The sequence below is a fragment of the Dermochelys coriacea genome, chromosome 9, assembly GCF_009764565.3.
Source record: "Dermochelys coriacea isolate rDerCor1 chromosome 9, rDerCor1.pri.v4, whole genome shotgun sequence".
NCBI classification, from domain to species: Eukaryota; Metazoa; Chordata; order Testudines; family Dermochelyidae; genus Dermochelys; species Dermochelys coriacea.
The window spans coordinates 5,885,768-5,999,377 of record NC_050076.1 but is presented as its reverse complement, the minus strand read 5'-3'; the positions used below and the strand labels follow the sequence as shown (position 1 = coordinate 5,999,377).

Sequence of the window (113,610 nt, the reverse complement as noted above, 5' to 3'; positions counted from 1 at the left end):
CCCAGTTTACCAAGCTATCCAGATCGCTCTGAATCAGTGACCAGTCCTCTTAATTATTTACCACTCCCCCCATTTTAGTGTCATCTGCAAACTTTATCAGTGATAATGTTATGTTTTTTTCCAAGTCATTGATAAAAGTGTTAAATAGCACAGAGCCAAGAACCAACCCCTGCAAGACCCCACTGGAAACACACCACTCAATAAAACTTCCCCGTTTACAGTTACATTTTGAGATCTATCAGTTAGCCAGTTTTTAATCCCTTTCATAATATTGTTGTGAATTGGCTAGCGTGTATTTACATCACTTCTTTCTAGTGAATGGATTGCTCAGTTGTGTGTGATAGGCTCTGTATAGCTAATGACTAATAGAGATTCTCCTTTAGCTCTGGTAGGGGTGATGGTGCCCATGTTCCTTGAAGATCTGAGTTCAGTCTGCTGTTACTGTGAAGTTTCATGTGCTCAGCATAGTGATAGATGTGAAGTCTTGGGGGCCACAGATTTGGTTTTTTACTTACCTTCTTCAAGTGGTTGATGATGAGTCGGAGTTGTGAGTCTTAATTCATTCATGTTTGAAAAGTTCATTTATATTCTCAAAATGGATGGTGCTATAGAATTATCAAGCCAAGTACTAATGTTAATATTACCAAATGTCATATATTTTATGTAAAACTGTAGATCCGATTTCTGTGTTGATATGGTGCTGGGATGGGGGCACTGGCTGGTAGTAGCATTCATCAATACTAAGATACAAATGCTTTGTTAAACCCATGACAAATAAGTTAGCATCAAAGGTGGCAAAAGCTGTTTGTCCAGATGGCAGATGTAAATCACAAAACAAGGACAGACTGCACAACAGCTATTGATGGCTCTTATTATCCAGACCAGGAGGCCAGCTGTCTACAGCTGGACATATACAAAAGAAAATTGAACAAAGGTTTGATCTGAAGGAATATTAACTTCATCCTCTCAGTGCCCCGAAATGGACAAAGTCTTTCAGGGGTCATTGAGGGGATGAAGCAAACATCAGGTCTTGGATTTATATCTAGATTTCATGAGTGTGCAAATGGCTACGTAGGTGACAGCTAAGAGGAACTGCATAGTGCTGGTGCTATAATTATGGAGAACTAATCTTTAACCTTATAACAGGTTTAGCTCTATCCCAGACTGTATTTCTATGGTCTCTCCCACCCCCAAACCATCCTTAGCACAGACTCTGGCATGCCATTGAGAATAGTAATGTTTGTTCTTTTAAATTTACTGGAATTAGGTTGATGTGTACGGATATTGGCCCATTCCAATCAATTTGTAGTTGTTTGTTGCTTTTTTAAATCTGCAGAATTAAAATATTTTTAGTTTATTATGGTGATGAAGATACTGTCCAAAAAAAATTTAAAACTGGGCCCAATCCTGAAGTCCTTACTCAGTCAAAACTCGTAGTATGAAATCTTCATCCCATTGAGTCAATGGCAAAACTCACATTAACTTCAGTGGGGATACATTTCACCCTGCTGACTTCAAAAAGCCTCTGAATAAGAATGTAGGACCCAGTTCAGCTCCCACTTCATTGAGACCTGTATTGGGTTTTTTAAGATCTGATCCAGAGCACGTTGAAGTCAATGAGAGGCTTTCATTGATTTCAAAGGTACTGAAACAGCCCTTTCCTCAAGATCTCTGTATCTAATCTAACCCATAGTGTTATGTTGAAAGGTGTCTTGCTTATAAATTGATGTATAAACACCAGGGTGAAACTCTCAATAAGAACAGTTAAAATTGCCATGCAATAAACTCACCCGAAGAATTATTAAAGCATATTCATAATTCATATTATTTAAGTTCAGAAGCATTAGATCATCTAGTCTGGCATATTGTGTAACACAATCCAGAGAATTTCACCCCTGTATTGAGCCCAATAACTTGTACTTGATTCCAGTGTGAAGCGTATATTCCAGAAAGGCACTCAATCTTGATTTAAAGACATCAAGGGATGGCAAATACACCAAAGCTTGTTCCAAAGGACAAATGATAACATTTATTCTAGTTTTTATAATCTGGAGTAGTCTTTCCTGGATCTCCCTGCCTAGCAAACTCCCCATCTCATGATAAAACATTTGTCTTTTCCTCTACCTCTGCATTTTGTAGTTTATCTTTTCCATTGTTTTTATTATTTAATATAGACAAGACAACATTTTATTATTTACAAGGTGTCTATTTATAGTTTGTATGCAAAGATACCCCCAAAAGAGCCTGATCCTACAGATTTTATTGACATGAGCAGCCTCATTGACTTCAGTGGGACTAGGTTGCAGGCTTGAGCCCCAGAATTATGTTACACTGTTTTGCATTTCTCTCAGTTTAAACAATGAAACCAAACTTGTTAGTTTCATTTGCATTTATAGTCAGTTTCACTGGGCATGATCATATAACCCTTGCTCACAGGAACAGTTTCAATTACTTTCAATTTTCCATAATATTTTTATGGTGACAATCAGTAAATATATTGGTTTCAGAGTAGCAGCCGTGTTAGTCTGTATTCGCAAAAAGAAAAGGAGTACTTGTGGCACCTTAGAGACTAACAAATTTATTAGAGCATAAGCTTTCGTGAGCTACAGCTCACTTCATCCGATGAAGTGAGCTGTAGCTCACGAAAGCTTATGCTCTAATAAATTTGTTAGTCTCTAAGGTGCCACAAGTACTCCTTTTCTTTTTTTTAGTAAATATACTGATGCTCTGGTACTGCCTGTGTGATATGCACCCTGCAATTTTACAGAAGGGATGAGAGTAGAATAGGCCAGTGTAACATTTTTCTTGTCTCACAATATGTGCCGGAAGCTATATTTTGCTGGTAGCAGTAATCCCTATAGCATTGTGAGAGTTCTAGTCTCTTTATTGAGTGCCTTCTAGGGAGTGTTATTATTTGTATTACAATAGCATCTAGAGTCCTGTAGCCTCTCAAATCACTTGGAAGTATTATATTATATGACAAGTGTCATAAATATAAAGCGAAGGTTAACCACCTTTAAATCCCTCCTGGCCAGAGGAAAAAAACCTTTCACCTGTAAAGGGTTAAGAAGCTAAAGATAACCTCGCTGGCACCGGACCAAAATGACCAATGGGGAGACAAGATACTTTCAAAGCTGGAGTGGGGGGTGCGGAACAAAGGGTTCTCTCTGTCTGAGTGTTGCTTTTGCTGGGACCAGAGCAGGAATGCAGGTCAAAACTCCTGTAAAGGGCTAATAAGCAATCTAGTTAGATATGCGTTAGATTCTGTTTTGTTTAAATGACTGATAAAATAAGTTGTGCTGAATGGAATGTATATTCCTGTTTTTGTGTCTTTTTGTAACTTAAGGTTTTGCCTAGAGGGATTCTCTATGTTTTGAATCTGATTACCCTGTAAGGTATTTACCATCCTGATTTTACAAAGGTGATTCTTTTGCTTTTTCTTCAATTAAAATTCTTCTTTTAAGAACCTGATTGCTTTTTCATTGTTCTTAAGATCCAAGGGTTTGGGTCTATGTTCACCTATGCAAATTGGTGAGGATTTTTATCAAGCCTTCCCCAGGAAAGGGGGTGTAGGGTTTGGGAGGATTTTGGGGGGAAAGACGTTTCCAAGCAGGCTCTTTCCTTTTTATATATTAGTTAGATGCTTGGTGATGGCAGCAATGAAGTCCAAGGGCAAAAGGTAAAATAGTTTGTATCTTGGGGAAGTTTTAACCTAAGCTGGTAAAAATAAACTTAGGGGGGTTTTCATGCAGGTCCCCACATCTGTACCCTAGAGTTCAGATTGGGGAAGGAACCTGGACAATAAGTAACACAATAACTCTTAGAATATAAACTCCTCAGGTCTAGGACAGAGTCTTCCTATGTGCATTGACAGTGGCTAGTGTGACCTGGATGCTAGCAGAATACAAATAAATAAAACATAATAATCGCACATGAACAAGAGTTACTGAAAAAATAAAAATAAAAATACAGAAAGCGTGGAAGCTATAGCACATCAAGCAACTTAGAATAGAATGTCAGGGGTGGAAGGGACCTCAGGAGATCATCTAGTCCAACCCCCTGCTCAAAGCAGGACCAATCCCCAATATCTTCCCCAGATCCCTAAATGGCCCCTTCAAGGATTGAACTCACAAGCCTGGGTTTACCAGGCCAATGCTCAAACCACTGAGCTATCCCTCCCCCTCAAAGATCTATTTTTGTTCCCCACTAAATTAGAGAGTTATGTGTTTTATTAAAAGAAAAGGAGTACTTGTGGCACCTTAGAGACTAACAAATTGATTAGAGCATAAACTTTCGTGAGCTACAGCTCACTTCATCGGATGCATTTGGTGGAAAAAACAGAGAAGAGATTTATATACACACACACACAGAGAACATGAAACAATGGGTTTATCATACACACTGTAAGGAGAGTGATCACTTAAGATAAGCCATCACCAGCAGCAGGGGGGGGAAAGGAGGAAAACCTTTCATGGTGACAAGCAGGTAGGCTAATTCCAGCAGTTAACAAGAATATCAGAGGAACTACAACTACAGTACCCACCTGCTGAAGTGAAGAAACAGATTGACAGAGCCAGAAGAGTACCCAGAAGTCACCTACTACAGGACAGGCCCAACAAAGAAAATAACAGAACGCCACTAGCCATCACCTTCAGCCCCCAACTAAAACCTCTCCAACGCATCATCAAGGATCTACAACCTATCCTGAAGGACGACCCATCACTCTCACAGATCTTGGGAGACAGACCAGTCCTTGCTTACAGACAGCCCCCCAATCTGAAGCAAATACTCACCAGCAACCACACACCACACAACAGAACCACTAACCCAGGAACCTATCCTTGCAACAAAGCCCGTTGCCAACTCTGTCCACATATCTATTCAGGGGATACCATCATAAGGCCTAATCACATCAGCCACACTATCAGAGGCTCGTTCACCTGCGCATCTACCAATGTGATATATGCCATCATGTGCCAGCAATGCCCCTCTGCCATGTACATTGGCCAAACTGGACAGTCTCTACGTAAAAGAATGAATGGACACAAATCAGACGTCAAGAATTATAACATTCAAAAACCAGTTGGAGAACACTTCAATCTCTCTGGTCACTCAATCACAGACCTAAGAGTGGCTATCCTTCAACAAAAAAGCTTCAAAAACAGACTCCAACGAGAGACTGCTGAATTGGAATTAATTTGCAAACTGGATACAATTAACTTAGGCTTGAATAGAGACTGGGAATGGATGAGTCATTACACAAAGTAAAACTATTTCCCCATGGTATTTCTCCCTCCCACCCCACCCCCCACTGTTCCTCTGATATTCTTGTTAACTGCTGGAATTAGCCTACCTTGCTTGTCACCATGGAAGGTTTTCCTCCTTTCCCCCCCCCCCCCCCGCTGGTGATGGCTTATCTTAAGTGATCACTCTCCTTACAGTGTGTATGATAAACCCATTGTTTCATGTTCTCTGTGTGTGTGTGTATATAAATCTCTCCTCTGTTTTTTCCACCAAATGCATCCGATGAAGTGAGCTGTAGCTCACGAAAGCTTATGCTCTAATAAATTTGTTAGTCTCTAAGGTGCCACAAGTACTCCTTTTCTTTTTGCGAATACAGACTAACACGGCTGCTACTCTGAAACCTGTCATTATGCAAGGCACTGAATTTAGCCGTATAGAGTGGAAATCTGTCAACTTCATGAAAAAACTTGCACAGATACAGACAGACATCATCTTCCTCTCCAAATGCAAACAGATGGACATCATACCAAAAGGACTGAAGGTAAAAAATCCATTACAATCTACATACCACACAGACTATGCTGACAGCTTGTGCCACACACTCTCAAAGAAACTGCGGAACCACCTGATCAACATCCTCTACAGCAAACAGGGAAAGATTAAGAATGAGCTCTCAAAACTGGATACTCTCATAAAGAACCAACCTTCCACACAAACTTCCTCGTGGCTGGACTTTACAAAAACTAGACAAGCCATTTACAAAACACACTTTGCTTCTCTACAAAAGAAAAAGGACACTAAGCTATCTAAACTACTATATGCCACAAGGGGCCACAACAATGGTTCCCGTAACCCACCCAGCAATATTGTTAATCTATCCGACTATACTCTTAGCCCAGCAGAAGAATCTGTCCTATCTCGGGGCCTCTCCTTTTGCCCCTCCACCCCCACGAACATGATACAGTTCTGTGGTGACCTAGAATCCTATTTTCGACGTCTCAGACTCAAGGAATATTTCCAAAACACCTCTGACCAACATATTAACCCACAGAGACCTTCCTGCCAACACTACAAAAAGAAGGATTCTGGGTGGACTCCTCATGAAGGTCGAAACAGCAGCCTGGATTTCTACATAGACTGCTTCCGCCGACGTGCACGAGCTGAAATTGTGGAAAAGCAGCATCGCTTACCCCATAACCTCAGCCATGCAGAACACAGTGAAATCCACAGCCTCAGAAACAACTCTGACATCATAATCAAAAAGGCTGACAAAGGAGGTGCTGTCGTCATCATGAATATGTCGGAGTATGAACAAGAGGCTACTAGGCAGCTCTCCAACACCACTTTATACAAGCCATTACCCTCTGATCCCACTGAGAGTTACCAAAAGAAACTACAGCATTTGCTCAAGAAACTCCCTGAAAAAGCACAAGAACAAATCCGCACAGACACACCCCTGGAGCCCCGACCTGGGGTATTCTATAAGGATCTACAACCTATCCTGAAGGACGACCCATCACTCTCACAGATCTTGGGAGACAGACCAGTCCTTGCTTACAGACAGCCCCCCAATCTGAAGCAAATACTCACCAGCAACCACACACCACACAACAGAACCACTAACCCAGGAACCTATCCTTGCAACAAAGCCCGTTGCCAACTCTGTCCACATATCTATTCAGGGGACACCATCATAGGGCCTAATCACATCAGCCACACTATCAGAGGCTCGTTCACCTGCGCATCTACCAATGTGATATATGCCATCATGTGCCAGCAATGCCCCTCTGCTATGTACATAGGCTTGAATAGAGACTGGGAATGGATGAGTCATTACACAAAGTAAAACTATTTCCCCATGTTATTTCTCCCCCCCCACCCCACCCCACCCCCCACTGTTCCTCTGATATTCTTGTTAACTGCTGGAATTAGCCTACCTTGCTTGTCACCATGAAAGGTTTTCCTCCTTTCCCCCCTCCCCCCCCCCCCCCCGCTGCTGGTGATGGCTTATCTTAAGTGATCACTCTCCTTACAAAAAGAAAAGGAGTACTTGTGGCACCTTAGAGACTAACAAATTTATTAGAGCATAAGCTTTCGTGAGCTACAGCTTACTTCATCGGATGCATTTGCAAATGCGATCCGATGAAGTGAGCTGTAGCTCACGAAAGCTTATGCTCTAATAAATTTGTTAGTCTCTAAGGTGCCACAAGTACTCCTTTTCTTTTTGCGAATACAGACTAACACGGCTGCTACTCTGAAACCTGTGATTATGCAAGACTCTCCTTACAGTGTGTATGATAAACCCATTGTTTCATGTTCTCTGTGTGTGTATATAAATCTCTTCCCTGTTTTTTCCACCAAATGCATCCAATGAAGTGAGCTGTAGCTCACGAAAGCTTATGCTCTAATAAATTTGTTAGTCTCTAAGGTGCCACAAGTACTCCTTTTCTTTATGTGTTTTATTAATTGTCTTATATGGCTCTATAGCTTTGCTTTTCCCTCTAAGACCCTTTCTGCCCTACCTTCCAATGATTTTACCTCTCTTATGAGCTTGCTAACATGTTTTGTAAGTGAAACTGTTCAGATCCAAGAGGATCAGTCTAATGCAACATTCAGATCTAGGGGGCTTGAATCTCTTGTCACTTACAACAGTGTAATTCATAGAAGACAGCCATATTTGGAGTTTATTCCCTATAATCATTTGACTATTCCCATCTGGTGGCAGTGATATATTTTTCCTTTCCCCCAGAGTTATGCACAGCTCCCCTCATCACTTTTTAGAAGATGTTTTTATATCTATGATAATATGTGAAATTATTCATCCTATACTCTCTCGTACTTTGGGCAGTGGAGCAGAAAATGTCTTTACATGTCTCTCTCTCTTTGCTGTTACAGTTGTTGTACAGTCATTCCACTCTGGGTTGCATTGTGCTTTGTCTCTGTTTTCACCACTAGTTTCTAATCACTCATTCTGTATTGAGTAGGCTGATATCTGAGTCTTGCACATTTCACTGATACAGCCAGTACCAGCTCTAGGCACCAGCAAAGCAAGCATGTGCTTGGGGCAGCACAATTCCAGGGGTGGCATTCCGGCAATCCTTTTTTTTTTTCTTTTGCTTGGGCAGTTGCGCTCTCGGAGCTTGGGGCTGCAAAAAACCTAGAGCAGGCCTTGGATGCAACAACCTGCTAGTGTGAAAATTGTATTCAGGGGTCTGTAGCAACCTAGTTTGTAGTTTCTGATCTTTTATATCCAGTGAATTGTATATTGTTTAGGTTTTGGTCTAGGCTAGGGTCTTGAGAATCAGTGTCAGCTGAAGTTGCTTTCTTCACTGGTCAGATGATTAGTGTTGCTGAAGCATGGGAAGCTATGGGGGAGTGGATTATGTTTTAGCTGCACACATTTAGTCATGTAGCAACTCAAATTGGAGAGAAGTGTCCTATTTTGGTTGAAGTGGCACCAGCAGTTGACTGACTGCTCTGAATACATCGAAAGTAGAGTTTTTGTATTTGAAATAAAAATCCTGTTCAATAATCCTCCTGGCAAAACTGAAAATCTCTGTGCAAATATCTCCGCTGGGCAATTACATAACTATGGGCAAATAGTCTGAATGCACGACAGACCCCGGTGCAAACATCCTCCCGCGCCCAGCTAATCCCCCCTCATGCACAACTCAGCGTTGCAGCCCTTGGGTACCTGCCCCCCATACTCAGACGAGACTCAAACTGCAGTGCATGCTGGGAGCTGTAGTTTCATCGGTGTGGGGCATGCTGGGAACTAAAGTTCCGAGGCGCTTCGTGCGTGGGGAGGGAGGGGTGGTCTTGTGAAGGGCATGCTGGGAGCTGTAGTCTCCCTGTCGCGGTGCGTGCTGGGAGCTGCAGTTCCCGCCGGCGGGCGGGTGCGGCTCGCCGGGGGGCTGGGCCCGGCCGCGGGGGATGGAGGCGGAGGCGAGGAGGGAGGCGGAGGCGGCCGGCGGGGGCCGCCCGCGCTGAGACAGGCGGGCCGCGCGGGCCCCGGCCGGCATGGAGATCGGGCGCTGCGGGGAGCGGGAGGCCAGCAGGTGGGTGCGCGCTGCGACCGGCGATGGGGGGCAGCAGCAGGGACGGGGGTAGCGTAGCTGGCTCTCAGCTGGGGCACGGCGGGGGCAGCGGGATGAGGGGAGCTGCGATGGGGTAGCTGGGGCACGGCAGGGGTGGGGGGGCTGCGATGGGGTAACAGGGGCACCGGGGGTGGGGGGGGGCGGCGATGGAGTAGGTGGGGGTGGCGGGGGGCAGTGGGATGGGTGGGGGCAGTGGGGGGGCGGGCAGCGATGGGGTAACGGGCACTGGGGTGGGGGGGCAGTGATGGGATAGGTGGGGGTGGCGGGGGGCAGCGGGATAGGTGGGGGGCAGTGATGGGGGGATGGGTGGGGGCAGTGGGGGAGCGGGCAGCGATGGGGTAACGGGCACTGGGGTGGGGGGGCAGTGATGGGATAGGTGGGGGTGGCGGGGGTCAGCGGGATAGGTGGGGGGCAGTGATGGGGGGATGGGTGGGGGCAGTGGGGGAGCGGGCAGCGATGGGGTAACGGGCACTGGGGTGGGGGGGCAGTGATGGGATAGGTGGGGGGCAGTGATGGGGGGATGGGTGGGGGCAGTGGGGGAGCGGGCAGCGATGGGGTAACGGGCACTGGGGTGGGGGGGCAGTGATGGGATAGGTGGGGGGCAGTGATGGGGGGATGGGTGGGGGCAGTGGGGGAGCGGGCAGCGATGGGGTAACGGGCACTGGGGTGGGGGGGCAGTGATGGGATAGGTGGGGGTGGCGGGGGGCAGTGGGATAGGTGGGGGGCAGTGATGGGATAGGTGGGGGTGGCGGGGGGCAGTGGGATAGGTGGGGGGCAGTGATGGGGGATGGGTGGGGGCAGTGGGGGGGCGGGCAGCGATGGGGTAACGGGCACTGGGGTGGGGGGGCAGTGATGGGATAGGTGGGGGTGGCGGGGGTCAGCGGGATAGGTGGGGGGCAGTGATGGGGGGATGGGTGGGGGCAGTGGGGGAGCGGGCAGCGATGGGGTAACGGGCACTGGGGTGGGGGGGCAGTGATGGGATAGGTGGGGGTGGCGGGGGGCAGTGGGATAGGTGGGGGGCAGTGATGGGGGGATGGGTGGGGGCAGTGGGGGAGCGGGCAGCGATGGGGTAACGGGCACTGGGGTGGGGGGGCAGTGATGGGATAGGTGGGGGTGGCGGGGGGCAGTGGGATAGGTGGGGGGCAGTGATGGGATAGGTGGGGGTGGCGGGGGGCAGTGGGATAGGTGGGGGGCAGTGATGGGGGATGGGTGGGGGCAGTGGGGGGGCGGGCAGCGATGGGGTAACGGGCACTGGGGTGGGGGGGCAGTGATGGGATAGGTGGGGGTGGCGGGGGTCAGCGGGATAGGTGGGGGGCAGTGATGGGGGGATGGGGGGGGCAGTGGGGGAGCGGGCAGCGATGGGGTAACGGGCACTGGGGTGGGGGGGCAGTGATGGGATAGGTGGGGGTGGCGGGGGGCAGTGGGATAGGTGGGGGGCAGTGATGGGGGATGGGTGGGGGCAGTGGGGGAGCGGGCAGCGATGGGGTAACGGGCACTGGGGTGGGGGGCAGTGATGGGATAGGTGGGGGTGGCGGGGGGCAGTGGGATAGGTGGGGGGCAGTGATGGGGGGATGGGTGGGGGCAGTGGGGGAGCGGGCAGCGATGGGGTAACGGGCACTGGGGTGGGGGGGCAGTGATGGGATAGGTGGGGGTGGCGGGGGGCAGCGGGATGAGGGGGGTAGTGGGATAGGTGGGGGGTGGGTGGGGGCAGTGGGGGAGCGGGCAGCGATGGGGTAACAGGGGCACCGGGGGTGGGGGAGGGCGATGGGGTAGGTGGGGGTGGTGGGGGGCAGCGGGATGAGGGGGACAGTGGGAAGCTGGGGGGCGGCGGGGTGGGGGGCAGCGATGGGGTATCCAGTTCACAGCTGGGGGTACAGGTTGGGTTAGTGGTATTGGCACATAGCAAGGGTCAGTCGTGGGGGAGAGCCAGTTGTGTGTTTGTGGCTGTAACTGGGGCATGGTATTGGCAACGTAAGACTGGTGTGTGTAAGGGCAGGCATAATGTCCCTCGACTCTGGCTCAGCTCGGAACCTGCACTGACCCCCGCTTGGCTTGTGTCACACACTCTCTTTGCCCCACCTTGTGTAAATGCTCTGGCTGTGTCGGGAGCAGTCAGGGCTAAAGAAGTCTGGCCAGAGCTGTCTGCCCAGGTGAATTGAATACCTGATGCTCCCTAGGTTCTAAAGACAGCAGCTGGCAAGTCTCATTATTTTATTACGAGCTGTCCTCGGATGATCAGCCATCCTAGTCTAATGATGGTCCTTATTTCTAGTGTCTAGTCAGGGTCTTGGTTTGGGATTACGTCTTGTTCGGTCCTTGGCAAGTGGTTGCGTTGCTTGGAAATGTTGCCTATTTTAGATATTTAAAATAAATCCTTAATCTTAACCTAAATACTTGTCGGAGCAAGGCCTCCTGTGTTCTGCTGCAAGGTGGGCCTTGGTTCTGCAGTGCTGTGGTGCCATACACTGGTAGTTAAGTTAAAATAATGCAGGCTTTTAATGTAATGACAATGATTAAATTAATGAGTCAAGTACACAAAGCCTTATACATTATTTACTTGGATAATAAATTCCATTTGGTCAACCCAGTCCCCATGGTACCGTTGAGTTTTGGATTGGCAATGCAGAACTGGGTAATAGAAACTGACAGATGCTTTAGTGGATATGTAGGGGACAGTTGAGGCTGTTGGCTGTCTGGAGCAAGTGTTTGGAGGTAGATTCTGATAAGCTGTTTCTGATAAGCTTATTAGCTGGATGTGTCTGCTAATATTATCAGCAGTGAAAAAGTTAAAAAAAGTTGCCATTTAAACTGTAATCTAGGTTTGGAAGTTAACCCATTGAGATGAATGGGGCTATTCCCACATCTCTGAGCTATTGTTTCACACTTCCAGGAGATTCTGGAAGACACCCTGCATTGATGGCATTTTTCTGAGTTTTCTCCCTGACCAGAAGGGACAAACAGCATTTCTTGCTTCTAATGAAAGCTCAGAGCCTAAAATGTTGAATTCCCATGCTGGAATAAACGGGGATGTAGCAATCCCCAAATGGTATGTTAGAAATATATGGATAAAGATGGATCACAGTGCAGCCTTGTGATTCTCCTTGGGACTGTTTTGAGTCCTCAAAAGCAGGTGCATATGACTGTGGATGAACTACAAATAATGCCATGATGGGCATCCCAGAGTTCACCTCAGTCCCCACCGAAAGAAGAGGGCATTGTCTCCTCTGGAGCTAGCGCTGTGGTGGCTTGCTCCATTGTTTGCAATGTACACACAATGGTATGTGCTAGGAAGGGTTCTGGCATGTGCCTTGTGCAGCATCATCCCACTCTTTGCCAATGATTCCAAGTCTCCGCTCTACCTGTCATTGCATTTGATTGATGTAGTTGTTGAATATGGTACATGATTGATATTGCAGGCGGAGGGAGAAGGTTTTGCTAGGTTCAGCATCCTGCCTAGGGTCATAGACGTGTTAGGTTGAGGCCAGCAGACGAGGGTGATCTTCTGCCTGCTTTTTTTCTCCATTTCCTGAGGAGAGAAGAGAGCAAAGACTTTAATGGAGATGTTCTGTCAAAGAGCAGGATGAAGGCTGATGCTCTCAGTTAGCCTGTCAGTGCAATGGTACTCAGAGCGCCTTGGGAGAGGGAGCAGATATTCTAAAATGATCCAGGTGTGTCATTGGAAACCATGGAGAGACCATTGATAAATGGTGTAGTGTTGAAAGTTAAATGTGCAGATGTTCTGTTAAACTTCTGTGTTACAAAGAAGGGGCAGGGGGAATAATGGGGCCCAGAGAGAGACTCCTAAGGGGGAAGCCGGTGGGGGGCAAGGAGACAGCTAATACTGTGAGAACAGCATGGAAAGCCAGTCTCTGCCTTTGGCCAGCTGCTTGCTTTCAGAAATTTCATGGCAGGGGGAAGGTTACAGTTAATTGGGACCACTTGACAGCCACTTCCCAGCAAGGATTGTTCTTCTGGGTTTTATTTGAAAACATAGAGGCTAAGAACATGTGCTCTGTACACTCCCTCTTCTCTCTCCTCACATGTCAAGTTTGTAATTTAAAATGGAAACAGCCAAAGGTCTTTCTTCATTTTTTTTTCCCCTCCCATGTTCCTAACATCTTGTTGGAGGCTTGAAATTGCAATCGCTTTCCTTGCTACTTTGTTCTCCTCAGTCCCTGTTTGTTATTGTATAGAGTTGCAGATCATGATTGTGGTGGCACCCGAAAGGCCCCTTGTGCTAGGCCCCGTACAAAATATAACGGAGATGGTCCCTGCCCTAAAGAGTTTATAATCTAACTAGATTAATGCTATGCTGGTCTGTTGATGGGATTGTTTGGTTGCATGGGATTATTGAAATATTTGTTCTAACAAACAATACATTTCAGAAACTCCTGTGAGCCGGAGTCTCAGTCCAGGGATACCTGTGTGAGTTGGGGTCTACTACATAGTTGTCCATGTCACCAAAACCACAGCTTGCACCAGTTGTGTTATCCTCTCGCGGGGTGCCTCAAGAGGAAATCAAGGACTGAATTTGCCATGGAGATGGGACTCCCCTCTCTTTCCTAGGTGATTCTTGCAGTTTGTGATTAAGGCTTAAGAGGGTGGTGCAGAAGGTTTGTCGTATGATCGTGTCTCTTCCGGGGTACGGGGAGAACTTCAGTCCCCAGAGCTGTCAGGCTGGTATCTTGTACCAGCCCCAAAGTCTCCCTGAAACAATGAAACTACTTGCAAAGGAAAAACATTGAGTCTGTAATTTCTGGAGACACTAGCTGTGCTGCTGCCCTCGTTAATGTGGGGAAAAGGCTTTTGAAAATGAAGTGTTGAGCAGCAGGTGTGTGTGCTGTTTGCAGGTAAAGTACAGAGTACATGGTGCTTCCAGCTTCACTACCAATTTGAGTATCAGAGGTACAGTGCCAGCAGATCTGAGGCATAATTTCCCAGAGGGTCGCCTCCTGCCCTCTGTGACTGGTCCTGCACGAGCCTGTTTCCTGAGCTGAGGAGAATAGGCTTTCTTTGACTTCTTTTTTTTTTTTTTTTGCTGCTCCCTGTTGCTATCAATAACATGACAGAAGTCTGCTTCTCCACGCCCCCTTCCGGAAGTGCCATGCCTGCATGAGGAGTAGGCTGTGTGACCCACAAAAACTTCCTGTGTTTGCAGTTTGGTTTCCTAGACGACAGAGTTCAAAGCACACTGTTAAATTATTGTTTTGCCGGTCACCTTTAAAGTTGAGACAAAGTGACAGCGAGCATGGTGTTGTCCCGCAGCAGTGCCCACAAACTGATCTCTGAAATGTGTCAAGACAGATCAAATGACTTCCTCAGGCAGAGAACAGTGTTCAAGCAGCCATGTACTTGTGAGATTCTCTTTTAATGAGTACGATGGCTCCTGCAGCACATTTGCTGCTTAAAGGACACACATGCCTCTGATTTAACGTAGTTTAAAATTTCTACTCTGAAACTTTAACTGTTTTTTTAAATCCTTCTTTACTCAGCAGCACAGCTCCATGAGTGTGTTCTGAGTCACTATGCTGACTTCATTGACAAAAATACATTTTTGCTCCTTCTAGCTCTGCGTATCCAGCTTAGCCCTGGGTCAGCGTGTCAGATTCTGTTTTGACTCCTGCATCATCAACTGCATTGTTGACTTGAGTTCCAGCTGCAGAGCTGGATTCTGGCCTCAGTTACAGCTGCAAAACCCTACTGGTCGCAAGGGAAGGGCACAGATATGACTCAGTGTGGCCTCTGGCTGTCAGAGTCTTTGTTACTGATGATAATGCACCAGCTAGGAACCCAGGTGTCCAGGTTCAGTCAGCAGGGCTGAACCAGCCTGACAGCACCCTTTTATAAATTACCTACTTCAAGTAAAAGCGGCAAAGAGTCCTGTGGCACCTTATGGATTAACAGACGTATTGGAGCATAAGCTTTCATGGGTGAATGCCCACTTTGTCGGATGCATGTAGTGGAAATTTCCAGAGGCAGGTATAAATATGCAAGCAAGAATCAGGCTAGGGATAATGAGGTATACTTCAAGTAACTCCCTGATACGCCCAGTGAAACTTGGTACTCTGGAGACACTAACATTTTGTGGCTGGTTTCTTTTCAGCCTGTATTAGAGATGTATTTAACACTGTCTTCCTGATCCCATTTGTCAGAACCCCTCTTTCAAGTCCCTTCTTGAAATTCAGTTCAAGGTTGCGTGTATAAGTTGGAGCTGTACTCTAGTCGCGGAGAGTCTGAGTGTGACAAGCTGTACAAGTGTTGCCAATGCGTTTTTTTTTTTTTTTTTTTAAAGGAGGCTGAGGTGTTTGTCTAAGTTGGTCTGATCCACTCAGAAGAGGCCTACATACTTTTCAGGATTTGATCCCCTGGGTCCGTTTGTCAGCCAGTGGCAGGTTGTGACGTAGGGCGATGCCATCTCTGCCAGGGTCAGGCAGTTTTTCCTCATTGCTTTTTACTGAATAGTCTCCAGTCATCTTATTGTCCTTGCCATCCTCCTATCCTTTCTCCCTCCCCTCTTTGTTATTTCTTCCAATTGTCCTCCTTAGTGCCTAAGCTCTAATTGTACAAAGAGACTTGTACGTGCAAACTGCCTTGGTGTAAGGCTCCATTCACACTGATCAGGTTGCAGGATGGGGTTAGACTGGCCACTCTTTTGGCCAGGGAATATGCCTTTGTTTTGCAAAGCAGGGTGCACATCTAATGAAGTACCTAAATAATGATATGTTGATAAGACAATACAGGGTTGCATGAAAGTAGTTGTAATGATTGTTCTGTAGTGCTGTACCGCATTTCTGCCTTTCCCTGGATGGAGGAGACTCTGATTTGTTACAGATCCTTCCTCATATTTGTAATTAAATACAGTAGTTTCTAAAATAAAATAAAACCCTCTTTAAACTGATCTCAGTACAGGAATGCTAGAAGGCTCCAGCATCCACCTACTGAGTCTTGCTTTCTGCACATGCCAACTTGGAATATTAATAATGTGACACATTAGTATATGTCTGTATATTCCTATATCCATCTTCAGACTCCATTTGGTTTTGTGAATGCCATTTTGATAGTAACCTATTCCCTGCCCTTTGCTTTTGTACTGTAGCCTGGGACACCCAGGAGGTGTTAGAAGGAATCCTTACACCTAGAAGAGAGGCTAACAATAGGAAAGCCATCAAGAACCATCAGCCTAGATGGTTCTCCATTAAAATGAGTCCACCCTAGAAGAACAGGCAGGCTGCAGACAATGGGAACAACTTTTCCCAGGGTATGGCTATGCTACAGCACCACAGCTATGGTCATGGTGCTGCCAATGTAGAGTAGATGTTTCCTAGATGGACAGAAGGTTTTTTTCCATTGATGTAGTTACCAAACTTCGCACCTCTTGATAATCTGTATGTTATTCCCTGATAACCAGAAACTTCTACACTTGAACTCTACTGTTTTCTTTTTATTTTAACATCATCTTAATAAAACTTTTAAATCCACCTCTCCAAGAGGGGGTAACTAGGTAGATGGAAGAATCTCCTGTTGACCCATCAGCATTTATGCTGGGGATTAGGTAGACCCCCTAAATAAGTTACTCAGGGCACAACCATTTTTTACAGCCCTGAGTGACCTGGTAGGTCGGGGTGGGCAAACTTTTTTGCCCGAGGGCCACATCTGGGTGGGGAAATTTTATGCAGGGCCATGAATGTAGGGCTGGAGCAGGGGGTTGGAGTGCAGGGTGTGCAGGAAGGGGCTCAGGGCAAGGGGTTGGGGTGCGGTAGGGGATTGGGGGCTCAGGGCAGGGGGGTGGGGTGTAGCAGGGGGTGCAGAGGGTGGGAGGATGCTCAGAGCAGAGGGTTAGGGTGCAGGGGGGATCAATGCAGGGGGTTAGGAAGCTCAGGGGGTTAGGGTGTGGGGTACAGGAGGCCAACATGTCCTGCAGTGGCTCCTGGGGGTGGGGTGGAGTGGGGCAGGCAGCTGTCACGCTGCCCTCGCCGGTGGGTACCATTCCCAAAGCTCCCATTGGCCACAGTTCCCCATTCCCGGCCAATGGGAGTCTTAGGGGGCTTATTCCTTCACCCATTTACTTCCCTGGTCCTTCTCACATGAACAGAGAGCAACAATACCCTAAGTCCAAAGGTGCAAACAATTCGATGTTTATTGGGGTGAACTTCCAGCAAGCATGATTCCAGTTTCCTTCCTTAGTGACCCCCTTCCCGGCTCTGACACCACAGAGGCTTACCTGTGTCCCTGTTCCCATTTCCCCCTTTAGCAAAACATGATTCCAATTTCCCCACCCCCATTCCCTGTTCCCATTTCACCCACCCACCCACTTCCTAATTGATTGCAGACTATATACCTTCAAATCAGCAGCACTGCGATGGGTACCCGCATGGCCCCAAAATATGCCAACATTTTTATGGCTGACTTAGAACAACGCTTCCTCAGCTCTCGTCCCCTAATGCACCTACTCTACTTGCGCTACATTGATGACATCTTCATCATCTGGACCCATGGAAAAGAAGCCCTTGAGGAATTCCACTATGATTTCAACAATTTCCATCCCACCATCAACCTCAGCCTGGACCAGTCCACACAAGAGATCCACTTCCTGGACACTACGGTGCTAATAAGCGATGGTCACATAAACACCACCCTATATCGGAAACCTACTGACCGCTATTCCTACCTACGTGCCTCTAGCTTTCATCCAGATCACACCACACGATCCATTGTCTACAGCCAAGCTGTACGATATAACCACATTTGCTCCAACCCCTCAGACAGAGATAAACACTTACAAGATTTCTATCATGCATTCTTACAACTACAATACCCACCTGCTGAAGTGAAGAACCAGATTGACAGAGCCAGAAGAGTACCCAGAAGTCACCTACTACAGGACAGGCCCAACAAAGAAAACAACAGAACGCCACTAGCCATCACCTTCAGCCCCCAACTAAAATCTCTCCAACGCATCATCAAGGATCTACAGCCTATCCTGAAGGACAACCCATCACTCTCACAGATCTTGGGAGACAGACCAGTCCTTGCTTACAGACAGCCCCCCAATCTGAAGCAAATACTCACCAGCAACCACACACCACACAACAAAAACACTAACCCAGGAACCTATCCTTGCAACAAAGCCCGTTGCCAACTCTGTCCACATATCTATTCCGGGGATACCATCATAGGGCCTAATCACATCAGCCACACTATCAGAGGCTCGTTCACCTGCACATCTACCAATGTGATAAATGCCATCATGTGCCAGCAATGCCCCTGTGCCATGTACATTGGTCAAACTGGACAGTCTCTACGTAAAAGAATAAATGGACACAAATCAGACATCAAGAATTATAACATTCAAAAACCAGTCAGAGAACACTTCAATCTCTCGGGTCACTCGATAACAGACCTAAGAGTGGCTATCCTTCAGCAAAAAAGCTTCAAAAACAGACTCCAATGAGAGACTGCTGAATTGGAATTAATTTGCAAACTGAATACAATTACTTTAGGCTTGAATGGAGACTGGGAATGGATGAGTCATTACACAAAGTAAAACTATTTCCCCATGTTATTTCCCCCCCCCCACCCCACTCCCCACTGTTCCTCAGATGTTCTTGTTAACTGCTGGAAATAGCCTACCTTGCTTTCAGAGTAGCAGCCGTGTTAGTCTGTATTCTCAAAAAGAAAAGGAGTACTTGTGGCACCTTAGAGACTAACAAATTTATTAGAGCATAAGCTTTCGTGAGCTACAGCTCACTTCATCGGATGCATTTGGTGGAAAAAACAGAGTCTGTTTTTTCCACCAAATGCATCCGATGAAGTGAGCTGTAGCTCACGAAAGCTTATGCTCTAATAAATTTGTTAGTCTCTAAGGTGCCACAAGTACTCCTACCTTGCTTGTCACCATGAAAGGTTTTCCTCCTTTTCCCCCCTCTGCTGCTGGTGATGGCTTATCTTAAGTGATCACTCTCCTTACAGTTTTCAGAGTAGCAGCCGTGTTAGTCTGTATTCGCAAAAAGAAAAGGAGTACCGGTGGCACCTTAGAGACTAACAAATTTATTAGAGCATAAGCTTTCGTGAGCTACAGCTCACTTCATCGGATGCATTTGCAGTTTTTTCCACCAAATGCATCCGATGAAGTGAGCTGTAGCTCACGAAAGCTTATGCTCTAATAAATTTGTTAGTCTCTAAGGTGCCACCGTATACTCCTTTTCTTTCTCCTTACAGTGTGTATGATAAACCCATTGTTCCATGTTCTCTGTGTGTGTGTATCAATCTCCCCTCTGTTTTTTCCACCAAATGCATCCGATGAAGTGAGCTGTAGCTCACGAAAGCTTATGCTCTAATAAATTTGTTAGTCTCTAAGGTGCCACAAGTACTCATTATTTCAATGTGACTAGGTTGGGATGTGAGGAGGTGACCGGTCGCTTCCCAGTTTATGGCTGCCTCTGTTGCTTAGCCAAAGGCCTTAGCCTAAGAACAGGGCCTCAGACTGTTTCAGCAATAGAAGGCTCTTAAACCATCAGACAGTGATTTTGATTCTTTCTTTTATACCTCTATAACTAGCCAAGTGATAAGAATACACCTAAATTCTTAGAGTATAGGCCTTTACAGACAGGCCTGAATATCTATATCCTAACAGGGAGTTGCAGGGCGTTGGTGCCTGCAGGCGGGAGCGGTGCACAGAGCCCTCTGCCCCCTCTCCGCCCTCCTTCAGGGGCCGCAGGGACGTGGTGCTGGCCACTTCCGGGAGCGGCACGGGGCCAGGGCAGGGAGGGAGCCTACCTTAGCCCCACTGCGCCATGGGGCTGGCAATCCCACGGGTCAGATTGAAAGCCTTGTTGGGCTGGATGTGGCCTGCGGGCCATAGTTTGTCCTCCCCTGTGCTAGGTGGATCTATCTTTTTAAGCATAGACCAGGACCCAGTTTGGGAGGTGATCCTGGAGCTAAGTAACCGATCGCCTGACAGGGATTTTGAAGCTGCTTGGGGATCACTTGACAGAGAGGGCCAGAACATCATCTTGAGCGGGGGCTCTCTCCTCATCCATCCATCAGCTAACAGCAGGAAGGCTGAGCAGGAGAAATGGGGTACAGGAGGCCCTGGCACCCTGAGTGGTGGGACACTGGAGGGAGGGCTTTGCATGCAGATATTGGTTGGTTTTGCCCAGGTGCGTGTCTGGTGCGGTGTCTGAGGGAAGTGTCTGGCCTAGATGGTCCTTTGCAAAGCCTGTGCATTCTTTTGCTTCAGCTGTCACATGGTGCCTGTAGACGTTCCCGCACAGGTGGGACTGTGGGGAGGGGTGTGTTTAAGCTGTTGTGGAGACTTAGGGGTTCAGCACTGGTCTTGGGGCCCAGGACAGCTGAGCCGTGAGGGTCCCATATCCCAGTGAGGGCTAACAGACAAGTAATCCGAACCCCAGGAGCATGTCTGAGAGGCCAGACTAAGGCTGGCAATTGAACGAGAAAACTTTTGTTGTTCAGAGGTGCTAACCTCTCCCCCCACCCACCAAAAGGCAAAAGTTTTGCCGTGGCAAGTGTTAGTTTGAACCGCGAGGCTCCTGTCAACAACGCAAACGCTTGTTGGGGGTGGAAATACTTTGTCAGCAAAAGTGCCCACTTTTAGTGACACGGCTGTGTCACTAAAAGCTGTGTAGTGTAGACAAAGCCCGAGAGACAGCATCTTGGTGCTGCTCAGACCAGTTGGGCCTGGAAGCACTCAGGATCCAACGATTGGGTCCAGTACAATCGGCATGTGTCCCCAAGTGGGAATTCAGCCAGGGCTGTAACAATGAGCTGTTAGAAAAATGCCCATTCTGATAAGCTGATCATCTCTTGTACAGTGCTGGGTACACCTGTGGTGCTCTGGAAATAAGAATCAAGCCTTTCCTTAAACATCTTGAGCTATAGCATCAGGTGCTGTAAATCAACATAGCTCTGACTTGAATGAAGCTTCACCAATTTACACAGGCTAAGAATTTGGCCCCCAGTTTTTACTCTCTTTGTGTATATCCCACTGTGTGCCATTGTCTTGTGACTGGTGTAGTAAGTTGGAAGCTCTTCAAGGTAGGAATATTCTTTAGTTGCTGTGGCAATGCCATAGTACTGTATATAAATGCTAAACACTGCTGGCTGCAGACAGACCAAAGTCCACTGACCTGCTTCCTGATATCAAACCTGTATCATTGCCTCCTGACCTACCCCCTCCCTGCTGAGATGGAGTGAGATCATTCAGGAGTGTTGCCTAGATAACTTGACATTACTTTCTTGTGTGTCATTTTCCAGATTTGGTTGGAATGCTTTTACAGCTCTGAGAAATCTGTTTGCTTTTCTGGTATTGATTGAATGAGCCATTCTTCTAGTTCAGTCTCCTTTCTCCCATCCTGCTCACTCCAAGTCGCCTACAGGGCCTCCCTCCTTCACTATTTGTGAGAACACACCAGTTACTCTGACAGCAGGCTACAGCTGCACAAACAAACGATTTCAAGAGCAGGCTGAACTGAGAACAAACGGTATGAGTCTCTGCAGAAGTGCACAGCTGTTTGCCTGGGAAGCATGGCTGGCTGTGTTTTACTTGATCACAAAATATGCATTAAATAAAAGAAAAGGAGTACTTGTGGCACCTTAGAGACTAACAAATTTATTTGAGCATAAGCTTTCGTGAGCCACAGCTCACTAAATCGGATGCATTCAGTGGAAAATACAGTGGGGAGATTTATATACACAGAGAACCTGAAACAATGGGTGTTACCATACACACTGTAAGGAGAGTGATCACTTAAGATGAGCTATTACCGGGGGGGGGGGGCGGGGGGGAACCTTTTGTAGTGATAATCAAGGTGGGCCATTTCCAGCAGTTGACAAGAAGTATGGCGGGGGGGGGGGGAGATACCATGGGGAAATAGTTTTACTTTGTGTAATGACCCATCTATCCCCAGTCTCTATTCAAGCCTAAATTAATTGTATCCAGTTTGCAAATTAGTTCCAATTCAGACTGCTGAATTGTGGGTCATTACACAAAGTAAAACTATTTCCCCATGTTATTCTTCCCCCCCATACTTCTTGTCAACTGCTGGAAATGGCCCACCTTGATTATCACTACAAAAGGTCCCCCCCATCTTCTCCCCCCCCCCCCGGTAATAGCTCACCTTAAGTGATCACTCTCCTTACAGTGTGTATGGTAACACCCATTGTTTCATGTTCTCTGTGTATATAAATCTCCCCACTTTATTTTCCACTGAATGCATCCGATGAAGTGAGCAGTGGCTCACGAAACTTTATACACAGATAAATTTTAGTCTCTAAGGTGCCACAAGTGCTTCTTTTCTTTTTTCTTGAAGCAAATCTCTCGCACTACAGTCTTTACAGGAGTTGGGAATGTTATCCTATAGGTGCAGACCAAACTCCAATGTGAGTAGCTCAGTTCTGCCTCTCTGAATTTCCCGTGCATCTGCTGTTGGCTGTAGAATTTTGAATTTTTTCATCTTACTGTTGTGCAGTGTTGCTATGTGCTGTTACAGAGATGACACTTCTCACCCCAGAAGTGGCTGCATTTTCAATGATGAGTGAAGATTCTTGCATGGCTATCTTGTGAAGTGCTTTGGGATGAAAAGTGCTATACTGTAAAATGATTGAGGAGTACTTGTGGCACCTGAGAGACTAACAAATTTATTTGGGCATAAGCTTTCGTGGGCTAAAACCCACTTCATCAGATGCATGCAGTGGAAAATACAGTAGGAAGGGGTAAAAAGAAAAGGAGTACTTGTGGCACCTTAGAGACTAACAAATTTATTAGAGCATAAGCTTTCGTGAGCTACAGCTCACTTCATCGGATGCATTCAGTGGAAAATACAGTGGGGAGATTTATATACACAGAGAACATGAAACAATGGGTGTTACCATACACACTGTAAGGAGAGTGATCACTAGTAGGAAGGGGTGTGTGTGTGTGTGTGTGTGTGTGTATACACACACAGAGAACATGAAAAAATGGGTGTTGCCATACCAACTGTAATGAGACTAATCAATTAAGGTTAGTCTCTAAGGTGCCACAAGTACTCCTTGTTTTTTGTTTTTTTTTGCTGATACAGACTAACACAGCTGCCCCTCTGAAACCTGTAAAATCATTGTCACGAGATCAGAGATATTTTAATGCCTATTTTTCTTTCATCTTTTTACCAAATAACTTCCTACCTTTCCCTTTACATCTGTTTTTGTTTAGCTGATGGTGGTTTCTTATGTGTATCTTGGTTCATTGACACAGTGCCTTAAACAAAACAACCCCAAAACTCGAAGGACGAATTCTGTGTTAGCAGAGAACAATGACTCCAGTCCCTTGGAATGCAGTTGTTTTACCTTTGGAGAGGATGTGCCTAATAAGGCAGGCTTGCATAATAAGGGCATGGGGTTTAAACACCTTCCCAAGGCTCTGATGTGTAGTGGACAGACCCCTGCAGTATGTATGTGTTGGATACTTTTTATAGCACAATTATAACAACTAAAAGGGAGTTTCCTGGAATCACAAGCTGTAAGATCTAAATTCAGACTGTGGCTGCACTTTCACTCCCACTTCCCCAATCTGACTGGGGCCTGGAAATATCCCAGAGAAGAGCTGGTTAGGTGACAGAGCAGCTGCTAGGTTAGCACAGATCTGTGGCCAGAGGGCCTCTGCTTCCTTCCCCTGTCAGTATGCAAAGCAGGCTCACCTGGTGTGTGTCAAGACAGAAATTTCTGTGTAAATTTAGAAGAATGGGTTGATGGAATCAAGGCTCGTTAAGCTTTTTACTGTCTCTAAATGAGCCAACCAGTTAGGATCCAAAGATGGAGGCTGGCCCTGGAATCTGGTTTAGAATTCTGCTCTCTCCCCACAGTCCCAGCTGAGTTAGGCCCTGTTTTCTTTTAATAGTGTTTGGAAGCTGGGCCTAAACTGTCTGACAGCTAGGCTGCTCTTAAGGCAGCTTGGCTGCCAATGAGAATCTAGTGTAAAGTCAGGGGCTGGGAGCAAACGCTATGTGTGCACTCAAGTTGCTGGATTTGTCTATGTATCGTGTAATATTTAGTAACCGTATCTCGTGCATAGGCATTCCTGTGCCAGCTCAGACTATTGGTCTGTCTAGACTAATGTCCTGCCTCTGGCACTGGCACAGATCTCTGAGGCATTCAGGGAGTTGTGCAGCTCTATACTCTTTAAGAATGGGCTAGAATGCCGTCCTGCCTCCCAAACGCCATTAGCTTGCACCCTGAAACATGAAATACTACCAGTAGGAAATCTTGAAGCTCTGAGTGTATTAACATGCACGCTACGTTTTATCCTGTTTACTGTTTCACCCCACTATGAACAGTCCTTCAGTATGCTTTACAAAAACTGCCAAGTGAGTGTACTACAAAAGAAAGAAGCTTGCATTAAGTGATATTGGAGAGTTGTTCACATTGGCTGTTAATGTCACTTTAAGATCTCTGGGGAATTTCTATGTCACAATCCTCTGACACGAGGTTCTGCAGATCATTGGAGCACTAGTGTTGAGTAGAGGTTTTTACTGTAAGATGAACTCCATCCTGGTTAGATCCTCGATCCTTTCAAATGCTGTGTGAGCTTGTTATTTTGCATGTCTTTGAGAAGCAACTGGTCCTGCCCTTAATTCTTGATGAATTACTGCACTGTCACTGAGTTAATGTGCTTGCTGTTCCTTTCCTTATCAAATACCCTTGGCAAAATGAATAGGCCCTCTCAGCAATTTAAACTGACAATAAACAACTAGAGCTGTAGCTCACGGAAAGCTTATGCTCAAATACATTTGTTAGTCTCTAAGGTGCCACAAGTCGTCCTTTTTTTAAAAAAAATTTTTGGGGTTGTTGGAGAAGGCCTGGAAGAGAACTGAGTGTTTCTCTCATTTGCTGATTCACTGAACATAACCAGTGCTGAGATGATAATGTAATAGTTCCAACAAAGACACTATTTGTGGCTGAGAAAAAATTCTTTTCAAAGGTTCAAATTTCAGTATTATTTTACATTTTAAAAACAGATGTCCATATCTATGCTGCAAATACTGCCTCACATTAAAAATGCAAGCATGTTAGAAATCTAATATATTTTTCATTGTTTATCCTGCTTTTTCACTTTTTACATTTTAATCCGCTTAGGCAGTGAGAATAGATAATCACTTCATTGCTAGTTTTCTGGTCAGTTTCACTTTTAGAGTCTCCTCTTAGCATGTGCTGTAATGCCTCAGTTACAAACACTGCAGGGACCTGTTTGTTGGGATTTCTGAAATGTCTGTGGCAGCATTTCTGTTGGTGTATAGTTCTGTGAAAGATTGCTTTTACAGAATATAATTTGAGGACTAAATATGAACTGATTGAGCCTTTGGGACTAGAGTCTTTTTATTTAGTTTTTTATGCATTAAGCAAATATTCCTCAGTACAGTTGTCTCTTGTTTACTTAGGGATTTATATTTCTCAGGCAGAGTTGTCTAGTGGCTAATGCTGGGGACTCAGGAGTCAAGTCACCTGGGTGCCATTTCTGAAGTTACTGCTGACTTCCTGCATGACCGTGACCAACTTCTGTTACCTCCCCGTCCCCATTTCCTCATCTGTAAAATGGGGGTATGATGATTTCCTGCCTTCCATGGGATGATGAGGTGCTCAGTGTTTGTGAGATGCACTGTGGAAGTAGTAAGTTACCCAGGATGTGTGGCTTATGTTGACCCAGACTGGAACACAATTTCATTAAAGTTTTTTTTTTAAAATCTCCACTTGAACTCAATACAGAACTTAGGACTTAGGGACTGTGAGAGCCATTCTTGATATTGTCCTTCCTGTAGAGCTGGACTTAGCCTACCCATCTTCTATTTAACTGTATAATTATGTTTTAGTCACCTGATCCTGGAGTTGGATTAAGAAATTCCTATTACACTTGCATATCCTTTGAATGATCAGCAGATACCATCCTGAACTCCTCTCTCATGGTGTTTCTGTGCAGAAGAGACAGTGTCTCCCCCTGGAAGTGCTCAAGCACTAGACTGCCTTGAGGGCTGCATGCAGGGCTGAGATCTGTAGATAGCATCAGCATTTGAGGGAGGTAGCATGCAAATATGACCCAGCACAGATGGAATCTTAGTCAGCTTTGGCATCCATCTTTCTTATGCAATGTTCTGTTGTATTGGTCCCCTCCAAGCCTGCAACATCTTGCGCTCAGTAGACTGTGCAGACATATTCATGAGTGGAGCGGTCAATACACTAGCTAGTCTAGTGAACTTAAAACCTTCGGGCAGAAGGCCTACAACCCAGCAGTATGTGTACAGATGCCCATGCCATGCTGGCTTCTAGATCTCCTACCCAAATGTTTTAATTTTACCAAAGCCCAGTTGGGCAGCATTTAATTCTGTTGTCAGGCCACTAAACTTTGATTGATTTGCGGGGAACTAACTGGCACTGTGTGTTCTTTTGGATGTGCAGGAAGGAGCATTGGAAACTGCTTGGCAATTTGAAGACCACAGTTGAGGGATTGGTGTCCAGCAACAACCCGAACGTCTGGTCTAAATATGGTGGCTTGGAGCGGCTGTGCAGGGATATGCACAGCATCCTCTATCATGGGCTCATCCACGACAAGGTAGGGTTTTGCATGTGGGGCAGTCTGGCGTTTATCACCATGTTGCTGTTCTAACAGGTGGTGCTTTGGTTACTGAGACAATACTTTGGTCTGTGACCTCTGGAAGCCATGAGTGAGATGATCTGTAATGAGCCTTATTTGCATTGAAGCGGCAGGCTGATGGTTTTATTAGCATCAAGTTTGCTAGGGCTAAAGTTCTAATGGCGGGATTGTTTTCTGCAACAGGACTGAAAGTCGGGACTTTCAGGTTTTTATCCCCAGCTCTGTCACTGATTTGCTGTTTGACCTTGGGCAAGTAATTTCCTCTGTTTGTGCCTCAGATTCCCCGTGATGATCCTGCCCTACTCAGAAGGGGATAGGGAAGGTTAATATTTGTACAATGCTTTGAAATCCTCTCTGATGGGTAAATTGTCAGTATGAACATAGGAAGCCATCAACTCAGGGAATGGTCTTGCCTCAGGCTTCATCACACTAGGGAAAACCCCTGCAGCTATTGGATTTGGGTGCCTGTCACTTCACCTCTCCTATCATTTTGTGCCACATTTTGCTAAGCATTGGTGATCTCTGCTGTGAGAAGCTGGCCCCTCCCACCCATTTGTTTCTGCCTGTTGGATCCCCCAGCAATGACAATGCTGAATTTGTAAGGAGGCAATCTGGTAACATGGAACTGAAATGTGAGGTCTTAGGCAGGTCTTAGCCTGGTCTGGGAGGAGAAGCCCTGTTCCTTAACGTTCTTGATTATTAGATAATAAATCACTCTCTGATTCCTGCATACATACTTCACACAACCGTGATCTCTCTTGTTTTGCCCTCACTGCTTCCTGGCTGCTGTTGCTTATATCAGTGGTCCTGGGGGACTGCGAGCCGGTTTCAGGGGGTTCTCCAAGCAGGGCCAGCGTTGGACTTGCTGAAGCCTAGGGCAGAAAGCCAAAGCCCCCCCTGCATGGTACTGAAGCCTGGGACCCTGAGCTCTGCCACTGGGGCTGAAGCCAAAGCCAGAGCAACTTCACTTCGCGGGGGGCCCTGTGGCATGGGGCCCCAGGCAGTTGCCCTGCTTGCTACACCCTAATGCCAGCCCTGGCTTTTATATGGAGAAAAACAGTAGTTTTGGCGGAGGTAGGCCAGGGAGTTTTTATAGCCTGTTGGAGTGGGCCTCAGAAAGGAAAAGATTGAGAACCCCTGGCTTATCTGGATCCATTCCCTTTACCATTGCTGCCCTAAAGCCAGCCTCTTCTCTCCCTTCTTACCCCTGCCCCCAAAAAGATTCTTTGCATTCAGACAGAACCCTGAGACTGTCTACCCCTCTGCTTACCATTTCCACCCTGCAGTAGTTACTTCTTGAAAATTTGCCCGCCATTGGCACTGGTGCAAATGAACATGGGTGGGTGATCAGCAAACCTCAAAATAACCTGCTGGCTCTTGATTTGTGCTAGATGCACAGTACTTGTTTTAAGGAAACACACTTCAGACAGACCCTGTTGTTCATTGATTACACAGTTGGAATAACTGAACGCTTTCAATGCACTGGGGATTGTTCATGCCCAAGAGTCTGTGAGCAGTTTAGATGTTGGATCTATTTAGCAAGAGCAAGTGCCCCCCCCCTTTTTTTGTTTTGGTGCTTTTATTACATGCGAAGAAGGTTCTTTTCCCATTTGTTTTTTGTTATTAGAAGTATCAGGTCTTGACTTTCCTTGGAGAACTTGGGATTGTGACATCACAAGAGACTGAACGGATAGTAGTTGGGGAGGGAGTGTTGAATCTGACTCTCCCACATTGTTTTCTGGTCACGCTTGTTTCATTCAGACTCCTGACACACCAGGGGAGAAGCGCTTTTTGGGAATGATTCAACAGTGACCCCACGTACTGGCTTCCAGTTGAAAATAAATTATATCTACACACATGCACACTGGAGAACTAGTGTGGGAGTTTTCTCAGCCCTGAGGAATATATATTTTTATTGTGTATATAAAATGAAAACTCTGTCTCCGGGGCTGAGAACTCACCCTAAATCTCTTAAAAAAAGAGAGTACTTGTGGCACCTTAGAGACTAACATAACGTAAGCTTTCGTGAGCTACAGCTCAGTTCATCAGATGCATGCAGTGGAAAATATAGTGGGGAGATTTTATATACACAGAGAACATGAAAGAATGGGTGTTACCATACACACTGTAAAGAGAATGATCAGGAAAGGTGAGCTATTACCAGCAGGAGAGCCGGGGTGAGGACGGTGGGGAAGGATCTTTTGTAGTGATAATCGAGGATAATCAGTTTACAAGAACAGTAGGAGGGGGAAATAAACAAGGGGAAATAGTTTTACTTTGTGTAATGACACATCCACTCCCAGTCTTTATTCAAGCCTGTCTCCCAAGATCTGTGAGAGTGAATCGTCGTCCTTCAGGATAGGTTGTAGATCCTTGATGATGGAGAGGTTTTAGTTGGGGGTTGAAGGTGATGGCTAGTGGCATTCTGTTATTTTCTTTGTTGGGCTTCTTTTCCATGAGTCCAGATGACGAATACTCACCAGCAACCACACAATAGAACCACTAACCCAGGAACCTATCCTTGCAACAAAGCCCGTTGCCAACTGTGCCCACATATCTATTCAGGGGACACCATCATAGGGCCTAATCATATCAGCCACACTATCAGAGGCTCGTTCACCTGCACATCTACCAATGTGATATGTGCCAGCAGTGCCCCTCTTCCATGTACATTAGTCAAACTGGACAGTCGCTACGTAAAAGAATAAATGGACTCAAATCAGACGTCAAGAATTATAACATTCAAAAACCAGTCGGAGGACACTTCAATCTCTTTGGTCACTCTATTACAGACCTAAAAGTGGCAATTCTTCAACAAAAAAAGACTTCAAAAACAGACTCCAATGAGAGACTGCTGAATTGGAATTAGATTTGCAAACTGTATACAATTAACTCTAGGCTTAACTCTAAGACTGGGAGTGGATGTGTCATTACACAAAGTAAAACTATTTCCCCATGTTTCTCTCTCTCCCCCCCCCCCCCCCGTTCCTCAGACGTTCTTGTTAACTGCTAGAAATGGCCCACCTTGGTTATCACTACAAAAGGTTCCCGCCCCCTCCCGCTCTCCTGTTGATAATAGCTTACCTTTCCTGATGAAGTGAGCTGTAGCTCACGAAAGCTTATGCTCAAATAAATTTTAGTCTCTAAGGTGCCACAAGTACTCCTTTTCTTTTTGCAGATACAGACTAACATGGCTGCTACTCTGAAACCTAATACTCTTTAATTAAAAAAAAAAAAAAAAAAAAAGCCCAAAGCCCAGGGAAGAGAACAATTGATGTTTTTGATATTTCTAAGATACAACATGTTGTTGTTGTGGGTGGGAGGGGGAGGGGGGCAAATACTGAGGCCACTTTTATATCTCCTAAAGCAGTAGCACATGGCATGAAGAAAAAATATTTCCTTTGCAACTGATCTTTAACAAGAAGCATAACTAATAAAATGGGATAGCCTCGACCAAAGAAAACGGAGACAGACCTCAACTGAGAGCAAACGAAATATGTCATCCTAGCAGCATGCTGCATTAAATTTCAAGCCTGCTTCCTAGCTGCTTAGCAGTGCAAGAGAGCCCATTGGTGGCTTGCAATGTTAGAAGACACACAATCTCTGCTGCTTTGTTTGCCAGGATGTTTTTGTGTTGGCGTCTGTCCCTCCCTAAAGTTAGACTCCTTTTGCACTGCTTTCTGATCAGAAAGTTCTTCCCGTGCTGCTGTTAAGAAAGAGAATACTGATAACGGCGACTTGTGCAATGTTGAACTCGGCAAAAATTTCAAGAGAACAAGTGAAGAGAGGCAAGCATGCAACTTAACGCTGCAAACGGCATTCAAATGTCCCCGTTCTCAGATCTGCTTTACCTTGAAAGAAGCTGGAATCTGGGGAACATTTCCCTCTGCCTCTGAGCAACCAAGCCCACTAGCTCTCTTCGGTTGGGACCTTACAAGAGTGTTGTACTCTCCTTGAGCCTGTGGAGAGTAATTCTGATTCAGTCGCACAATTGTGGTCCCAGGGCTGTAGGGGAGTAGAGTTCCACTTTAGTCCAGAAGAGTCAGGCTCCTCATTTCCCTCCTTCCTGTCATGAAAGCTCACCGTTTAAATTAACCATGGCCCTGTTGCAAGGGGATGGGATGCTGTCCCTTTAAGACACAGGTCTCAGCCTTAATTAGCCCTTTCCCCTGGGTTGCGCAGTAGAGCACAGAAGCAGGAAGCAGGTGGTGATGGTGGCCATGAAGTAACCAGCCAGAGGTAAGGGGGAGAAAGGTCTGATTTCACGCCTGAATCTCTCTGCCTTGTGCACTCCGTCACCCTGATGCTGAGGCGTGTCTGGGGCTGGTGTAGAGAGGAGGATTTATTTGGAACGTTCCCCGCACTGCCTCACCTTCCTCATGCTGCACTGCTTTCCCAACTGGCAGAATGGTGATCCGCTCCCCATTACTTTGGTGCGGCGTCACCTTGGCGCTACATGGGGCTAACAAGGTCGTTACTTTGCGATGAGCCCCCTTGGCGTGGCCAGACAAAATTTCCTCTCTCCTGCTTTGCTGGACTCTGAACGGCTCTTCCCTCCCAGCCTGGATTGCGCTTTGTTTCGCTTTCGCTGTGCTAAGGGTCAAATATGCCCAGGCTGCCAGCCAAGCCTGCAAATAGGTGGGATCTCTTCACTGTCAGTCCTCTCCTCCAACTGCTTTCCTCCTGCACTCTTCTGCCCGCTGGAAATCGGAGGACAGTTGAGGCCGTTCCTTGTCTGTCTGGCAGGGCAGGAGGTGCGTCTGACAGGGCGTTTGGCACCTGGGTTGCGAGCAGCAGTGCAGGTGCCAGTTCCCAGCCGCCTCCTTTTGTCAAGCCCCCCCCCCAGATTACTGAATAACCCTCTCCCCTTCACACGAGACCACCATGCAATTGCTATGCTTTGCTTTTTTTTTCTCTCCATATGCTTCCTCTCTTTTTACTTACTCTTTTTCTTTCTCTTTTCCCTTCCCCCCCCACCCCCTCATTTTGTTGCTCCCTGTGCCTGTTTGCAAAAAGGCTCTGGGCTGCTGAGTGTAAGGGGACATCTACTGCTGGTTCTTCAAGGGCCCCAGTGGGCTGTGTTGCAAGATGAGACCCAGATAGTACCAGTGAGCTGCTCCTGCAGCCCTGTGCCTGAGAGTTGCTCCTGTGGCCAGCTGTGTGAGGAATGGTTTGCTGCAAGAGCAGGCAGAGGTGTAGTTCAATAAGCTGCTCACCACTTCCCCCCCCCCCCGAGAGCAGCATGTTTGCAGTGGGGCCTGAGAGCTGGCTCTAGGGTCATGCAGTTTCCGGGTCCCACTGCTCATCTCCTGCCCTGTGTCTCCTACAGCAGGGAAATGCACCCCGGGTGGGAAATACTAAGTTATTCTGCAGTTCACAGTTGTTCGGTGGAATGTGCTGGCACTGAAAGCACTGGGTGTCCTACTGGCATGGCTGACTCGTTCACATCCTGCATGTATTAGGAAAGGGTTAATTAGATAAGGTATGTGTGTTTGTCTACTTACCCCCCCCCCATATATAATATATATGTGTGTGTGTGTGTATACTTCTATCGCTCCCATCATGGTGGTAGCTGAGAACCTCACAGGCAATGAGTTTAGGCTCCCCACGTACCTGTGAGGCAGGGCAGGGCTATTATCCCCATGTCACAGATGGGGAACGGAGGCACAGAGAGACTTGCCCAAGGTCACTCAGGAAGCCTGTGACAGGGCCGGGAATTGAATCCAGGTCTCCTAAGTCCCTAATGCCCTAACCCCTGGGACACCCTTCTTCTCTCTCACCCACATCAATGCCGGCAAGTGACTCGTTGTGCTGTCAGCTGAGCGGTGCGGCAACCTCACGAGAGGCTGCCGAAGGTCACATGAACTGCGCTGGTCTCTCAGCACCTGTCATTATTGTGGCGGGGTTTGTCAGGCGGAGTCTAACTGTGCATTTTCCGGGCAGGTGTACTGCAGTCAGACGGATTACTGGCAGTTTGTGAAAGACATCCGCTGGCTGAGCCCGCACTCTGCTCATCACGTGGAGAAGGTGAGTTCTGGCGCAGTTGGGATTGGAGGACGGGGCTAGCTTGGAGATCTCAAGGCTGTTGCTTTCCCTGGCCAGCAAAGAGTGACTAAATTGCACAGTTTGATTCTCATGATTAACTGAGTGACTGAAGCGTTAGGCTGTGGTTTGCCTGCCATTGAGCAGCTGAGACACCCTGGCAGTGGAGTTCGCTTCCTTGGAGTGATCCTCTTGTCTTGGTTTGACAGATTGAGGGAGGAGACATTTTGTTATAATCCCTCTATCATGTTTAATTTGTGAGTGAACTCAGTGCCCCTTAAACTAAGGGGGATGATCAAAAGTATGCAGCCTCATATTCTGTACAAGCTGCATCCCAGAAGGCTTGGCAGAGTTCAATTCAAGACCATGGATGACATGTGGTCTGTGAGAAACAGGTTTTTGGTCTCTCATTCCTGCAGCTCCTTCGCTAACTGCCACCACAGCTGGCACTAATTGCCCCTGCTTTGTCCTAAACTCTTCATACAAAACCCAGAACAGTGTCACGTGCTTTGAGGTCACATATATGGCAGGGCTCATCTGCATAGCTCTTGATAGACAAAGGACCATGTCCTTTCTCCAAAGAGCATGTGGCCTCGGCTGGGACCAAACACGCTGAGAGATGGGGATAAGCACTAGGGGGGCAGGGACTACAGGAATCTGACTGTACCGTGGTTCAGATCAGGGACGCTTCGTCAGTTCTGATGATGATGTTGCTAAGTGGCAAGACTAGGCCTCAGAACAGGTCAAGGATGGGGCTTAAACTCTGGCCAGTCAAGTGTAAAAGTATAATGAGGCCAGCCAAAAAAGAATTTGAAAAGCAACTAGCCAAAGACCCAAAAACTAACAGCAAACATTTTTTAAGTACATCAGAAGCAGGAAGCCTGCTAAATAATCAGTGAGGCCCCTGGAGAGTAGAGATGCTAACGGTGCACTCAAGGAAGACCTAAGATGAGCTATTACCAGCAAGGGGGTGGGGGGGGAATAATCAAAGTGGGCCATTTCTAGCAGTTGACAAGAATGTCTGAGGAACAGTGGGGGGGGGGGAATAACATGGGGAAGTAGTTTTACTTTGTGTAATGACCCATCCACTCCCAGTCTCTATTCAAACCTAAATTAATTGTATCCAGTTTGCAAATTAATTCCAATTCAGCAGTCTCTCGTTGGAGTCTGTTTTTGAAGCTTTTTTGCTGAAGGATAGCCACTCTTAGGTCTGTTATCGAGTGACCCGAGAGATTGAAGTGTTCTCTGACTGGTTTTTGAATGTTATAATTCTTGATGTCTGATTTGTGTCCATTTATTCTTTTACGTAGAGACTGTCCAGTTTGACTAATGTACATGGTAGAGGGGCACTGCTGGCACATGATGGCATATATCACATTGGTAGATGCGCAGGTGAACGAGCCTCTGATAGTGTGGTTGATGTGATTAGGCCCTGTGATGGTGTCCCCTGAATAATTTGCAAACTTGATACAATTAACTTAAGCTTTAATAGAGACTGGGAGAGGATGGGTCATTACACAAAGTAAAACTATTTCCCTGTGTTATTCCCCCCACCCCTCACTGTTCCTCAGACGTTCTTGTCAACTGCTGGAAATGGCCCACCTTGATTATCACTACAAAAGGTTTTCTCTCTCTCCCCTGCCCCCCCTGCTGCTAATAGCTCATCTTAAGTGATCACTCTCCTTACAGTGTGTATGATAACACCCATTGTTTCATGTTCTCTGTGTATATAAATCATCTCCCCACTGTATTTTCCACTGAATGCATCTGACGAAGTGAGCTGTAGCTAACAAATTTATTTGAGCATAAGCTTTCGTGAGTCTCTAAGGTACCACAAGTCCTCCTTTTCTTTTTGAGAATACAGACTAACACGGCTACTACTCTGAAACCTGTCAAGGAAGACAAGGCTATTGCAAAGAATTCATTTAGTTTCTTTGCATCAGTCTTCACTGCAGAGGATGTGAGGGAGATTCCCACACCCGAGTCATTCTTTTTAGGTAACAAATCTGTGGAACTGTCAATAGAGGAAGTTTTGGAACAAACAGTAATAAGTCACCGGGACCAGATAGCATTCACCCAAGAGTTCTGAAGGAACTCAAATATGAAATTGCAGAACTACTACTGCGGTATGTAACCTATCATTTAAATCAGCTTTTGTACCAGATGACTGGAGGATAGCTAATGTGGCACCAATCTTTAAAAAGGCTCAGAGGTGATCCAGCTTAACTTCAGCACCAGGGAATTGGTTGATAACTAAGAACAGAATAATCAGACATATAGATGAACATGATTTGTTGGGGGAAGAGTCAACATGGCTTTTGTAAAGTTAAATCATGTCTCACCAAGCTATTCGAATTTTTGTGGGGGTCAACAAACATATGGACATGGGTGATCCAATGGGTGTAGTGTACTTAGACTTTCAGAAAGCCTTTAACAAGCTCTTTAGCAAAGTAAGCAGTCATGGGATAAGAGAGAAGACCTCTTATGGATCAGTAACTGGTAAAAGATAGGAAACAAAGGGTAGAAATAAATGGTCAATTTTCAGAATGGAGAGGGGTAAATAGTGGTGTTCCCCAGGGTTGGTACTGGGACCAGTCCTATTCAAACTATTCCTAACTGATCTGGAAAAAGTGGTAAACAGTGAGGTGGCAAAATTTGCAGACTATACAAAATTACTCAAGCTAGTTCCGTTCCAAAGCAGACTGCAGAGAGTTACAAAGGGATCTCACAAGACCGGTGTGACTGGGCAACACAAAATGGCAGATGAAATTCAGTGTTGAAAAATGCAATGCAATGCACATGGAAAACATAATTCAAATTTATATATATTATCTAACTTTGTGTAATGACCTTATATATAGGGTAAATTAGTTTTTACCGCTCAACAAGGGATCTTGGAGTTCTCTGAAAATCCGCTCAGTGTGCAGCAGCGCAGTCCAAAAAGCTAATAGATGTTAGGAACCATTAGGGAAGAGACAGATAATAAGACAGAAAATGTCATACTGCTCTGTATAAATGCATGGTATACTCGTATCTTTGAATACTGCGTGCAGATGTGGTGCCCCATCTCAAAAAGATATATTGGAGTTGGAAAAGGCTCAGAAAAGAGCAACAAAAATGATCAGAGAGATGGAACAGCTTCTGTATGAGGAGAGATTAATAAGACTGGGACTTTTCAGTTTGGAAAAGAGATGGCTGTGGGAGATATGATTGAGGTCTATAAAATCATGACTGGGGTAGAGAAAGTAGATAAGGAAATGTTGTTTACTCCTCATAACACAAGAACTAGGGGTCACACAATGAAATTAATAGGTAGCAGGTTAAAAACAAACAAAAGGAAGCACTTCTTCACACAATGCACAGTCAGCCTGTGGAACTCATTGCCAGGGGATGTTGTGAAGGTCAAAAGTATAACTGAGTTCAAAAAAGGATTAGATAAATTCATGGAGGAAAGGTCTATCAGTGTCAGGATGGGAAGGGATGGAACAACATACTCAGAGTGTCCCTAGCCTCTGTTGGCCAGAAGCTGGGAGTGGATGATGAGATGGACCATTCGATTGCCTGTTCTGTTCATTCCCTCTGAATGAAGCACCTGGCATTGGCCACTGTTGGAAAACAGGATACTGGGCTAGATGAACCATTGGTCTGACCCAGCCTGGCTGTTCGTATGTTCTTATTGAGCTTTGTTGCGGAATTCCATCCCAGTGCAGCTGTTTCCCTTGTAATGTGCTGGCTGGTCAATAGCTCCCCCCGTCTGTCAGAGTGGCTGGTTACAGTGCTGCTACAAACACAATGTATACCGTCAGTCAATGCCTGGGTGATAGGAAGTTGCTGGATGGGCCAGTGTCCACTACTGACCTAAGATTGGCTTTCCAGGTTTAGCAGACGTCGGTGCATTGCTCTCGTGAGCCCACTAGTCTCTGTCTGACTGACTTGTGTGTGGTGTCCATTCCAGTCATCAAGACCTTCATGAGAATGGCCAGCCAAACGCAGATGGTGTAAGTCATCAAGCCATAGCAGAGCTGTGGCTACAGCACAGCTCTGCAGTACTCACTGCCTCTCCGCACAGCTGAAACAGCTGCTTGAGAACCAGACAGTACATCAGGAAATCTACACAGGTAAACAGCACTGTGGAGACAATCTCCTTCCCCCCATGGAAATATCTAGCATGCCCTTCTCTCCAGCCATGGACACAGGCTTCGGTAGCACATGGAATGCTGGGATGGGGGAGGGTAGGAAATTCTTTAGCCCAGAGGATGCCAGGATGTGAGGGATTCCATAACATGTAATTTGGGGGTGGATTAAGATTCCTTATAGCACTGCTCGGGATCTGTCCAATGGTCCTTGCAGTCTAGGAGCCTGTTTCTGGCAATGTCCAATGCCAGGTCCCGCCTCTAAGCAGGTGGGGGCAGTAGGGATACAAGGTCTGGTTTTGTTCCTGAGCCGCCCTGTGTCTGTCTAGGTTGAAATTATTTGGCTGGGAAGTATTTGATGGAAAGCATTTTTGTTGGAAATACGATGCATCAGAACCAAAACTCTTCTTGGGAAAGGGTCAGTTTCAGTGAGTTGCCCATTTCAAGCATTGGTCAGAATTGTCAGGATCCCATTTTGACATTTTTAACACAAAAATTTCATTTTTTGATCTCAAAATGACTTGTTTAATTTTAATTCTTGGGGGGCGGGGGAGGCGGGGGCTGTCTTTTAAAATAAAGGTAGAAAATGGAATGTTTTGACCGATCCACATTTCTTTTCCAGATATTTGGTTTGCAAAAATTTGAGACTTTTTGACTTTTCATCCCAATTCGAGAGGGGGAAATGGTTTTTAAATGATAAATTCTGGAAGGACAGGACAACTGTTTCCACCAGCTCTAATTCAAAGAAGGAACCAAAAGGCTTTGGCATAAAATAGCCTCAACAGGAAGATCCAAGCTCAGGACTGGCCACTGGATCTGGAGCGCAGTCTTTTCCAGGGACTCTGACCTGAGCCTGGGTACCAGCTTAGTTCACTGACCCCTTCCAATGGATATCAGTGGGTTTATGCCGCCACTGGCACTTTTTCCATGGACTTCAGCTGGCTTATGGCGCTTTCCAGGTACTCTCTGAGAACCTGACTGGCCCGGCAGTGCCCAGCCCTGCCAACTTCTTGTTCAGCCATGTGAGAGAACCCCTTGCCTGTTGTGATAGATACTAGGTGCCTAATAGATAAGCCCGTGGCCATGGGGTGGGGGTCTTTCTTCCTGATCCAATGATTATGCTCAGATTGTCATCTTATCCTAGCTAGCATGGCAGCAGAGAGACTGTTCTACAATGTTCTGTCTTGCCGCAATGGAGCTGGCCAAGGCTCTGGCTCAGGGAGGGACGGGAGGTTGTATTCAGTGTCATGTATTAACTAATGCATAGTCCCCTTTGCATCACACCACAAATTCCCTGTCTGCCAAGGGCAAGTAGCGGGGTGCCATGAATCTCACCAGCATGATCAACCTTCAGCTGCCACTTCCTTCCAGTGCTGCCTTTCCTGCTCAGTGACGCCCACGTCACAGCCATGTTACAGTGCCTGGAGGCTGTGGAGCAGAACAACCCCAGACTTCTGGCTCAGATTGACACGTCCATGGTGAGAAGAGCCCCTGCTTTGTGTCCATCTCTCCCTGGTGAACGGTGACTCCCTCGCACAGTGTCTCACGCAGAGCGCACGCAGCCCCTTGGAAGAGGCTTTTACTGCTTGGCTGGGGTTTCTCACAGAAGGGGCTAGAAGAGAGATGGGAAACAGCTGATTAGGAGCTGGCTTCTCTGCCAGTGATGCTGTGTGATGTTAAAGATGGACTGCAGTGGGCATAGGGCTGTCTTTGTTTAATGGAGTTGGACATTCATGGCACACACTGGGCCATGTCCTGTTTTGATTGGCTTCCAAGAGCCACATTTTAGTGAGGGGCGGTAGGAGCCAGTCATTCCTCTGAAAAGAGCCTTGAAGTTCTAGATGTGTGGGTTTCCTAGGGATTACAGGTGGAATGTGATGTGTGTTACCTTTTTAAATCTGGGCATAGTAACAGGAACTAGGACTGCCACTGGGAGGACACCGATGGACTGATGTATACAGCCTGTTGGGGAGAAGGAGGGCTCCGGAGCCAGGAGAGCTGGGTTTTATTTGTGCCTCTGCTGCCACTGACTTCCTTTATGGCCTTGTGCTGGTCACTTCACCCCTTTTGCTAGTTTCCCCATCTGTACAACATGGTAATCAGAGCCCCCCCCCCTTCTCTGCAAAGAGCTTTGAGGTCTCCAGGTGAGAAGTCCTGGTGACTGTTTATTAAACTGTGGCTGTGTTCTCTCCGCTGGATGGCACAGCAGGATTGGTGGGTGGGGGTGGGTGTGTGTGTGTGTGTGTGTGTGTGTGTGTGAGGTCCCTCCACTGGCCCTGGATCATCACACTGAGAGCCTGATAGTTTCCACATGGGAGCCTGCTGCTTAATTGAGAACAATGGGCTGGTTCCCTTTTTTACTATGGCTTTTTCACCCTATAGTAGAGAGCTGGCAGCATCCCACCTGACACCAGAGCTGCAGCTGTCCTCCCTGTTTAGTAACAGGGACTCATGCTGGGCACTCCTAGTTGATTCCTCTTTGACTCAACAGTTGCTGCTTTCAGGGTCTGAGTCCACTTCCCTTTGTCATTTAACACTGTAGCTCTGGTTTATTAACAGTGCTGCATCTTTTCAGTTTCTCAGAAGGACTGAGGCCTCATTGCCTGTGACGAAGAGTCAAAGCCTGACAGCCCTTCCTGGTTCTGTATGTATCCCTCCTATGGACTATACACAACACAGGTACTTCGGATCCTTCTCTAGTCTGCACCAACCAGCCTCCATCAGCATGTCAGGTAATAGGAGTGGGGATTCTGTGTTTCTGCTGCACGTGGGAAGCTCAGAACGTGACCCACTCTCTTTTATACAGGCTCTGTTTGCAGAGTGCATAGTTCAGGATCGATCTTTTCTCAAAAGTCAGGCCCTGCAGTCCTGCAATAACATGTGCGTGTCACTCAGGCTTCCTGAACAACCCTACTGTAAGCTACTGTAGTGTTTGTTGGTTATGGGATTGACTAATATTGATAACCCCTCTTAAACTCTAGCGTTAGACAAAAGTCGGAGCTCCATGGTTCCTCCAGCATTTGAAACAAGCTTATGCTCTAATAAATTTGTTAGTCTCTAAGGTGCCACAAGTACTCCTTTTCTTTTTGCCAATACAGACTAACACGGCTGCTACTCTGAAACCACCAGGTGGGGTAGCGTCATTGTTGGACATCTGAGGAGCATGGAGGAAACAAGGATCTCATTTAATCAGATCAGATAGAACAACCCAATTAACATAACTGTGCATAGATTGCAATGGTTAGCGAAACCATGTCCAGCCCCTACATTCCCGATAACACTCGCATCTCCTTCTGGAAGCCTGAAGAATGGTGGAGTGGCCAGCTCCTGTGGAGGGTCAGGAAACTGACCTCCAGCCATCTGCCAGGTTGTATTGATAAGAAGTTATGCATATGCCCACCAAAACTCATTAATATGCATGAGGGTTAAACCCCCTTATGTCCATCTTTGGGACTGTCACCCTGATAATACTGGGGGACTTGTCACGTGATAGGCCACTTGGATAGTTCCTCTTTCAACTTAGTAACATTTATGTCCCCTTATCACCATAGTAACATGCAGTTATCTTAAGGAAATCTCTAACAGTTCACCCTGGCTACTAATGGTCATCTTGTGGTGTCTACTGATCTCTTCTAGTCAGGATCATCCAAACTCGGCAGTTATTATTCAAAACCTCAGCATACAAACATAGACACAAGCTCAGCACATTTATTGTTAACTTATTTATGTTAATGTATCTTTATAACATGGCTAATTTATCCTAAAGCCTAATTTGGCTAAGCTAAATATCTGACAGGCCTAAGTCCATAGATTTCTTGCATTTCAGCTTTAAATCTCAAGCTGTTTTTATTTATTTATTTTTTTTTACCTGTTACCTAGCAGGAATTAGTCTCTTATATTCTAATGTTTCAATAGATTAATTTATTAATGACAAGTTATGCTACTGTGGCCATGCAGAGCTCTGTCCGTCCAAGCAATTGACAATAACGCATCAGGGTGTGCATATGCATGCCAGGACTTCCCAAACTACCGCACAATAAAAGTAGGTTTTGTGCTTGGCCCTCCTGCACCAACCAACAACAGTAAATCAGCGTTCCTGTGTGTCCCAGCCTTCCTGAGCAACCCTGAATAACACCCCAGTACAGTGGATGGAAATTAAGCTTCAGTGAGGACATGGGCCTTGGTTTTCAGCTTCCAATACATGCCTGGGAGACCAATGGGAGTGGTGGAGAGGAAGGGATTTTTAATAAAACCAGTGATTCCTTGACCGGGCCCTCCTGCGCTGGGTTTGTTAGTGTGTTGAGCCATGTGCTCGTTGCCCTCATCTGGGCTGTTGTGCACTTGTGTGTGACCTCTCCCTCCTGCCTCTGTCCAGACAGGAGACCAGCAAGCTCCTCCATGTGCAGCAGCACGAGCCAGCCTCTGGAAAATGCCCTGTATAACGTATCCCTCTTACTGCCTGAGGACAGATCCCCTCTGGGCCAACCTGGCCTCCCTCGGCTCAGTGTTACCTCCCCCAGAGACTCCTTCTCTTCAGTCAGCGAGATGAGCACCAACACCGTGACCAGCCAGAGCGAGGACCCCTGGGCGGGTAGCCAGGATGACACCCAGAGCGACGCCAATGATGGGCCGGAGTATCTGGCTATTGGGAACCTGGGGCGACAGGGCCGGGCCTGTAGCAGCCAGAGCAGTGCCAGCAGTAGCACCACCAACAGCAACAAGAGCAGCAGTTCCAACCTGTTCTCATCCAGCAGCTCCCAGAAGCCGGAGTCCATCTCCTCCTTGGAGGACCAGGGTGCGAGCAGGGGGATGAGCCTCTTGCGCAGGTCCAGCTTTTCAGAGGGGCAGACATCAACCCCCCAAGGGATCCTCAAGAGAAGCCATGCACGCTCGCACTCTGATACCAATGTGGCCTCTGGGAAAACTCCTGGTAATGGTGGGGCGGCGTTTAGGAAAGAATTCGGTGGATGGGATGTTGATCTCGGGGTTAGAGTTCAGTGGGCATCACAATCAGTGTTGTGCACCGTTAGGGGGTGATATGAGCACTGGGTGAGGAGGAAGGGAAGGAGCTAAATAAAGGCCTTGCAATGTTCTCTTCCAGTGGAGTCTGGGGACCTGAAGTTAGCTGCTGGACTGGCCTTGGGCAATGCCTGGAATAGGCAAGGAGGGATTGCATGTGCAGCTAGCTGGGGAAGTCCGGCCTCTGCCCTTTTGTTTATCCATTGCACAGAGAGCTCTCTGCACTCCCAGAGACGGAGAGGGAAGCCTCCTACCTCTCCCAGCAGAGCTCTGGGACCCAGCCCTAAATGTCCAGCAGCCCCTGCCTTGGTGTCTAGCCTCACTTCCCTTGGTCAGCTGGCAGCAGGTGTTGGCTTACCCATCTGTCTCTGCCTTGCTAAGGCTATGGTGCTAGCCTAGCTGCTCCCAGAGGGACTCCCTGAACCTTCTCTCCAGTGTCTCATCCAAACTACAGATAGGGCCTGGCTGGGGGCTGGGCCCAGAATGCAGGGACAGCCCTGTGTTGTAACGGTAGAACCCTCGTCTGGTTCGATTGGGAGAATAGACTGGGTGCATGTGTTCCCTGAACAGCTCCCCATTGTGTGGGTGAGTGCTGGGCCTTTTGGGGCCTCTGTGGGTGGGTACTGGGAGGCCAGGCTGGTTCCCAAGGGGATGCCCTTTCAGGGCTGAGGTGCTGCCTTCGGGTAGAAAATGGGGCTCCTGTCTTGGTGAGTAACCAGTCCCTCTCTCTCTCTCTCTGTTTTCTCTTCCTTCTGTAATGCTCTCCTCTTTCTCCTCCTCGCTGTCTGCCCAGGAGGCCTCAGGGATATCACCATTATAATAGAAGATCCAGTGGCAGGTTTGGGAGCCAGTAGACACCCCCTCATCAGTGATCATTGCATTGAGTTCAGGATTTCCATTATCACATTGGTGTCAACTTAGAAAAGCCTCTCCTTCCCCGAGTAACTGATGGTGCTTTGAGGGAGCCCCAGGTTTATGCATGAAACCTAAATGAGGATCCCTGCTTGGTTTGGGGCCACAACATGCTGGACCAGGAATTGCACCTGGCTTCCCTGCATGGCACTGTGTGGCGTTTTCCGTTAAGCCCCTGGAGTGGCTCCCATCCTCTCCTCTTTGCTTTGGAAACCAGGCTAGATCGTACCCCTTGTGCGGGGCTAAGAGATAGGGAGGGATGGCCCATATTCCTGAATAGCGCCCATTGGAAGGATATCGGATTAGCAGAGCTGGGAGCAGCATTTCCTGGGGACGTGGTGCTCTCAGTACCAAGCATTCTGCTCACAGCTGTCGTGTAGTGCTCAGATCAGACTCTTGGGTTCTATTCTGGGCTCGGATATGCTGTATGAACCAGGAAAAGTTGTTTTACGACCTGACTTGCACAGAGTTGCAGGTGCTCAGTATCTCGGCAAACCAGGCCACTCACCTGTATGCTTCAGGTCGCCTTCCCCTCCATAAAATGGGGATAATTCCTTCTGGGATATAGGAAGGCTTGAACTGTTAATGTTTACAAAGCCCTTTGAGTTCCTTGGCTAGAAATACTGAGCATATTATCCAAGCAGTTTGCAAAGGTGTCCCAGGTGGGGCATACTGGCAGATGCACCAGGCCGTGCCAGCTGTTCATATGGAATCTCTACAAGATTCTGTTCCCTCCCAACCTTGCTTGCTGCAGTACTTGCTCTCCATGGAGCTGGCAGGTTAAGATGCCTGGCTGCTGTGGGCTCTCAGAAGACCTGCCTCAGCTTGTTGTTTATTGGTGCTGCTTGTAGCGGGGTGGACACCTGCTTGGGCCCAGAGGGTTTTAAGATAGTCCTGGGAGAAGGCTGGGGCAGGGGAAGAGCTGGGCTGATTGGCAGAGCAGCCGCAGCTGGGGGCCATGCCCCAAACAGACCCAGCGGGCCTTATAAAAGCCAGGGAAGCCAGGAGCAGAAGAGTACTCTCTCTCTAGCTCTGAGAGGGAGGGACCTGGCTGCAGAGACCTAAATAGAGGACCTAGTTTGGAGTAGGGCTAGGGAAAAGTCAAGGGAGCCAGGGAGCTGGAGGCCTGGGAAGGTCTATTAGGTACAGGGATTACAGGGGGCAGCCACGGGTAGACAGAGGCAGCAGGTCCAAACCCAACCTTGCCTGTGATGAGCGGCTCATGCTGCAGTCTGCCCCAGGATGCGGGGGCTAGCTGGTGACTGGCTGGAGCCTATGACTGAGGTGAGGTAGGGATAGTGGGTGGGGGTTCCCCAGGGGGCAGCACCCAGTGAAAGGGGCACCAGGGTCCTGGGAGGGACACGGGAGCTAGCAGCAAGGCGAGACACTGGCCTGAAGAAGGCGCTCTGGAGGCTGGTGAGCTAATACCCAGAGATGACCAGCAGGAGGCGTCGCCGGTGAGTAGCCATCCAGTAACGCTGCTGCTCGGAGAACTGGCAGCTCCCCTAGGTTTGGAAATCAGCTCTATGCACTGAGCCAGGCAGTGGCCCTGAGGCTGTTTCTGTGCCAGTTTTTGGTGGTTCTTTGCTCTGTGGCAGATGAGTTCTTGAAACCTTGTGCTTGAGCAGGGGTGGTCTGCTGAGTTCTAGGGATCTGTAATGAGATGTGGAGCTTCTGCCCCTAGAGCACTGGTTCAAACCCCGTCCAGGTCAGGTGTGATCACCTGAAAGCTGTTTTGTGGCCTCAGGGAAATGATTCAGTCTCGGCCCAGTTCCTGGTAGCTATCTCCCAGCTGGCACTGATCATTCTCTGGAGACTGAGCTCCCTCACACCACGGGTTAAAGCATGCTTACTGGGCAGCATGGCAGGGAGCTTGCCCAGCAGCTGCTTGTGCTTTGCCTACAGGCAGTCAATCCCCAGGCCTGTCGCTCTGATCCTTGCACCAGCACGACGCTCGTTCAGTAGGAGAGGTGTTCTCTGTCTCATGTGCCCTGTGCTGCCTGGGGTGCTGGGCCTTGGAGCCATAAGAGTGGCACTGGGGGAGTGGCACGGTGCGGCAGTGCGAGCTGCTCTGCTGGTTGAGTTGACACCAGTGGTCCCTTCCCGGTTCCCAGTCCCTGGAGCTATTGCATGTTCCACATCATACATGTCAGTCCCATTGCTCTCCCCTGTTCCCTTGTGTGTGTTCAGTCATCATTTTCATGCCAGCGACAGCCAAGGGTTTCCGTTCTGAGATCAATCAGTCCTCAAGTTATTTGGTCTCTGCAGCAGCCCATCTGGTCCCAGGGGCTGGCTCATGGGGCTGAAGCCTGCTGCAGGTGTTCACCTCTGATTAGGCCGGCTAGAGGCAATCCCTCAAAGAGCTCTGCCCCTGTGAGGATGTGAATTGTCATGTGTGTGCGGAGGGTGGGGCGCCAGGTGCACCACGTATAGGTCACCTTCACATCCCTTCCATGCTCTGCTGGGTGCAGCGATCGGAGTCCAGGGACTCCAATGTGCATGGAAGACACCATTCTCCCCAGCTATAATCAGAGGCTAGAGGGAGTTGGAGATCACCTCCTTCTGCTGATTTCCCCCCCCCCCCCGTCAGGCCTTAGGACTGCTGAGTCCCCAGGATCCCATTGCTCTTACCCTGGTCACTTGCCCTGTGGCCAAGCAGGACCATCTGGGGGTTCCTCTCTGTCCGAGGGAGTGCTGCTGAAGGCTAGGAGGCACTGTGCTCCAAACAGGCTCTGTTGCATTTCCCAGCCCTGCCACCACAGGAGCGAGAGAGCAGGGTGTCCTTTGTAGTTCTGCCCCTGTCCCCTGCTGCATTAGCTGGCGGAACAAATGAACCGTGCACTTCACAGGCTCTTGCACGCTGTCCCATTGTCCCTCTCTGGCGGCCCCATTGTGTGCAGGAGGAGCTGCCGATCCAAGGGAGGAGCAGCTCTTGGAGATGAATCCTGGCAAGCTGGTAATTGCTGCCGGTGGTCTGCCAACTTGCCTTTTAGCTGCCTGAAGTCCCTTGCCCCAGGACTGCCCCCTCCTGGAACTGACATGGATACAGCATAGCTCTCTGCCCTCTTTCTCCCTGGAGACCAGCTGACTTAACTCTTCTCCCCACTTTGATTCTTTTTCTATTTTATATTTTTTTTGTGTGGTATGTTCTTGTGATGTCCCGTTTGCTCCCTTCCACTATGTCCTGGGGGGCTGGGGTTAATCACCCGGATGGGCCCTTCTGCTATTGACAAGCCTCTTTGCTCTTGTCTCTCTCAAAGAATCCCAGGGTGACGCCTCAAGGGTGATGGGTCATGTCTCTGGCTCCACCCAGAGCAGTGAAGTGAGCACGCCCAGCTCCCTCTACATGGAGTATGGTGAGTTGAGCAGGGGGTGAGCGGAAAGGGTTAACCACCGGTACGGCTGGGTTCGGGTGCTTAGTCCTTGCATGTTTGTGGGACAGCTTTCGACTGTGCACACGTGGGGATTTGCTCATGAGCATGGTGTCTTGTGCATGAGGCCAGTGCTCTGAAATCTCTACATCTCTCTAAATCTAAGGGCGGCTGGTAGGGGCTGGGGAGGAGAGTTGAGTGGCCCAAGGTAAGCAGCTGTGATCTCTCACTAGTAGGGATTAGGATTAGACTTTGGGATCAGCTGTCCCTCCGCAATCTGCCTATTGTAGGGATCTTGCCCCTTCCTCTGAATACTCTGAGGGTGGTCAGTCTCGGAGGCTGGATGCTTGACTGGCTCCAGCCACACGTCATCTAGTCTAGCAGTGCCTGTGTTAAGGCCAATATGGTGCCCCATGTCCCTGGGCTTGCTGGGGCCGTGTAATGGAAGCGTGCCTGCTCTGATCTCTGACTCTTTAGCGTTGTGGGTTTGCAAAATGCCCCTGCCTCATTTACTTCTCTTTTGCTTTCCTAGATGTTGGCCAGTACCTGAGTTCGGGGGAAGGTATGTTCCGAAGACCCTCGGAAGGACAGTCCCTAATCAGCTACCTGTCTGAGCAGGACTTCGGCAGCTGTGCAGACTTGGAGAAGGTGGGAGGTCACCGGGGAGTGATGCAGGGGGATATGTGTTCCTTGGTTGCTGGGTCAGTGACTCCAGTTCCACTGGCTAGCAGCCCTACCGAAAAACCAGTGTTAGTGCCGCAGCATTTCCAGCCTTAGAGCTGCGCAGAGAACTCGCCGGTCTACTTTCACACTTCAATTTGCTCTTTGGTGTCGATAGCTCGGGGCTACCATGCAGTGTGAGCTTATTGCAGCTTGCTGGGGCTCCCTCCACTGCTGTCTTCCCTGAAGTCAGTCCGCTGTTTGCTCCAGCCTTAGGCAGTCGGGAAGTTGTGGGGTTCAGGTGTAAAGATCACAGAGCGTTTTACCCCTCCGAGTGCAGGTAAGGAACAGTGATGCTCCTCTCTATAAGCCCCATAATGTTCACTGGCCGATGTGATCCTCTGCTGTTAACTGTGCAGAGCCACAATCTGCAACTAGTGTTGAGTTGGGAAAAACCAAAGCCAGCTGTTCTCTTTGGGTGCTGAGTGCTGTGTGACCTGCAGGTGGTGGAACGTTGGAGAGTGGAGCTGTCCCAGTGGCAGGGCTAGCTGCACCTCTGTCCCCTTTCTCAGCCCTGAGTGCACCCAGCTTTGGTCATGAGCCTCTAGCCCTCACCTGTCCCAGGGAGGAATCCCTCTCTTAGACTGCGACGCATTCACAGGGCCCTGCATACACCAACTGCCCTGAAGGCCTAGCTGGGTTTCACGCTCTTGCCTTTCTTTGTGCTGGGCACCTGTGACCATGAGAGTGACCCCAGCCTCCTTAAGACCAAGTGTTTTTTCCTTAGTTGGAATACAACATGAGAGACAGAGAAAAGGATTTAAAATACCCGACACACATCTGTCGCTCCTAATGTCCTACCATCCTGTAAATGCGACCCAGGCAGGCCTAGTTCTTCAGGACACCCTCCAGCTCCATGTGTCCAAGTGTGTCCTCGGTCTGGATTTTCCCTTGCCCTGAGACAGTCCTTTGAAAGCCAGCCAGGACTCTTTGTTTTCCAATAGGCTTATCTCTACATTGGTGGGCGTGGGCCCCTTGTCAAAACCGCTCCCATGAGCTATAGAGATCGAGCCAGAGTTGTCCAAGTGAATAGTTGGGCATCATCCCTTGAGACTCTGAAGTGGGGTCTGATAGGTGACCATCTTGAGCTGTCTCCTTCCTGTCTGGATCCAACCGATCTCCTAGCACAGTGGTTATCAAGAGTATTTGATTGCGCCCCCGCCGCCTTGTGTGTGTAATAGTTACACCCCGCCCCCACCACCTGCCCAGCACACAAGTACTATACCAATTACAAAAAAAAAAACATGCAGCTCTCACTAAATATTACAAACGCGAGGCATTGATTGAAACAGCGCTAACGATCATTGTGAGAGGAGCAAAAGCAAACTGTGATTGTGTCGATGATCACAATTAAATGCACGCACCATGTGGTAACATACAGTCAGCCGCAACTTGTATAATGCTGTGCAAGCGTAATCGAAATCCGTCCTAATGCAATCGCACCATCCAGAGTCAATGCACGGCACAATTTGAGGACCTGAATTCCGTCTGGAGAACTCCGCTTTGCTAGTTATTGGTTGCTGTGGGTAAAATGTGCAGAGTATGGTTTTTTTTATCCCCTAAAGTGTCTCACGCTCCCTCAAAGTACATTTCTTGCCCCCAGAGGGGGCCTGCCCCCCAGTTTGACAACCTCTGTCCTAGAGAAGCACTCGGAAAACACCAGTGAATGTAGAGTATTACTACAGGCACTCCATGCGCACAGGGCTATGGACTCAAGAAGGCTTCGGGTCTGACTGAGGGGCTGATTCCTTGAGTTCATTAGGAAGTGAAGTCAGAGGTGCCAGCTTTCCAATGTGCTTGCGGGGTGCTCAACCCCTGGCTCTGCCCCAGGCCCCACCCCCAATCCACCCCTTCCCCCAATGCCCCGCCCTCCCCCAAGTGCGCCGTGCCCTCGCTCCCCCCCAGTCGCAACTCCTGCGTGCTGCGAAATAGCTGATCGTGTGGGCAGGAGGGCATTAATTGGTGGGGGCTGCTGGGGGGCTGTAAGGGGGATCCCGGGTGGGTACTACAGCACCCACCATATTTTTCCCCCCATGGGTTGCTCCAGCCCTGGAGCATCCATGGAGTCAGCGCCTATTAGAGAAGTCTTCCTCTACTGTGGGAAAGTCCCAGATAGCCTTCTCTACAGGTAGTTTCTCTACACGGGGTGTAGGGGATGAATGCTGCATTACAGAGAACCTCAACTTCCCATGCTCTCTTGCATGGTTTGGGCCTCTGCCTCCAGGAAAACGCTCACTTCAGCATCTCTGAATCGCTGATTGCTGCCATCGAGCTGATGAAATGCAACGTGATGAAACCGGCGGCTAGAGGAGGAGGAAGAGGAGAGTGACAAGGAGATCCAGGAGCTCAAGCAGAAGATTCGCATCCGGCGCCAGCAGATCCGCACCAAACCGTGCTCCCTGCCTACCGGGAGGTGGGCTCAGACAGTGAGTGGCTGCTTTCGGGCTAGGCTGGGGAGAGCAGTGGGCTCGTTTCCTGTCAGTCCCTGTGATGGTGTATCAGGCACCAGGGGCTGTGGGAATTCATATTACACTAGCTCTGAATAGATGGTGACTCTAGTGTGGAGGGCCTGCTGTCACTGGGTCTGTCTGGGTATTATCGGTACACACCATGGTGGTGTCAAAGTGTAGGACGTAGCTTAATTCTGGGTCCGCGCTGGCACCCTCGTCACCCAGCACTACCCGCCCTGGCCAACTCCTCTGTCAGTCCTCAGTGGTCGCACTTAAATTACCTCTGCTGACTTTGGGGCTCTCTCAGACCTTCTGCCTTTTGCCCCCTCCAGGCTTCGTGGCTACAGACAGCGAGTCCCAGTTCAGCTCCCGTGACTCCATGTGGCTGTCTGACTCAGGCTCAGCAGAGGATGTGGAGGAGTACGAGATAAGAGGTAAGATGGGGCAGCTGAACCAGATGGAGATTTGGGGCCAATCTCCTCCTTGGGGTAACTGTGCTGAAGTCAGTGGGTCTACACCGGGGAGGAGCACGTCCCTTTGCATTTAGAGATTGCCATTCTCAAGTAACACTGAACTGTGAGTTGAGCTGGGATCCCAGATTCCACCCCTGGACTGCGGTAAACTGATTCCCTTTGGGTAAGTGGCTTGTGCACACATAAAGGCTGAAGGATTTGCCTCTGGGAGCTGTATTAGAGTCTTAACAGCCCTTCGTTTGCTGTGTCTCTGGCTTCCTACGAGAGATCCCTTTCACGTGTAAAATCCTCCGGGCAGGGAACGGTCAGGCTGAGGTTGGGGAGCTAAAGGATTTGAATGCCCACCTGCGCTGTCCTGCTCTTCCCACTCGAACCAGCCACGGACTGGGCGAGTCAGTCTGGGGACTGTCCGCTACCGTTGTTAAACCCCGTCTTTCTGTAGTGGGGCAATGGGCTGTGTACAGACCCTGACCTCCAAGGTACTTTGCCCGCACACAGTCAGGCTGGCTCCCAGGGCCCAGCGTGCTCCCCGCAGGACACTGGCACTGACTTCCCCTCTAGATGGGGGGTGCTTGACCCTCCCCCCACTTCCCCCAACCCCAGTCACTGCCCCCACTCTACCCCTTCCCCAAGTCCCCGCCCCTGCTCTGCCCTGTGCTGCCTCCTCCCCCGAGTATGCCCGTCCCCACTCCTCCCCCTCCCTCCCAGAGATTCCTACACACCGCAATGTTGGCGGTGGGTGGGAGGCGCTGGGAGGGAGGGGGAGGAGTTGTTTAGCCAGCAGGTGAGAGGCGCTGGGAGGCAGGGGGAGCTTGGCTGCCAGAGCTTGGCTGCCGGTGGGTGCTGCTGAGCAGCACCTGCTAATTTTTCTCTCCATGGGTGGTCCCGGGCTGGAGCACCCACAGTCAGTGCCTATACTGCAGAAGACCTGGCCTTGAACCCTGTCCCTCACCTCCCTCCTGCACTGGTCAGGATAGACACTCCTTGTTGCTCAGCAGTGCCCCTTCTGGCTGACTTTAAAGGTGCATTAACAAGCACTCACTAGTCTTCAGCTGGGACAATGGTGGTTGGACTGGGAAGTTCAAAGGCCCCTGTGATGGACACGCTCCATCTTCCTGCTCCTCTCTCCACAGATGTGGATAGCATAACCCCCGTTTGGCCCCCTGTAGCTCAGAGGTTTGACTTGATATTGCAGTCCAAGGAGGGTGTTTGAATGCTGTCCCTGGATGTCTCCCAAAGGGTGCCAGCAGGCTCTGCTCTCTTGCCTCTGTGTTGATACCCTTTTTCTATGGCCGGGCCGAGCACTGAAGCGAAATATTTTGTCATCACCATATTATGCAGATGGTAACGATGGATCTAACCTGATTCAAATGTCCAAGAACGGCCTGTCAGTGTCAATGGCTTCCTTGTTTTCAGGTAGTACCCCAGAGTGCAGTGCACCGTGTGAATGTGTGTGTGTGCGCGCTTGTCCCTGTGCCTCGCCAGGGCCTGTCACGGGCCCCCACAGAGAGCAGAGGCTCAAAAGCTATGGCTAAAACCGAGTTCATGCTGCATCAAGCAGGCAGGCTGCAGCCCGGACACCAAACCACCAGCCTCCAGCTCAATCCACCAGCTACTATGCTTTTTGCTATTTCCTGTCCCAGTGCTCTGTGCATGTAGCTGGCTCCTTGTGAGCTGCTCTCTAGAATTTCTCAGCGCGTTCTCCATGAAGGGGCCTTTTGGAACAATCAATAATGTCATCTGAGTGGGAAAGGAAAAGGAGCTGGCGATGCATGCAGTGGATGGCAGACAAGTGGGGAAAATGTAGCAAAGGTCTCAATTGCTTGGCTGCTTGCCCAGGCTCTATGTTGCCACATTACGGTGGCACATTGTGGTGTGCCTAGAACATCAGCAGAGGTGTGTCTGGCCTGACAAGTGAAACAACAGAGCAGTGGTTCAGTTTAAAAGTGCTGCAGCCATTAAAGGTAAAGCACTGGCCACATAAGTACTGTAACCCGAGAGATGAGACTAGAACACTCTACTGCATAGAGAGACCAGCTGTCCTTTAAAATGTAGCTTCCCTACAGCTCCCAGCCCACTGCGCTTCCAAGACAATAGCTCCGTTGATCAGAGGTGTTAAAAGGCTTCTCTAGGGATGCAGGCGCTACGGTGGCAGACTCTTTGTGCACTGTGAGAGGCAGAGAAAGCTGGGGCCTTGCTTTTAAAGTGACGGTACTGTTGCGGGAGCTTTTCTCCGCTAATGCAGCACTAGTGAAAGGCTGACGCCCTCTGTAGCCTTGAACTGTAGTATGCAACCTATCATTTAAATCTGCTTCTGTACCAGATGATTGGAGAATAGCTAATGTGATGCCAGTTTTTTTAAAAAGGCTCCAAAGCTGATCCTAGCAATTACAGGCCTGTAAGTCTGACTTCAGTACCAGGAAAACTGGTTGAAACTATAGTAAAGAACTTACTTTTCAGACACAGATGAAAATGATTTGTTGGGGAAGAGTCAACATGGCTTTTGTAAAGGGAAATCATGCCTCACCAATCTACTAGAATACTTTGGGGGTGTCAAAAAGCATGTGGACAAGTGGGATCCAGTGTATGTAGTGTACTTAGATTTTCAGAAAGTGTTTGACAAGGTCCCTCACCAAAGGCTCTTAAGCAAAGTAAGCAGTCCTGGGATAAGAGGGAAAGTTCTCTTGTGGATTGGTAACTGGTTAAAAGATAGGAAACAAAGGGTAGGAATAAATGATCAGTTTTCAGAATGGAGAGAGGTAAATAGTGGTGTCCCCCAGGGGTCTGTACTGGGTCCAGTCCTATTCAACATATTCATAAATGATTTGGAAAAAGGGGGAAACAGTGAGGTGGCAAAATTTGCAGATGATACAAAACTACCCAAGATAGTTAAGTCCCAGGCAAACTGCAAAGAGCTACAAAAGGATCTCACCAAACCAGGTGACTGGGCAACAAAAGGCAGATGCAAATTCAATGTTGATAAATGCAAAGTAATGCACATTGGAAAGCATAATCCCAACCATACATATAAAATGATGGGGTCTAAATTAGCTGTTACCACTCAAGAAAGAGATCTTGGAATCATTGTGGATAGTTCTCTGAAAACATCCACTCAATGTGCAGCGGCAGTTTAAAAAAAAAAAGGTGAACAGAATGTTGGGAATCATTAAGAAAGGGATAGAATATGATATTGTCTCTCTATAAATCCATGGTATGCCCACATCTTGAATACTTCATGCAGATGTGGTCGCCCCATCTCAAAAAAGAGGCATTTTGGGTGGCCGTGTCCAAAGCATGTCATATTTGAATAGGAAACACCTAGGTTGGAAAATACCATATTTGGAGTGGGGAGAGGGGCAGAGGGGTCCTAGTTCTGGCATCTCAGCCTGCTGGGGAGGTGGGGTTCAGATTTGAATCCTCCCGCGAGATGCCTGCTGAATGCTGCTCACCCTGGCTGCATGTGCTTGCCCTTCCCCAGGTTGCTCACCCTACAATGCTCAGACAATGCTGTACACGTGCGCCTACTGTTTGCTTGGGTCTGTCTTAGCCTGGGATTTCTGAGCCATTCCGTAAGGACCGAGAGAGGCTGGGCGGCAATTCTGCTGCGTGGGGAGGCCACTTCTTCTCTCTGTGTAGCTACAAACCTTCGGTTGTACCGGGTTGTAGATAACATGGGTTTCCTAGTCCTGAGTGCACCTGCTGCTAGCAGCAGGTATCAGACTGGTAACTGCCTGGTGCTAAAGGGTTGGATCTGACTCCCACTTATGGCTAATCCTCTATCCTGGACTCCCTGTTGACTCAAGTCTAGAAAGATACTTGAAGGAGACGCTTAAGATTTAGCCCAGCGTTTAACGCATCTTGAGATGCACTCGTGTTTCTTAGGTTGTGAGTATTTGTGATCAGGCCTTTGTTGTCATACCCTCTGGCTATACAAACAACTGTCCTGATCCTTTGGAAAGCCTCACACCCTTTCCCTTCTCAAGGACTGTCCCATGGAGAATCCCACCTTCCCTGCTGAAAAGATTCCAGTGCTGGGCACTCTGGGTTTCCCTTCCACGATGTGCTGCCCCTCTGCTGTGCCTCCCTGCTCCTTCCTTCAGAGATGGGACTGAAACTGACAAGAGTCCTGCAGTAATTGGCAAGCGACTTCCATATTTCAGTACCCAGCCTACTTGGGGAAGAGGAGTTGAGAGCTGAACCAACAACTATACACCCATTAACCAGCCCCAGCTGCCTCTCTAGGTCTCCTCTTACCCTGCTTGATGGGGTCCCTATGGATTTTTGCAGGTTGGCCTCTTTCCTGCCTTGATCTGATATTTTCTCCCCTTTTCTATAAATTCTTTGGTGTTAAAACTCAAGTTTCCACCCATAGGGCAGTCCAAGCCTCCCTAGCCAAGCCATGCCTCATGCAGCTCGTGGGCTTGGCAGGACAATACAGACAGGAGATGCAGGAGTCAACAGTTTTTAAGGCTGACTTGGGTTTCCAGGGATAACGGGACCAAATCCAGTCTGGGTGTAAGCAGGATTATTCTCATGACTGGTGGGAATCGTACCCGTTTTCCTTAGGGCTGAATTTGATCTTTAGTGTCAAGATTTTCACCAGCCCCCTTCTTGGGGCTGGAGTGCAAACCCCAGAGGAGTTCTGCTGCCTTCACTTCCCAGTTCAGTGTAACCCCGCAAAGCTGTGAAAGCGAGGAGACTAAATTGCTGAGTGCCTGTGTCAGGAGAGACACAGCATCTAGTGACCACGTTCCACCATGCTTAAACACTGTTGTACGGTGGCAGCCAGACCAGCTCCTAGAATTCTTTGAGCACGTGAACTGAACCTTGAATAAAAGCGAACCGTGGGCATCATTATTATGGGCTCTCAGCTAGTCTTTGACAAAGTCCCTCATTAGAGAAGGTCCAGGGATGAGCAGCAAAATGCCGCCATAGATCGAGACTGGCATAGGGACAGATAGCAAAAAGTAGGGATAAGTGGTCAACTGATATCCTGGCCAAGGGTTAGCTGTGGTGTAGCCCAGCCCAGCTACGGGTCTGTGGTCAGTATTTATTAGAGATCTAGAAGGGGGCAGTGTGAGCAGTGTGGTAGCAACATGCACAGATGCTACACCTGGATTTAAGTTCCTCCCCTGTAGGGAGGAAAGTGATCCTTCTTTGTGGCCCATTTTGATCCTGGGTGCCTCAGCAGAGGGTGCCAGCAAGGCTGCCAACCACTGCCACTTGGTGTGTGGTTCTTTTGACATTGACCTGTGTTCACTGGGAGATTAACTCAGGCCTCCAACTCACGCCATGTGGGCTGCTGACATGCCATCGGCATATGATCTGGGCTGGATTTGAACCAGAACAATAGCAGTGAATGGCCTGTGTCCCATCGCCAGTCCCTTGCAGTGTTAATGGTGTTCATAAAACCTAATAAGCTACTAAATTTCATAACTAACCCCAGTGTCCTGCCCTACTAGCCCCAAGTTTGTGTGCGTGTGGATTTCTCTAAACTCCATAACTGCTGGTAGCTAGCGTGTGCCCTGTACAGACTGTAACATTTCCACTCTAATCCCACTGTAGTTTCATCTCACAGTCACAGGTTCTTCTCTCTCCCCGGTAGATTGACCAGGTGACTTTCTAGCTGCTGCTTATTGTCACTGGTAGAAATAGGTGCTGTAGCTCACATGCTTTTACAATAGTGTGATGGTTTTTAATGCAAAACTGCTTAGCCTTTGTTTAAAATAGGAGTAACTCTGCTCCGCCCTCTCTCTCCTTGATGCAGATGCAGACATCAGGCGGGATGCAGCGTCTAGCAGGAAGTCTTTCCTCTCCTCGGAATCCATGTACGTCCTGTCCCATCCGTACCGCTCCCCCTGCCAGAGCGCGAGTCTGATTCTCGCCTGAGCTCAGCATGCTAAGCTTTGGGGACAGTCCTGTGGGGGAGCTGGGCAAATGGAAACTTAAGTTGAATGCTGAGGGGTTTGGGAATTCCCTGCATGAGGGACCGATCCTGCATGGGTTGGCATGGATTAGATTCCACACGAATAGGTCTCTTCTGCCACTGACTCCTCTAATAAACTAACGGTTAGCGGAAGGAAAAGGGGATGGGAACAGGAACCACAGTGAATTAGGAAAGACAGCCCAAGGTGATGGGGACACGTACATTCCCCACCAGGCTCCCAGTCAGACCTGAGGTTCACCCCAATCTCCCACCACGCCATTCCTGTCATCTTACTTGAAGTCCTGTGTTGCAATCACCATCCTTACAACTAGGCGCTGGACAGGACTCCCCATCAATACTACTCCTAAACTGGCCAGAGGAGGCGCTGTTGAGTGGCCGAAGGCATTCCTCCTCCCTAAGAGACTGAGCAGTCTGCTGCCTCATTACTCTTCCCAGCTGAGGTGGAGGATGGGTCATCACAGTCCCTTGGAAATATCACTGGTCTGTTAATCTCTGGCAGCTTTCCAGAGGGCTGGTGGCACTCTGCCTGTCAGACACCAAGTAAGACTAGACCCGGCTGGCAAAGATCACGTCACTTTATACTGTGTGTTCTCCCGTGTCTTGTCCGGATTCCAGCTTCGTTCATTCCATTCCACCTCCCAACCTCCCCGCAGTTTCTTTGATGCCCCGTCCCAAATTGCTGGGCCCTCTGCGCGTCCCACCCCAGAGGTAGCAGCGTGGGAGAAGTGATTCCTGTATGTAGTTTGAGACAATATCTTCTAAGATGAGTCGTCATTGTTTAGTGCAGACTCCCACAAGTTGGGCTGGGAGGATCACCAGTCGGAAGACCCAGGCTTTGATCTCCTTTGCACCTTGGCTGGGGGTGGGGAGTTATGCCTTCTCTGTTGTGGTGCTGATCGTCCTCTCTTGCTGTGCAGATCCCACTCCTTCCTCCATTCGAACTCAGCGGAGGCCGTGGCCATGGGCCTGCTGAAGCAGTTTGAAGGGATGCAGCTCCCAGCCGCTTCTGAACTGGACTGGCTAGTCCCAGAGCAGGATGCCCCTCAGAAGGTAGGCATGTGGGGAGGAGCCTCGCTGGGGCAGTTGCACTGATGTATAGAGGGCGCTGTTTGGGTGCGTGAGGACAGAAGCTGGATGTGAAATGAAGGGGATTCGTTTAAGTCTAGAGGGCAGAGAACCCACTGCCCCCCCAGCGAGGGAATCCTTTGCATGAAGCTCATATCTGGTGCTTTCTGCCAGGCCTGAATGCAGGGCTGCAGCCTGTCTCCACTTCCCCATGGCTGTAGAAGAGGAGGGAAGGCTCTGATCACATGCCTCACATACTCCCGGAGCTGCGTCCTTCCACACAGTTCGCTGCAGCACTGCCAGGCGGGTGCCTTGCACTCTGCTGGCTCCTGTTGTCCTTGTATATGAATAGGGAGAGCAGGAGGACAGGGATGGTAGGGAAGATCTAGGGACCAGCCAAGGATCAGCACCCAGAAACAGCACAGAGTCAAGAGCAGCAGCCCTCAGCCTTCACCAGCAGCCCAGGGGTGTCACCCACGCAGCGCCTTGACAGGTCGTTTGCTGTTGGTTTGCAGGGCCCGAGACGGTCTCTCAAAAAGCTCTTTAAGCATCCCCCGTGGTATAAGAAAAGGCAGCTCTCCAACAAGCTCCGGCGGGTACGTTGGGAGTGGAGAGCGTGCATGTGGCACAAGTCATTGAGTGTACTAACCGCTCGGACAAAACCCCCCCACGTGGCATGGAGCAGCGGGCAGCATGGCTGTGGCTGCCCCATGGTGGGGTGACGTGTGGCTCGGTGTGGGGCGTGGGCAACTCAGCTGACCGTGGAGTTTGTTGTTGTCACTGTTTGAACCCTCCGCTGGGACCGGCTCGAAGATGTGTTAGAAAGCGAGCGATCTCCATGCTAACCGCAGTGGCAGCTAGAGCCACTACAGCATGGGAAGGCGCTGTGCAAACTTTCCCAAGTAGCCAGGGCCAGATTAATCTTTTGGGGGCCTGGCACCAAACATATTTCTGGGCCCCCATGGGGGCAATGGAGCCTGGTGTGGGGAGGTCAGTCCCCGGAGCAAGGGGCCAGCCAGAGGCAATGGGGCATGGCATAGCAGAGGTGGCCCCGCTCTGCCCAATGCGAGGGCACTATTTACAAACTGGCAGTTGCCAGATGCACAGTGGCCTGCCCGGCCCTGTGCTGCCAGCATGACCCTTCCCCTCGGGGGCAGACCCATGCCAAACCACACAGCCCCCTGCCCAACACCCCCTGACTCCCTCTGGCCAGAGCCACCCCGGACACACTATGCCCAGCGCCCCGCCAGACCCATCCACAAACGCACAGTGCCCTGCACAACACCAGCCCACCCACAGCCCCACTCCCTAGTGTCCCAACACACAGATCTTCCCTGCCCCTTTGCAGCCCAGCAACCCCCAGACCCACTCCCCAACACCCTGCCTCCCGGCTGCACTCACCAGCCTGCTGGGAGGTGCCGGGCTGAGCCGGCAGCGCAGCCAGGGCTGGTCCCAGGGCGTGGAATCGCTCTGGCCCCTTGGGAGTGGCGCAATCAGCCAGGCCAGGGCCTGCCCCGGCCAGGCTCCCTCAAGACACACTTGTCTTGGAGTGGCCCAGCCAAGCCCTCCATATTGGCTTCCTGCCCCACCCCTGCCACCTGGCCGAGACTGGCCAGGCTTTTGCACCAGTTTCAGGCAGCTCAACTCCAGGGAGACGGGTGGGGCCCCACAGGTGGTGGGAAGCAGAGACTGCCCGGAGCCAGAGGTGCACTGGGGTCCAGCCAGGGGGCTGAGAGGAGCAGGGGGTGGAGTCGGGGGGCGGAGAGGAGAACTTGACCAGCGCCAGCGGGCATGCCAAGAGGAGCAAGTGGTGGGCAGGGGAAGACAGTGGGGTCTTGGGGCGCAGTGCAAGCGGAGCAGGCTGTGGCCCCTTCTGAGCATGGGCCAGGCTCCATGGAGCCACTGGAGCCATTGTACACCCGGCACTGCATGTAGCCCCTCAGTCTTGTCCCACAGCCTCTCCAATTCTGGGCTCCCATATCCTGCTCTGCCCAGGCCCCTCAATCCGGACCCACAGGCTGTCACTATTCAAGTGCCTAGGCCTCTCCTGAGGTAGACGCTGCCTGTCCAGCCAAACAGCTCCGTTTTGGAGTACTGGAGTTGATCTCAAACTGAGTGCCAGTGCGGCCCGTGTGACGGGAGCAGAGGGGGTTTCGGGGGCGTTGTAAGCACTGTGCGTGGTGTAAATAGCAGGTCTGTATGTGCTAGCGCTGCCCCGCGGAGCTGGTGTGGGTGAACCTCAGGTTTACACAAAATACCCGCTTGGTCACAGATCGCTGCCCTGCCACCCCCAAGCTGAGCAGTGGTCCTGCTGGGCAGCAGTGCATTGTGGGGTTTGACGTTCCGATTACTAATAAAGACTGGCCCCCCGCCATTGGCCCCAGCACAGTCTTGTCCGCCTGAGCCAGGAGGGGATCCCTGAGGTTTACTGTCACCTGCTTGGTTTTCTCTAACTCCGGGTGGCTTGTGGGGCATGTTCTGTTGTCCTTGTGCTGCAGGGCTCCTGTTCTCTGGCTGGCGTGGTTCTGCTTTCTAGTTCCCACGCAAGTCCCCTTGGGGGTGCAGCTGAAGAGCCGCCCCTGATGTCCGTCTAATCAATCAGTCACTGGGCAGAGGTCGTCTCGGCTACTGCGCTCGGGGGTCATCACCGGGGTCACCCAGACTGCTGAGGGGGGTCGAGTAGCCAGTCTGCTCCCCTCTGCTGCACTCGGCAAAGGCTGCGGCAGCTTGAGAGTGGCCGAGTCAGTGCTGGGCCTAGAGCCCAGTCAGTCACGGTGCTACTGCCCACGGCCATCTCTGCTAGCACGTGACTTCATCCTGCCCTGGCAGGGATCTAGGGGCTCTGTATCCCTGATGACCCCAGCTCTGCTCCCCCTGGCTTTGGAGGTCACCCCAGAGCCCACTGCCTTCCCCGGGCTGAGGGTGGTTCTCAGAGGTGCTGTGCAGCCTGGAAGCTGCCCTGTTCTCCCTCACAGCTATTTCTGGCTCTGTCAGACCTGCTCGGCCCTTACAAACCCAGGTGTGATCCTCATCCTGGAGACCTGACGCCTCTGGTACACCCTGGAGTGGCTGCTGCCTCCCCTCTGAGGTGTCCTTCTCTTTGGGACAAGTGCAGACCTTCATGCTTGTGGAATGCAGCCTATGCCCCAGTGAACCCCCAGCGCTGATGTGCCTGCTGCTTACTTGGGTGAGAGCCCATGAACTGTGCCCTGCTCACAGAGAGGCTGGAACGGCGCCCCATAATAGTCTGGGGACAACCTTGCAGCACGGGGGATACATAGAGACTTGGGGTGCTGTGAAGTGTGTGGAGGAGAGTAGGGAGGGGAGCTCCAGCCAGGGTGAAAGCATCAGGCTGAGCGGGGAGCACTGCACCCCCGCCGCTGCCTTAGAGGCTCTCGGCACTTCCAAAGAAGGGGTGCCAGGCCTCCACACATGCGGGAGGAGCAAGCATGCTACTGCACGTGCTGTGATAGCACAGCAGAGCACTCAGATTGGATGGGAATTGTTCTCCAGCTCCCCTGGGAGACGTACGATTCCTGGTGGTGGAGTGGGGGTGTGGGACGAGCATGCAGGCAGGTTCCCCAGGGATGGCGCTGGAGTTGCCCAGCAGGGCAGACCGGCGTAGGCCTCTGCAGTAAAGTTTGGTGTCTGACCCTCTCACCTGCTTCTTGCAGCTCCTGCCAATTCCGGACTCTCTGCCCATCTCGCCTGATGACGGAGAGCACGCCGACATCTACAAGCTCCGAATCCGGGTCCGCGGGAACCTGGAGTGGGCTCCCCCCCGGCCACAGATCATCTTCAACATTCACCCAGCCCCAACGTAAGGAGCTGCATGGGCTGCCCTGGGGGCTGCCCATCCCCTCTGGTCCCACAGAGGCTCTCCATGCCCCTAAGAGCCCCATCTCTGCTTCTCCTCTTCCCACCCCGATTCTGCATCCTTCCAGCTGGGTAGGCCTGGGCGAGTCACTCCATTCACAGCTCAGTAGCTCCACTTCAGCCATCTGGATGGGCTGCTGCTCCTGCTGTGAGATGATGTCTCTGCCCCCCTCCAAGCCCCTGTTGTTTCAGACCAGGACTGGGAATTGAGCCCTGCTTGGTGCGATATTAACCACTAGGCCTCCAAGCCTGGCTGTGTTTGTGTGTTAAATGAGACCTGCCCTTCCTCCTTTGTCACTGTGCACTCACTGCTCTGTAATAGAATTACTGTAGGACCTCCAACAACACACCCACAGTGCAAAACAGCCCCAAGTGCTGCTGTTCCAGGGCCCTGTGTGTCCAGCCCCCCTCTGGTGGTGGTCAGGGTACATGGCACTGAAAGGATATCTGCCACCCACGTTCCTGGCTGCACTTACAATAGATCTGCCTGCCTGCGTCATAGCAGGGGCATGAGGGGAGCCCACCTGCTCTGCTGAGCTGTTGTCCATACGTGCATTGCAAAGGAGATGTCGCTACTCCCTGGCACTTGTCACTGGTGCCTGCACCCCAGTGCCAACTGCTGTTCCTTTGCCTGGCAGCTGCCTTGTGCTCTTGGCTGGTGTTGAGTGACTGGCTGCCGACACTTCGGTCATCAGCTGAGGTGCGTGCGGGGAGCGTTCGGATCCACAGGGCGCAAGCAGGTGAAGGCAGTTGCAGTTGGTGCTGCCCACCCCTGCCACACATACACAGATGGGAGATGTGTCCATCCCCCGCTCGCCAGTAGCTGGGCACTGGCTCTTGCAGCTTTTGCCATATCCTGCTGAAACCACAGGGTGGCTTCAAGGCCGATCCAGCCACCTGGCTCATTATTTATCTGTATGATTGAGGCCCCTAGGAGCCCAGTCATGGGCCAGGTGCTGTACAGACCCAGAGCAAAGTCAGCCCCTGGCACAGAGAGCTCATGCTCTAAGCTTACGGTCTCAGCGGATCCACTTGGCACTCAGCTGTTGAGTGAGAGGGGAAGCCCTAGTGATCTCTGCCCAGCAGCCCTGCTGAGCAACGAGAGAGCTCCAACACACGTCTCCTCTCTGGGCAGGAGGAAGGTGGTTGTAGCCAAGCAGAATTACCGGTGTGCAGGCTGCGGCATCCGGACGGACCCTGGTGAGTGCTGGAACTCTGCCCGGGACAGGAAACTCTGCCTCCCCGAGGGCGGGCGCGGGGGGCAGGGCGTGCTGCATGCAGATGAGACAGGAAGGGACAATAGAGACAAGGAGTCAAATGTGGGGAGGCGCGGATGCCAATGAGCTGGTGGATTGTGGGGGTCTCAGCGCAGGGCACCTTGGAAGCTGGTACAGCTTTCAGGCCTGGCATGAACAATGAAAGAAGACCGAAGTGGGGAACAGTTACCAATGGACAGAGCCTGAATTCACAAGTGGCCTTGTAACTAACATGCAACATGTATTTTGGAGCTGTGGGGCGCCCTGACCCCGGCCCCTACTCCTGAGCCTGATCACCTCAGGCATAGCTATGTGGAATGCCAGGAAAGACACCTCTGTGACGAGTCCAGAGTCAATCGGCGAGTTTGGATTCCAGAGAGCTGGATAAAGTGTTCTCCCATAACTGGACTGGGTTCTGGATAAGCCGAGCAGGAAAGGGCTTGGGGAGTCCCAACATCTCCCAGTGAATGAGCCTGCCCTGATGGCAGCATTTCCCATGGCAGGCTGTTAAAGGGGAGTCTGTGCGCTTCAATGCACTGCGGATGGAACAGCCTGCTCCCCCAGGAGGCCGCAGGGCAGGGCAGGCAAGGGGCGGCCAGTCTGCTTCTCTGAAGGTATTTAAAGTCCCTGGTCCCATCACTGAGCAGCATCAAGTAGGTGAGGGTGGCTTCACTCATTCAGATTGGTCCATTCGCACTGTGGAGCCCCTAGTGTCTGCTCTGATCATTCCTCCTCAGTTCATGAAGCTGCTTTACTTCGAAATCCCACAGGTGATCAGGCTGAGGGGGCTTCATACAGACAGCTGCCTTGATGCAGCATTCACCTGCTGTGCGTTACCAGTAGAGGCCTCTGAAGCAATTGCTTGTCCTAACTGTATAGCCAGGGACGGCTACATGTGATTCATAGGCAGATCCAGGCTTCATAGACTGCAGGAAGACCCCAGATCCCAGCATGCATTGCTCTGAGCTGAAAAAGGTGTCTTGTCTGCGGGGACATTTCGGGTATGTCTACACTGCGGTTAAACACCCACGGCTGGCCCATGTCAGCTGAGTCGGGCTCACATTATGGGGCTGTTTAATTGCAGTGTAGCAGCTCTGGCTGGATCCCAAGCTCTGGGACTCTGTGAGCCCAAAGCCCGAGCCCCTCTGCCGAGCTGGGCAAGGCCTGGGCCAGCTGGGTGGAGGTTAAACTCCCTCTCCCATCTGCCAGATTACATCAAACGGCTGCGGTACTGCGAGTACCTGGGCAAGTACTTCTGCCAGTGCTGCCACGAGAACACCCAGATGGCCATTCCCAGCCGCATCCTGCGTAAGTGGGACTTCAGCAAGTACTGCGTCAGCAACTTCTCCAGGGACCTGCTGAGCAAGATCTGGAGTGACCCACTCTTCAGCGTGCAGGACCTCAACGCCGCTCTGTACCGGAAGGTGAAGGCCCTGAATCAAGTCCGGGTAAGGCCATGTCCTGTGCTTTCCAAAGGAGACCGAGTTCAACCTTCTCCTGAGGGGCAGGTGTTGCTCCCATCAATGACTCAGGGAGGAAGACCCACAGGGTGGGGTTTCTCAGGGTGGGGGCATTGGTGCCTTGTGCGGAGCATGCTATCTCCTGCTCTTCTTTCATTAGTGGGCCAGAATACCTAGGTGCTGGTGCTATCTACCCTTCCATTTGGGGCCTCTTGTCCATAGCTTTCAGAGGATATTACAAAGGTGGTGGGTAGGTATCATCTCCATTTTACTGCTGGGGAAACTGAGGCACAGGGAGCTTGAGTGACTTGCTTGTAGTCACCCAGCGTGTTGGTGGCAGATCTGGGAATAGAAGCCATTAGTCCTGACACCCAGTCCTGGGCTCTACCCACTGGAAATGCTGCCCCTCTCACGTCTCCTTAGAGTAACTTCTGCAAGTGTCCAGCTCCAGGCAAGCTTTCTGTTGGCAAAACCTGCCTGTTTGTCATTCCTTGTAATGTCCCTTTAAGGGGCCTGCTGGGTGACGTATGGAATCTGATGTTCCAGAAGATCTGAACTAAGAAGGGAAGAGACTGTTACTCGTTGGGATCCAATCAGGATTTCTCTAGACTTACCCAGTCGGAGTGTGGCTGATGGGCAGATGTTTCAGAGGGAGGCTTAAAACCCCTGTAATGCGTGTTTCCATTGCATACCTTGTTCACTGTGCAATAGTACATGGTGGAGAGGAATTTCTTCCTGACCTCCAGCTGGGCTTCAGTTTATGCCTTGAAACATGAGGATTGCTAGCCCTCCTGGTTTTATCCTAGCCATTTAACTGCTTTAGTGCCCAAAAACCCAAAGCTGGTTGGCAGCAGAAACAGCTTCACAAGAGCATGAGTTGAAACAGACTAGAATGTTTGGTTTGGTTGAGGCCTGCAGTTCTGTTTAATGACAACTTTATACTCGTGTGTTTGTTTTTTCCCCAGCTGTTGAGAATCCAGCTGTTTCACTTGAAGAACATGTTTAAGACCTGCCGACTAGCTAAAGAGTGAGTACCAGGGCCCAACCAGAATTTAACTTGCATTAGTTTCAGTCTCTCCTGGCTGTCTCACTTGGCAGCTTGACATGTTTAGCTGCTGCCCAGACCTCTGCAGGGTGGGGGCTTTCAAGGATCCCGGCAAAATGTTCAGCAGCATCGGAGACCAGTCCCTCCGCCTCACCCCAATCTCTCCCACGCTCAGCACTGTGGCAGGCCACCTAGAGCAGGCCAGGCCAGCAGTTGGGTGTGCGACTAGCTACTCGCTGACATTTGTTGGAGAAAGAGGTGTTTGAGACTGACCCTGTGAACCGGAACCAGGTCTCCCCCCTTGTGCTACCTCTGCATCCCTTTGGGATCCCCACTTCCCAAAGGCGCTGCACCCTTCACTGTGATGCCTTGCGTGGCAGTTATCACCTCTCTGGCTGACGGTGACTGAGTTGGGCTAAGTGGCCAGGAGGGGTCACTTGAGTGATGAGCTGCTCCTCGCTTGGCACAAAAACCCAGCAGGCCCTGGGAGGTGCTCAGATGGCTCAGAGTCAGCAGTGACATGTGCCTTGTCATAGCAGGCTCTGCCATCTGGGTGCCTCTCTCACTCGGCTGCTCTCTAGACTCGGGCTCGCCTGGCCCCTGTAGAGGGGAAAGGACAGCAGCTTTATCAGGGATTGAAGCAGCCCGAGCACCCTAATGGGGATCCTGCAGCTGAGTGGGACGTGCAGGTGTCGGCTGGAACAGAACCTGCTTAACTAGAACAGCGTGCAGCAATGAATTGGGAGGCAGACACTACTGCTGGGTTTCCTAGGGCCCTGCATGGAGGGAGTGGACCCTAGAGAGTGGCAGTGCCTGCGTGGGATTGGGGAGGCAGAGCAGTGGGTCGCAGAGTGTCATTGGCCCAGTGAAGTCGCCGTAGTTCTCACACTCTGAAGAGCACTCACTCACTGATGTGTGGCGCTAAGCTTTGGTGTCTCCATTCCTGCAGGCTTCTGGATTCCTTTGACTTGGTGCCAGGTCATCTGACGGAGGATCTCCACCTTTACTCCTTAAATGACCTGAATGCCACTAAGAAGGGGGAACTAGTTCCCCGCCTGATGGAGCTCATAAAGGCAGGTACTCTGCACGTTGAGAGATGCATGGTGGGTAATTTTATCATCTTTTTCACTAAAATGTTTTTTATTATTACTGGATTAGACTTTACTGTATAAACAGCCAAGGAGCGGGATCTGGCTTTATAAAGGCAGCAGCAGGATCTCCAGAACAGCTGCTGAGGGCAAATACATTTTGTGTTAACTGTTACCCTCTTCCAGTTAGTTTCTCATTATGGTTGTTATCCTGTGTGTGTGCAGAGGAATTTCCGTAGTACAAGAGATCGATGTTGAAGAATAACACAGCTGATTGGTTCAGTTTCAGGAAGAAGCTGCGGTTTCCCATAACCTGCAATGCACCCATTGCTGTCTCCATCTCTGCTTTACAAACATGGGCTGTATTCCCTCTGAAATGCATTGGGATGTGCTTTGTCACGTTCAGAATGGAGAGGCAGCTTGACTGGTGGTTAGAGGAGGGCACCGAGAGTCAGGACTCCCGGGTCCTACTTTTAACACTGCCACTGATTTGCTGCATGACCAAGTTGTGTCCCGGTTCTATGCCTCAGTTTCCCTACCAGTAAAAACAAAAAACTTCCCTACTTTGCAGGGGAGTGGCTTTGAGATCCTCCAATTGGAGAATGCTGTATAGTCACAGTCATGGTATCCAGCGTACAGAACACCTCCCTTCTTGGCATACAGCGCCTCATGTAGCCTGGCTAAGAGATCTGTGGTTACCATCACCACGGCTGTGGGGAACAGCATGTAAACTGCATCCCTGGCAGCCTGAACAGTTGAGCATTTCCCTCCATTTCATTCCCAAATGGGCTAGACGTGTGATCTTACAGAAACAGTCACTCTAACATGTTTAGATGCGAAAGCCCTGCATTAAAACAGACTGAGTGTCTGGGTGAAGAAATACCAAGTTGTGAGTTTCCAGGCAGCTGTGACTGCAGGTAACAAACAGAAATAGGAAGGGATGCTCCAGTCTGCGGGGGAAGAGGAATTTGGGGGGCAGTAGTGTGTCTAATTTTTTTTGATTAACCCTGTCTTTGCTGATCCGTTCAATCATGTTGCCGTGCTTGTGCTTGTTTTAACTATTCTCCTTTTCTCTAATGAATTTGATTTTAAGAGATGAAATTTAAACCCAGCTTAAATGTGGGGAGGGATGAGGTGAGGTTTGGAGTTGGATCCCAGCAGGGCTTGAGATGTAACGTTTGCTTTCATCTCCTCCCTCAAGGCTGAGCTACACTGCAAAAACGACAGTGGGAAGTTGGCCACAACACATTTGAGGTGGTTAGAACACTGTTGCATTGTTTAGTGTAGATGGGACCTAACCACTGCCCTGAACCCTGCTGCAGCCCTGATTTCTCCAGGACAGTCGCGAATTCAGAGTCCTGTGTACACTCAAGATGAAACCGTGTTTTAACTCTGTCATGGGCAACTGTGGTGTAACTGGTCCTCGTTAAAGTGTTTTTTGTAGGGTAGATATGGCCTTAATTTTCTGTGTGAAAACTCAATGTGATGGGTGACTTCTCTAATTGTCTTTAAAAACATTCCAGCTGGAACATTCCAAATGGGTTGGCTGTGTGGGCCACCCATGCGAAGGCAGCAATGCTAGTCACTGCCTGTGGGCACGTGTTTGGGGCAAAAGACCAGAGAGGCTGCATTGGCCTCCGAGTTTTCAGTCCAAAACTGAAAGAGGGTCCTTTTCCTGGAACTCCCAATCTGACTGGGAAGTCAAAGGGGACAAAAATAACTGGACTGCCACTGGTTTAGCAGTGTTGTGAGTGCAACCTACTGCGCAGACAACACTGTTGTGGGTGTGTTTATGGTACATCTTTTGGTATAACCGCTACTACTTGCATTGTATTGTGGTAGCATTGACAATACTCTGGCACAGCCCATGTACACAGCAAGACATGGGCGTTGCCCCGAAGCACTTGCTGGTATGTGTGTAATCTAAGAGATGCAGACCGCCTGGTTCCTCCACCACCACCCAGCAGACAGGCAGCCCTGCTGCTTTGAGATAGTGCCATCAGCAAAGCCACCTGTGCTACGGGAATGCTTTTGGCCTAGGGCGTCTCGAATAGACCATGTCTCCAGGCCCCTGGAAAGGTTGGAATTCCATGGGTCATGTCCAGCAGCCCAGCCTAGCTTGTAGTGGGTGGGAGACCAGCTGCACAAATGCTGCTCTTGAAGCTGGTGTCGTTGCATCCCAGCAACGGAACGAGCCTCTGATTTCCACGTTACTCTTGGCTCAAGATGTCTCTGACTTTGCCAGGGAAATTGGGTGCATTTGCCTCCTCTCCAGGGTGTTTCTTCTTCACTCCTCTCCCCTTCTGTTGTTACAGCTGTGCCAAGCCAAAGGCTTCATCTGTGAGTTCTGTCAAGAGGAGGACATCATCTTCCCCTTCGAACTGAACAAGTGCAGGACGTGTGAAGGTGAGACTCTGGCAGGCGAGGTGCTGGGAGCCATCACTGGCCCTGGGAGATGGCTGGGCTGGGCCCGTGACTGCTCTGGAGACTGAGTCGGTACAGACCAGGCAGAGTCAGGAATCATTGCTCTGCAGCGTTTGTCCGAGGCTGTAACAGTGAGTGCCTCGGCTGCCTCCAAGCGTGGCCTGGCTGCTCGCCGCTTGTTTAACATTTGTCCAGCCACCTGGCAGCAAACCATGTTCAGCCTACGCCTCTAGCCTGGATCAGCACATAGCTGACTCTCTCTAGCCGGTTTGACATGTTCCCTTGCAGTGTGGCCAGAACTGTGCCTGTGTATCTGGGGTGGCCAGTAGAACATCCCAGAGTGCACTGCACCCAGCGCACTGCACCCAGCGCACTGTGGGATAGCTGCCCACACTTACGCTTGCACAGATGGGCGTGCTAAGTGGGGGTGCACGAACTCATTTCCACGGTGGCTGCAGCCTGCCCTACAGCTTGTAACCGGGTCAGATGCATGACACGTATTTGGAGTGTGCACTGGGCACAGGGCTCCATCTTCATGGCTGTTCTGATTTCGGTGCCTTTAAGGTTACCAGCCAAGGAGTCCAGGAACCACAGTGCTTTGGCCATGTGGCGCTGGACTGAGACTATCCAATCATTTTACTGAAGCCCCCAAGCCCTGTAGTTGATAACTGTTTTTGGTCACTTCGACCTTTGCTGATGGCCACATGCACCATAGCACCGTATCCTGGCACCAGTCTCCTGAGCCATCCAACCCGCCCGTGGCAATCTACAAATGTGGCCGTCTCTTTAAAATTAGACTCTCTCTTGCCGCCAGTGTTTTCATGAAGGCCTTTTGTTTAGGGTCACCATTTCCTTGGCAGGGCAGGAAACCTTTGGGAAAGAGATGAGATGCAAAGTGCAATTGACCTAACATTGCTGTCCAAAACTGAGTGAAGTGCCCCAAATTACTTAGTTTCCAAGTGCATGCGGTGGGCTGGGCGCTTTCCAATCACGTGGGCGCCATCCCTACTCCAAAGATCTTTTTGTTTAAGAACCACGTAAGAGGTGAATTAGTCAGAATTGTATCACCTTGAGATTTGATCTCAACAGGCTCCGGCCCTGGTCAGTGACTTAGCATCCCTCCCGTTGGGTATGGGCAGGCTGTGCCCGGAAGGGGGAGCATGCCGACGCATGCCTGCGCTCATGGTGTTGCTTTCTCTCCCTCCCTCAGAGTGCAAGGCCTGCTATCACAAATCCTGCTTCAAATTGGGCTGCTGCCCCCGGTGTGAGCGCCTGCACGCCAGGAGAGAGCTGCTGGCCAAGCAGAGCATGGAGTCCTACATCTCTGACTACGAGGAGGAGGAGCGGTCGCCAGAGGCAGTGGCTGCAACATGAGTGTGGTGGCAGAGGGGAAAGAGGAGACCAGCGGATGTATTTGTGTGTGTGGCCTTCGTCTCTAGAGACTAAACTAAGGACTAACCTGACTCTTTCACCGTAAAGGAGCCCATGGGAGGGCTGTATCATGGGAGATCTTGGAGCAGCTGGCCCTCACGTACTGACGGTATCGGCTTGGTTTGCTTCAAGAGAGCCAGTTTCTTTTCTCTCTACACGATGGTGTTGGGGACGGCAGACTCCGGACGCTAGTTCTTGCAGTCGTGACCCTGCCAAGATGGACACATTGCTGCCTTCGTACAGGGTCCGGCGGCAAATTGTGTCTGTGCCACACTCGGAGCGCAATGAGCGTTTGTATGCCTGGATGCTCCACCTGATCCCTCATTCGGAACTGATAGGACTTGATTTGGGGGCGGGGGGAAGCCGCGGCAGCAAACAGCGCCTTATCCTCTGCCTGGTGGGAGCTGCCACTAACGGCGGATACCTGCTGGGCTGGTAGATCAGGCTAGAGCACGCGGACTGTAGGTGACAAAGGAGTTGATCTGATTTGCCCTTAGGCCCGGCTCTGCTTTAGCTGCATGCAGGCTGGAGGTGAGATCTGTGCCGGTCGCTGTTGCGATCAGCCGCTTTCTCTGCTATTGATGTTCGGTTCCTCAGACTGTGCCTGGTGCTGATGGAGCTCCCCCCTGCTGGGTGAAGGGCCAGGCTTGTCGTCCCAGAGGCGTGATTGCCACCTTTCCCACAGTGCTAGGTGCCGGGAGATCGCCCTGTGCCATGCTCTGGCACTGGCAGCAGGTGAACAAGTGGCTTCCGCTTTTTGGGCCGGAAGCCGGGGAGGCCACAGACCATGAGGCAGCTGCATGCCCAGTGTGGGGAGAGGAAACACCTTAGCTGAGCCGGAGGAAGCAGCAGGTCTGAAGCCGGATTCTCTCTGCTGACCTTGCAGGAGTTGAACTGCTACGAGTGGGGCTACCGAGTGCTCCTGTCCCCTGGACTGGGCAGTGTTCGCCTGTGTCTGTCTACTGGTGGGGGCTGAGCAGTTACTCTTAGATCCGAGACCAAAGATCAGTTTGAACACAGCCAGAGCTCAATCCCTGGATGCCAGGTGGAGTAGGGGCTCCTGCGCCAGGCCCCAGGGGGAACCCGCCCGCCAGTGCCTGGGAGAGCAGGCTGTGTGTGCGATGGTGCTGCCCCCGCCCCTGTAGCCTTGAATGCTCAGCTTGCCTTGTGGTGCTGTGAGGACCCCATCCTCGCTCATGCCAGTGAAATGTAGATGGGTGTCTTAGCTAGAAGCAAACATCTGGGACCATGGGAGACCTGGCAGGGGCACAGGCCTGGATCTCTGCCATGTGCTGGGCACTCAGATGATTCTACATGACACTCACCCCCGCTATTTCAGAGCTCAATGAAGCCACAGTCAGTCTCAGTGGAGCCTTTCTCCCATCCATGCTGCACCCTTGGCGTAAGTGTCCTCTCTGCAGTGGATTCTGGCCATGCCCGTTCCAGACCTTGGCGTTGGTGCGTCGGGCCTGCCAGTTTGTGCTGGGCTCCCCTGATGCTGTTCTGTGACATGCACCTCTCTCTCCTGTCACAGGCACCCTCCCGCTAGCCGTCCAGTACCTGCTGGATCAAACGCTCAGGGGGGCAGACAGTGCAGCAGCTGAGCAGCCCCACGCTTCAGCCAGCTTCCTTGGCTTTAAGATGAGAGCTGCACTTCTTATCTCCCTGGATCGGGTGCCCTTTGGAGTGACCGAGTAATGAGCATGTCTAGCAGGATGGCCAATAACCTGGTAAAGAGCCGCCCCCAAGCGCGCTGGGTAGAGCTGGCCTTGTGATGTGGAGCGCCGTGTAATTGGGAGATTAGCCCGGTCCAGAACTTCTCCCCAGTACTCCTCGCTCACTGCCTCAACTAGTTTGTCCTACTGAGCTGTGTGTTTGTGTGGAGGAGAGCCTACATAGCATGTGGTCTTCCACAGTGCCCACTGGCTGCCCTCTGGCCCAGCGTTCCTCAGAGCTGGTATCTGAGATCAGGCCCCATAGCAGGTGTAAAGCTTTATTTGCCATCCTGAGCCCCCCCCCCCGAGAGCAGGTGCCCCTGGCCAGCTCCTCTTCTCAGTGTATCATTTCAGTTCGGTTGATCTTTGTGTATATTGGGTTATTTTAAGTTGATCTCTGTTAAAGGCAATTGCTCCTGTCTTTTTAATGAGCTGCTCTCGTTTGAGCTGGTCACTTAGGGCCAGATTTTAAAGCTATTTAGGTGCCTAACTCGTGTTGATTTCAATGGGAGCGCGGCACCACACATCTTTAAAAATCTGGCCCTTAGTGTCCATTGCCAGCAGTATGGGCAGCATTTTCTGCCTGGCTGGACTGTCCAGCATGGACAAACTGTGCTCCTCCAGCACTTCATACTAGCTCCTGGCACTGGATGTCCTGACACCCAGCTGAGCCCGGGCAGAGTTATTTGGCGTGGCACAGATGAGCAGCGTACTAGTAGTTGGTGTGGTTTGGGGGAGTGTCCAGAGAGTCTACAATGCGGCCTGCAGGTTCCTTCTTCAATATGGAGATGCAGCCTGTAGCAACTCCCCGTTTGGGTATTCAGGGCTCTCTTGGGGGTGCATGCAGCAAGCGGATGTCTTTGCATGCTGGGGCTTGTGGTCTCCACAGGTAGTGGCTGATCTCGGCTCCGGTTTATGGAAGATGGGCGTGTCCCCCATTTTCAGTGCGGCCTTTGGCTGGGTGCTCCATGCAGTCGTGTACATCAAAAGGCGCTGTTCGACTCGTATACGTGTGAGAGGTGGGGAGGTTGTGTATTGCCTGGAAGTGGGGGTGATGGTGGCGACTCTCCCTCAGCTCCAGCCCTGATGGGTGGCTGGCACATCAGGCTGAGCGCAGGGCGGTGCTGCGGTTCTAGCCTCTTGTGGACCTGGCCCCATTCATGCCAGCAGTGAATCCCTGGGAGAGCTGCAGAGGCTGGGGCTGAAGTGAAACAGGCTGCAAGTGCCCTTGGAAGGAGGGAAGATTGCCAGGGTGCTCTGAGGGCAGAGGAAGGCTGGCTGCATTTGGGCTCTGTCTCAGACAGGATGTGCTCGAGGAAGCAGCCTCTCCTTCCCCCTCCCCCCCCCCACTTCTGTCAGTTGTGTAGGTAGGTTGACTTCCCTGCAGCTGCTGTTTCCTCTCCTGCTGGGGGGCGGCAGACAAGAACTTGGGTGGCTCTTAAAGCGCCAGCTTGGTGGGACCACCGTTGCTTCTCCAGGTGCAGAGCACTGGGAGGTGGGCGTTGAGGCTGATGGTGGAACTAGGTTCAGATCAACTGTTCAGTGAGAGATCTCCATACTAAACATATCTGGAAGCCAAGGAGCAACTGTGACAAGGGTGTTACCCTTTGGAGCAGGCAGCAACAGTAGGTGCTTATACAGGGCAGGCCTGGGTTTTGGCAGGTGGTTTAACAGGGAGCTGAGAGTGCAGGAGCTCTAGAGGTGGTAAAGTCCATGTAAAGCAGAGACACTAGCATTAATATCCCATTTCTGCATCAGAAGGGTGATGGGATCAAAGCCCAGGGCACCTGTAGCTTGTCCAGAAATGACCCGTTGCATGTGCCTTAACTTGAGAACTGACAGGGTCTGCTTTGTGAGCACGCACACACACACGCACGCTGTATTCTGTCTAAATGCCCAGCCATCATCTGCCTTCCTGTTTGTCACATGCATGCCCAGTGCCACCTCCTAGCTTTCAGCCTAATAACGCCGCTATATGCCACTGATGGCTGGCAAACTCCAGCTGGTTTCAAACTTTGCATGCGCTGTGGCTGACAAAAGCCAATCCCGTCCTACGAACTGCAGGATGATGATTCTCACCGTCCTACAGCCGTCAAATCCCTCCTTTAGTGTCAGCCACTCCTGGTCTGAGACCTGGCACTACTGTCCAGACCCTTGGTGGTGGTGTCTGACGGACCGATTCCCTCCCATGTGCCAGCTTTGACCCAACAGAACAGGACCTTCTATGATGTTTTGTTTTGAAGCACTTTAACATTGTTGGGTGTTTCCCTGGTGCCTAAACCTCTGGGCGGTTTCTAGAAGCACTGATTCTATTTTGAAAGACAATGAGTGGATTTGTTGGTTTTTTTCCCCCTCACGGTGGGACCTTTCTTGCTGAGATGGGGACCTCACCAGGGAATTCAAAACAGCAGAGGGTTTTAATGCAAAATGATGCACAACACTAATGAAGCTGCTACTGACCCATTTGCCAAGCTATTACACTTATTTACAGTGGTAAGTACTGTAACTGTATGTGTACAAGCTCTTTGTAAATACAGAGAAGGGTCATGATACAGTGTACATGATATTCAGTTGGATTCTTCTCTGCTGTATTATTGTACAGCATAACAACAAAAATGCCGTCCCTAATAAACTAAGTTAATAAACGCATCATTGGCTGCTCTTGCTTGACGTCGACTGTATTGGAGTTTATTAAAGCTGGCTGAAAGAAAGAATTACAAAGATCTTGCTCATAAGAGCCAGGAAAGCACCAGTGCTGACTTCCCCAGAGTACCATTCACCTGCTGTTTGTGTTCCTTTAATTTAAAAACACAGTGATGGACAAGTAAAAAAAAAAAAACAAAAACAAAAAACCAACCAAGGCCAACTTGCTGCTGGAAACCAGGGAACTACAAGTTGAACCTCTCTGGTCTGGCAACTTCAGGACCTGACCGGTGCCGAATCAGAGAATTTGCCGAACGACAGGAGGTCAATACAGAGTGCCAGCAGGTCTCCATAGGCGTGGGAAATAGGGGTGCAGAGGGTATTGCAGCACCCCCAGGCTTTGTGCCCAGCATGGCCCCCTGCCCTGGGGTCCCACTGCCACCCAGGGTCCTGGCTGCCGGCCCCCCACCCAGGGGCTCCAATGCTGGCACCAGGTCCTGGTCACCAGCCCCCCTGCTGCCGACCCAGGGTCCCGGCTATGGGGCTTCACTCCTGGCCCCAGCCCAGGGTTCCGCAGCCACCCCCAGCTATGGTCCCAGCCTTACCCCTGTCCGTGCCCCTCATTGCCCCAGGCTGGGACTACAGAGGCGTGGGAGGGAGGAGGGGGGCAGAGGGGGAAGCTTGGTGCCAGTGGATGCTCCACACCCCCAGGGGTGCTCCAGCCCCAGAGCACCCATGGAGTCGGCACCTGTGCCAGACTACGGATGTTGCCAGACCAGGGAGTACCAGATTAGTGAGGTTCAACTTGTAGGTATGTTATTAATCAGGATCAGGCCTAGTTATGATGTGGAAGGGTGACCAGCCCAGAAAGCCAAGCGATGCAGGAAGAGATGTTCTAATTTACCTCTCAGTCAATATCCCAGTTGGATTAAACCCCTGGCCCGATGCTGTGCAGTTCAGGATAGGCTGTGTAGGTAAGTTCTTGGCTTTACCTTTGACCCAACAGTGCCCCCTAATGTTCTGGGTAACGTTAGCACTGACGGGAGAAACGCTAACTCCGCCGATGGCAGGGTAGATGCGCTCATGCAAAGAGCTGTGTTTGTAACAGTGCGAGCTCTGAAAACGGGACCGAAGCAGAGAGCTTAGTACTATGCCACAAATTAGACACTTATGAATAAAGATGTGCTGGTCTGACCGCATCTAGCCCTCTGTGCTTCACGGCCTCATCCAGCACCAATGGCTGGGGGTAGCCAGCGGTGCCCAACTATCCCCTTCCCTGGAGCATCTCGGGCTGTCAGAGCAGACCTAGGCTGGTGGACTGTCGCTCTGAGCTGAGCCGCTGCTTGCTAAGCTTTGGGGCAAGGGCTGGGCAGCCCCAGTTCTTGTCTTCCTCTGATCCCATCGAAACGCTGCTGGCCGCTGCAGGAGCGACATGGACACCAGGGCTGCGCGTTGTAAGGTTTACGACAAAAGCCCAGTGACTTGCAGCAGGGTCTGTAACAGTCACTCTGAAAACCCTGCTCGCTTGCTGCCTGGGGTAAGACAAGCCTCCATGTCTGCATGTGGTGGGGCAGGAAAGCCCTCAAGGTAATGCAGCCCGTCGGGGTCAGTGTGTTTTGCCGGGGAGCTCCCATCTGAAACCCTGCCAGCAGTGGTGGATTTGCTCCGAGATCCCCCTGCCTCTGTCAGCCAGCAGCTCGTTCTAGACGCAATCAGTTCAGAAGCGCTAAGCTGCAAGACCAGCGTGCGAAATGCTGCTGTTCTCCATCCCACAGCTCTAAGAGCCAGGTCTGTCTACCTGTTGCATGCAAGGGCTAGGCTGGAAAAGGCACAGTGTGTCTGTCTCCTCCCCCCCAGCAGCTGGGGTGGTTGGCGAACCTGTCCCCCCTCGAAATATCCAAGTAGCTTTTATAGCTCCCATACTTGCTGAGCTGTCCCCGGCTAGTAGGGGGAGGTGGCACATCTGGGGCTGTGCCAGAGAAAACTGGGGGTATCCTGGGAAGACCTTGAGCTGGCTGCCCCAGCTCCTGGCATTATGCCCAAACCGCTGCTGTGGAGGCCTGTAGGGAAGAGGTTGAGCAGCACCCAGGCCAGGGAAGCAGAGTCCCTGCGGACTCTCGTCTCAGAGGCTCACGTATTTCAATGGTATTTAGGGGAAATGCAAACGTTGGAAGGCCCAGCAGAGAGCCCCCCCTCCCCCTCACAAGCCCCAGCCATCCTGCTTTCAGCAGGAGCTGCCCCTGGCAGGGCTACTGGCCCAGTTTGCGGGGATCATATCTGCGCTCGAACTGCCCCACGTCGAATTTCCTCTTGCAGCCGGCGTAATTCATGTAGCGAATCTTCCCGAACACGGCCCGCTCGGCCCAGCCCTGGTCGTGGATCCCACAGATGGACCACATGCAGCCTGCCAAGCACAGAACCCCCAGTCAGGTCTCCCGGACCCTCCTGCACTTCTTCACAGGCCCCCGGGAACCTGCTACAGGCCCTGGCAAGGGAGGGATACAGGGGTGGGGGCTGTATGAGGGAGAGGGAGCTGGACAGGGTATGTGGGGGCAACTGGGGGCCCTTTAACCTGTGTAAGGGGACCTTGGCAGCCCCCTCACAGCCAAGCACAGACAGGATCCCCCTCCCGAAGCTCTCAAGGGTTTCTCGCTCCAATGCGCTAGTCACTAACCTACGTAGCCGTTGGGATCCCGGCCATCCAGCTCATAGCGATCGTTGAGGTAGATGGCGAATTTCAGGGCCTCCTTGGGGGAGCGGGTCCACTCCAGGATTTTCTTGGCCCAATACATGCGTAGGAACCCGTGCATCTTCCCCTCGTGAACCATCTGGAGCTGTAGGGAGGGGGAGAGCCCAACGTGTGAGCCGCAACCTCGCCCCTGCAGGAGAACCGGGACAGCTCGTCGGGGAAGAGGAGGGAGGTGAGAACGAGACACACCTGTGTGGAATCTGGGGTGAAGAGTGAGGGGCGGGGCCCGCCTGGACCTGGCCTCAGTTTCCCATTTGCCTAGGAATTTTATGGCTACCTTCCTCACAGTCTCCCTCAATGGAGAGCGCCACGCTCCGGCCTGCAGGCCCCACCTGGCCGGTAGAGCTCTCTGCCCTGTGTACCTGGCTGAGGAATATCTGCTGTAACCCATATTCAAAGGGCACATGCGGGCCAGGGGTGCAGAGAAGCAGGTGTGCTCTATGGCCGGCTCTGTTATGGGAACCCACCAGGACTGGGCTGTTTGGGGTGCTCTGTGCTAACACCCAATGGATCCAGGAGGGGAGGCAGAAGCTCAGGCTGGTTGGTACCTGGGCAGCGTTCCAGAGCGGGTCGTGCGTCTTCCCCTCCTCCAGCTGCTTCAGCTCGTAGAGGTGAGACCTCTTGTCTTGGGCGTGGAGCTTCAGGGTGGTTTTGGCCCAGTCATACGCACCTTCAAAACACAACGGTCGGGCTGGAGAGCACGTAGCTGGGGGAGCCAGGGTCCCGAAGAAAGGGACTCTGCAGCTGGGTGATGGAGCCACTGGCCTGGAGGCTCCAATCCTGCCAGCAGGTCTGGGCAGAGGCAGGACTAGCTTTCCCCCGGCCCCAGTCACTCCCCATGCACCAGCGTGCTCTCGCACAGAGTGAGTACCGCAGGCTGCGGCTCACTGTCGCTCCCCCAGGGCGCGGGCCACGCGTTACCTTCCACCTTGTCGTAGTTCCTGTTGTAGTAGCAGAAGTTGTCGGCCAGCTCCCTCCGGACCACGGCCTCCTCGATGAACCCATCCACCGACTCCTTGTACTGACTGCGGTATTTCTGCACCTCCAGGATGGCCCGCTGGACGGAGACCTGGCCTGTCCGGGAACGGGGTGGGGAGAAGAGACGGGGAAACAGAGAGGGCATTCGGCCACCGAGCCCTGTACTCTCCAGTTCCCAAAGGAGCAGGTGTGCTCTAACGCCAGAGCAGCATCGGGTTAGCCGGCATGGTCCCGGTACCGCCGCCTTGTGGTGCGCAGTGTTTCCTCCACTGGGATTGATCCAGTTCATATCAATATCTGCAGCTAACCTCCATGCAGCATGAAACACCAGCAGCCAGGCCTTTGTACCCCCCAGGCTGCCATGGGGCTCAGAGACCAACTCAGTCAGCCCCTAGGGAGAAACCTGGGCCAATGCTCTTCCCTCTGGCAGCCTGGATACTGTTCTTAACCCATCAGGGGACAGTCACCAAGGTGAGGAAAGGGACTGAAGCAAAACTGCAGGAGTTATGGCCCCTCACTAGCCATCTCTCCCTGGCTCGGGACACTTGCCTCCCCCCAGAGGCCATTCTGTGCCCCGAAGGGGTAATTACCTAGATCAGTCAAGCCCGTTGCCCTTCAGAGCTACGTGGGTTTCCGGGGGCCACTCACCAAAGTGGAACCACGGCGAGAGGTTGCTGAGCGCTGCCCTGGTTGGGTTGTTCCGGTCGGTACCGAAGGATTTCAGCCGCTCACCTATGAACGACTCCAGCACAGCCAGCCCTGCGGCCGTCCCCGGCGTCGCCCACCTCACCTCCTTCACCGAGCAGTCTACCTGCAGGCTGGCGCGGCAGGCGCTCCAGTCTATGGGCTGCACAATCACAAGGAGGCTTTAGCCAAGCTGCAGACGTTACCACCCTGCCCAGGATGATACGGCAGACGGGGCCAGTTCTGATGGCTGCTTTGGATCAGACAGATCCTCCTCTGCCCCCCATTACTAAATACATCCTGGGCATAGCTTGTTGGCACTCCATCTGCTTTTGGTTACTGCATCAGGGAATTGGAAATTGGGATTTCTGATCTGTTCCCAGCTCCGCCACTGCCTTTGTGTGACCCTGGGCAAGTCACTTCACCCCACAGCCTCAATTTCCCTCTCCCCCACCCCATTGTAAAATGGAGATCACGCCCACCTTCCAGTGCGGTTTGAAGCTTAGCTAGTGTTTGGGATGCTCTGCTGGGAGCCGCCCTGGGCCGTGCAGCTAAAGGACTCTAGATGTTACCTCTGCCAGGGCTGTGGGCGGGAACGGGTGCTTGATGACGGGAGGGAATTCTGTGAGGAACTCGGAGAGCCGATCGTGGATCTTCCTTCGAATTGTCCTGGCTCCATACTCCTGCTTGTCTGAAGCAACCCAGCATGGGACAATGTTGTGAGCATCAACCTGGAAAGCAGCCAGCGAGCTGGGAACAGGCAGGCTGCACGGGGGATGAGAAACATGAACCTCCCTCCCCCCACACACACACTCTGACCAAGCCCTAGATACACCCAAACCTTCCCATGGCTTTGTTTTTAATTTCAACCTCCCCCCCACATCAAGCTAATCTTTCCCTGCAACCCCAGTCCTGCAGCCTGGTGCTGGGCTGTGGGGCCTGGAAATGAAAGTGACTAGAATCAGGCCACTCTAGGAGCAGGAGGAGACTCGGATCCAGCCAGGGCTCCGCACGCCATAGTTTGGGGAAGATGGAGCTCAGCTGCACGACAGCTCAGCTGGTGATTTTTTTTTTAATCTAAAAAGAATTGCTTTTAACAAAAAAACGGGTGCTGAATTCAGCAGAGCTGACCCTGCCCCTTGCGTGTTTCTCTTTTGGCCCAGACGTCTGCCAGGAACCTGCTCAGTCCCAGATTGATTCTCGTGGGGAATACGAGTGGGGCATTTGAGGCGAGGGGGAATTTCTCCCTGGAACAGTATTTGTAAGGCATTACTCCCTGCGCCTGCAGTCACCAGCTCAGGGCAGTGGCCGCGTGTCCCCATGAAGGGGGATGGCCCCCGTACAATCTCATTCACTCCCCGCTCCCTCCAGCTCCCTCCCTGCCCCCAAACTTCTGACTCCATCCAAGATACACTTACATGCTCAAAAACCTTCCAAGCGCCAGAACAAGTTCCCCGCCCTGCTGCCAATTACCTGCTTGAGTTTCCCCCCAGTCCCCAACCTTCTCTAAAGCTGATCTTGGGGCCACAGCAGCACCCCGCTGTTCAATCTGCAGTGACCAGCTCTCGACACTTTCACTCTGTCTCTTAGCCCCCTATTTAAAGGGCTGGGAACCAGCTGTTAGCCCCGCTATTAACATCACCGTTGCCAGCATAGAGAAACGGCCTACGTACAGAGCCCCCAGCCCCACACTCCCCCTCCCCTGCAGCCCAGACTCCCACCTGTACAAACGGCACATCTCCCGGGAGCCTCTCTTTGATGTCTTCCACCCACTGCATGGGGACACGGAGCGGGGAAAAGTCTGTCACCACTCCGCCGAGGCCATGGTCCGTCACGAAGGCAGGCAGCACATCCTTGGCAAAGCCGATGAGCAGGTGGAAGGGGATGTCCAGCTCCTGGCACTCCTAGAACGAAGGGAAAGGCTCTGTGAACATGGGGTAAAGAGCCTGGTTTCTGTAACTGCTCCTCCAGGCTGAGCTGCCCAGTGCCACCCCAGCTGGGCTCCAACCAAGAGTTGGGCGCTCCACATCATTCGCTGGCAACACCTAATCCCTTGGGTGGCTTTGCTAATCTCTACTTACAGTAACAGGCTATAAAGATCCCAGGGAGGGCTGGGTCCCTGCAATTGGTGTGACTTTGCTTTCCAGACAAATGCTTGGTGTTGCACAGAGACGTCGGGCCTGCGAGCAGCCCTGTAGAGCCAGGAGAAGGGAAACGGATTCCAAGTTCAACTCCCCTCCGCCCCCCATGAGAGAAGACAGCGCTGGAAAAATCCCACAACGGGCTCTTGGCAGGATCGGGCCCTTCGCTCACGCTGGGACATTGCTGAGAGCCGCACGCCTGCCCCCATCGCTGTGTGTCCTAGGCCAGCACTCCGCCCCTGCTCTGACCCTTCCCTGTATGGCATTTCCTAAGCAACCGGTACCTCGGCCACTTCTTGCAGGCCTTTCAGCATGAAGCCGAAGTGACGGATGGTGGCCTCCAAGAACTTGGGCACCAGGCAGAAGCAGACATGCAGAGGGAGCTGCTGTTTCAGGGCCAGGCGCTGGGCGTACAGGAAAGCCCAGTTATCTGGAGAGAGAGAGAGAGCATGTGACTGTACTCGATGGACACTTTCCATTACTACAGAGCAGCCCTGCCAAATGCTCAGCCCATGCCTCAGACCCAAGACTGGGAGCCAGGAAACACTGGCTTCACAGCTGTCTTGCAGGCACCGAAATGAGCAGAATGTGCCTCGGTTTCCCCATCTGTAAAAGGGAGCTATTGATACTGACCCACCCGTGTAAAGCCCCTAGCAGAGTCAAAGCAAAATCCATCTTTCCTCAAGCCCACCCCTAGCTTACGGCTTGGGGGGAGCTGAGCTACGGGGGGGGCGGAGGTTTGGCTAAAGCCACAAACGCCAAAATAAAACCCACAGAGAGCTGGCGCCCGGGGAAAGAGAAGGAGGCAGCACACACCAGCCAACAATCACACGCTCTAGCCATGGGCATTGCTGAGGGGGCTTCTCAAAAGGAATCCTACTAGGCCATGATGCTGGACAGGGAGCCCAGCACTGTCTGCATCAGCCGAGGGACCCAGGGATCTCAGCTGGCGCCATCAAGGTCTCAACTGCAAAAACTTGCTCTAGGGGCAAGGGGGAGGGGACAAAGGCTTTGACTCCTTATAGTCTTTCCTGCCCCCCCGTGCTGCATCCTGGTCCCAGGATGGATCGTACCTTGCACCCTCTGGTCTCGAGACATCCAGTACACAACGCCCTTGGCGGCATCCTTGAGGTCGGAGCCCTCCGAGACCAGGCGCACTCGCTTCTTGTTGTACTTGAACTCCTGCACAGAGGGGGCAACCCGCAGCCGCGTCTGCCGCACGGCTTCCCCCAGGCTCCCAGCCCCTCCCCCCTCCACTGCCTCCCCTTCCTTCCTCCTCCTCTTAGCCACGGTCAACGCCTCCGCCCCACTGGGCTCTGCCAGGACCTTCCGTTTGCCTTTCAGCTGACCACGGGGCACCGCGGCAGCTCCAGTCCTCGCTGTATCCCCACTGCCAGCAAGACTGGTCGGGGTGTCCTCCCCGCCACGTGCCTGCCGGTTCCTGCTCTTCTGAGACATGCTCGCGGCCGTCCTATGGGGCGGGCACGGCCCCAACACACCGTGCAGTCTCCAGCAGCCACACCGGGCAGCTGCAGAGGAGCCGGCTCCAGCCAACCGTCCCAGCAGCAGCTTGTTGGCGTGAAACTATCTGTGGACACAGAAACACACACCTCCTTGTAGGCCTCTCCTTGGAACTTCTCAGTCGAGACAATCGCTCGTATGTTTCCCTGAAGCCTTCAGGGGCTATTCGCAGTTGCCAATAGGCGTTCTGTGCCCCCAACAGGAACTAATACCTTACCTTCCTTATAGCGCCTTACAGACTCCGATCCCAAAGCACTTTATCAACCGTATACAGCAAGAATCAGTTCCCCACTCTGCAGCGGCAGCCACCTCTGTGCTGGAACGCGGCCGCTAGTCTGATTCCTCCTGCATAGCTCCAAAGGTGGCTGCTCAGCCCCGTCGCTGAACATAAAAGGTCACAAATTCGATGGGTGGAAAAAAAAACAAAAAACCCCTGCTGCATATCTTGAACTTGCCTGATGAGAGACAGCCCTGGCCCCCAGCCACCCTCAACTGCAATAGGTGTAAAAACTGCAGCGACTATAGCTCAGGGCACGTTACGCTCCGGCTTGAGCCAAACGGAAGGCCCCTGGGGGCCAGAGGCAGCAGGCTGGGCTCTGGCAACTGCTGCAGAGAACTCCTGCCTTGTTGCTGTCTCCTGGGAGTCTGCATGTTTGTTTGTTTTTAAATTCCAGCTTCTGGAGTCATGTGATTATGGGAGACTCTCCACTTGCATTAATAGAAAGGGGGGAGTTTCCAGCTCTTGTGAGTGCAGGGAAAAGCTTGAAAAGATAGTCCCTGGGGGCTCCAACCCCAGAAGGCTAAAGCCACAGAACGCCAGCTTTCTTTCTTCTGTCTAGTTATTTCTAAGTTGCTGTCATCATTTTGATGGTTTTTGAGCGGTTGGGGTGGGGGACACTGGCACAGCTCTAGCCCCTGCTAGAAAATTCACCTTTAGAACAAACTCCACGCCCCACGCTGCACCCGGGACTGGCAGGCTGGAGCTTGTTCAGGTTTTCAGGACTTGTGTACCGGGGGTGGGATTCTGGAGTTGCTGCTAGGGAGGAGCTATTCCTGCCCGCTCTTACTCTGGAACAACAGCCTCCCGCCAGGGACTTAATCCAGATTAGTTAATATGCTTTCAATCCACACTCATACTTTAGTCCTGCCCGACTCTCACTGATTTCGACTGTGCCCGTCCCTGCCAGGTCTGGGCGTCCAGCCTGGGGCCGTGAGACCCACGTCAGGCTGCTGCAGGGACCGAGGCTTGGGGAGCCCGTGGGCATGGATGTACCAGCGCAGCCTGGGAGGGGCAGCGGGTTTTTCTCGGGACTAGCCCGGGCGAGGGCGGGCACCTCTCATGTGTGTCATGTAACAAGTTACACAAGACAGTGTTGCAGGATCCCATGCTGCCCTCAAAGCGCTGGAAAACCATCGCCCCCTTGGCTGGATTTGCCCGTGCGAGCCCCGACCCTGGGGCTGCTTTGGGGTCAGCCTCAGGGCAGGGCAGCAGGGACAGATGCCGGGTGAGGGGGGGGGTCCCCCCATCTCGAGTCTGGGCACGAGCAGGGACCCGCTCCCCTCTCCCCTGCGTCCTGCGGGGCAGGGAGCGCGCGGGGGAGCCCGGAGCCCCCCTCTAGCCCGCCTTGCCCCGCAGCCTGCCCGGGAGCGGCTCCCGCCCGCACCCCCTCACCTGTGCAGCGGCTCCGGGGCCCCGGGGACCCGCTTCCCGGCCGGCTGCAGCGGCGGCTCCGGGCCCGTTTACACAACATGGGGCGGAGCGAGCGGGGCACGGGGCGGAGCCTGGGAGGCGGCCCCAGAACCACGGTGTGGGGCGGAGCCCGAGGCAGGGGGCAGCATCTCTGGGGCGGGACCCCCCCGGAAGGGGGGGAGGATCGGGGGGAATCTCTAGGGCGCCCGCCCCCGGAAGGGTGGCGGGGATCTCTAGGGTGGGGCCCCCCGGAGGGGTGGGGGGCTTCTGGGGGGACCCGGAAGGGTGGCGGGGATCTCTAGGGTGGGGCCCCCCGGAGGGGTGGGGGGCCTCTGGGGGGACCCGGAAGGGTGGGGGGATCTCTAGGGCGGGGCCCCCCGGCGGGGTGGGGAGGTCTCTGGGGCTGGGGTGACCCGGAAGGGTGGGGGGATCTCTAGGGCGGAGGGTGGGAACGGGGTCGGGGGGGATCTCTGGGGCGGGGCTCCCCGGAAGAGTGGGGGGGATCTCTGGGGGGACCCGGAAGGGTGGGGGTTCTTTAGGGCAGGGCCCCCCGGAGGGGTGGGGAGGTCTCTGGGGCCTCGGAAGGGTGAGGGGATCTCTAGGGTGGGATCCCCCCAGAAGGGTCGGAGCGGGGTCGGGGGGGATCTCTGGGGCTGGGGGGACCCAGATAGGGGGATCTCTGGGGCGGGGCTCCCCAGAAGGGTGGGGGGTCTCTAGGGTGGGATCCCCCCGGAAGGGTGGGAGCGGGGTCAGGTGGGATCTCTGGGGCTGGGGGGAACCCAGAAGGGTGGGGGGATCTCTGGGGCGGGGCTCCCCGGAAGGGTGGAAGGGGCTCTGGGGGGATCCGGAAGGTGGAGGGGGTCTCTCGGGTGAGATCCACCCCAGAAGGGTGGGAGCGGGGTCGGGGGGGATCTCTGGGCTGGGGGGACCCGGAAGGGCAGCATGGAATCCTGCAACACTGCCTTGTGTAACTTGTTACATGACACACGTGAGAGTTGCCCGCCCTCGCCCGGGCTAGTCCCGATTTGGCGCCGGGCGGGGAGAAGCCCCAGTCCCCATTGATCCAAACCGTAACCCCTGGATATAATGGAAACCGCTTTGGCCCAGGACTGCCAGGGCAGAACCGCGGGGGCTGAGGACACGGATCTCCTGGCCTGCTGTACTTATGGGCCCGCCTCAGCAGCGGGATTTGGGGCCCCAGTCCCAGCAGCACCCCCACTTCCTGCCTCCCACTGCCCTGGGGAGCCAAGCAGGAGCGCGGGAGGGAGTGTGTAGGGGGGCGACAAGGAGGAATAAAAGAAAAATGAACAATTGTTAACCATTTGGGCAATTAATTGAGATTCCCTCCCCCTGCCTGTATCCTCATTTCTGGCTCCTGTATATTTATGTAGTTCTCAAAACTGTACAAAAGGGAGAGATTTCAAACTACTAGTGACACTTTTTATTAAGGCAAAGTCATAATAAAAACGTTACCATACTACATCTGACATTACTTATTCAGGATTAATATTCAGTGAACCTGGCTAAAGATTCTGGCAGGGGATTAGGGAGTGGAATCGTCTTCCTCTGAGTACATTAAAAAAGGGGTGAGGCAAATTTCTAAATACCGAACCTATTTGTGATGCTTCTCTCGTGTACATGGTGTGAAAACTTTTCCATTACAAGGACAGTCCATATGTCACAGTACCACAATTCCATAGAAAGTGGAGTTCCATTTTTCCAGTCATGGCAATTCAAAGTCTAGCTGCTAACAACAGAAAATTGTTTGCAGTGTTGTTGTAGCCGTGTTGGTCCCAAGATAAAAGAGAGACAAGGTGAGTGGGGTAATATTGTTTATTGGACCAACTTCTCTTGGCGAAAGGGACAACCTTTTGGGTTCCTGCAAGCTCTTCTTCAGCTCTGAAAGCTCAAAAGCTTGTCTCTTCACCAACAGAAGTTGGTCCAATATTACCTCACCCATCTTGTCTCTAACAATAGTAAAGAAATTACTTTGTTGTTCTATTTAAAATGTAGATCCTTTTGTAGAGCATGAAGTAAGCAGGTCAGGGGAATCTCTAGGAAGCCGGCATTTTGTTACACAATGAATCTCTTCAATAATTTCCTCCCCAAACTCTCTCATTCCTGGACACAACCTCCACATGTTCAGGTGTGTTCCCTTTTCCCCTCCAACAGAACACCTCCCTAGTTACAAAAATATGATGGCTCTTAACTGGAGGGAAATGCCATCTATATTGTAATTAATAAAAATGTTCTTGATGAGGTACATTCAGATTACTTTTGAAATCTTTTGAATATGACAATTGATTAGTTTTCCACTGAATGCATCCGATGAAGTGAGCTGTAGCTCACTAAAGCTTATGCTCAAATAAATTTGTTAGTCTCTAAGTGCCACAAGTACTCCTTTTCTGATTAGTTAGAATAATATTTAGCTATTATAAATATAATGACTGCGCTGAAGTATAGGAAGCTTTGCAAGGTGGTTGAGTTTAAATAGATATCCTTGCATATCAAGATCTTTGCACCAATGTAAATCTTTATTGAGAAATAATTGGAAAACTTGATACAGAAAGAGAGTGCTGTTTGTTTCTTGGATGTTCACTGTTCATTTTCCCGCTCCGTTTTATAGTCCATGTACAGCGTATTCCTCAATATGTGTGAATTGCGTCTTTCCATCATATTTGAATTTGATTACATTCCATTGAGTGCTTGTGTGATACTGTATTCCCGATCTTAATGCAAGTACTCCCTTCCTCCCACCCTTCGCTCTACCCCATCTCTCCGTTTTTGAAGGGATACTTTTGATGGGACGTCCATCCTAAGAATGAGATACCACTAAGGGAAGCATTACAATTATATTGAAGTCAGTCTTTTTCTACTTAGCACTCGCCCTAATAAAACAAAGTCTTAATAATTTTGCATCTTCTACATTATCACTCTCCTTAAATGTTTGATTCCATCCAGCATACACCTGGGATCAGTAACAGACTACAGCTTCTCCAAGTGCTGAAAAGCATCGTACGTAGCACTGCAAAATGCAGTAAAATCTATTCTGTGAGATGAAGCAGGGGTTCTGAGGAGCATGCCTATTGTACAGCTGCCATGAAGATACCTGCATTGGCAATTCTGGCTCCAGTGGTTTGATGGAACAGCTTGCAACTACAAAACATAGCAGCAGTGCAGCTTCAGGATCTGCAGAGCAGAACATAAATTCCTCTTTTACTCCAGAGAAACAGTCATTCAGCAAAAAGGTTACTGTTGCTGAATTAACGTTTTGCCGAGCATTCCCATTCGCTTTGCTGATCATTTCACCAAGCTGGTAAAGGTCGTGTTCCCAGACTCTGACATTGCATGAGAGTTTTCTTGTGGAAGAACAAAAGCAACCTGTGTCACCAAAGAACCGTCAGCATATCATCTCACAAAGTCAGCTGTGAACCATGCCAGGTCAGGACCTTCACCGTAATAAGGGGGGAAAGTAATGATGCCAATAACAAGGTCTGCAACATGATCTGGTATTTTGATCAGGTTGCTAGACGGGTTAAAAATGACTGCCTGGCAATGCAATATTCCAAATGCAAAGACCCTGTGTTCATCACTGAACTCTGTTTTTGTGGAGTACAATATTCCATGGGCAAATACCATTGGAATATTTTCTGACTCAGCAAATCAGATGGTTGGCAAGAACACTGTTGTTGTAAACAGAGTAAAGGAAACATCCCCCACTGTATGTTGCTTTCTGTGTATGTCTCATATGTGCCACTTGATTGCTAAAGCTGCTGTTGCAGCCACTCCCAAACCAATGGAAGGCATGTTAGTTGGTATCTTCTATTTTTTCAATGGAAGTGCACAAGGAAAAGAAGAATATGATCAAGGACAACTCAGCTCCACTACTGATACTGATCAAACATGGTGGAACTAGATGGCTAACTCTTCAACCCGCTGTAAAGATGCAATAACCAAGGGGAGCCCATTCTCGCACATTACAACAGCAGTTCTGAAATGGAGAAGCAAGGCAGAGTTCAGCATGTTGCTTGTTACTTAAAAGATGCCGAAATGGTCTCTTTTAGGAGCATGCCCTGAATGGTATAGTAGCATCTTTTTTTCGGTGGACGATTCCAGGGGGGGCCTTTGAATGGAAGGAGAGCATGTGTCTTCTCAGGAATCTCCTGAACAGATCTGTGGTGTTAGAGGCAGTAGGAACCAATACTGCTGATATTTCCTCTCTGGACTTCAGGGACCAAAACCTCCAGAAGGAAGATGGGAAGCTTCGCATTGGCACAAAGGCTAAAATCTCCCTGTCAGCCAACCCTGATCTGGATCTTCTTCCATGGACAAGGTTTCATAATGGGGTGAAAAAATTCCATGTTGCAGCCTGCAATAAGTTGTTGGAGAAGCTTCCACTGCAGGACCCAACTGTACGGGATTTAGGGATCCTGCATCCTGAGATGAAGTTTCCCACATTGGTCTCCTCAGAAGAAAAAAAGAAGGTCTGCCATGAGTGGAGAGGATGGTAGAAGGAGATTGCCTATAATGGCATATGGCCCACCTACAACTTCTGTTCGCAAATATCTCACTGGGCACTAGATGGTGAGGGTGTTGAGTTACTACAGAGCATTCTTTCCCAGGTGTCTGCCTGGTAAGTCTTGCCAATATGCTCAGGGTCAACTGATCGTCCTATTTGGGGTTCCCCGGGTCAGATTGGTGGAGACCCTGGGTAGTTTTTTTTGCCTTCCTCTGCAGCATGGGGCATGGGTCACTTGTTGGTTTGAACTAGAGTAAAGGGTGGATCCTCTGTAACTTGCCAGTCTTTAAATGAAGATTTGAGGCCTTTCAGTAACTCAGCCAGAGGTTCTGGGCCTATTGCAGGAGTGGCTGGACGAGATTCTGTGACCTGCAGATGTGCAGGAGGTTAGAGGAGGGGATCATGATTGTCCCTTGAGGCCATAAAAGTCTATGAGGGGAATGCATTTCAGGCAGACTGTTGTTTGAGTTCATTGTGTGGTGGAAGCAAGTGTTTGTGTTGAACAAAAGAGATTCACAGGAGAAGCATTCCGCACATCTACCAAAACTGATCAAAGCTCTCTTGATTCTGCCCTATGATCAGGTTAGCAACAAACGAGTGCTTTCAGAGCTGTGTAGAAATAAAACAGCGTTCTGGGGGTGTATGTCCAGGGAGCTGCTATCTGCATGTTCGGCCGACTCCTGGCTGCCGAGCGGGGAGCGGGATGGAGCTGCTTCTGCCTGAGAAAGCCTGACTGAGTGGTGGCCTGCTCCCTGCTTGGGCTCGGCAGCCGGGGATGGGACCAATGAGCTGGAAACATGCCGGGGCGGAGAGGGTGGCCCTGCTGCCAGGGACAGGGGCTGAGAGAGCCGGAGCCTCCCCTCCCACGCAGGCTCCGCTCTGCCCTCTCCCCCAGCGCCTCCCGTCCCCCGCCGAACAGCTGATCGGTGGGGCCGCCAAACAGCTGATCAACGGGTGGCTGGTGGGTGCTGAGCACCCACCATTTTTCCCTGTGGGTGCTCAGGCCCTGGAGCCCCCACAGAGTCGGCGCCTACGCTCTTGCTCACTTTGCTTTATCTCAGCAGGGCCTGATTTGCATTCAGGCCTTAAGCCTTACAGCCGGCCTCATGTCTCAGGCTCTCTCCTTCTACCACCCCGGTAAAGAAATCTGAAGTCCAGGATTCACAGTAACCAAACTGAGTCCTCTCCACCCAGTCCAAACAATGCAAAAATACAACTCTCAGCCCCCTTCGTCCTCCATCCCCTATTCCACCTGTCTGCTACAGCCAGGGCATCTTACCTCCCCCAGGAAGTTGTGCCCAAGGCCCTCGGCTTTGTTGCTCAGGAGAGAACTGAGTGCGGAGCCAAGGGCTGCTCCCCCGACGAATTCTGCCAGCACGACGCCATCCTTTGCAGTGCTGCTAACACGCAGCCTGTCCGGGTGTCGTTGCATTGGTTATTTCAGGGAGGTAAGGGCAGAGAGAAAACACTATGCTGCTTCATTTGCCCTTGGTCTCCTGGCCCACCTGTAGGGTCTGAAAAGGGAGCATTTATTGTGGCCGCAGTTTAACAGAACTAGTGATTTTGGTGCATCCGTTTGTGGGGGCCCAACTTGGGCCATGTGAAAGGGAGAAGGTTCAGAAAACCAGGCTGCCCTTGGTTGACCACCCAGAAATGAAGGCATCCCCAAATCACCGCTCCCTTCTGAGAAATCAGGTGGCTAACTCCAAGAAAGAGCTGGGAGAGTGAAAGGAAGAGTGAGAGAGACGCTCTGAGGGCAGACAGAGGAATTGCAGCTCCTCATCCCGGTCGGTTCTCATTTCTCTGGACCGTGCTACTCTCTTCTTCCTGGCTGGGGCACAAGTTTGTACCAAACTCCAGCATCCCGAGAACAAGTCCATCTGCAGGTGCTTATGATTCTTCTTTCCCTTGCAACTAATACAAACAGGATGGTGGTAGCAGGCAGTCTGGGTCCTACTTGCTGTGTGACCCCGAGCAAATCCACAGGACAATTTGATCCTAAGCAGCCATTGATTTGGAGAGCCTCCGTTTTTGGTGACCGCCTTATGACATCTTGGTCCTGATCTGCAGAGGGGCTAAGCACCCACCACAGTCCCCCTGACCTTCTATTGGGAGCTGAAGGCGCTCAACACCTCTGACAGTCACACCCAGGAGGGACACCCTAAAAATAAGATCCCAAAATCAGAGGCCACTTGAAAATGCTGCCCTCAACTGCTTCCTGCCTCAGTTTCCTTAGCTGTACTTTAGATAGACTGATACTAGCCCACTTTGGTGAGAGAGCCAGGGCCAGACACTGCTCTAGAAATGCCATGAAGGGTGTGACCATCACCAGGAAGAATTCTTAAGGAGTGAGAAGATCTGTCCTGTCCAAGGGCTGTACCTTATGCCCTGGATATAGGCAAACATAAACACAGCTCTTTGTTATGGGTATGTATTATTTTGTGCTTACAATGAGGAACCTGAGAGGCCTTAAAAGGAGGGAGGGTTATTTTCCATGGGCTAGAGCAGTAAAGTGGAGGACAGGACTCCTGGGTTCTATTCCCAGGTCTGTTACTGACTCGCTGCATGACCTTGGGCAAGTCACTTTGCTGCTTTGTGCCTCAGTTTCTCCATCTGAATTGCAGCAGGTTCTGAACATTCCCCAAAGTTCCAGAATGGTGGAAGATTGGCTTTTCAGTTCATTCAGTAGCCACGGGTCAGCCACAAAGCGAGGAGCAGCTTCCAGACCCAAATGGCCCTGCAATTCAGAAGCTTTGGTTCTGTGTGACCTCCACCAATGACCTTGATGGGCTGAGTGCCAAATGCATCTCACCTTGCGTGTTACAGGGTTTGAATAGGAGAAAGAGGAAATAGAGGGGGAAAAAAACCCCAGTATGTGTGGAGCGGTGGCTGCAGATTGCCTGAGGGCCAGAAGCATGAAAGTGGTGCTAGTAGCCCAGGGAGATGCCATGTGTGTAGCACTGATTGTCATCAGCTGTGGGAATGAGGAACTTGTGCAAGGAGCAGCTCTTGCCATAACAGCAGCTTTCAGTCATGAGGGGCACTGGGGAAGTGATGTCTGTAAAGCACCTGGGGGGAAAGTCCCCAGGCTGGGCTCACTGGTTAGCTACAGGCTGCCGCTGGCTTTGCGAGCAGTGCCCTGCAGCTTCCGCACTCATGGAGCACCCCAGAAAGAACCCCAGGGGACAGGTCCCCAAAAGAACTCAGCACCAGCTTCCAAAGGGCTCAGGACCCGCAGTCAGGGCCAGGTTCCCCCTGGGCTCAGCAGCCACAGTCAGGGCTGGGTTCCCCTGGGGCTCAGCGGCCGCAGTCAAGGCCGGGTTCCCCGGGGCTCAGCGGCCGCAGTCGAGGCCGGGTTCCCCCTGGGCTCAGCGGCCACAGTCAGGGCTGGGTTCCCCTGGGGCTCAGCACCCACAGTCGAGGCCGGGTCCCCCGGGGCTCAGCGGCCGCAGTCGAGGCCAGGTTTCCCGGGGCTCAGCACCTGCAGTCGGGGCCGGATTCCTCTGGGGCTCAGCGCCCGTACTCGGGGCCTGGTTCCCCGGGGCTCAGCAACCGCACTCAGGGCCGGGTTCTTCAGGGCTCGGCTCCCGCAGTGGGGCAGGAAGCTGAGCTCCCCTTTAGGCTGCGGAATAAGGACTGCCCTGCTTGCGGGTATGGGCAGGAAGGGGAGCAAGGCCGGGCCGGGCAGGGGAGAGTTGGGGTGGGGTGTGGAGGTGGCGCTGTAAGGCCGTTTCACTGCAGTCATTACTGTTAATCCCTCTGGCGGAGTGACAAGCTGTTACTGGCAGCTTTGTAATGTTGACGTGGGTGTTTGCGGCAGCCTGATCAATGAATCACATGGAAACAGAGGGCAAACATGGGGCCAGATCCTCAGCTGGTGTAGATCGGAGTAATGTTGACTTCACTGCAGCCGTGCTGAGTGACGCCAGCTGAGGATCTCAACCCCTGTGAGTGGAGAAGCCACAGCTGGCTGCAGCATCTGTCAGAGGCATTGCCCGATGGCTGGGTAATGAAGTGACTGGAAGAAAGGGTACCAAGCCCGCGTCACACATTCACTTTGTCCGGGGCGCTCATACTCCTCCATGTCCCGTTTTAAAAGGACAGTCGAGATGGAAACAGCACAAATTATTTAATAAGCCCCCACCCCTCCCCACCTTGCTCAGTGCAGGCCTCTTCCCTGCTTTGTCCTGGCTAACCAGGGCATCCCACCCCCCTTTGCTGGCTCTCCCAGCTTGGAAATGTACATGATGTTCAACCACAGGCTTCCATCACTTGGTTTTATCCCACCGCTCTCTCCTGGCTGTTTAGCCCTGCAGATGTAGGAAGGTGGCTCTCGGGTCGCCTCCCCTTTAACCGTCAGCCAACAGCAAAATCTTTTTGGGTGAGTCTTCGCAAAGTACCTGAGTCTCATCAACTCCCTTCAATGCTTGTCAAGGCTCAAGCCATGTCCACACTAGCCAGGTTTTGCTGGCGTGGCTATACCAGCATACCGTACCACCAAAGTACCCCAGCGTGGATGCAGTTTATAGCGGCAAAGCTGTGTTTCTGCTGGCATAGCTTATTCCACCCCACCCCCTCCAAATGAAACCAGCTAGACCAATGAAAGCACAGTTTTGCCTGAGTAGGTATGTCTACATCAGGCACTTCTACTGGCACAGCTTTCGGGGTGGAGATCACCCCAACATCAGAAAAGGACCAGCAAACCTTTCTAGTGCGGACACAGCTTTTATACTCCCGCAAAAGTGCTTGAGCTGCTGTAGCATACACAACGAAATAAGCGCTATTGGCACAATGACTTGATGCTGGTATGGCTGCATCAGCACCTGGGCTTTTGCCAATATAAAAAAAGTCACCAAAATATCAGATTCCGGACATTACTAGACCAGCAATAGTGTCTAGCATAGACCTGGCCTTGGTAGCAGAATTGGGGTAAGCACCCAGGTCTTCTGGCTCCCACACTGCTGCTGCAGTCATTCGTAACTGGCCATGCTGGGCACATACTGGGATACTGATGTGTCGAGAAATGCACCCCAGGGCTCGTTAGTGCTGCATGGAGCAGGGCTCTCACTCATCCCCCTCTTCATTCAGTCCTTTGTAGAGGAAATTTACCTAGGGGGTGGCTCAGGATGGCCCTGCGCAGGATGTCGGTGCTCCACCCAGATCAGGGATGGTTTTAAACCTGGCGTTTGATTAAACTTAGTATCCAAAAAAAACCATTGCTGCCGTGTGTCCTTTCAAAGCACCACAAGCCCTGCTGCTGCAGCCAGTGCTATCTCCTGGCCCTCTCAGCCGACCTTCAGTCCTTAAAGGGACAGTGCACAGGCGGGGGCACTGGAACAATTTGTATAGTGGGGAAGCTGACGTCCATTGAACCAAACTGTAACCCCTGCATAAGATGGAAACCACTTCAAACCAGGGAATGCAGCCGCACCCCCAGTGCCACTGGTCCTAGCACCTATGGGCACAGGTGAATCTAATCTCACTGTTCCCTCATTTGTGCATAATTTGCATCAGGTGACAGGGCGTGACCTGGCTCATGAAAAAGCAACTCGCTTCCAGGGTCAGGTGCCAGGAAAAAAAACACCTGAACACTCCACCTCCAAGTGAAGCGAACCAGGAAACCATATTGCTAAAGCAAACAGAGGGTGCGGGCTCCCAGTAGGTGACTACCAGCACAGAGCAGACTCCTGTTCCTAGTCCGTGCAGGCATGGCATGCCGCAGATGCGCTAAGATGGGCTGGCAGGGTTCATGGGGGCTGGTTTTGCTCCTGGGCTTTCTGCTGCACTCTGGATGGATCCTGCAAGCAAACACTGCTGGTAAGGGCTAAGCTGGACTCATGTCTGTGTTACCAGTTTTATCTCAGCGGGACAGGGGAGAAGGTGGTGGTTACGATATTGACTTGTGTTGTGGTATTCAGTGAGCACATTAATTCTGCACATTCCAGAGGGGTTGTTTTCTGCCCTGATCTCTGATGAACCACTCTAGAGACAAGATGCTGCCTTTTTGTTTGCTTGTTCATTGAGAAATTGGCTTTTACTGGTTCCTTCACACAAGCTGAAGGAGGCAACATGTAATTAACTGCGAGAGAAGCTAGGGTGGGATAGAAAACAGAGAGGCCAAGCCAGGATCCAGAACTACGAATGTCTGGAATATCACTCACCTTGCACTGGAATATTAGAATAAAGGCCTTCTCCATAGGGACCCTCTAACACCATCAATCTTTCTGTCTGCTTCCATAGACATTACTCCCTCTACATGTATCCCACAGCCATCCCCTTCAGGGAATTCTGCACTGGTGCAGGGGCTGATTCTGATCTCCCCAGGGTAAATCCAGAGTAATTCCACTGCAATCTGTGGTGTTACACCTGGGACATGCAATTGGACCTAGGTTCACGAGGGTAGAACGTCAGAGCCGAGATCCATCCGTGTGGCTATGAAAGCTGAATTTTCCCTCCGTTTCCTTTCTGTTTCTGTGCCAAAGGGATTACTTAAACAGGAGCTCGCTCGTCTGCGGCACGCTCTGAGGGAGCCTGTCTCAGTGAGGAGGAAGGAAGAGCTGTCACTGTGGTTATTTTTGTTAATTAAAACCAGCGGGGCTGAGTCTCTGCTCAGTCGCACAGCTTTGGCACTGGCACAGGTCCACCGACTTTAATGGAGTCACTCCTAATTAACACTGGTGTAATAGTGAGAGGCAAAGCAGGCCCAGTTTCTTTAATTCATCATCATAATAACACATAGCAACTTTTGTACCTTACAAAGAAGGTCAGTATCACGACCCCCATTTTACAGATGGGGAAACCGAGGCCCGGGGAGGGGTGGTGGGGAGTAACAGATCAAAGGACTCCTTCGGTGGGCTGACGTGACACTCTAGATGTAGTTCCAGTTTATGTATTTATTTGTTTACCAGTCTGTGTATCTTGATGAACCAGGCAGCAGACCTTGGGGAGAGCAGCCTTCGATTAAAAAACTGCCTATGGTATTGGTTTCATACACGCTCCCTTTCTCTAAAAATTATGCAACAACACGTGCGGTGCATGGCTCTGGCAGTTGGGGAGGCTAGCATGAGCGCCAGACGCTCCCCCGGTGCCTGGATGTGGCTCCCCCCCTGCTCAGCCTCCTCCCCCTGAGGCCCCGCCTCCCTCCAGCACCACTTTCCCCAGACCCTGCCCCTGCTCAGCCCCAGGCCCTTGTCTCGCTCATGTGCATCTTTTGTTATGGAACCGATTAATATTGTCCTAATATTTATATTTCACACAAAGCTGGGACATCGACACCTCCCACAACAGCAGCTGGGGCCCCTGAAACAACCACCACAGCGATGGAGAACACCTCAACGGGCAGCCTGCCTGCCACCCCATCTGGAAGCACAGACACCCCAACGCCACCCAGTACCATCACGCCAGCTGCAAACCCCCTGGCCAAGGCCACTGAAACACCAGCTGCTGCAATCACGGCTCCAACTAGCCTCCCCACCTCACTGCCAGAGGGTTCCCAGTCCCTGGCCACAGCAACCCAGGCTGTCCCCATGCCAGCTGACATGACATCCATGACAACTCTGACCAGCGCAGGAGAAACCACCCCAGCAGATCCTACAACCACCACACACCTTGAGACTACTGCAGGAAGAGAGACACTCACAACAGCCTCTGTTGTCACTATGCCAAACACAACCACAACTCAAGGGGCTATCCTCACAGCGACAGAAACCAGCCCTTCAGTGCTTGTCACCCTCACCCCACTGAGGGTGAGTACCACGGCTGTTGAGACCACCGCACCAACGTCTGTCACTGCGTCTACGACAGAAACAGCATCAACAGTGGGCTCCAGCACAGAAACCACCCTGGTGGCCAACAGCCCCACTGCAACAAGCGAGAGCACGGCCCCAGGACCTCACACCGCAGCAGCAGAAAGGGGAACTTCAACAGGCACCGTGACAGAGACACTCGCCACCAGCAGAATAGCTAATACCACAACCGCCGTCAGCACCACTGCAGCCAGAGAGGTTCCCCAAACAGTCCGTACTAGCACCGTCCCAGCTGGAAACACGACGGTTAAATTCCCAGCTACAGCTAACCCCACTGTGGCAGCACCGAGCAGCAAGGTGCCCCTGGATACCACTCCAGCAACTCAGAACTTCAGTGCAGCTCCAAGTAAGTGCTACAGCTTCTGCATGTAAGGGAGGTGCTGTGCCAAGATGCATGGCCAGCCTCCTGGGAGAGGGATGCAGGGATGGAGCAAGAGGCAGTGTCGGGACTGGGCCGGGAGGGAACCAGGTTTGAAGTAATGAGTATTTGAATATCAGGATGGCAGGGTTTCAGTGTCACTGGAACGTGGCGCGGCTGGGTCTACGCAGGAAAGACCCAATTGGGTCAGCCCCTCAGAAGGTAATAACACAATCCTGTTCCGGGGGAGATCAGGTGTTACAAGTGGGCCACACCAATGGCCGCCTTCGGCCCGAGGTTGGGCCCTGAGTGCAGCTTGCGCAGCCTCTGGAACGCAGCACTCAGTGTTCGGCAGAAATACCAGCTTCCCCATGTCCATGGGCGTCAGGGGTGGCTGGGATTTCCTGAGCTGGAAGAGTAGGATGGGTCTGTGCTTTCCCCTTGGTACCAATTGGATGGAACACGGGTTTCTCTGTAGCCAGCACCAACGGGAGTCTGCTTTTCAAACAGCCGCATAAGGCATTCTGAGCCCTGGCCCCCCGGCTCACAGCTGGGTGCGGAGCTTGTCCCGCCAGGCAATAGCACCACACACGACAACTCCACGCAAGTCGCCCACCCCTCCTCTGCTGTTCGCACAACAAAGAGCCTTCAATATGGAATGAGGGTAAATATTCCCCTGTATTCCTGCAGGATGAAATTCATCCTTGGGCAGAAGGGCTATGACATGGCCTACGTGCTGCTTTTCAATAGATCTTAGTGAGCTTTATGTGGTTCAGGAGCCCTGTGCCGGACCTCTGCAGAGGAGTGAATGTCACCCTCCGCACCTAATCCAGTGGAGCTGAGGTAGCCGCTGGCACGGGAAGAGGTACAGAAGGTATCTGGAGTGTTTGCCTGAGCGCATGATTTCCAAAAAGCCGGCGTGCTGCAAAAAAGCAAACCAAGCCTTGGAAATGTAACTACTGCAGGGCCTTGTTAGCCACCAATAACAAGGGGGCACATTCATGTGCTAGGTAAGGGCTTGGGAGAACCCAAACAAGGGCATGTTGTGCTGTGGGTAAATGCTTCCATGCCGGGAATGGCAGAACATGTGAAATGAGAACTCAGCGGCATGGGGAATGATGTCGGAGAGGCAAGGGATAAATCTGGGAATTCATTTATGTTCTGAAAAATCATCATCCTACAAGTTCCAATGAATAAGGACTCCCCTAGAGTATATAGCCAGATGGATGCGTGTACCCCATCTGGGCTTGGGTTCTCTGTATAGAGTTTTGTCAATTTGTCATTAGTAATCAAACTAATTATTTGATTACTAATATGGTTTGAGAGATGGAAGGTGTGTGTAACACTCCTCCACCACTGGTCATCAGCAAGGTTTGAACTCTGAACTGTCCAATTGAGGTAAAGGAATAACTCCATTAGCTGGCAGGAGTAGTAGGTTGTTATCCTCTAGGTGAACCAGCCACTGTGTGGGGGGGTGGGGGGGCACACCACTAACTTTACAAGTGTGCTACATTTCAGCTATAGTTTATTACATTCCAGCACAGATTATAACCCTGAAAAACACATTGTCTATATGTGGGTTTGTCTACATGAAAATGAATACAGAATAAACTAGGGTGTAAATTAAAGCAGATTAACTATACCTGCTTAATTCCCTGTGTGGACACTCTTATTCCAGAATCAGAGTGTCTTATTCCCAAGTAGCTTAATCCACTTGCAAAGAAGGCATTATTATTCTGGAATAAGAGCACCCACACATAGAGTTAAGCAGGAATAACTGCATGTAGACAAGCTCTATTGTGGAGAGGGGAAACTCAGAGGTGGAGGTATCAGAAGCCGAAGAAGGTTTATGCTGGTTCTTTCCTCAGAGATAGGATTTGTAGAAGAAGTAAAATGCTTGGCTTTTCGGAGCTGGGCTCCCCTCAATGGCATCCAGCACAGTATCTGCATGTCTCTGCAGACAGAACTGATGGCAACTTTCTTTTAAACAGCCACGGAATCCGCTGCTAGGCCTAACTCCACTGCCCTGCCCTGGGTCCCAGATGTCACGACGGAAGAGCAGACGACAGCGCTGTCCACATGCCACCCTACAGCTGCCAACGCAAGTAAGGGCTGTAACTGCTGGGGGCAAATCCTCATCCCTGCTTGAGTGGCCGGGCTGCGTGCTGGCAACCGAGGGAAAGGGATCCTCTTGCCAGGCCATGCCATGGCAACTGCGGCATCCTCGGAGCCTCTGCTCTTGAACGGCTAGTGCATCTGGGCAGTTGCAGGCCCACCAGCCCTGCCCCCTGCTGATTCCTCTCCCCGCAGCTTCGGGAGATCTGGCAGCGAGTGTGGCACCCCTAACAAGCCCGACGTTCCACAGGTGCCTTTATAGTTTGTAGTTTTTAATCCCCCTCCCCCAGATCAGCTGAGCCATAAATTGAGAGACCTCGTCTCTTGCTTTCTGTGCACAAGGAGGTCTCTTCTCCAGCTGGGGTCTCCAGGGATTCCTGGCCAAGGTCTATGGGTCAGGGCTCGAGCTGAATGTCCAGCTGGCTGATCCGGCCTGTCTTTGGGAGCTGGAAGGGCGTTTCAGTGCAATGGCTTACAAGGGATTGGTCCAGGAGTTCCTGGACTCCTCACCCGCTGCCTGGACGCGATAGACAGTGACACACAGAGCCTGCGAATCGAGGGCAGAGCTGGCCCCAAGTAATTTTTGACAGGCCGTGTGCGCAAAAAATTTCTTCTGTGCACATTTTTGTGCTCCTGGGAAAAACTTTGTGCGCGCGATGTTTCACCATGTGCGCGGGGTTTAGGGTCTGTGTGTGCGTGCAGACGCACACAGCTTAGAGAGAACAGTGGCCCAAAGGGTTGGTTTAGGGATTAGAAAGGAGAGGAAGGGTGATCTTGTGATGAGCATCGGGCTGGCTTCAATTCCCAGCTGTGCTGTAGACTCCCTGTGTTCCCTTGGGCGAGGTACGCAGGGTCTGCAGGATATGCAGCTAGGTACTCGCAGCCAGCCAGGGCCAGCTGACTTGGGCTAAGCGGTTCTTAATTGCGGTGGAGACATTTGGGCTCCGGCTGGAGCCCAGGCTCTAGGACTCCATGAAGTGGGAGGGTCCCAGAGCTCAGGCTGCCTGAGCCCAAGCCTGTCTACACTGCAGTTAAACAGCCCCTTAGCCTGAGCCCCACGAGCCTGAGTCAGCTGGCACGAAGCAGCCGTGGGTGTCTAATTGCAGTGTAGACAGACCCTAAGTCTCTCTGTGCCTCAGTTCCCCATCTGTACAATGCTCTTGTCTATTTAGATTTGGGGCAGGCTCTTTCTCATCCAATAAGTATGTACAGCACCTAGCGCTATGGGGCTCTGATCTTGGTGAGGGAGTCTACATGCTACTGGAACGGAAATTATTGGTAACCTAATAATAATTTGCTCTCTCCATTCCTAGCTGGTGCTCACCTCTTCCTATCGCTGGGACTCTCCACTCACCTGAACCTCAGCGAGCCCCAGGTTAGGGGTCTGGTTTTGTCCAAGGTGAGATTTGTGAAATCTCTAACACAGAATGTCAACGCAGTGTGTGAAGTAGGCCGCCAAGGGGTTTGCCTTTAAAAGCAAAGATTGAATATTTGGGGCTGAATAGCCACTAGCACTGTAAAAAGATGTAGTCCATGGTCCAGAGGAGGCTTAAGGTTTCCTGGGATCCTGGGCCAGAGCAAGTGGGGAGCCCCTCCCCACCCCTTCTGCCTGCGCCCCCGCCCACAGCCCCACCCCTTTCTGCCCCTTCCCCAGGGCCCACCCTTGTTCCACCCAGGGTCCCCCCCACGCTGCCTCCCCCACTGCAGCCCCGCAACCCCTTTTGCTCCTTCTCCTTCCCCCACACCCTATTGCAGCCCCACAACTGGAGAAGCTCTGTCCCTGCGCCGTGGCCCTGGGGCACAGTGGGGAGTGAGGCTTCCTCCCCTTTCCCCCCAGCTTCTGTAGGGGACCAGGGTCAGGGCGCTCGGGCTTCTCCAGCCCTGCCTGCCCAGTGCTTCTGCCCAGAGTGGGGTTGGGTGCAGGGGCTTTCCCTGCTGCTCCACGGCTTCTGCTGGGGAAAGGGTTGGGGCATGCTGGGTGTGGGCGGGGGGGAGCTTCCCCCGTCCCACAGCTTCTGCCAGGGACAGGGTCAGAGGCTGCTGGGGGGATTTCCCCACCTCTCCTGCCTGGTGCCGCTGCCGCAGAGCGGGGTTGGGACACGGGGGACACTGTTTTAATGCTATCCTTATGCTATGTGGGTTTCATCCCGTGCTTTTCCCTGCAGCTTGAGCAAGAGCTAAAAATGAAGTTCTCATGCACCGAGTTCAACGTCCTCTGGAAAGGAGACCGAAAAAGTGAGCAGTGACTCTGCTGGCCCCCAAGGAACCTCTGGCTTCATGTCTGGGTACCACAGTAAGCGGGACAAGGGCCATGACACGAAAGGGGACCACGTGGCTGCTAATACCTGTGCTCCTCGACTCCGGAGTGGAAACCACACCTGCAAGATACAGGTTTAAGCCCAGGAGAAGAAATCTCTCTTCTGCATGCTGAGACCTCAGGCTTTCTTTTGCCATAACCCTCCTGGACTCTGGTTCTGAAAGGCCAAACCCCTTGGGAGATTCCATAGATAGTAAGAATTCAAAAAAGAGGTGAATGCCCTTTAAAGGTTCCAGTGAAGATGAAAAATGTCAGGTCTGGAGATTTCCCCTCTCCGTCCTCTCTTCCTGTATGAAAGGAGCCAATGATTTGAATTGCAAGCTCTTGGGGCTGTCTCTGACTATATATATGTACATCCTAGCACCATATCTCAGTTGCAGCCACTAGGCCATGCTGTCATATAATCAATAATATTGGGATCTTGTGGGCGAACAGCGAGTGGAGGCTCTGACTGCTGCTGCATTGCTGGCTGTCCAGGTGCAGGCAAATCCGGCGAGCCCAGGATAAAAGGAATTGTTTTTTCCAAGTTATGTTTATGTTTTGGGTCGTATTGACCCTGGACCCAGAGAAATGGAATGGGTCACCCATCAGGGACCAGAGAGGCTAACCTCCCTCCCAGGTCGTGTCCCCAGCCCTGCTGCCTGCACTTTCATTCTCTGGATTAAATTCTTGGCTGTAAGATCTGGGAGGTTGTTTCCATGGTTCCCACCAGCCCCCAGGGTGGATCGGGATGTTTCCCTGTCCATTTCCAGAATGAGTCGTTGCAGGTGCTGGGCTGATGGGCCTGGAGATGAAAGTCTTCTGTCCACCACTCAGCTGCAGCAAGGACTGCATCGGTGAGAGCTTTCCCACACCATCCTGCCAATGTGCCTCCCTAAACCATCCTCTGGAAGGGAGAGAATGGTCTTTGCAACCCAAGGCACTGTGCAGTGAATGCTAAGCACCGCATAGGGCTTACGTGCGACTTAAAATATAAGTAGGCTTAGTGCGAACCCTCCAGAGAGGAATGAATTTCAACCCCCTAGTCATTAGCCTCTCTGCCCCCTTCCTGGGCCCAGCCCTTCCAAACTACAGTAGCGGGGAAATGAATAAAAGAAAAATCTCTTCCTTGTTCCTCTTTGGCAGTGAACATTCAGCCATCCTGGCACACCCGGGAGTGTCACTCCAGCAATGCGCTCTGCGTTAGCAGCAGGAGCTCCACAGGGCAGAGGATGGCTTCACCCTTTATTCACCCCTCTGTTCAATCATTATTCCTCCTTTTTGACCCGTTTTGCATTTTTCATAGTAGTTTGCTTCTCCTGACAGCTGCAGCCTTCCGCTTAGCAACACAAGCCATTGTGAGCACACCGCTTAGGGACTCTCCTCACTGGCTCCCCATTGAATGCAGAGTCCATTTTATGTCTTTGTCCTGATAGTTAAAACCCTCTCTGGTACTGACCCTTGCTACCTGGGAGTATGAAGGAAGCAATGATGGAAACCCAGTTCTACAGGGTCCTTCGCTGGATTTTTCCAGTCCCAGCTAAGCAGTTTGTCCCCCTCCCCGAGGCAAATGAAACTAGTAATTCATTAACTGATCAATCAGCCAGATAAAATCACACTGAAACAATGATTAGTTCGAGCAATTTTTTAAACCCTCCCCTTGTTTTAACAACTCCAAAAAACCAGAATTTTGGGAATTTCAAGACCAAATCAAATAATAATTTTTTATTTTATTTAATCCCTGGCCTAGCACTGGATTCAGACTGGAAATAAGGTATAACGTTTTTAACTGCGAGAGTAATTAACCACTGGAACAATTTACCCAGGGTCGCAGTGGAGTCTCCATCACTGGCAATTTTAAAATCACAATTGGATGTTTCTCTAAAATATCTGCTCCCGGAATTATCTGGGGGCTATTCTCTGGCTTGTGTTATGCAGGAGGTCAGACTAGCTGATCACAATGGTCCCGTCTGCCTTGGAATCTAGGAATTCTCAGTTATGTTCTGGCCCCTGTGAGCTGCTCGGGCAGAATAACGGGGCCTCAAAGAGGACAGAAATGGACCCTGAAAATACACTGACTGGTATAGAACTGGACACTAGTTTCATGATCTCCAAGAACCCCAAACCAGGGCATAACTAAATGATCATTATGACATGATTTGGGTGGGCAATTCTCTTTACCAGTTAATAATTGTATTTGTTGTGTTCTTCTTTGCCCTCACCAGTGAAAAAGTTTGGACTTACTTTATTGTATAATCTGATAATGGTTCTCTACTCCAGTTTAGTTACCATTCTTTTCTTTGTTATCTTTATTAGCTGTGTTAAAATAATTTTAAAAGACCACTCTGGGCACAACTGGGTGTGATCTGGGATGGCCCCCCTGCCATTCCCCCTTCAGTTCTGCCCCCCACCCCCATCCTGTGCCCAGGACAGGAATGGAGTAACTGAGGACTTGGGGTCCTATTCAGTGAAGTGTGCTTGTTCTCCTCAGCTAATATGCTGAACTTCCATTGCTGATCTGAGGAATTCACCCTCTTATATTTGTGGAGAGAGGGGAGCCCCTAAAAGAAGCTATAATGACTTGCAAACTGATTGGGCTGGAATAAAACCTTACCCAAGCATTGACTAGATCCCAGGAGCATGAATCTTATCTGAAGTTAAACAAATCTCAGTTAAACTGTAGGTTCTTCCCACCCCTACGAGTGGCCTGAAATGCTGAATGCGGCACTGTTGGATGCTGCTGCAACACACGATCAGCCATATGCAGGAGGTGAGGGGTTGCATATCGCTCAGTACATGGAGCGGGTAGGATGCATCATACGTTCTGGGCATCAGTCGCACACTGGCAGCCCTACCCATGGGTGTGTCCAGCACCTGGTTTCCCCCCTTTGTTGGTTTGCCTTTCCCTGTCTGTGTGCAATGGGTGTGCAAGGACCCAGGAATCATAAGGATGTTTGGCCCTTCGCGGATGTATGGGGACTGACCCTATTGTTCGTCCCATGTAGGATTGTGCTGCTGGTGTGTCCCAGTAGGAACACGTTCAATACGGTGGCGGTAAACTAACAGCAGCTACACCCATATCTGCGACATCTCTGCCCATCCTGCAGATGGACCCCACTGGCCTTTTTCCTTTTCCAGGAATCCAGGAGGTGTGGGCTGGGTGACTCCCCGTTGTCACGAGACTGGTGTTGGAGCACAGCTTCCCAGCGGGAGACAGCACAATGCGCCTACAGCTCTTGCCATTGTCACTTGCCAGAGAGGTTCTCGCACATTGCATTTTGCACACCACTTCGGAAATCATTCCCTTGTGGACCCCTTCCGGTCCCAGTCCTGCACCCGCCGTGCAGAGTTCTGTCTGCTCTCATGGTCCTGCCGGCCATGAGAGAGGTCTCTGCAGACCAGCAGTCGTCCTTTCTTAGGCCATAGTCTGAGCATCACTGATACACCTCATCAGATACAGTGGTGATGGGAACCAGGTGGGTGGATGGACGGATAACAGGGCTGATGCAAGTTGGGTTTCTCCTCCAACCTCCAAGCCCAGGGAGCAAAGCTGCTGGTTCTGATTCTCTCCCACATCATGCTGCATATATAAAACACAGAAGACCCCCTTATGTAAACTGAGGCAGAGCCTGTGTTCCCAGCCAGGAGCCTGGCTAGTGCCCTCTCAGACTAGGACTGTTCACCTGTGTTGTTTGGACTCTCAGCACTCTCTTTACCTCCCCCCTACCTTTAAAGGTAAACAGCTCCGATATGTGGGCTGGCCCTAAGCAGTATGTTTTCCAGGGCCCTGTGCTAAGTAACACATAGAATCATAGAATCGTAGGACTGGAAGGGGCCTCAAGAGGTCGTCTAGTCCAGTCCCCTGCGCTCAAGGCAGGACTATGTATTATCTAGACCATCCCTGATGGGTGTTTGTCCAACCTCCTCTTAAAAATCTCCAATGATGGAGATTCCACAACCTCCCTAGGCAATTTATTCCAGTGCTTAACCACCCTGACAGTTAGGAAGTTTTTCCTAATGTCCAACCTAAACCTCCCTTGCTGCAATTTAAGCCCATTGCTTCTTGTCCTATCCTCAGAGGTTAATGAGAACAATTTTTCTCCCTCCTTCTTGTAACAACCTTTTATGTACTTAAAAGCTGTTACCATGTCCCCTCTCAGTCCTCTCTTTTCCAGACTGAATGAACCAAATTTTTTTCAATCTTCCCTCAGAGGTCATGTTTTCTAGAACTTTAATCCTTTTTGTTGCTTTTCTCTGGACTTTCTCCACTTTGTCCACATCTTTCCTGAAATGTGGCACCCAGAACTGGACACAGTACTCCAGTTGAGGCCTAATCAGAGTGGAGTAGAGCAGAAGAATCACTTCTTGTGTCTTGCTTGCAGCACTCCTGCTAATACATCCCAGAATGATGTTCGCTTTTTTTTGCAACAACGTTATGCTGTTGACTCATATTTACCTTGTGATCAACTATGACCCCCAGACCCCTTTCCGCAGTACTCCTTCCTAGGCAGTCATTTCCCATTTTATGTGTGTGCAACTGATTGTTCCTTCCTAAGGGGTGTAGTTTGCATTTTTCCTTATTGAATTTCATCCATTCATTCATGTGGGGCTCTATCCAGGTTCCATCCCATTTACACCTTCATCTCCCACTTCTCTGTGCTCACAGCACCCTCCCTGGATGCAGGGGACCTCAGGCTGTGGAGCGACTGGAGGTTGTGGTTGAGTGTCTGTGTTCTCCTCCTTTGGGTGTTGGCCAGCCCAAGAAGGGGATTGCCAATTTGTCTAGAATCATATGCAGTGGAGTAGAAATAAACAAAAAGTTTATTTGTAGGGCTGTGATTAATCACAGTTAGCTCACGTGATTAACTCAAAAAAATTAATCGTGATTTAAAAATTAATCATGATTAATCGCAGTTTTAATCGCACTGTTAAACAATAGAATACCAATTGAAATGTATTAAATATTTGGAATGTTTTTCTACCTTTTCATATATATTGTATTTTGTGTTGTAATTGAAATCAAAGTGTATAGTATTTTTGATTACAAATATTTGCACTGTAAAATGATAAACAAAAGAAATAGTATTTTTCAATTCACCTCATACAAGTACTGTAGTGCAATCTCTTTATCATGAAAGTGCAGCTTACAAATGTAGATTTTTTGTTACATAACAAAAACAAAACAATGTAAAACTTCAGAGCTTACAAGTCCACTCAGTCCTACTTCTTGTTCAGCCAATCGCTAAGACAAACAAGTTTGTTTACATTTACAGGAGATAATGCTGCCCTCTTCTTATTTACAATGTCACCAGAAAGTGAGAACAGGCATTTGCATGGTACTTTTGTAGCCAGCATTGCAAGGTATTTACGTGCCAGATATGCTAAACATTCGTATGTCCCTTCATGCTTTCGCCATCATTCCAGAGGACATGCTTCCATGCTGATGGCACTCGTTAAAAAAATAATGCATTAATTAAATTTGTGACTGAACTCCTTGGGGGAGAATTGTATGTCCCCTGCTCTGTTTTACCCACATTCTGCGATATATTTCGTGTAATAGCAGTCTTGGATGATGACCCAGCACATTCTCATTTTAAGAACACTTTCACTGCAGATTTCACAAAATGCAAAGAAGGTACCAATGCGAGATTTCTAAAGATAGTTACAGCACTTGACCCAAGTTTAAGAATTTGAAGTGCTTTCCAAAATCTGAGAGGGACAAGGTGTGGTGCATGCTTTTAGAGTCTTAAAAGAGCACCACTCTGGTGCAGAAACTACAAAATCCGAACCACCAAAAAGCAAATCAACCTTCTGCAGGTGACATCTGATTCAGATAATGAAAATGAACATGCATCAGTCTGCACTGCTTTGGATTGTTATCAAGCAGAACTCATCATCAGCATAGATGCATGTCCCCTGGAATGGTGGTTGAAGCATGAAGGGACATGTGAATCTTTAGCACATCTGGCATGTAAATATCTTGTGACGCTAGCTACAACAGTGCTACGAGAACACCTGTCCTCACTTTCAGGTGACATTGTAAACAAGAAACAGCATTATCGCCTGCAAATGTAAACAAACTTGTTTGTCTGAGTGATTGGCTGAACAAGAAGTAGGACTGAGTGGACATGCAGGCTTTAAAATTTTACATTGTTTTATTTTTGAATGCCGTTTTTTGTACATAATTCTATATTTGTAAGTTCAACTTTCATGATAAAGAAATTGCACTACAGTACTTGTATTAGGTGAATTGAAAAATACTACTTCTTTTGTTTTTTTACAGTGCAAATACTTGCAATAAAAAATAAATATAAAGTGAGCACTGTACACTTTGTATTCTGTGTTGTAATTTAAATCAGTATCTTTGAAAATATAGAAAACATCCAATAATATTTAAATAAATGGTATTCTATTATTGTTTAACAATGCAATTAATCACAATTAATTTTTTCAATTGCTGGACAGCCCTCTTTATTTGATAGAAGAATCAGAGTCAAAGGTCAAACAGTGAGGAAAAGCAAACACAGACAAGTCACACAGAAAACAAACATAGATGCAACCTCTGGCTTTACACTTCTATGTTAGCTAAATTCCATTTTCTAATACAAGTTATCCATTGCTTCTGAAGAGTTTCCCCAGTGTGCCCCGGTCCTAGAGGGGATCCAGTGTTTCACAAACAGCACCCCGCTTACATGCTGGCCCTCAGTTTCTGGATAGACCTAGGTACAATTAACAGACCCAAGTCAGTCATTTCCTCTTGTCATGGTGACTCACTGATTCAGGGTGGGGAGGATTCCCTCCTTTTCTAGTTTTCCAAGAGTAACTTTTTCTTTTCAAAAAGAAAAGGAGTACATGTGGCACCTTAGAGACTAACAAATTTATTTGAGCATAAGCTTTTTTGAGTTTCAGCTCATTTCATATCCAATGAAGTGAGTTGTAGCTCACGAAAGCTTATGCTCAAATAAATTTGCTAGCCTCTGAGCCCTGGTCTACACTAGGCGTTGAGGTCAAATTTAGCAGTGTTAAATCGATGTAACCCTGCACCCATCCACATGACGAAGCCCTTTTTTTCGACTTAAAGGGCTCTTAAAATCGATTTCCTTACTCCACCCCTGACAAGGGGATTAGCGCTGAAATCGGTTTTGCTGGGTCGAATTTGGGGTATTGTGGACGCAATTATTGGCCTCCGGAAGCTATCCCAGAGTGCTCCATTGTGACTGCTCTGGACAGCACTCTCAACTCAGATGCACTGCCCAGGTAGACAGGAAAAGGCCCACGAACTTTTGAATTTCAATTTCCTGTTTGGCCAGTGTGGCAAGCTGCAGGTGACCATGCAGAGCTCATCAGCAGAGGTGACCATGCAGAGCTCATCAGCAGAGGTGACCATGATGGAGTCCCAGAATCGCAAAAGAGCTCCAGCATGGACCAAACAGGAGGTACAGGATCTGATTGCTGTATGGAGAGAGGAATCCGTGCTATCAGAACTATGTTCCAGTTTTCGAAATGCCAAAACATTTCTGAAAATCTCCCAGGGCATGAAGGACAGAGACCATAACAGGGACCCGAAGCAGTGCCACGTGAAACTTAAGGAGCTGAGGCAAGCCTACCAGAAAACCAGAGAGGCCAACAGCCACTCCGGGTCAGAGCCCCAAACATGCTGCTTCTATGATGAGCTGCATGCCATTTTAGGGGGTTCAGCCACCACTACCCAGCCATGTTGTTTGACTTCTTCAATGGAGATGGAGGCAACACGGAAGCAGGTTTTGGGGATGAGGAAGACGATGATGATGAGGTTGTATATAGCTCACAGCAAACAAGTGGAGAAACTGGTTTTCCCGACAGCCAGGAACTGTTTCTCACCCTGGACCTGGAGCCAGTATCGCCCGAACCCACCCAAGGCTGCCTCCCGGACCCACTAGGCGGAGAAGGGACCTCTGGTGAGTGTACCTTTTAAAATACTATAAAAGGTTTAAAAGCCAGCATGTTTAATGATTAATTTGCCCTGGCATTCATGGCTCTCCTGGATATACTCCCAAAGCCTTTCAAAAGGTTTCTGGGGAGGGCAGCCTTATTCCATCCACCATGGTAGGACACTTTACCACTCCAGGCCAGTAGCACGTACTCGGAAATCATTGTAGAACAAAGCATTGCAGTTTATGTTTGCTGGCATTCAAACAACATCCGTTCTTTGTCTCTCTGTATTATCCTCAGGAGAGTGATATCATTCATGGTCACCAGGTTGAAATAGGGTGCTTTTCTTAAGGGGACATTCAGAGGTGCCCATTCTTGCTGGGCTGTTTGCCTATGGCTGAACAGAAATGTTCCCCGCTGTTAGCCACGCAGTGGGGGGAGGCAAAATGCGACCTTGTAACAAAAGCACATGTGCTATGTATGTAATGTTAACAGCAAGGTTTACCGTGAAAGAGTGTACCCATTGTTCTATAAAATGTGTCTTTTCAAATACCACTGTCCCTTTTTTTTTCTCCACCAACTGCATGTGTTTCAAGGATCACAGGATCTTCTCCTTCCCAGAGGCTAGCGAAGATTAGAAGTCGAAAAAAACGCACTCGCGATGAAATGTTCTCTGAGCACATGCTGTCCTCCCACACTGACAGAGCACAGACGAATGCATGGAGGCAGACAACGTCAGAGTGCAGGAAAGCACAAAATGACCGGCAGGAGAGGTGGTGGGCTGAAGAGAGTAAGTGGCGGGCTGAAGAGAGGGCTGAAGCTGAAAGGTGGTGGCAGCATGATGAGAGGAGGCAGGATTCAATGCTGAGGCTGCTGAAGGATCAAACTAATATGCTCCAGCGTATGGTTGAGCTGCAGGAAAGGCAGCAGGAGCACAGACCACTGCTACAGCCCCTGTGTAACCAACCGCCCTCCTCCCCAAGTTCCATAGCCTCCTCACCCAGATGCCCAAGAACACGGTGGGGGGGCCTCTGGCCACCCAGCCACTCCACCCCAGAGGATTGCCCAAGTAACAGAAGGCTGGCATTCAATAAGTTTTAAACTTTTAAAGTGCTGTGTGGCCTTGTCCTTCCCTCCTCCATCACCCCTCCTGGGCTACCTTGGAAATTATCCCCCTTTTGTGTGATGAATTAATAAAGAATGCATGAATGTGAAGCAACAATGACTTTATTGCCTCTGCAAGCGGGGATTGAAGGGAGTTGAGGAGGGTGGTTAGCTTACAGGGAAGTAGAGTGAACCAAGGGGCGGGGGGTTTCATCAAGGAGAAACAAACAGAACTTTCACACTGTTGCCAGCAGCCAGGCAATTTGCCTCAACCTCCCACCCTGCCATAAACGTCTCCCCCTTACTCTCACAGATATTGTGGAGCGCACAGCAAGCAGTAATAACAGTGGGAATATTGGTTTCGCTGAGGTCTAACCGAGTCAGTAAACTGCGCCAACGTGCTTTTAAATGTCCAAATGCACATTCTACCACCATTCTGCATTTGCTCAGCCTGTAGTTGAACAGCACCTGACTACTCTCCAGGCTGCCTATGTATGGCTTCATGAGCCATGGCATTAAGGGGTAGACTGGGTCCCCAAGGATAACTATAGGCATTTCAACATCCGCAATGGTTATTTTCTGGTCTGGGAAGAAAGTCCCTTCCTGCAGCTTTTGAAACAGACCAGAGGTCCTGAAGATGCGAGTGTCATGTACCTTTCCCGGCCATCCCACGTTGATCTTGGTGAAACGTCCCTTGTGATCCACCAGTGCTTGCAGCACTATTGAAAAGTACCCCTTGCGGTTTATGTACTCGCTGGCTTGGTGCTCTGGTGCCAAGATAGGGATATGGGTTCCGTCTATGGCCCCACCACAGTTAGGGAATCCCATTGCAGCAAAGCCATCCACTACGACCTGTACATTTCCCAGGCTCACTACCCTTGATATCAGCAGATCTTTGATTGCATTGGCTACTTGCATCACAGCAGCCCCCACAGTAGATTTGCCCACTCCAAATTGATTCCCGACTGACCGATAGCTGTCTGGCATTGCAAGCTTCCACAGGGCTATTGCCACTCGCTTCTCAACTGTGAGGGCTGCTCTCATCTTGGTATTCTTGTGCCTCAGGGTAGGGGAAAGCAAGTCACAAAGTTCCATGAAAGTGCCCTTATGCATGCGAAAGTTTCGCAGCCACTGGGAATCGTCCCAGACCTGCAACACTATGCGGTCCCACCAGTCTGTGCTTGTTTCCCAAGCCCAGAATTGGCGTTCCACCGCATGAGCCTGCCCCATTAGCACCATGATGCCCACATTGCCAGGGCACGTGCTTTGAGAGAAGTCTGTGTCCATGTCCTCAACACTCTCGTAACCACGCTGACGTCACCTACTCGCCCGGTTTTGCTTTGCCAGGTTTGGTGCTGCATATACTGCTGGATAATGCGTGTGGTGTTTAATGTGCTCCTAATTGCCAAAGTGATCTGAGCGGGCTTCATGCTTGCCGTGGTATGGCATCTGCACAGAAAAAAGGCACGGAACAATTGTCTGCTGTTGCCCTGATGGAGGGAGGGGTGACTGATGACATGGCTTACAGGGTTGGCTTACAGGGAATTAAAATCAACAAAGGGGGTGGCTTTGCGAGAAACTGAATGGCCGCCTCAAGGATAGAACGCAAAACCTTAAGGACAGAACTCAAAACTGGGTTTAGCAGGCCGTTGATTTCACAGAAGGAGGGAGGAAGGAGAAAATGAATTCAAAACAAATCTGATCTATTTCTTGTTTTGAGCCACTTCATCTATCTTTATACATCTTGCTGGCAGTAGACTGTGTAGTACAACTGCTAGCCATCGTCACCTCCTGGGTGCTTGGCAGAAGATGTATGACTGCTGGCCATCATCTTCTGCTGGCTGCAGATTAAAAGACAGTGCACTGCCGGTAGGACTCAATCACCGTGAGATGAAACAAGGGAAATGACTGGCTGAGTCACTCCCATGTTTGCCCAGGCGCCTGGTTAAAAGAGCACCCAGGACTACGTTGACAATGGCTATCAGTCATACTGCACTGTCTGCTGCCAAAAGGCAATAAACTGCTGCTGTGTAGCAATGCAGTACCACGTCCGCCAGCACCCAGGAGACATATGGTGACGGTTAGCTGAGCGGGTTCCATGCTTGCTGTGGTATGGCGTCTGCACAGGTAACTCAAGAAAAAAGGCGCAAAACAATTGTCTGCCCTTGCTTTTACGGAGGGAGGGAGGGAGGGAACGGGGGCCTGACAATATGTACCCAGAACCACCCGCGACAATGTTTTAGCCCCATCAGGCACTGGGATTTCTACTCAGAATTCAAATGGGTGGTGGAGACTGCGGGAACTGTGGGATAGCTACCCTCAGTGCAAAGCTCTGGAAATCGACGGTTGCCTTGGTACTGTGGACACAGTCCGCTGACTACATGCACTTAGGGCATTTGTGTGGGGATACACACACTCGACTGTATAAAAACGCTTTCTACAAAACCGACTTCTATAAATTCGACCTAATTTCATAGTGTAGACATATCCTGAGATGCCACAAGTACTCCTTTTCTTTTTACGAATACAGACTAACACGGCTGCTACTCTGAAACCTGTTTTCTTTTCAGTTTCAAGTTGTTTCAGTGCTTTCCCATTAATTTGAATGGTCCCCCATTGTCTTTCCCTGGCTGGACAATAGATGGGTACTTGACATTGGTTTTGTGTAAACAGCTGGCTTGGAAGCACAGACACACACACACACACACAACCAATAAACAGATCTCCTAATACCCATCAAGTTGAGATCATTACAAGCTTTCATAACAGACGTTATTTGATATATATTTATACACAACAACATTGTATGCAACCAGTTGATTCAATTGCTTATTTTTTTGTGTTCAGACCCGCTGTCCTTTTCTGGAGGTGTCTGATTGTTACAAGAGGGCTCCTTTGAGCTCTCCTCATTCTCGGTAGTGCAGAGCTGGGCAGTGGAGGATCTGGCCACTGGTGTAGGGAACCAGTAGGTTTTCTTAGCATCCAGCAATTTCTGGAGTTCTCTGCGGTTGAGTCTCTAAGCTAACAGAAAGGTTGCAAACAGGGTCAACAGGGTCCTGGTGTGGGGCTTATCCTAGGGCTACGTGACCTAATCCTGAAGCTCTGCCTACGCCTTGGAACACCTCCAGGAAATTAGTCTTCCCACACAATGTCCGATAGCACTGATTTCAATGGCTGCTGAATCCATAACTTTGGACCCCAGGTCATGGAACAGGTCCAAGACCAGTATAATCAAGCCAACCTGCGTCACAAAGGAAGGGAAAGATTCCAAGGGCTTGCTCTGGTGCTGGAATCAGAAGGTGACTACTCCCACGGTGTGAACTGGAGCCAAAGTATACCAGCAGCTGCTCAGCATGGCTCCTGGGCACGCAGAGATGCTGAGCAGAGAGAGGAGATGGCTCAGTTTTCCAGTGGTCCTTGTGCCCCTAGGCAGGGACCCTCCAAAGGCGGTGGTAAGGGTCCTGCTGTGCTCAGCATACTGGGACATGGAGTGCCTCCAGAGCAGCCACGGGATAGGAGCTACTCACCAGTCAGCAAAATGGGTGCATTCCCCACAGCTGCGGCACCGCGTTCCCCTGGCACCAGTGGCCCTGCTCTGAACCTGCCTCTTCACATGGCCTTATCACCATAGCATCCGAGTAATCTTCCCTAGTGTCACGAACCGGGGTGCGGACGGTCAGGCCTAGTGGT

General features: G+C 50.6%; 3 protein-coding genes across 4 annotated transcripts; 2 read left to right on the top strand and 1 right to left on the bottom strand.

Moving 5' to 3' along the window:
* The first annotated feature begins 9,154 nt into the window (after positions 1 to 9,154).
* On the top strand, positions 9,155 to 71,138 carry RUBCN (rubicon autophagy regulator). Its single transcript, XM_038416682.2, is given in 24 exon segments — positions 9,155 to 9,302; positions 26,784 to 26,937; positions 32,923 to 33,010; positions 36,985 to 37,061; positions 37,064 to 37,139; positions 38,526 to 38,632; positions 39,730 to 39,886; positions 41,530 to 42,084; positions 42,967 to 43,011; positions 46,346 to 46,441; positions 46,989 to 47,104; positions 49,401 to 49,469; positions 49,471 to 49,606; positions 49,959 to 50,060; positions 51,441 to 51,515; positions 55,867 to 55,927; positions 56,964 to 57,096; positions 60,786 to 60,931; positions 62,123 to 62,187; positions 63,453 to 63,691; positions 64,669 to 64,730; positions 65,698 to 65,851; positions 68,152 to 68,242; positions 69,471 to 71,138. Coding segments are annotated over 24 exon segments (3,006 nt in total). The 5' UTR covers positions 9,155 to 9,264; the 3' UTR covers positions 69,635 to 71,138.
* Positions 71,139 to 74,072: 2,934 nt separating this feature from the next.
* On the bottom strand, positions 74,073 to 83,939 carry LOC119861485 (deoxyribodipyrimidine photo-lyase-like). Of its 2 annotated transcripts, XM_038416680.2 has the most exons (11): positions 83,795 to 83,918; positions 82,340 to 82,503; positions 81,675 to 82,189; positions 80,886 to 81,031; positions 80,182 to 80,364; positions 79,033 to 79,191; positions 78,425 to 78,623; positions 77,720 to 77,872; positions 77,347 to 77,468; positions 76,724 to 76,883; positions 74,073 to 76,453 (listed from the first exon to the last, which is right to left on the bottom strand). In XM_038416680.2, exons 3-11 carry the CDS (start codon positions 82,057 to 82,059, stop codon positions 76,299 to 76,301), a joined length of 1,662 nt encoding a protein of 553 aa, XP_038272608.1. In that variant the 5' UTR covers positions 82,060 to 82,189; positions 82,340 to 82,503; positions 83,795 to 83,918; the 3' UTR covers positions 74,073 to 76,298. The 2 variants fall into 2 exon arrangements, with proteins under 2 accessions (XP_038272608.1, XP_038272609.1); XM_038416681.1 differs by lacking the exon at positions 82,340 to 82,503 and having other exon boundaries at positions 83,795 to 83,939.
* A 10,021-nt stretch (positions 83,940 to 93,960) lies between these two features.
* Positions 93,961 to 103,179, top strand: LOC119861354 (cell wall protein DAN4-like). The gene is made up of 5 exons (XM_038416399.2): positions 93,961 to 94,148; positions 95,592 to 96,482; positions 98,486 to 98,599; positions 99,923 to 100,008; positions 100,775 to 103,179. The coding sequence occupies exons 1-5, from the start codon at positions 94,040 to 94,042 to the stop codon at positions 100,853 to 100,855; spliced, it is 1,281 nt and encodes a 426-aa protein (XP_038272327.1). The 5' UTR covers positions 93,961 to 94,039; the 3' UTR covers positions 100,856 to 103,179.
* Positions 103,180 to 113,610: the final 10,431 nt, after the last annotated feature.

Bases quoted from the DNA above. Each gene is read 5' to 3' on its own strand.
- LOC119861485 (XM_038416681.1), bottom strand. From the start codon at position 82,059: ATGTCTCAGAAGAGCAGGAACCGGCAGGCACGTGGCGGGGAGGACACC. The intron at 77,469-77,719 runs GTAACGCGTGGC...TGTGTTTTGAAG, and splicing joins GAACTACGACAAGGTGGAAG to GTGCGTATGACTGGGCCAAA. The intron at 76,454-76,723 runs GTTAGTGACTAG...TGTGCTTGGCAG, and splicing joins GGATCCCAACGGCTACGTAG to GCTGCATGTGGTCCATCTGT.
- LOC119861354 (XM_038416399.2), top strand. From the start codon at position 94,040: ATGGCATGCCGCAGATGCGCTAAGATGGGCTGGCAGGGTTCATGGGGG. The intron at 94,149-95,591 runs GTAAGGGCTAAG...TTTCACACAAAG, and splicing joins CCTGCAAGCAAACACTGCTG to CTGGGACATCGACACCTCCC. The intron at 100,009-100,774 runs GTGAGATTTGTG...TTTTCCCTGCAG, and splicing joins GGGGTCTGGTTTTGTCCAAG to CTTGAGCAAGAGCTAAAAAT.